We start from the raw sequence: 144,179 nt of genomic DNA, 5'->3' as shown, positions 1-144,179 counted from the left end.
TCGTTTCCTCCTCTCTTCTCCTGAGACATTTCTTGTGCCTCTGGTATGATTTTTATGGTGCTCATTACGGTTCACAGTGGTACGAACTGTATGCTTTGTCTTCTGAAACTAGCTCATGAACCCATTTGGTGGGCAGGAGGCTATACCTTGTCCCCCTTTTATGCTCACCACAGGGTCAGATGTACAGCAGCTGTGTAGATTTGCTTTTGAAAAATATATTGTTGAGAACATATTAGAATGGATAAGCCAAGTGAAATAATTATGTGTGCTTTTATTTTAATTCATAAACTCATTTGGAAATGGTATACTGTAGCAACAGGGCACTAGATACAGTAGATACGCTATTATTTCCTCCCTGGAAGCGCTTAATTTCCCACAGTGGTCATGCTTGGGCAAGGCCGACTATGGTTACATCTACCAGCATCGCATCGAGAGCAAATAGAAGGGACCAAAGCAACTGTTGAATTCACTGAATGGTAGTGAAATATGGGCTCACTGTTATTGATGAGAGAACAAAGAAAAACACAGAACCTGTTTAAGACATGAAAGATGTTAGTGTCAGGATGAGCAATGAGTTCGTACCTATACCAAATGTGCAAAGCAGGTTTTTGGAGACAAAAACAAAAGGTTATTTTGAAGGCAATCAATTTTGTTTAATTTTAACATGGCCACATTTGTGCCAAGCGATTAACATTTTCTCGTTAGCTTAGCAACTGTGATATGGCTAAAATATTTGGCAAAACGCTGATTTTCGAAGTCAGGTGTTGTGCCAACCTTGCTAAATGATCTAGATATAATTTTTAAACCACCCAACCACTTCATGATTATTTAAATGGGCCATAATAGCTTTTCATCAAAAGAAAGATATTTTTCTTGGTGGAAAGAAAGATATTTAAAGTACCGAAGATAATGTTGAATATTAGAAGAAAAGGAACACATTTGAGGTGTTTGAAAGGTAGAGATATTGGATATTAAAGAAAAATCACTCCCTGGAGGAATCTGGCACTGCCGTTTTCACGAGGCCAAGAGCTACGGAGAGGTCCTGGTGTGCTAGTCTCCCCCACCCTGCTCCGGGGGGGTTGGGGTGAGAATGAGGAGTCTGTCCTGCTCACGTTGAAATTCATTTTTATTTTGACTTTGCCTTTTCATGTCAATTAGAGACTCTTTGTTAAAATGATTACATAATTTTCACAGAACTATGTTATTGCAGACTGGAGGATATAAAGCCTCTTAAATGTGACTAATGTACTCACAAATTCCTGCCCAGAGCACAATTTCTCAAGGGGGCCCTCTGCATAGCATCTTTTTAAAGTGCAGCAGAGAGAGATGTAAATGCCCAAGAGATCCAAGCAAGGCTCTTGGCGGAGATGGGGGATAAGCTGCTTGTTCAAACAGCCGACAGAGGTTGCAGAGAACTAGAGCGTCCTTTGCCTTGGACCCGTCTCCACGCTCCCTTCCTGTCTTGTGATAAGGTTACACTGAATGGGGCTGGCATCCTTCAAGGTTACTGTTCCAGAAAATATTTGCAAATAATTTGACGTGCTGTCAGCTAGCAAGCTGCAGTGAATTCTTATAATTCAACATACTAATGTAGTTTTTCATGCCTTAAGCTATAAATAAGTTGGATATGCAAAAGTTTCTATAATGTTTATTTAATAACAATATTTAAAAAATAAATCTTGATTATTCCATCGCGCTCCAGTGGAAATCTTCCACTCTGATGGTTGTTGACCTCAGGCGGTTTCTTCTTTCCTTTGTCTCATTTGATATCACTGAAGAAACATGCTTCTTTTTCTTTTCAGGCTTTTGGAAGTAGCACTGTCGCTTCTGCCTACATGCTCCTCATCCAAGACTCTGCTTGTTAAATGACTCAACTCAATTCAAGTGGAATAACCCCTGCGGGATGGCACCTCCATGGGCACGGAGCCCTGGGTTGGGGCTACAGGAAGACAGCGGGGCCCTGACTCATAAAAGACCAGTCATATCACAAAATGAGTGCCCTGGACTTTAAGAGAACACAGAAGGAATGACTGACCAGCCTTGACCTGCAAAGATGTATATAAGATGCCAACCTGGAAGAGGTGCAGAAGGCAGGTTGCAAGCAGGGCAACCTGCCTGTGTGGACAAGGGAGGTGGAAAGAGTGTGGCTCATTAAGGCAGGGTGAATGTTGCATCAAATTTTCTACTGGTAAGTTTCTGGAATGAGGTTGTTTCAACCATATATCTGCTGAGTGCATCTGCACGACCCGGGGCATGCCTCGCAGGAGGCTTCCAGGAACTTCTCAGAGCTGGGTGTAGCCAAGGGCACAGGGTTGGGGGGGGGGGATGGTGTTAGAAGTAACTGGATCCCCTGTACTGAAGGGCATCTGTGCCTTCCAAGGGTTCCACGCTATGTGTCCTTCCTCTGGGGTTGCTGTCACGGTTCCTAATAGAGCTTTGTGTCTGGCAATGAAAGGACACTGAAGGGATGATCCTACTTAAACCACACACCCATGCTGCATAATCCACACTTTCAACAAGATTGGAGCTGGATGAGGAGGTGCTGATGTGGCTTCCTGCGATCCCCGGGGATGTCTCCAGAGCCAGGGCTGGTCCTGCCTTTGGGGAATGTGGCCATGTGCACAGAGGCGGCCAGTGTGCAAGGGACATCTGGGAAAGAGTAGGTCCACATCCACCTCTTCGAGGGCAGGAGGTGTGTGGCTTCTCCAGTCACTCTGTTTAGTTTTTTAAAAAATAACTTAATTAAAATATACTTCACTCTACAATTTGCCCATTTAAAATGTACAATTCAGTGGTTTTATATTCACAGAGTTGTGAATCTACCACCACAATCAATATTAAACATTTTTATTGCCCTCCAAAGAAACCCCACATACCTTACCTGTTCCCCATCCCCTAGTCTTCTCTCCTCCCCCAGGTGCCACTCATCTGTGTTCCGTCTCTACAGATTTCGTACAGGTGGAATCATATAATCTGTGGAGTTTCCTGCTGGCCTCTTTCTCTCAGCATGTTTTCTAGGTTCATCCATGTGATAGCTAGACTATAAGCTCTTTAAGTAGCTGACACACAGTAGGTGCTGTAATATGTGTCAAGTGGAACAGTGCACAGATAGGAGTAGCTGTGGGTGGACACGGCCCTGGCCTGCCATCTGAGCACCTGGGTGCCTTTCTCCCAGGTTACCCCCTTGCTTGGGCTCTTACCTGCCTTCCTTTAGTTTCACCAGGAACGAGGCCTCTAGATCATGGAGACTTGGACCACTCTGAGACTGTAAATGAGTTTGGGAGATGGTAATGTGCTACCTAAATTTAGGGAAATACTGTGAATAGGGCAGTTGAACGCAAAACACTCTGGGGGCAGAGCAAGCTTAGCAATAGCCAGTTGCTTAGAGGCATGGATAACAGTTTTATCTCCTCCACGATAAAATATGCAGGTAAGGGTTAAGTCAGGCTTGAAAATATTTTTGTTGCTTTTCGAGCATACACAATTTTGGGGAAAAGACTTTACTCATTGTAGTTCTACTCTACTGAGCAGAAATGTATCTACAACTATGATGTCTTTTTATATTTTAAATAAGTAGACTGGCTTTTTTTTTCTCAAGCAAAGTCATAATTGTATTTATTTTAAATTTATATCCTGTCTGCTTCAAAAAGGAATTTGAGGCAGCCAGGAAAATCATAAGCTATAAAATGAGCAAGCTCCATTTTATACTAATAAAATAAAAGTTAGGATCTCATCAGTGAAACAACTTCTCTTTGTGCTGTACTGTGTGCAAATATTTGGATTACTAAAGTGAATTTATGAAGCAATTACTTTTAATGCTATAAGAGGAAATTAAGTACTCATTGATTCTTGATTTATAAGCTAGAGCTAAAGATCATGAAAAAGCAAATATAACTTAATTAAATGTCCCTTGGCTTTGCTACTATTGAGGTCTTCACTCATAAAGTTAGTAAAACAAACCATTCCTAGAACATAAATGTATATTGGTTCTTCCAGTTGGGAAGGCAAATAATTTACTGGTTAAATATATTCAGCAAAGTTAACCCAAGTGAGAGATTTTCCCAGTGTCCTCTGGGGCTTGAAGAGATAAAAGCTATTGTAGTTTTAGGGAAACCATTGTCCTGGGAATGATAGGCACTAACTTGCTGTAAAAAGGAGTAAACAAAAGGGCATCTCATTTTTTTTCTATTAGAAAATATATTTTAATATGCTCACAAAATAGACTATAGATCTGTGAAAGAAATAGAGCTTTATAGTCTATTCATTGGCTATATACTTGTGGTTATTCATTGCTGACAGTGAACGCATTAACCTGGGATAATTTAATTGAATCTTCTAGTAATGTTGCTATTTTTCTACTCTGAAGTGTAAATGATTTTTAAAAATTGGGTTCTAAAACGTAACACTTCAAGTGATGTATACAGCAAATCAAGAAGCCAATGCAAGTCCCCTTTTGTGCTCCATGAGTTATTGATTAGAAAAGAAAGAATAAAGAAAGGAAAAATGAAAGAAAAAAACTTAGCAGCAAAAGGGTGGGAAATGGAAATTAGACCCATTGGACAAGGAGTGTCAAGAACCACCACCTGCATCTCTCTTGCCTGCAATTGTTGGTCTTTCACTGAGATGAATGGGGTCAGGGTTTGGGTCTCCTATCTGGTTGAGTAATGGGAGGATTTATTCAAATAAGCCGTAAATGAGCATGCACAGCTAGAGTTTCAAAGTTTCTCCTGGCTAATGGAGGTTTTGACAAATTCTCTTCTCCATCACTAGAATAGATTGGAATCTCATCTTCAAGGGCATATCATGCCAGTTTGAGGAGGAAGTAGTAAGAGAATTAGCTTTAAGATTCTAACCAGGAAGTGTGAGGATAACTGTTATGAAAAACAGAATATGCTCACTTCAGAAGGATGAAATTACCAACAGTAGGACCCAGACTTTGCAGACATTTTTAAGGAAGTACTCATGGGCTAGAGGGCTTTCTCTTGGGTTGACCTTGTGCCAGGCAAACATTTTTATCTAGTGGTTGCTCTGGCATTAGGGGCATTCTGTGGTGGTGGAGAGGTTTTTCCCCCTGTTTTCCTCCTTGTGACTGAGTCCATGACCTTGACCTCACTGGCAAAGTGTTCTAAACACAGGTACTAACTGGTCCCAGTTTACAAACCAAGTAGACTAAGAGTACACTAAAAATATAAGAAAATAAAAGTGAAGAGACATATTGGTTTGCTAGGACTGCCATAACCAGTACCACAGACTAGGACTTAAACAATTTATTTATTTATTGTTTTTATTGTTTACAAATCTGGGGTCTGGAAGTCTGAGATCAAGGTGTCTGCAGAGTTGGTATCTTCAGAGACCTTTGTCCCTGGCTTGCATATGGTCCTCTTCTCCCTGTGGTTCTCCTTTGTGTGTCTGTGTCTTAATTTCTTTTTCTTGTAAGGACACCAGTCATAATGATTTAAGCATTATCTAAGTACCTACTGAGGTAGGATAATTCCCTGCCCCCCACTTTTAAAAGATTTTATTTATTTACTCATGAGAGACATAGAGAGAGAGGCAGAGACACAGGCAGAGGGAGAAGCAGGCTCCATGCAGGGAGCCCAACGTGGGACTTGATCCCAGGACCCGAGGATCACGCCCTGAGCTGAAGGCAGATGCTCAACCACTGAGCAACCCAGGTGCCCCTAGTTTTCCTCTTGAGAGGATTTGATGAACAGGATAACCTTGAACTTTGATTTTCATAACTCCTTGGGAACAGAAGACAAAGCTCAAGATCTATATGAGGATGGAGTCTATTTTTTTAAATTTTATTTATTTACTCATGAGAGACAGAGAGAGAGAGAAGCAGAGACACAGGCAGAGGGAGAAGCAGGCTCCATGCAGGGAGCCTGACATGGGACTTGATCCCAGGTCTCCAGGATCATTCTCTGGGCTGAAGGCTGCGCTAAACCGCTGAGCCACCCGGGCTGCCCTGAGGATAGAGTCTAAAAGGAGAATCCCTACTGGTACTCTAAAGCAGAAGTTCTTTCTTAACGGGGGGGTGATTTTGCCTACCAGGCTATATGTAGGAATGTCTGGAGACATTTTTGATTGTCATGGCTGGAGAGGTCTACTGGCATTTTCTGGGTCAAGGCCAGCGATGTTGCTAAATATCCTATAAAATATAGGACAACCTCACACAACAGAGAATTATCTGGTCCAAAATGTCAGTGGTGATGAGGTTGAGAGACTCTGCTCTAAAAGGTTACATCATTAGTATAAGAGTGAACTAGAAATTAAACCACTTTTCTCTCCTCCCCCAAAATGCAAGTGAAATTATGTTTCTAAAACATGGTGCTGGAGAAAGTATGCCTCCATGAGAATCTATTTGCACAAGATTTACACCTCAAATTTATTCTGAACCTAACTTAACTCAGGCAAATATAAAGGAGTTCCAGGCTGATCAACCTCCCAGGTACCTGGCAGAAGCAAATCACCTCTCTCCTTTCTGGGAAAAATCCATGGTCAACTTGGCCCTCAGTTGCCCACACATGTAAACTTCTGAGAAATACACACATAGTAAAAACCACAAGAAAATAAGCCAGAGTGAAAGGCAGGTGAGAGAGGAGGATCAGATTCCCAAACAAGTCACTTGTTGAAATTAAGACATAGAGAATACACAATAAAGAGAACTAAATATTTAAAGAAATAAAATGAGTGTATGAAAAGATGAGTAAGAACCTATAAATAATGATTGAGCAGATTTGAAAAATAAACAGAATTTTAAAAATGAAAACCAGAATGAATGATATTGAAAACTCCATGGAAGGTAATTAGACACAGCTGACGAGTCAGTAAACTAAAAGGCAGGTCTGAAATTTTTCCCAGGGAAGCACAGAGAGATTAAGATATGGACAAGCAGAAGGAGTGACAAGGCAGTGTGCAAGATGGAATGAGTTGGTGCAACATGTGTCTGATGGGAGTTTCTGAAAGAGAAAATGAGAGTAAATGACACAGAGGCTGTATCTAAAGAGATAAGCATTGGTCATTTACCACAATGCAAGAAAGTTGCCAACGTATGGAGTGAGAAAGCCCAAGGATGCCCAAGCCAGATGGACAGAGAAGAGGAAATCCTGCACATAGACTCATCACAGTGAAACTAAAGACCATCAGGAACTGAGACAAGCTTAAAAAAATATCCAGAGGGAATTCAATTAGCTTCAAATGAATGGCCATTGGACTGACTGCTGATTTCTCAGTAGGAACAGCAGAAGCCCAAGCAGGATAGAATCCCAAGAGAAAATAACTATCAACCTAGAGTAAGGTACCCAGTAAAATATCTTTCTAGAAAACTGAGAGGCTTTGTTATCCGTAGACCTCTAAACATGGGAAATTTGAAAAGAGGGTCGTTAGGCAGAAGAAATGCTACCTGGATGGAAGGTCTGAGGTGCAGGAAGGAACAAATGGTGAAGAAAGTATGCAACCGAACAAACGTGGGCTGAAGCAAACAGTATCAACAATTCTCCTGGTTAGAAAAAAAAAAAAAACCTCATAAAATAGCACTAATATCTGGAAGGGGTGCCTAGAGTTGTTCTAAGGACTTGTATTGTTTTGGAGGAGAGTAAAAATCGTCATTAATTATGCATTTTGGAAAATTGAAAGTGTGAGTGAAAATCCCTAGGGTAGCTATTAAAATAATGAAAACGAGATGCATAATTTCCTTTTTTAAAAAAAGATTATTTATTTATTCATGAGAGAGAGAGAGAGAGAGAGGCAGAGATGCAGGCAGAGGGAGAAGCAGGCTCCATGCAGGGAGCCCGACGTGGGACTCGATCCCGGGTCTCTGGGATCAGGCCCTGGACTGAAGGCGGCGCTAAACTGCTGAGCCAACCAGGCTGCCAGAGGCACATAATTTCTAAACTAATAGAAGAAAAAGGGAAGACCCACTTACAAAAGTTTGAAGACACAAAACTAAAGTAAATATCATGTAGGGATATGCACACATAATACAACTATAAAGAAAAATGAGAGTGATACACATGGAAGTTACAATCATGGTGACTTGGCGGAGGTGGGCAGGAATCGGGCCAAGGAGGGACACACAGGGCACTGACTTCAAAGGCAGTTGACAATTTTTTCCTTACATTGGGCGATGGGTCTGTGATCATTGACTTGCTATTGTTTACATCTTAAATTTAATTCATTGTCTTTTGTGTCTAGTCAACATTTGCTTATAAAATGACAGATTTTCAAAAGAAAAGGATTAAAAAACTTCCCATCAAACACTTTCTGTCTTTCATATCAGTAATATCTCTTTCAGAGTCAGAGAGATCCCCGTAAGGGGCTCAGCGCCCTCTCCTTCTCAGGCTTCTGGGGGCAGACACAATGCCTGTCCATCCTCACATCTCTGTTGGCACCTCGCTTAGCTCGGTGGACAGAGGAGGTGTTCAACACATGCTGTTGTGTTTCAGTGAGTTTATGTAAAAGAAGCTATAACTCCTAGTAAGATGACTGTACTTAGAAAGTAAAGGAACACTCTTCATGATTTGTCAAATAATTTAAATAAACACAGTTTTTCAGGGCAAAGTTAAAATATTGCCCTTCGTCTCTTCAGAGGCCTGTTGTGATTTGGGTCCCCCTGGAACTAGATCCCGAGATAAGGATTCAAGGTAGTTGGTTTGTAAGGTGATCCCAGGAGCTGAGACAGGGAAGGCAAGGAAGCCACAAGAGGATGGATTATGGAGCCAGTCAGTGGGGTGGGCTCCATCTCTTTGGGGACTCTGGCAGGAGGTCAACCCACTGTGCACTGAGGCAGCTGGATATTTGTCACCACTTCTCGGGCTGTAGGTGACATGGCTGCCTCTTAGGTGATCCCTCTTTAAATGTTTGGCTGGTTCTGTGTGCAGCCTGGCCCTCTCCCCAGCTGGAGACAAATCCCGTGGGCCGAGCTGCACTGTGTGTAGCTCGTAGAGACGAAAACTGAGGATATGGACAGGACTGACTGCAAGAGCACTAGTGGCCTTCTGGGTAGAATGTGAAATTCATGAGCTCAGGTGGCAGGGTGGCACTTAGCCTTGTGGAAATAAGCTAGAGCAAGGAGACGTGAGATAAAAGGGGTTGAAAATAAAGGGTCAGCCACACTGAGTGCCATGGTCCCAGTGGCAGAAAGTGGGCAGAGGTACAGGCACCCCTAGGACAATGACAGCTATGACAATAATTAGGGCTACTCTGAACCTGGGGGTGCAGAATTAGAGGCAGGACCAAGCACAAGCATTCTATGGATGGCAAGCCTGAAAAGATCACCAGTGAACGTTCAGGTTAACATAAGAAAGGTTAGCTTTTCCATGTGGAGCAGATGTAGAAAGGGCTAGTTTGGCCATATCACTTGTTAGGGTGAATCAATGGTGTGGTTTCATTCCTAAAGGATATAAATAGATAAGCACTCTGCAACATACTATATAGGATAGGCAAAGCTAGGGCAAACAGAATGAGAAACACAGATTACAGTATGAATAGCAAATAAAGAAATATTCAAGGAAAATGGCATTGAATGAGACAATTACTATGAAGGTAGTGAATGAGCATTTGTTGATTGCTTTTCCAGAACCTATTCCCCTATATTGTCCTGATTTCTCCTTGAGGAATGTATCCTTCTTCCATTATTAGCCATGTGTCTTGAGCTGGGGATGACCCACTATCAGCTTTGGGATGGGACCGGGTAAGAACATAGTTACTCCAAAAAGATAGAGTAGAAAGAGGAAGAGAAACCAAAATCTTGGGGGCATCAAATGAGGCTGCTGGATCAAAGCTCACCTAAAGCTTGGTTTGTTAGTTACCAGAACCAGTAGATTTCATTTATTGTCCAAGCAAGTTTGAGTTGGGGTTTCTATCATTTGCAATGTAAAGAGCTCTTACTAACATAACAGTAATAGTACACAATCAAGATAAAATCATCATCATGTTTATTAACTGAATAAAATCTGTCACTGAAATATATAAAGAAAAAAATTAGAAATGCAGGAGAAAAAAATAGAAATAAACTTTTAATGGAAGACCTTAAAATTCCTCTTTAGGGATCAAATAGGAAACAAAAGTGAACATGTAGAAATCTGAATAATATAATTAACAAGGCAGATCTAATAGATATATCAACTTTATGCAGTATACCTTTTCAAGCGCCAGTGGTACATTTATAAATTTTCATAGTTGAACCACAACAAAAACTGAATGTGTTCCCTAAGGAAGAAAAAGTACCGTGATCTCTGCCAAATATTCTGGGAACTAACAACAAAGATGGAAAAAAAAAAACCAAACTCAAAAAGTCTCCAAACCAAACAAAAACTGTCCCTTTTAACCCATTTTTTAAATCAAAAAGGAAATAAAACCTGGAACTATATATGGAATATCTAGAAAGTATTGACAGTAAAAATAGAATTTTAAAAACTTTGAGATACAGCTGAAATTGGACTCTATGGGCATTTTCTATTAAGCACTTTATTAAAAAAGAAAAATATGTAACTCAAGCGTCCAAATCAGATAATAAAACAGAATTTACTTTCTACTCCATTTTGCTGTAAACCTAGAGCTGCTCAAAAAATTAAAATCTGTTTTAAAAGAGAGTTCACTGGGGTGCCTGGTGCTCCATTATGAAGCATTGGATTTCAGCTCAGGTCATAATCTTAGGGTTGTGAGATTGAGCCCTGAGTTGGGATCTGCACTGGGCACGGAGCTTACTTGAGATTCTCTCCCTCTTCCTCTGTGCTCCCATAAGTAAATAAATAAATACATAAATTAAACAAGTGTCACAAATTTTAAGAAAATAGGAGTAAAAGCAGATGTAAAACTGTATACTAATAAATTAGAAAATGATATAACTAGTAAATACAAGAGAGAGTTCTTTGGCAGGTTGGGAGATAATAAATGCATTGAATTAGTTTACTAACTAGCTTAGTCAAGATCTGGGAGAGAAAGCCCAGATATATAAAACTCAGATTCATAGCGGGAAACCAAGCACAGATGTTGATAAAATTTGAAGGATGTGAAGATAGTACTTTGCTTAATTTTATACTAATCAACTTAAACACAAGGATGAGGTGGATGATTTTCAAGAAGAGTAAGGTCATAATCAACTGAAAAGTAACTAGAAGATGTAAATGGGCTAATAATCTAGGAACGTGCTGGAGGAAGTTAAGAAGTCAGTGTATAAAGGTTTTACCCTGAGGGTTTCATGGCCAGTTCATTCAAACCTTCAAGGAACAGATCATCCCTGTGCTTCATTAGCTCTTTGAGAGCACAGACAAATATGGAAACCTCTAAAATCTTGTTTGAATGCCAGAATTTGCAAGATAGAGCATGCACCAAACCAAAGTACTGACAGACAAGCAGGACGAGCTCACTCAAAACCCAGGTAAAAATTAGAATCCTCTATTGAAATATAGGGTCTGTGGGATAGTAAAGGAATTTTACCAAGAGGTATGTCAAGACTGAGAGGAATTCTTAGCAGAAGAGAAAATATTTATTTATTTATTAAGATTTTATTTATTTATTCATGAGAGACACACAGAGAGAGGCAGAGACACAGGCAGAGGGAGAAGCAGGCTCCATGCAGGGAGCCCGACATGGGACTCAATCCTGGGTCTCCAGGATCACTCTCTGGGCTGAAGCCACGCTAAACCACTGAGCCACCCGGGCTGCCCAGAAAATATTTAACAGTAAGAAATTCGCTAATATATTCCACTATATATTATCAATAGATATTAAAAATTTATTTCATAAATTTTCATATCTACTCATTTTTATTTATTTTTTGAGATTTTAAGTACTCCCTACACCCAACGTGGAACTTGAATGTACAACCCTGAGGCCAAGAGTCATATGCTCTACTGACTGCACCAGCCAGGCACCCTAGAATATCTACTCCTTATTTTTAAAAAGCCCACAGTAAAACAGAAATAAACAGGTACTTCTTAGCTACAATTATACGTGTGCGTATGGTATGTGTGTAAATTATGTTACACAAAACAATAGCCAGTTTCTGCTTAATAATAAAACACTAGCAGCAATGCCCATTAAAGCCAATCAAAGACAGGAGTGTTGGTCATTATTACTGTTGTCACAATCCGAGAGTTACCACCAGATTTCCATGCAACAAGTTTTAACAATTTATTATCCCATCAACTGAATGTGAAAACACTTGTTACTCATCACTCTTTTCAGTCTCTGCCAACTTGATACAGAAAAATGATGTTTGCAGTGGTTTTAATTTTCATTTAGTGTTAGTGAGCTGAATTTTTACAACTCTAAACACCATGTGTATTTTTTGTGAGTAACCTGTTCAAGTCTTGTACCCATTTTTCTGTTTGGTATTCCATGGGTGATATTGTTATATTTGTAATTAATCCTTTGCCATATATCTTGCAGACACTTTCTCAGCTCTTCTAGCTTGTCCTTAATCTTGATGGTGCCTTTTGACGTGGAGAAATGTAAATGTTTTCATATAATAAAATAGTCCATCTTATCTCTAAAGTCTTCTGGCCTGGGTGTTTATATTGGGGAAGTTTCTATTGCCAGAGCATAACAATCTTCCCCACTATTTTATTCTAACAGTTTAGAGTTATAGTTACAATTTTACATTGAAGCCTTTGATTCAACTGCAATCTATTTTGGTGTAAGGACCAAGGTGGTGATACAAATAGCTAGTATGTTTTTCTGTATCCTTATCTGCTTATTAAATAATCCAACTTTCACTCATTGATTGAAGGCATCGTCCCCAAATACTATTTCTTCTCTAACCTCAGGTTTGCTTGCGTACACTCTATCCTATTTCACTCGTCTGATTGTTGCTGCGCCAGGACACACTGTTCCAGAAACCAGCATTATTGGTTCTGGTGTTTGCCAGGGCAAGCACTCCATCACGATTCTTCTATTTCAGGATTTCTCTAATTCTTCTCACAAGGTGGGTCTTCCAGAGAAGCTCCAGAACTCTTTTGTCAAGTTCCAAAGCAATCTCATTAAAACAACCGTATGAAGGTGAATTAAGAAACAGTGATTTCCTGCGTCTCCTCCCGGAGTGCTGTGTCTAAATGTAGCACGAAGCTGTGGTTCTCTGCAGGGCCAGGACCTGAACGGACCTGGCCACTATCTGTGCAGGACGACCGACGCTCGGCCTTGGGCTTCGCTGCCATGCCTCCTGATGGATGGCTCACGACGTGCTTTTAGCATATTATATCACACTCTTCAGCTTCGGTACGATTATTCTGTAATAAATGAAAGGATCACATCCTCTCATGAAGAATAGGCAGCAATGGTAGATCAATTTCTTAAAAAGATTTTCTCTTTATTACTGTCAAGGGGTTAGATCTAGGATAGTGTAGCATACAGATAATAAAGGTGAAATACAGGATACTTCGCAGATAACTACTATCCACTTTCTTTTTTCTGACAGTTATGGAGGAAAAAGAAAACCACAGATGTCTGATAAGACCCAGAGACGTCCTTTCATTATGTGTCTTAAGAGATAGGAGCAAGGGAGAGTAGAATAGAAAGAGACATCAGAAAAAATTAGGAAGGGAGAGAAAAAGACGGAATAGTCCTGTATTATATGGGTGGTTTCTGATTACTGCACATCTGCGGACAATATTTGAGATTTATTTCCTCTCCCTGGGGATTCCTTTGCCGGGCTAAAGTTGGCGCCTACAGCTCTGCAGAGCTTCTGTGCAAGGGTCCCTTGGCAGATTAAATTCCACGGTTTTGTCTTCATTCATAATCCATACTTTATACATCTCTGCAAATAACCACTGGAATTTAAACTAGAAAGCGGCAAAATGGTCCTGGCTGTGGGTCTGAACAAAATTGGAACATTTGACTCTTTTGAAGTCATCCCCGATTGCTGTCCCTTTAACACTAGGCTAATCTTCTCCCATTGAAATGGTTCTTCCTCGCTTTTAGGATTACCAACAGGGAAGAATGAAAACAAAGACATCACAGCACAATTTCTCAAAATAAGTCTACGTGGACAATGTCCTTAGGAAAATAAGTAGAAAATCACTGTAAACATTTAAAAGAGAAAAGAAGAAAAGACATCAAACTGCTTGCCACTCCCTCTCCATACTGGCCCAGACTTGAGAACACAGTAAATATCTGTTTACGAGTGACCACAAGTCATCATGAGCAGCTTCCAGTTTTTAACAGAATTTATTTCAAGGCATAACCTCTAGGTGTGCGTTAGCACAATTCCAGATCCCAAAGCAATCCAAAGGCATTCACCCACATGAGAGAACCCACATAGCCATCGCCACTGGGGTCCCTGAGACACGAGTAGGCCATCCTTAGGTACCGAAGGCGGGGTCCAGATTACCCAACTTTTCAGTCGGTCTGGAGACCTGGGAATGATGTACTTTAAGTTCAGGTAAAAATGTGTTCTTTTTCTGTATATGTTTATAAGACATCAATATTCTGTGTGAAAGAAAGAGAAATGAGAATACAGATTACAAAGAAATTATGAAACAGAGCCCATGAAACTGAATATATACAAATGTAAATGCAACTGAATAAATAGAAAAACAAGGATCCATCATCCACCATCCTAATACTACTGTTTTTAGCATTTCAATTCTTTCCCTTCTGATCTTTTTTCCTACATGTATAGGTATGTAAACACTTTCTTTTTAAAAAAATGGTCATATGTGAATTGTGATAAAGCGTGTATCTTGGTTCTTTAATTTAGCATGGTATCAGTAAGCATTGACAAAGTCCCTACACAATCCTAATCTATTTAGTGGATTTACCATCATTGATTATTCCCTTCTGACTACGAATGCATGTGGTGTTTAAATGGAATGTGTGTGCGTACGTACAGGATGCCTTCATGCATTCTGCTTTCCCTTTTTTCTGCCTTGTTCCTGCTTTTTTCCTTTTTTAAGGATTTTTATTTATTTATTTGACAGAAAAGAGAGAGCACAAGCAGGAGAAGCAGCAAGAAAGGGAGAAGCAGCCTCCCCACTATCCCAGGACCCCAGGATCATGACCTGACCTGAAGACAGATGCTTAACTGACTGAGCCACCCAGGTGCCCCTTCACTCTTACTTTTTCATCTTTATTTCCTTTTACCGCAATCCCCATATTATTCCCCTCCCCGCCATAGGGAACAATTCTAACTCAATGAGTTTGTTTTTGTTTGTAAGGGTTTTTTTTTTTTTTTCCAAAACGCGCATTGCTGTTTATGTGCATGCATTTGTATTTTACATAAACGGTATTTGGTTATGTATCTCATTCTGTTTCTTACTTTTTTCACTGAGCACTAAGGTACTCATCCCCATTGCTAAAGTTCTGTGCGCTCGCTTCCTTCCTCAGTAAACATTCCAGGGGGTGCAACCCCTAAATGCCGGGGAAACTACCCACTCCCCACCCCTGCCCCATTGCTGCCGATAACTCTGTGCTTGTACATGTTCTTTTTGGGAACATACTTATAGTGTATCCCTTTTTGGATCTATTGGGGGAATTTCTTGGGGACGTATATACAGGGTGAGATTGCTGGACCATAGGGCCCATAAGACTTTGTCTAAAAAGACCCAAAACTGTTCTCAGCATGGCTGTAACTTTTTATATTTTTACCAGTAGTTCATGAAAACTTCACATCTCTGCATCCCTTGGGATGTCATCCCACTTCCTAATTTTCGCTAGTTTTCTAGATGTGAAGTGTATCTCTTTGCTGGTGATTTGTCACTCTCTGATCACTAACACATTTGAGTGTCTTTTAATTTGCCTACTGGCTTTTTGGGATTCCTCTTTTGTAAGTTGTTCCTTCATACCTGTCCCCCCCCCCCCATTTTTCTACTGGGGCTGTGCTTTTCTTTTGGTTTATGGGACTTCCTTGAATATTCCAGATTTATCTCTTGTCTATTCTCTATTTGTTGGACTTTTGTCTATTGGTCCATCAATTACTGAGAGTGGAATGTTAAAATCATTAACTATGCTTTTTTCCCCTTAACTTCTCCCTCCGGCTATTTATTTTTTAATGTGTTTCTATGCTCTGCGATTGGGTGCAAAGACATTTAGAATTGTTATGTCTTTCTGATTAGTGGATCCTTTTATTACTAAAAATCTCCCTCTTTATCTCTTATAGTTTTCCTTGCCTTGAATCCTAAGTCTGATATTAATAAATCCACCACAGTTTTCCTATAATTTATACGTATAGTAAGGATTATGGTATATCATTTCTATCCTTTTACTTTTAACCTACCAATGCCTCTCTAGCTTTATATTTTAAGGGAAACTTTTGTAAAGAGGGACTAGGTCTTGCTGTTGTTTTTGTTTTTCAAATCCAGTGGAATCAGGCTAAAAAGAGTCAATTCACAATAGATAATTCATCACACCAGTGATGGGTCTAGGAAAGTAGCAGGAAAGTGGGAATTGTTTTAGTAACCAAGACGGTGTCTGGTTAATTTGGAAGGAAGAATATTTTAAATTTAATTATCCAGGTGGCTTGGATTTACTAAGGTTTTTCTTGACCTCCAGCATCATGTTTTCTTGACAGTCCTGATTCAAGAATATATTACAGGAGGGAGGAAGGCACTTAATTTTAACCTCTTGGGGGTAAAAACAACAAGCAAAAAAAATCAAACCAGAAATTTTTGATTGTTTCTCTTTCGAACTCTGCCCATTACTGAAGATGTGCTCATCGGATAATTAAGTACCCTAGTGATAATCAGGGGCGTTAAGATGCTGGAACAGAAAGAAGAGATTTCATTATTTTCCAATAACCTGTAGTCTTTAGGCTGTGATGCTCCTAAGATCAATATTTTTATCTCTGTGAGGGCAGTGTACATTCATTTTGTTACACATCTAGCATTTCCAAAGAGGCCATTGTTTCACGCAAATGGAGCCGGCCCGGTGCTCTGTTGTTATAATGAATTCTCCTCCAAGATGCATAAAGTACTTGGAAAATTGCAAACTCCTGTTCTAACCAGCATGATTTCCAGCAGTTTTAATGAGTGTTTTTTAAGGAAAAAAAAATCACCCTGACAACTAACAGTTGTGTTTATCATCTCTCCTGCAAAATAGTAAAGACCTGACTGTTCTTCAGGTAATCAATTTCCGAGAATTGCTAATAACAGTTATAAGACCTAGTAAGTCCCCCAGGCTCCACAGCTCAACAGTTGTGTATAAGCTGTAATTTGCATTAAAAATGGTCATCTCATGACACAAATCCTGAGATCACACTAACAGCCAACTTTCATGTGAGAGATACAATTTACTATAAACACGACAAGTGCTATCCTGGAAGGCATGTGATTCACAATTCAGGTTTATCACAGAATTCTTATGTATCAGCCGTTTTAATTTAACCTCCACGTTTCATTTTCTAGCTCTCAAACTAATGTAGAAATAACGTTTTAAAAATGCGTGGTTGTATCATGTGACACAGTTGCCTACTGACCTTTTTGAAAGAGTTTGCTAAATGATTAGAAGAATACTAATTTAAAATTCAGGCTTCAGGAAACATATGGGATCATAAGTTGAAATACTGTTTACAAAACTTTCCCTGACTCGTATTAAGGTTTTCTAGATGAAATAGGCTCTCTGTTCTGCCGTCTTTCAAATCTGAAAGAGGAAAATGTAGTCGTGAGGGGGGTTGTCTCCTAACTACGTTTTTTGCATTGCCTCTGACTTTTGCTCACTCTGGTCTGCGAATCTGAAAAGGCCACATTAATGTGACACTTGCTAGGACAATGGCCGAGGTCCCTCTTGGTCGCTGAAAATCTACATCATGAATCTTGATGGGGAAAGATGTCATTCCATAAATATGTAAGATGTCCTTAAGCCAAGAGATCTATTATGTTGGCCCTATTTGTCAGATGCTAAGGAGCAATGTCATTCTCCTGAGACTCTGGGGAGGAGGGGGTGTCTCAGCAGGGGCCCCCTTCTGGAAGGAACACTTTCACAGGAAGCTGGCCCGAGGACTGTTTACTTCCTAGTTATGTTGCCAAAAGGACTCCAGCAAAAGTGGAAGACAAAGGACCATTATTTAAACTATACAAAGAGAAACCCCCAGCAATCGATACCTGCTCCAACCCTAATCATTTTGATGGGTTAGGCCAAGAAATTCAGGTAGAAGATGAATGTAGGCATGTGTTTAGTTTAGGAGCAAACCACGCTCTTTTATATCTACTATGTGGAATGTCATCTTTTGTTCTTTGATAGGATTACAAACCGGAAGTCAGATCTGGAAATTTGGGCTTCAAATAATTTCCCCCTTAGTCTTTTTTTTTTTTTTTTTAAGATTTTACTTATGTATTCAAGAGAGACACAAAGAGAGGCAGAGACATAAGCAGAGGGAGAAGCAGGCTCCCCGTAGGGAGCCTGATGTGGGACTTGATCCCAGAACCCCGGGATCACTCCCTGAGCCTAAGACTGATGCTCAACCACTGAGCCACCCAGGCGCCCTCTCCCTTAGTCTGAAGGAACACCTGACTCCCAGATATTTAAGCATGTTGAGGTAACAGGTAGGAAATGTGTAGCGTACATGTTTAAAGCCCACCTTCTATGGGAATGATTGCACATGATACCAAGTAACTACAGTTTACGGTTTTCAGGGAAAACAGGAGGAATATAATTATTCACCAAGTCGGATTTTGGATGGTTATCAATGGCCTGGGGGAGACTAACCGACGGGTAAAAATGCTACCCGTGAGCACCAAACAGATGCTGTGACCGTACATACCTTTATACTCTGTACACCTCCAGCGTCGGAGCCTGTCCTGTACGCTCTAAAAATAGGAGGGCCGTGAGAACATGCAGATGCCCACAACTTAGTTTTATTTAGGAAATGATACTCTTTCCCACCATTTTTGTTTGTCACTATGTCAAGGAATATTTGCAAGGAAGTGGGGACTGGGGTGGGGGTGAACCTTCTGCAAATGTAAACTGTAGAGAAAAAAAAAGGTAACAAATGATAAGAAGAAAAATTGAACCTATCTTGCTTTTCATGAATGAATGTTGAATATAACAGTTTAAACAAACTTTCGACAAATATTTTTCTGTCTGTCAATCTCAGAGTCTTAAAATCAAGCAGGGAGGGAGGGGTCATGGAGGTGAAGCTCAGCGTTCCTGCCCAGCCTGACTCTCGACTTTGTGGGGGAGCAAGTGGCCCTCCCTGAAATTTTGGTCCAGGTCTGAGAATATAAACTCCTGCCTCTGGATGATTAGAGCCCTTACACTGGGGGACAGATCAGATCGAAGGGAAAACAGATTTTTTTTTTTTTTTAAGAAACCACATTTTGCCTGTGGCCCCACCCGCAAAGTGTGAGGATGCCAGCCAGCTCCAGAGAGCACCACAGAGAAAACACCCACAAGAGGAGACGCATTAGGCTGGCAACCAGCTGTGTGTAGCTAATCTCTGCTTCTCTGTGTGTCTCATGCCAGGGTTTGTTGGCTGCAGCAATGCCCCCTCCATATTTATGCTCCTCGCTCTCCTTTCTGACCTTGAAAATGCATGGAAACGGTTTCCTCTGCCGCCTGTGCTGAGCGACAGCAGCAAAGTTCATCCACGGCAGGGAGAGAGCGCAGGCCGTTCACAGGTTTTGCTGGAAGGCTCTGTGCAAATCAAATCCCCTCCGCACGGGGGTAAGACCCGTCCAGGAGAAGCCCCGCAGGCTGGCTGGAGAGTAGAAGCAAAGGCCCTGTGCGCTTCTTTCTGCGCTTTCCAGACAGCAGGAGGCACCCTGATGGGTCGGCCAGGGGGGCACGCAGAGGGCCCGTCGAGCAGAAACCCAAGCCATCCGGGGCCTGGTGGACAGACGCAGAGGCAACACTGTGTTTTGCCTTTTGCAGGCCAGCCTGGGCCTACCCCAATGCAGGACACTTTGGGCATCGACGTGGGACTACTACCAGGAAGACAGCCCGAAGTGGGTTAGGCTGGGTTCCAGTGGGGGATCGTGCTCACGGCCAGGGTGTGGCCTCAGGCCCGCGGCCCACGGGTGAGCATCGCCAGCGGCCCAATGTGTCAGCGCCGGGGCTGCTGCCCAGAGCTTCCCCTGACCACACTTCCCTTCTAGAGGCCAGCCGAGGCGCAGAGGGCGTGCTGGGTGCCCTTTCCTGTCCGCTGCAGCGGGCCACAGGGCGCCCAGACTGAACAGGATTTCTGGGCGTGTCGGTGAGGGTGTTTCTGGACGAAGTTAGCGCCTGGACGATTGGTGGGCTCAGTAGAAGAGACTGTCCTGCGATCCACTGAGGGCCTGAGCGGAACAAAGGGAGAGAGGAAGGGGAATTTGCCTATTTTGCTTTCTGCCTCACTGGTTGAACTGGGGTATCCGTCTTTGCCTGCCTTCGACCGGGGTGGACACCGTTGGCTCCTCTGGTTCTCAGGCCTTCAGACTCAGGTGGAGCTCCACCGCCGGCTTTCCTGGGTCTCCAGCCTGCAGATGGCAGACTGTGGGACTCCTCAGCCTCCGTAACCGGGTGAGCCAGCTCCTCATCATAAATAGCTAACTATCATCTATCTAGCTAGCTAGCTATCTACCTCTCTACCTATCATTTATCTACCTACCTACCTGCCGTCCATCTATCTCCTATCGGTTCTGTTTCTCTGGAGAACCATGGCCAACACAGAAGGAGACTGCTTGAGCAGCACATGTTCTAGAGTCAGGGTCAGACCTGTGTCAAAGACACACAAAGCCAGCACTCATCTGACCCCATGCTGCCCAAGAACTGGTAAGATGGTGGTACTCACAACAGGATGATGTCTACACCTGCCGATGGGGTTCTAGAGAGGTGGCTGAGCCTCAGGTGTAGAGGCATCGGATGATTTAGGTGACACAGGACTAGGCAGTGGTTACTGATGGAGTCACCCAGTGATAAAATTATTCTGTTTCCAGTCCTGGGTCCAGCCTAGAACAAAGTTCCATAGGGTATTCGACTTGGCACCTTTCTGATGCCCGCCCAGGCTCAGAGCCTTCTGCAGACAACTGTTAATATCATTGTTTTGTGTTTATTGCACTTGTTTTTCTAGTTATTTTTCTCCCCATTTGTGAAAGGTGATATTTACTTTCCATTTTCAGAAGTGACACAAAAATTTAAAATTGATATATTGTTTCATGAAAGGTAATCAGTTTAAAGAAAACAGCGATGCCTGGGTGGCTCAGCAGTTGAGCATCTGCCTTTGGCTCAGATCATGATCCCGGGGTTTTGGGATCGAGTCCTGCATCGGGCTGCCCGCTTCTCCCTCTGCCTGTATCTCTGCCTCTCTCTCTCTCTGTGTCTCTCATGAAAAAATAAATAAAATCTTTAAAATAAAATAAAGAAAACAATTAAATAAGAGGACAAGTGGTGTACAAATTTCACTAAGTTTGAAAAGTATTAGCACATGACATAGGATGCAGTCTTGACTTTGAACCTGGCCCTGCCTTTCCTAAGTCATGTAGCCTTGTGCAGATCACTTATTTATCGTTAGTGCAATGAGATAATGGAAAGGGGGAATTCTTCTTGAGGTGGAAAATAATAATTAATTATTATTTATTGTGACTACTATTGAATTGTTAGGTTAAACAGTATCACATCCCAGTCCGGCCTGTAATTGTCATTTGTGGCCATGACCACTGTGGGGTGGAGGACGAGGGTGGGCAGATTGCCACAGTGCCCCCACAAGGTAGGGTTGCCCAGAGAGGAATTTGGAATGGAGTTTGGATGCCCAGGAGCAGGGATTGCAGACTATTCATCAGATGAATGGCTTCCTGATGGTGTCACAAGGTCAATGAGATATTTGTCAGCTATGCCAGGGACACAAGTTCCTGGTCATCCAGGGAAGGGGGCGGGGGATCCCTGTCAACCCAGGATTCAGAGAGGAGTTTTAGAGAGCCCTAGAGCTGGGAACCCATCTTGGTGTTATGGATGGAGGCACTCCGGCAAGCAGCAAACCCTGCTGCAGAGAGCCCAGCCCTTCACTGAGGGAGAGAAGGAGGCATGTCCAGTGTCCATCAGTCTACCCCCAGATGGTTAGATCCACTTCCTGAGATGGTGTGCAGGGTGCTCCTGCAGGGTTCCTGCTGGCTTCTTACCCTGAGGGAGGCTTCAAAGAGGAAGGTCAGTGGTACTGTGCAGCTCCTCCACAGTCTTAGGGCCATGCTCATACTAGTTTTCTCATTGCTTTGTTTTGCATTTTTTAAATGTTTATTTTTTTATTTTTTTATTTTTTTTTATGATAGTCACAGAGAGAGAGAGAGAGGCAGAGACACAGGCAGAGGGAGAAGCAGGCTCCATGCACCGGGAGCCTGATGTGGGATTCGATCCTGGGTCTCCAGGATCGCGCCCTGGGCCAAAGGGAGGCGCTAAACCGCTGTGCCACCCAGGGATCCCTGTTTTGCATTTTTTAAAACAAGTTTATTGAGGCAAAGTTGGCATATAATAAACAACACATATTCAAAGCCAATAGTCTGATGAGTTTTGACTTGCTATGTACCCAGGAATCACCCTCCACGGGTTATTTGTATTTTCTTCCAACCATTGACTATTATAAATAAAGCTGCTACAAATGCTGGAGTACAGACTTTGTGTGAGCAATGCCTTGATTTCTTTTGGGTAAATACTTGGGAATGGAATGGCTGGGTCCTGTGATAGGTCTATGTTTAGCTTTTTTGAGAGAATGTCAAAATGTTTTCAAAAGTAATTGTATCACTTTACGTTTCTATTTCCAGCATAGGAGGATTCATTCTAGTTCCCCCAGATTCTTGCCAGCACTCGGTGTGGTTGGCCCTTTTTCTTCTGACCATTGTGGTGGGTGTGTAATAATATCACATTGTGGTTTTAATTTGTGTCTCTTTAACTGAGGAATAATGCCATGTGGTTTTTCACATGCTTACTTGGCTTATTTGTCATCTGTATATCTTCTTTGATAAAGTGTTCAAATATTTCCCCATATTAAAATTGGGTTAACTTCTTATTATTCAGTTTAGAAGGTTCTTTATATATTCTAAATACAAGTCCTTTGTCAGATGAACTTTTATAAATATTTTGTCCCAGGCTGTGGCTTGCCTTTCATGTTCAGAGCAGAGACTTTTAAAGGGCAAAAGTTTTAAATTTTAATGAAGTCAATGTACTGATTTTTTATTGTGTAGTTTGTGCTTTTTGTTATATTTAAGAAATTTTGGACAAATCCACATCATTAGGGCTTTCACCTATGTTTTCTCTAAAATTTAAAAAATTTAATTTCCTACATTTAGATATGTGATCTATTTCATGTTAATTTTTGTATGTGATGTGAAGTAATGGGTGGGGTTATCTCTCTCTCTCTCTCTCTCCCCCCTTTTTTTTTTCTTGGCATTTGGAAATCCAACTGCTCTGGCACCATTATGCTTTTCTCATTAAATTACCTTAGCCCTTTTATTGAAAAGCATATGATATATGCTGTGATATATGCATGGGGTGGTTTCTGGACTCTATTCTGTTCCATTGATCTCTGTGTGGCAATACCACACTCTCCTGATGGCAATAGCTTTTTATTAAGTCTGGGAGTCTATATGCTCCAACTTTGTTCTCCTTTTCCAAATTGTTTTGGATATTCTAGGTCCTTTGCATTTCTATGTACATTTTATTTATTTTTGATATTTTAAAAAGGTTTTATGTATTTATTCATGAGAGACATGTAGAGAGAGCAGAGACACAGGCAGGGGAGAAGCAGGCTTCCTGCAGGGAGCCCGATGTGGACTCCATCCTGGGACCCTGAATCACACCCTGAGCTGAAGGCAGATGTTCAACCACTGAGCCACCCACAGACCCCTCTATCTATATTTCAAAGTCAGTTTTTTTTTTAAAAGATCTTTTTTTAAAGATTTTATTTATTTATTCATGAGAGACACAGAGAAAGAGGAGCAGAGACACAGGCAGAGGGAGAAGCAGGCCCCATGCCGGGAGCCCCATGTAGGACTTGATTCCAGGTCTCCAGGATCACACCCTGGGCCCAAGGCGGTGCTAAATTGCTGAGCCACCCAGGCTGCCCTGGGGTCAGTTTTCTGTGGTGTCTGGGTGGCTGAGTTCGTTAAATGGCTGATTCTTCATTTTGGCTCAGGTGGTGATCTTGGGATGGAGCCCCTGCTTGACGGGGAGTCTGCTTCTCCCTCTCCCTCTCTTCCTCCCCTTGGCTCATTCTCTCTCTCAAACAAATAAAATCTTTTTTTTTTTTAAAAGTCAGTTTTCCAGTCATAACTTGCCTTTCTGCATGACGAAGACTCTAGGCACTTTTAAGAAAAGATTTATCCGAGAGAGAGAGAGAGAGAGAGAGAGAGAGAGAAAGCAGGAGAGTGTGGTGGGGGAGAGGCAGGGGGAGAGGGAGAGAGAGAGTCCTAAGCTGACTGTGCGCTGAGCCCGGAGCTCCACATGGGGCTGCATCTCACCACCTTGACATCACGACTTGAGCCGAAGCCAGGAGCTGGTTGCACAACTGACTGGGGGTCCCCCGGGTGCCCCGTGACGACCCCAGGCATTTTGGGGCCCCTTGGAAAGTGGTGAGTGCAGCTCCTCTGTGTGAAACAACAGTCAGGCAAAGCTGTCCTGTGTCTCTGCCTTTCTCTCTCTCTCTTTCTCGGTGCTCCTTACCCCTAAATTGCTTAATTATTCAAGGAATACTCCTGGCAATTAAAATTCTTATTATATAGTCATGGTCTATGTCAAACACGTCTTCATGGTTGAATCTCTTCTCTCATCTGGATGCCAGCAATCAGGCAGGAGAGATGAAGATGGTGGAACACTTATTTTAATAGGCTGGAAGGCTTCCTGGCACGTTTTGAGTAAATTGTGCTACAGTCATGCGGAACTGGATTAATGTCTGTTTTATAAATAAGGTCCAAATGGTATCACTTTGCAAAGTGCAGCAGCCGGAGTCACCAGGTTACCTCTCTGTCTGCTGTGTTAGGCAACATTCGTGTCCTTACAGTCTTATTCTTAACTTGGGAGCGGAGGGAAGGGACTTTATGGGATCGGGTGCCAGAGAGCTTTGTGTGACAGCCCAGGGTGACCTAGCCCAGGATCCAGGCACGCAGGCTGTACAGGGCACAGGGCTGGGTCCAGTCTGGGAGAGCCGAAGGCACAGACGTTCCCTGCCAGGGGAGGGCCCTGCCAGTGAATGCCACGAGAAAGGTGGGAGCTGGGTGCCTCCTCGCCCTTGCCCTAGTCCCAGCCTGCAGGATAGCCGGCCACGGAATGCTCTGAACACCACATGTGTCTCAGTCATCAAGGACTCATTTTCAACCTGCGGTCATGCATTACCTGCATTCTTTTACATTTATTAGAAAAAAGGTCTTGGGGGGGCCTGGGTGGCTCAGTGGGTCCAGGTGATGATCCCCGGGGTGCTGGGATTGAGCTCAGCAGGGAATCTGCTTCTCCCTCTCTCTCCCCCCCCCTCCCCTCCTGGCCCCCACTTGTGCTTGTGCCCTTTCTCAAAAAAATAAATGAAAAAGAATTAAAAAAAGATATTGGCCTCCCTAGGCTCCTCCCACCTCCCAAACCAAACCAAAACAATAAAAATCCTCCCTTCCTGAATTGAGTTCACAGGATGGGTTTTTTAATAAATTTAATTTTATATAAATCAAAGCTTTCCCTTTTCGGGGGTAGGATTCCTACTTTGCGTCAGGCCCTGGGCCATAACAGGAAAGGCTGGGGTGGCCCCTGACCTCCAGGAGGGCATGGCCTCAGGCAGAGAGGAATTAACCCATAAATCATTAAAGGCAAATGGGAGCTGGGAGGGTTGTGGGGTGGGGGTGGGGGGGTCAGGTGCCTCCTTCAGCGGCTCTGCTGGGAGCACCGAGGGACCACTCCACTTTCAGGGAGAGCCTCAGCCAAGAGGAGGCGTTTGAACTGAGCCTAAACATTAGTACCCAGCAGTTTTATCAATCTATTAATGATAAAAATGACAACACCACCACATCACAGCACTTCTAGGGGCCAGGCATCCACTGAATGCTTTATGGAATTTCTCTTCTAATCCTCCAAACAATCCCCTATTGACATAGATATATATGTGATTATTATATTATATGTAATTATGATGTGATACATATTCTGGTTATCAGTGTAATATGTGTAATGTATTCCATATGCATATAGCTCCCCCCTTCTCAGATAAAAAAACTAAGGCAGGGGAAGAGGCCAAGTCATGTGGCTGAGGTTCCGCAACTAATAAGCATAAGAGCCAAGATTTGAACCCAGACTCTGATGCCAGAGCCCAGGCCTTAGCAGAGAAAAACCTTTCTTTACATTAAATGGACACATGTTAAATGCTGAGTGGAACTACTTTGGCTTTTTTTATCTGGAATGTTTCAATGTTTAAGCTTCAGGGTGTTGAAAAGGCACAGCTCAGCGCGTCCTCTCCGTTGTGAAGTGCAGGGCCACTGACCAGCCAGAGCTTCTGCACGAGCGCAGGCTGCGGCGGGACCACGCGCACCACCCTTGTGCCCTACGTGCATTCATGGAGCTAAATAAGACTTTACTAGCGACAATAACATCCATCAGTTATCTGTGCTGTAGTGTAAACAATGAAATTCTTATTATGTACTCAGAATCCACAAAGCCATTTCCATGGAAACTCTGTTTTCATGTCATATCTTTAATGAATAGGTAATGAAAAAAATGCTGCATTTACAACTTCATTACTAGTTTAAAAAAGAAAAAAGAAAAGCACACGCTTGCACACACAGAAACCCAGCCGTAAATTTGAATTACGGTCACTGTCATTTCTTAGAGCGTGGGGAACACACAGAGGAGTTTTCAAGGCTGTCACGTTGGATTGAATGAATGGGAAAAAAACAAAACGTTTTTTGTACTGCCAAACCCTACCTGCCAGTCCAAAAACTTTGAGTGTTTAGCCTCACTCTTGATCTCATTATGATTTTAATAATTCTGGCACCACATAACTCCCCCGGCCCACCTCAGAAACGAGCGTGTCTGGGAAGGGATGGAGGAGAAAAATCAAACATGCCCTCCTTATTTCCTGCAGGGGCCCCAGCTGACCTGCCTCTGTTTTACGAGACGATAGGGATCTGATTTGCCATTAAAAAATTGCTTTAATGTAGCATAAAAGATTGTCTGATCACGGCATCTAGTAACGGAGGGGAAGGGATCCATTTGCGACATCAGTGTAAGGATCTTAAAAAGGACATTTATGAGAATTATTAACAAAGAACTAGGTAGCCTCCATCCTGATGGTATGATCAAGACACGTGAGCAGGCCTGGAGGGACGGCGGTGTAGCCACAACGTGATAGGGAAAAGGAAGAGGCCGTGAGGCTGTCTCCAGGTACACAACTACCCACCATCTTCTGGAATGTTCTCAAGTGGACCGGGTTTTCCCTGCTGCTGCCCCCACCCCTCCTCGCTCCAAGCCATGAATGCAACGCACAGATGGGGTACAAAATCTCAGCGGCAGTTCGATCAACACAGAAAAATACTTAAAACCTGATGCCCTCTCCATCAATCCATCTTGTCTCTCCGTCCTTACCCAGGTCAAGTGTCAGATTGCTTAGGAAATGTTACATGTTTCCCTGCATGGTCATGAATTATCATGCCACTGAGCAGTGACATTTAGTTAGTTCACGGGGCAGCAGGTCCTCGTTCACCAGACCCCATCACTTGAGGCTTGTGATAATCACAACAATAACTGCGCTGAGGCTCACCTTTGTCCATTCCTGGAGACAGTGTGCTACGAAAGTCCACAGGGAAAGAAAGATAGCAAGGAAGATACGTAGATCACTTCCAAGTGCCCTTGGGGAAACAATGCCTGCTTGTCTATAAAACGTAACTTATCTATTCACTAAAAATTTTTTCCCTAAGAGCTCTGGACAGGTGATCATTTTTTTCAGTGTAGCTCCAAGTATGTGAAAATAATAGGGCTGTGTTTCTTAAATAATACTCTGTGGATGAGAGGCTCCACGCTGTCATGGAGAAAAACATTGTCTAAGTTCCCTTTTTGCGCTGGCTCCGTGGCCTCGGGAAACTCCCTTCCCTGGGCCTTGGCTTCCTCATCTATCTGTTGAATGAGTAGGACAAGGTGATCTCTGAGCATCTTCTTGTTTCAATATTTTATGAATTCATGTGCTTTTCACCAAACCCTGGGCTGAGCCCCCACCTCCATTAAGCCCAAGCCCAGAGTTGCCTGCCTGATGGTCTGATACCAACACTGCCTTTGGAAGCATTGTCGGGGCTCCTGACTTGGCACGTGTCCCTGTTTGTCATCTCTGTCCATGGTGACGCTGTAGGTCTTCCTCCACACCGGCCCTTGGTCACACCTCAGCTTCCGCTTCCCTGGAGGACATTGGTCTGTGTCTTTGTGGACCCCTCACATGGACTTGGGTGGGCTGCACTGCCAGTGTCTTAGCTGTTAAAAATGTTCAACGCACCCTTAGAATCCGGACACAGCACGTCCAGCCATTTATGCATGGTGTGGTGACAAACCCAGAGATGAACTCGAACATTGACTCTGTGCGGGGGAGGCAGGGGAGCGGAGAGCTTTGGGACAAGGGTTCTAGGCCCTAGGCTCGTAGTTAGGCCTTCTGGGTTTGGGGTCCATCCTGGGCAAACCGGTCTGAGCTTAGGTCTGCAAGTGAGAAGGTTAACACCTACCCCCTGAAAAGCACTCTGGGTGGGGGGGGGGTGGCCCAAGGACCAACCCCCCCCCCCAAAGATAATGAGGTGAGACTGATTTGTAAACTGGAACATGCAATACATAGTTTTAGAGGAAAGTCAGAGCAGGCTCCCCTGCCTCTGTTCCTGCCAGCCTCACTGCTGGCCCCGAGGACCCTTTGGCCCGCCTGCTATTGCAGTTAGGTGGTGGCTATGTGCTGTGTCCCTCTCCATAATCTTTTCTTACAGGTTAGTCTTTGCATTTCTTGTTTGTACCCATAGCACCTTCCAAGGTGGGCAGAAAGTACTCTGTGATTATAACCCCACATGAATGCTTTGGTCATTTACTAGCGAACAGCTACAGAAGCTACACCAAATACAAAATGGTTTTCCCTACAGCCGAGTCATCTTCTAAAGGACAAACAATCCTGTCAATTCACATTTTTATCCCCAGAACTCTATCCTAAGGACTCAGTTTGAAGTACATAAAAAGTTTTATATGTGAAGATGTTAATCAAAGAGCTGTTTATCATAGAAGTTTTGATCAACATTCAACAAAGAGCTGTTTTTAATAGGGAGAAGTTTTGATAAACATAAATGTCCAGTATAGGAAAGTGAGTCAATAGATGTTAGGGTCTGAAGGATAGAGACTGCAGTGCAGTTGTTCAAAATGATATCTGGAAAGCAGAAATGCTTCAGGGTCACATCCCATCAGGGTAAAAAGGGTAAAATTGAATATTCACCACTCATTTGTTCATTTGATGGGTATTTCTCGAGCGCTTCCCATTCTTAGAGGCCTGGGTGTAGCAGTGCACAAGCCAGTTCCCACCAGACTCCAGGGGAGCTAACACACGGGCGCTGTCTGGGGGTGGATGGAAACTGACAGGGAACAAGTAAAGGCAAGAGGAATGGCAGGGGCAGTGAAGCCACATAGAGAGTATGATGAGAGGAGGGTTTGGAGGCATCAGGAAAATTGTCTCAGTACAAGTGATATTTAAGCAGAGATCTGAATTGGGAGATGGAAACACCCACGGGAATATCAGTGGGAAGAGCACTCCAGGCAGAAGAAAGAGCCAGTGCAAAGGTCCTGAGGTGGGAACAAGGGTGGCTCATCTGCAGAGTAAACAGAGGGTAGCATGGCACGAGTACAGTGGGTCGGGGGACAAGTTGTGCGAGGAAATTGGAGATCAAGCAGGACCAGATTCCAAGGCCTGATGAAGAAGCGGAAGCAGCCAGGAGGCTGAGGGGCAGACAGAAGGAACCCAGGAGGGTGTGATGTGTGGGAACTCAGGAGAAGGATGGAGAACTCAGCTGTGTGCCATGCAGTAGGGTCAGGAAGGTGGGAACAGGCAGAGAAGTACTGGTTTTCACAACATGGAGATGAGTGAGGACACCAGTAAGAGACACGTGCCTCCCTGAAACCAGTCAGAAGCCTGGTTGGTTCTTCTGAGGAATTCTGGTGAGATGGGAGGGGGGACAGCTGGAGGGGGCTGTGGGACACAGGGGCTTCTTTACCCCACGATAGGAGCTCGTGTAGCCTATTTATGCTGTTGGGAATGAAGAAGGAGATGCTGATGATTCAGGAGACAGAAGATAAGCAAATAGTCAGAAGATGTTCAGATAGGAGCAGGACAGGCAGGACACAGGGGGCAGGGGTGGCTGGGCTGGTGGCATTGGTCACGGGAAGATGAGAGAGACACAGGAAAGTTCTCGTGTGTGTATGTGTGCATGTGTGTGTGTGATTTTAGTATGGAGAAGTTATGACGTAGGGTCACAGAGGGTGCCCATTAGGACTCGTGGCTGTGAGCTCTAAAGTCCCCTCACCCCCAGCACAAAAGTGAGCTTCTCTCTGGCAACATCCAGCTGCTCATGTGAGCATGGGGAGGTAAGTCGGATGATCACATTTATATAACACCCAAGCTAAGAAGATGGCAAGGAAACGCACTAGAATGCTCATGGTGGGTATCTTTCGATGGCAAGACCACGGCTGGTATCTTTTTTCCTCCTTTCAATTTTATATGTCTTCTAAATTTTCTAGGTGGAGCTTTACTAATAGTGGAAAGTATTAGAAGAAAAAAAGATGGAAGCAAAGGTGAGGGTAGTCACAGCTTGCTATATGTCAGATATTTCTATCTGCCAGGCTCTCTCCATGACATTCCAACAAAGCATTCAAATCAGCTGGGGAGTCTTTCCAATCAGCTTTTTTAAAATCAGATTTTATTTTGGGTAATTTGAGATGTCAAGAAAAGTTGCAAAGATAGTACAGAGAATTTCCATAGACCATTCACCCGGATTCCATAAATTGACAATATCTCACATAAGCATGTTAAATTTGTCAAAATTAAGAAATTATCACTGGCGCATTGCTATAAACCAAGTCACAGACTGTAATTGGGTTTTGCCAGGTTTTTCCATGAACATCCTTTTTTTCTTCCAGGAACTGGTGTGAGATACCACATTGCATTTATCCAATTGGCTCTAAAAGATTCCTTGGCCAACATGCAAAAATTGTTAATTTTATCGACCTTGTAAGGTCACTGTGAGAATTAATTGAAATAATCTGTAGGAAAACGCTTTGTAAACTGTAAAGTGCTGCACTAAATTGGAGGAGGATGATAATGCAAACTTCACATTGGGGCCAGCCCCAGGAGCTGAAATGGACGGGGAAAATAATCACAGAAACTGCCTTTGTAAACCATTTTGTATTCCTTGAAGTGCTTTAGAGTCTCCTCTACTAATAAAAAGCTACCATGTCTTGCTTACTGTATATGTTGAGCTGTGTGTTAAGTGTGGGTATTAGTTTCCTGGGGCCACTGTAACGAAGTGCCACAAACTAGGTGGCTTAAAACAACAGAAACTTAATGTCTCTGGAGGATGGAATTTTAAAAATGAAGTGTTGGGGGGTTGGATCCTTTCTGGAGGCTCTTAGAAGCTGTTCCGTGCCTCTCTCCCAGCTTCCAGCAGTTATCAGCCATCTACAGGGGCGTTCTCTGGACTGTAGACACGTCTCTCCAATCTCTGTCTCTGTCATCACAGGTCTTCTCCCATGCATGTGTGTGTGTCTGTGTCTCTCTGTCCAAATTTCCCATGTCTTATAAGGACACCAGGCATTGGAATAAAGTGCTCTCTAACACAGTACGACCTCATCGTAACTCAACTACATGTCCAAAGACCCTATTTCCAAACAAGGTCACGTTCACAGGTTCTGGGTGAGCCTGAATTCTAGGGGGGCACTAGTCAACCCGTTATAGAGCTTAAATCCATGAGTTCACTTCATACCACTTATTAACCTTACAAGACAGATATTTTTATTAAATCTCAACTTAAGACAGAAAAACAGAGACTTAGGAGTAACTTGCCCTAAGTCCACTGGCATAAGCGGCTGTGCTCAAACACTGGTCTTAAGCCCCATACTCTTCACTATCCTGTGTTTCTCAGAGTAGAGTTCAAGGTCATATTTTTGGAATACTCTAAGTCTTAAGAATAATTCAAATATGCTGTTCTTTTTCTGACAATACTCTTCTAAAAATCCATGTTAGCATATGATGGAGTCTTGCCACGTGACCCAGTGGGTCCCCAGCGTGCCCCCCCCCCCCTTGCAGCTGTGGCTGGAACCGTGTTGGAGTCAGGCCGGCCACAGGCACAGAGGACGTGTAGGAAGAAAACTCAGCTCGCCAAGCCAAGGCCAGAAGACATCACTGTGTGCCAGATAGATGGGATTCCTGGAGGCTGCACCGAGGAAAACTCCTGTGGCAGGGAGGTGAGGATGGCATCATCATGAGACATGGGGAGTATGGTTCGCAGAACAACCCAGACCCCGTAGGGGAGCAGCTGGGAGGAGAGCCATACTGCAGAGATTTAGTTCTGGCACAGCATCATCTGCCACATTAAATCCACGCTTTTAATTGGACTTTTATAGGTTTTATGGTTTTGTTTGTATTTAATCTTTAAATTTGTTTTGGTTTTTATAGATGTATAAAAGCTATAAACATAAGGAGATTATATCTAATTTATGTTTGCACATATTTGAGTAATGTTATAATAAAAAGAATTAAGGTCAACTTGAGGAATTCACGAGATTTTTCTCTAGTTGGAGAAAAACCATCTCTTGCTCACCCTTCCCTGCTGACCACCCTCCTGCTGTGACGAGTGGAGGAAGGGGTGCGGGAGGGTGTGCTTTCACCCTGCTTTAGTGGGGAGGAAACGGGGTCCCAGGGAAAGCAGGCGACTTCCCAAGTGGTGTCACCCAGATGGTCCACCGAACCACTCAGGACTCCAGCCAGTACGGGGTGGCAAATTCAGTTCAAACCAGCTGAAAACTTAAAGGGAATTTTTTGGTAGTGTTACTAAATCAACCCGGAGTAATGTGTGCTTTAGGCTGGTTTTGATTCAGGACCTAGATATGTATCCAGGACTTGGTTCTCTCTTTCTCTTAGGGTCCCCCATGACTTTTCAGGTCAGCTCTTCTCCCTGGGTCCCCAGATAGCCACAGGCAACTCCTAGGACTTGGTGCTTCTCCGTTCAAGTCCAGCAGGGATGGGGCAGCCTAGAGGAAACCACCACACACACTATTGGTTCCAAATGAGCCACATTCCCGTCTTCAAAACATCCCTGGGCCCAGCAAAAGAGGCGAGCTAGTTGGTTTACGTTGAGGTCACGTGCTTACCCAAGAGCCAGTGATATAGCTACCACCACCACAAGCACATGGACTGGCATCCCCAGGACTCTGGGTGAGGTTACTGAGAAAAGAGTAAGTGGATCATTGACACAAACAAGACAGATGTCCAGGAGACAAAACACAGTGGTTGAGGTCGCAAGCTCTTAGATCTGGTTTTTATCCCAATGATACCACCTTTCCTGCTGCATGTCCTTGAGCAGTTTCTTAACCTCTCAGAAACTCAGATTCCTCAGCTGTCAAGTAGGGATCACGAGAGCATCTACATCACATTGTTTGGGGTTTTGTTTTGTTGGTAAAAGTAAATCAGATAATACACATGAAGGGGTCGGCTCGGCACCTGGGACGCAGAAGTCCTCACCCAAAGTTAGCTGTTATTCACAGCAGTGCTTTATTTGCTACCAAAACACAGAGGTAGATAATGAGAATGATGTCTAGGATGGGGGTGAGTGGGGTCTGCTCCTGGGCTTGACCAGGTGAAGAACCTGCACTTGCTTACATGAATATCCCTGGTTCCTCCCTTAGTCGCAAAAGCTCTTAAAAATGGAGCTGGTGGCAAATTTTCCATAAGGATGGAAAAGTTCAGGTTCATGGATGTCCAGTATCAACAAAGCAAAGTGTGCACCTGTTTGCATGTGTGTGGTACTTGTGTGTGAGTTTATGGATGCATGTGTGCACCTGTGTGAGGAGAGTGTGTGCATGTATGCGTGTGTGTGCGCATGTAGGGGGGGTTTGGAATACCGATTTGAGCTCCTCAGACTGTTAGGTTTTGGAACCATGCAGATAAGAGGACATGAAAGGTCGGGGGAGGGGAGGGGAGGGGTCTGTGAAGACAAAGGACTATGAGCCCTGGAAACAAGCCACGGTGGGGTTTAAGGCTCAAGCCTGGCCTTTCTCCTGCCAGTGAGCCTGTGCTCTTGCTGTGGCTGAATTTGGTTCAAGAATCAGGAGAAGCCCAGGAGTAAAGCTGTCCCTTAAATCAAAGCACATGGAGGGACTGTGAATGTTGTGTCAGCCTGTGGTGGAAACCCGAGGATGAAAAGGCAAGGGACTAGCAGGCATTCCTTTATTTTCTCTGAAACTCTGGCAGGACCTTGCTGTGCCACATGGGGAATGAGGCCCACGGGAAAGGAACAACAACCAAAGAAACCCAAAACATTGTGGTTTTGATTTGTATTTCCCTGATGGCAAGTGATGCGGAGCATTTTCTCATGTGCTTGTTGGCCATGTCTATGTCTTCTTTGGTGAAATTTCTGTTCATGTCTTTTGCCCATTTCATGATTGGATTGTTTGTTTCTTTGCTGTTGAGTTTAAGAAGTTCTTTGTAGATCTTGGATCCTAGCCCTTTATCTGATATGTTATTTGCAAATATCTTCTCCCATTCTGTAGGTTGTCTTTTAGTTTTGGTGACTGTTTCTTTTGCTGTGCAGAAGCTTCTTATCTTAAGTCCCAATAGTTCATTTTTGCTTTTGTTTCCCTTGCCTTCATAGATGTGTCTTGCAAGAAGTTGCTGTGGCCAAGTTCACAAAAGGTGTTGCCTGTGTTCTCTAGGATTTTGATGGATTCTTGTCTCACATTTAGATCTTTCATCCATTTTGAGTTTATCTTTGTGTGTGGTGTGAGAGAATGGTCTAGTTTCATTCTTCTGCACGTGGCTGTCCCACAGTGAGATCCTACCTCACACCAGTGAGAATGGGGAAAATTAACAAGACAGGAAACAACAAATGTTGGAGAAGATGTGGAGAAAGGGGAGCCCTCCTGCACTGTTGGTGGGAATGGGAACTGGTGCAGCCACTCTGGAAAACTGTGGGAGGTTCCTCAAAGAGTTAAAAATAGACCTGCCCTACGACCCAGCAATTGCACTGCTGGGGATCTACCCCAAAGATACAGATGCAGTGAAACACCGGGACACCTGCACCCCTATGTTCATAACAGCAATGTCCACAATGGCCAAACTGTGGAAGGAGCCTCGGTGTCCATCGACAGATGAAGGAATAAAGAAGCTGTGGTCTATGTATACAGTGGAATATTCCTCAGCCATCAGAAACGACAAATACCCATCATTTGCTTCGACGTGGATGGACCTGGAGGGTATTATGCTGAGTGAAGCAAGTCAATCGGAGAAGGACAAACATTATATGGCCTCATTCATTTGGGGAATATAAAAAATAGTGAAAAGGAATAAAGGGGAAAGGAGAAAAAATGAGTGGGAAATATCAGAAAGGGAGACAGAACATGAGAGACTCTTAACTCTGGGAAACGAACTAGGGGTGGTGGAAGGGGAGGTGGGAGGGGGGATGAGGTGACTGGGTGACGGGCACTGAGGGGGGCACTTGATGGGATGAGCACTGGGTGTTATACCATATGTTGGCGAATCTAACTCCAATAAAAATATACAATAATTAAAATTAAATAAATAAAAACCTTTTTAAATGCAAAAAAAAAAAAAAAAAAAAAGAAAAAAAAGAAACCCAAAACAAAACAAAAAACCCAAAAGCAAACCACCTCAGAACAAAAGAAAAGAAACAACAGAAACCTTGTTGGGGTACGCTACACCTCTTCTGCTCTGTGGAGCAGCCCTGCTTCTCCCCAAGTTCTGGGTCCCTGGAACTCATACCAGGTGTGTGCATGCACGTGTGTGTGTGTGTGTGTGTGTGTGAGAGAGAGAGAGAGAGAGAGAGAGAAATCCCTTTGGCCACCCAGCCAGTAGTTTTCCTCTCCTTCCTTGTCTGGTATTATAACAAGGAACAGCCCCTCCAGTGGGCACCAGGCTGCATCGGGTCACCTGCCGGTGGACAATATTTCTTAGGCAGGGACAGAGACTGTACTCAGCCTCATTTGTCTGCAAAGAGGAACAAATCCTGCAAATGTTCTGTCTGGGTTTGTTTCAGTCCATCAGACATTCCACAAGGTGATTTCGATGTCCTCAACATTCTTTCAAAAGTTTTGGTTTTCTAGATAGGCTTCTAATTCAAGCCAGTGTTGAAAATGTAATTAAAAGCCATGAAAAGGAAATGCAGGGAGTCAATCAGGGAGGGTGCTGTTTGCGGGAGTATGTTGTTTTTCTTTTAAAATGGCAGGGTTTCTCTCTGATAGGCGGTTTGAGGATTTGCAGCATGAGGGATTGAGAAGCCGGCTAAAAGATGAAACCGCAAAAAAAAAGAAATGTGTATTGAGGCCTTCCAGACCTGGCTGATTCACAACCCAGGATGAAAACAGAAGGATGTAATAAATAATGTGCTTCAGAATGTACGTACTGGGAGGTTCATCACTGGGTATTCACAGTGCTGAAAGCAGGGAGACAATTTAACTTTCTAAATCAGGAGACGATTTAACTTTCTAAATCAGGAGAACGGTTAAAGCATGTACTTTCACAGTTTGGACTTTAGTGTACGTTATTAAAAATCATATTTGAAAAATAGGTAATGACAGGCAAGTACCTGTGACCCAGTGCCCGGTTTTAAAAAGGAGGGTTCAAAACTCTAGGTACTTGTACCATCACAATATACAGAGTATGTTACAATATACATAGAAAAGACCAGAAGGCAATCTTCCCACGTGATCACAATGATAGTGAAAGGTTCATGCTGGGGGGTGAGATTGGTGTATTTTACGTTCTTCTTGAGATTTTCTTTACCAACCTTTTGTAAGTGGGTGTCATCAGCCCACAGACCTTTGGAGGTTGATGAGGTCACTCAGGACAAGACAACAGGAGGGCAAAGGAAGACCCCAAGAGCCTGAACATTTAAGAAGCAAAGAAAGAGGTATGACAGGGAATGAGCTAGAGGACTATCAGAGAGGCAGGCACAGAAGCAGAGGAGCTTGGCGCTCACACACACACACACACACACACACACACACGCATCCCACATCTATGTATATGTCACATACATAATGTGATGTAAAGATTACGTATATCTATCACATTCATAATCAGGAAGCAGTTTTGAAGATATTCAGAACCACAGGAAGTAAGAGGCCTCGGGCCACAAGTCTACATGGTTCGTGGATGAAGAGCCTGACCGGTAACCTCAAGAACCCTCAAGGGGCTGCAGGAACATGAAAAGATCCAGGCTTCCCTGGCCTAAGAACTCTTCCCTTCACTTGTCCCCTCGCTGATGATTGCAGACTCTTGCCTTCCTTCCCTTCCCATCCAGCCTTCTTGAGTTTCCTACACGAGCCATCTCTGTGCGCCGGCTTTCCTTGTCCTCCACGGTAAGCTGACCTCCACTCCTCAGCTCCATGGACGGTGTTAGCCTTCAGACATGTGGTGTCCTCCTGATGGATGAATCCTCATCTGTCCCAGTCAGCGTGGGCTGCCATCACAAGCACCACAGCCTGCGGGGCCTGAGCAACAGATGGCAATTTTCTCACAGTTCTGGAGGCTGGAAGTTCAAGATCAGGGTGCTGGTGGGTTCATGCCTTCTGGGGCCTCTCATCTTGGCTCATAGACAGCCACCTTCTCCCTGCATCGTCACATGGCCTTTCCCCTGTGTGTGCGTACACACCTGGTGTTTCCTCCTCCTGTAAGGACACCAGGCTGCACCCTTAAGACCTCAGTGAACCTTAATTACCTCCTTGAATACCCTATCTCTGAATATAGTCACACTGGGGGTCAGGGCTTGGATGGATGGATTTTGGAGGGACACAATGCAGTCCATAACATCATCCTGCCTATACTCATGGACCCACACCCACCTTCCTCCACTTGGAGTCCAGGCACTATACTCTTCTGCTTCTGTGCCTACCTCTGGTGTTTCTTCTCTAGCTCATTCTGTATTATACTTTTTTATTTATTTCTTTTTTTAAAAAAAGATTTTATTTTTAAGTAACCTCTACACCCAACATGGGGTTCGAACTTGCAACCCTGAGACTGAGAGTCATACACTCCATTGACTGAGCCAGCCAGGCACCCCTTTTTATTTGCTTCTTAAGAGTTCAGGCTCCTGGGGGCCTCCTGAGCCCTCTGTTGTCTTGTCCTGAGTGACCCCATCAATCTCCAGAGATCTGTGTGAAGATGAAGCCCAGATCTCCACTGCTCAGCTTCAACCCCTCTCCCCAGCTCCTGTCACATTCCTTATTACCTGAACCCCTCATTCTCAACTGGGGGCCTTTCTGCTTCCCAGGGGACATATGACAAAGTCTGGAGATGCTTTTGGGCATCACAACTGGGATGGGGGTGCTACTGGCATCTACTGCTTATTGCTAAACATCTTTCAACACACAGGACAGAGTTACTCAGCCCCCAAAGTCAGTAGTGCTGAGGTTGAGAAACACGGGCTATGCTGTGGCTCAAAGTATCCTCATTCCCTCTGTTTTCTGAGCAAGAACCTTCTTTCCTTCTGTACCTCTCACACTTAGGTCATCCAAGTGAGTTCCCAGCCCCCATGTCCTCTTCATTCCATTGCCTCAGCTGAAGGCTCCTTTAGGTTTCCTGCTGCTGGCCACCCTCCACTCCTGACCACAGATCATACTACTGTCAGAGCTGCCTCTGCATTACAGATCTGATCGTTTTGTTCCTCCCAATTTCAACCCTTCAGGATGTCATTGCTGCTAACATCACACCATGTGCTCTGGAACGATGAGCCAATATCACACCTGGACGTGCCAAGAACCTTATGACTCTGTTTCCATGCATGCCATCTCTTGGGCCTTCTCTTCCACCCTTTTATCTGACAAGCTCTAATTAATCTTAAAGGCACAGTTCAAATGTCACTTCCTCCTGGAGCCTTTCTCACTTGACCCAGGAGGAGTTAGCTGGTCCATCCTCCTGGCTGTCACAGCCCTTGTTCCCCTCTCAGTTCTAGACATAAACATAATTGTCCATATTCTTGTTCAACCTGGACACTAGAAGCTCCTGAAAGCCAAGACCAACTTTGAAAGGCTCAGAAACCCAACAGAGGTGTTCAGCACATAACAGACATGTAAAGAAGGCTTGTTGAAGAAATATATGCCTACGTGTGCCCAGGGGACTGATTCAGGGCATGAGTGTATGTGTGCACTTATTTATGCAGATGCAAAGCATCCAGGTAAAAAATTGGATGATCCAGAGGCACATACAAACATTTGGGTGGCTACACATATAATGACACTGAGTCTTGAAAGCACAGGTGAAGGCAACAAGTTCTTTGGGCTCCGGACTCCTTCCTCACGTCACACTGTTTTTCTTCTTCTGAAAAAAGAATTTATTTTTGATTTGCAAAATGCATAAAAGGGTACACTAGAAAGAAAAATCATCACAATCTCACACTTGATATGGGAAGTAAAAAGTGAGTGTTCTTGCCTCTCCCATTCCTCTCAATTCACCCCTGATAATAGTTTGGAGCACAACCTTTTAGTTATTTTTCTTAAAGGATACGATTGTGTAGACATGCACATTTTTAAAAAACAAAATGTGATTATGCTATATGTATTGTTCTGCAAATAGCTTTAATCCCTTAAAAACATATCATTTCGGGGTGCCTGGGTGGCTCAGTCAGTTAAGCAATCAACTCTTGGTTTTGTCTCGGGTTATGATCTCAGAGTCTTAGGATCCAGCCTCACTCCAGGCTCCATGCCTCACACCAGGCCCCATGCTGAGCAAAGTCTACTTGACATTCTCTCCCTCCCTCTCCTTTTGCTCTTCCCCCTGCTTGCACTCTTTCTAAGTAAAATGAATAAAATCTTTTAAAAGATGCATATATATATCATTTTCCCAGGTGGTACCTATATAGTTCTTCTTCATTCTTTTTCTTTTTTTTTAAGATTTTTTTTAAAGAAGATTTTATTTATTTATTCATGAGTGACACAGCGGGAGAGAGAGGCAGAGACACAGGCAGAGGAGAAGCAGGCTCCCTGCAGGGATCCTGATGTGGGACTCAATCCCAGGAGCCCGAGATCACAACTTGAGCCAAAGGCAGACACTCAACCACTGAGCCACCCAGGCACCCCTAGAGACTTATTTATATATGATAGAGGGATAGAGAGAGAGAGAGTGTGTTTGAGCAGGTGGAGGGGCAGAGGAGAAGGAGAGAGAAAACCTCAAGCAGACTCCCCTCTGAGGACAGAGCCCCATGGAGAGCACCATCCCTGGACCCTGAGATCATACCTGAGCCAATATCAAGAGTGGGATGCTTAACCAACTTTTCTTTGGACAAACTTTTGCATAAAATAACATATTCATGACGAATGCTATCAAATTATTTTGCGGGAACTGCAAATGGTGTCAAAATGCATTGTCACTTTCAAAAAATGCCTTGCGACTGAAAATAAAGCCTTGTCCCATCCACCATTCCCAGACTTTTGTTCAAGCCTGTGAGCTACCTGTTGGAGATTACTATGATATTTTTGCACTTATCGACTAAGTTTACAAAAACTTGAAAAAAGAAATGTTCTTCAGAGAGCCTGTTCAAGGGGAGGCCAGCCTCCTTTCACTCATTCTCAGCTCAAGAAACCTAAGTGTAAGTATAATTCTGTTTTCAATGCCCTTTAGAAAAAAGGTCATTTCAATGCATTTGAAGAGATTTGGTGGATGGCCTTCTAAATTGTTCGGGAATTTCTCAGTTATGAGTCCCTGGCATAGGCAAATGCTACAAGTAAATTATCAAACAAGCAAGAAATGCTTAGAATCATCTTCCTCCACGTATATTTGTTTATAAACAATTAGATTCAGCAGAAGTATAGAAAGATATTTTTGTTGTGATCCAGAGGCACATACAAACATTTGGGTGGCTACACATATAATTCAATGTCACATATTGAATGCGACAATAACGGTTGGTGAGATAGAGAAGTCCTTGCTTCATATAAAAAATAACAGAAGCTCAGTGTACCACAGCAATATGTTTTTCTTAACCCAATTCCCAGAATTTTTATTGTTTATGATAAAAATATACTACTCTCAGTTCATTTATAAAGTCTAACTTTTATAAAGGCTAACCAGTGGCCATGAGAAAAATAGCATACACAATTTCAAGACTGAATTTCTTTTGTTGATGATATGTAGATGTTATTGAATGCCAGAGACCAAAAACGACCTATTAGCTGACCAAATCCACATGGCACATACAATTGAGCTAGGAAATATCAATGGGATTTGGATTATGTGGTTGAATCTAAAGGATCTTCTAGGCCAATCTCTTCCTCCTGCTTTGGTAATCTCCTTAAACTACAGGGATAATTTAAGCAACATGCTTTTGATGATGAGTAGTCTGAAAAATGAAGTAACTATAAATTACAATCTCTCTATTAGAAATAAGACTGTGCAGGGGCAGGCTGTCTTTAAGACATCAGATGATGAAATGAGATCTTTCCTGATCCCAACAGTGTATATATATATTTAGAGCTTATTTAGCACTAGAAGGACTCTTAGGGATCACCTGGTCCCACTCCAATGCCTGACTTTACAGATGGGAAATCTGGGGGCCTATGTGGCGGACTCAGGAGGTCACTTGGCTGCTCAGAGATAGAAATGAGGCTTGATGTGAGTTCTCCTGAGGCAGGTTCATCAGAGGGCAGAATCAGAAATTGGCAGAGAAATTGGAAGTGTAGGGGACCACAAAGAGGAGGAGTCCTAAAATCTGAGTACAGACTATGTCTAAATCTTGGCTGGTTGCTAAACTATGCAAGATGTCCTTTCAACACTTGGGTGCAAGGGTATCAGGCACTGTTATATCTTATGCACACTGTCGCTCATTTACTAGCTCACCTTGTGGATGGGGTGGGCAGCAGCCAGATCCACAGCTCTGTTAGCTCCTGTTAGGTCCCTTCAGCTTCTCCAACTCCTCGTCCAAGCTCATCCTGAGATGCAGAAGCAGCAAACAGTCATAAACTGACCAACAAGCTCCCCAAATTACACAAAGTCAGATCCCTTAGATAAATTGCATATTCTCTATCACTCCTAGTGGTTCTTATTGTTGTTTTTAAAATCACACCCTAACAGACACACCATTCAAAAGAAAAGAATAAGAAAGCTGGAATGACTATATTAACATTAGATGAAATAAACAAGTCAAAGAGAATCACTAGAGACCAAGATGGATAATTCATAATGGCAACAGGGTTATTACAGCAGGATGATTCAGCAATTATAAATGTGGGCCCATATAACAACAGGGTTATGAAGTACAGGAAACAAAATGGCAAAACTAAAAGGAGAAAGAAGCTACGCCAAAATTAGAGTTGGAGATTTCTGTACTCCCATTTAAGTATTGATTAAAAAAAAAAACAGTAAAGATATGAAAGACTTCACCAATACTATTAACCAACTGGACCTAGTTGACATTTATTCCATCAAATAAGAGTGGAATGTACATTTTTTTTCAAGGACACATGGAACATTTACAAAGATAAACCATACACTGGGCCATAGAACAAGTCTCAATAAAGATTACTAAAGATTGAAACAATACATATTATGTTTTGCTTTGTATTATGTATCACAACAGAATTAAATTAGCAATCAATAGCAGGATGATCTCTGGAGTATCTCCCAAATATTTAGAAATTAAACAAACACTTCTAAATAACCCACGGGTCTGGGAAACAATTTCAAGAGAAATTAGAAAACATTTTAACTGGGTAAAAATGAAAACACCCCTTTTAAAATTAGTGAAATGCAGTTAAATCAGTGCTTAAAGGAATATAAACACCGTTAGATGCTTATGTTAGAAAAGTGAAATGTTCTTAAATCAGTTATCTATATTTCCACTTTAAAAAGCTAGAAATAGATGAGCAAATTAAACCCAAAGTAAGTAGAAAGTGGGAAATAATAAAGAGTGGAAATCGATGAAACTGAAAACAAAAAACACAGACAAAAAAATTAAAACCAAAAGTTTGTTTTTTGAAAATATCAATAAATTTAATAAGCCTCTACCTAAACTGATCAAGAAAGAAGACTAAATGTACTGATATCATGCTGAGTGAGAGAAGAGGCAACTCTAATGATTCTATAGGAAATCTATTGATTTCTATAAGAAAGCAATAGGGAATTATTATGAATGACTTTACCTCAATGAATGTGACAATTTAGATGAAGTACAAATTCCTCGAAAGACATTACCAAAACAAACTCAAGAAGAAATAAAAACATGAATAAAGAAATTGAATTCTTAATTGAAATCAGTCCTGCAGATAAGATTCTAGACATTCATGACCTTACTGGTAAAGTCTACCAAACATTTAAGGAAGAAATAACACCAGTCCTACAGAAAGCCTTTCTGAAAATACAGGATGATGAACCACTTCCAATTATTATTCCAAGTTATTTTATGAGGCCAGAATTACGCTGACATCAATGCCAGACAAAAACATTGGAGGGAAAAAGAACATATGAGCCAATATCATGCGTGAACTTATAAGCAAAATCCTTAACAAATACTAGAAAATCCAATCCAGTAACAAACAAACAAACAAACCTACACATACAGGTTGTTGTGTTGCAACCAATGTTGAAGGAATGCAGGAATGCAACATTGGTTTATCATTAGAAAATTAGTCACTATAAATCATGATATTAATACTGTAAGAAGGTCATATGATCGTCTCAGTAGAGGCAGAAAAAGCATTTGATAAAATTCAATTCCTGAAAACTCTGCATACCAGCAAGACAATGAAACTTCCTCAAACTGATAAATAAAATTTATGAAAAACCTACAGCTAATATCATATCTCATGATAAAATAAACACCTCCCTCTGAGATCAGGAAGGTCAAAGGATGTCTACTTTTACCACTTCTAGTCAACATTATACTGAAAAAGTCAGGTACACACACATGCACAGATTGGAAAGGAAGAAGTAAAACCATCTTTACTCTCAGAACACATGATTTTATATATAGAAAATGATTCTGAAGGAATATCCAAAAAGATAATGGGGCAAATCATTGATTTTAGTAAGATCCCTATATAAAGGTTCAGTATAAGAGCCAATGACATTTGTATGCACTAGTAATGAACAATTAGGAAATGCAATTTTAAAATATCATTTTCAGTGGTATAAAAATTATAAAGTATTTAGGGATAAATTTAACAAAACATGTGCAAGACTACACTACAAAATATTGATGACATACATTTAAACACACAAAGTCATGATGTAACATGCGCATGGATTGGAAGGTTCAGTATTGTGAAGACTCCAGTGTTCCCCAAATTGATCTACAAATTCGACAAAATTCTGATCAAAATCTTAGCAGATCTTTTTTGTAGAAACTGACAAGCTGAGTCCCAAATCTATATGGAAATTCAAAGGACCTAGAATAGCCAACATTATAATTAAAAAAAAGTTAGAGGATACACAGTCCCTAATCTCTGTAGTGTAAAGTCATAGTAATCAAGACAGTATGGTATTGGCATGAAGATAGACAGACCAAGACTTCTATTTATAAGGTTAATTGTTTTTGCATAAAGGGACCACATAATTCAATGTGAACTTTTGGTCCTTTCAATACCTGATGCTAAAACAACTGGATAGTCCAATAGAAAAAAATGAATCTCAGTTCTTCTCTCTCATCATAAATAAAAAATAATATAAAATAGGTCTTAGACTTAACTGAGTTTAATACTATAAAACTTTTGTAAGTTAACATCAGAGAAAAATTCTGTAAACTTTGGTAGAAAAAAACAAGATTTCTTAAAAGGAAAAAAAAACTGAAAGAAAGAAACCCTTTTACTCTTCATCAAAATTAAGAAAATGGAAAGTAAGCCACAGTCTGGGAAGACATATTTGTAAAACACATATCTGACAGGGGAGTGGTGTTCAGGATATATAAAGACCTCTTACAACTCAATAAATAAAAAATAAAAAGACAACCTAACTTACTTTAAAAGAGAGCAAAAGATCTGAACAGATGGTTCACCAAAGGAGATCTACGAGTGGCCAATAAGCAAATGAAAAGATGCTCAGGGAAGCAAATGAAAACAACAATGAGATATCACTGATCGAGCACTTGAATGGCAAAATAACTCCTGACAATACCAAGTATTAGAAAAAACACAGAGCAAGTGGAACTTTCATGTATCACTGGCAAAAATAGAAAAGGATATAACCACTTTTCTATTGGTTATATCCAGGCAGTTTCACTGACGTTGAACATATACTTGACAAATTACTCTAGTGATAGCACTTCTGGATATCTACTCAAGAGAAATGAAATATGTCTACACAAATACTTGTATATGAATGTCCGTAGCAGTGTTATTCACTAGCCCCCAAAACAGAGACACCTCAACTGTCTATCATATGGTTAAACACATTGCAGCTTAGCCATTCAATGGAATATTACTCAGCAGTGAAAAGGAAGAAGCTACTGATATAAAAACAACATGAATAAGTCTCGAAAGCCCGCTAAATGAAAGAAGCCAGGGAAGACACAGAAGACCACAGGCTCTACAATCCTAGGCGATGGGCTGCAGCAGAGCCCAGGGAATGTTTGGAGGGATGAAATGCTCCGTGTCGTGACTGTGGTGGAGCTTACGTGACTGTGTACGTTTGCCCAAACTCATCTAACCTTGCGTTTGACGTGAGCAAATTTTACTGCATGTAAATCATACTCTCCTGATGTGTCCAGAAAAGGCAAGAGTGATTTCCAAACCAATAGAGACTTTAAGCAAGACATTTGCCAAAAATGACACATTCTCCTCCCTTGTGGTATATACACAGTTTATCACTTGAGAAGTGATGAGCTGATTCTTGCTTAAGACAAGCAACATTAGTCAGAGGCTATTAATCCTGCTGTTCCAGGGGCATCAGGGGGCTTTTCCTGTGGATCACCCGCAGCCCTGTGAAGCCGTGGTGGCTCTCTTTTCCCTTTCTCCTCCAACGGTTGCAAACCTCCAAGACCTTGGCTTAGAATGAGCTGTACACCCACATTCCTCTCCTCTTGTCTAGAATACCTGCAGGCAGGACCAACCGATGAGACTATTTTATTTTAGCAGCTTACTAAGGGGTGTTCGAACTTCCCCGGTACCTGATTTCACTGCCAAGTCCGCCTTGTCTGCTCCAAATCCCTAATGCTTCCATTTCCACTTACTCCTTCCCTTTTCTTCCCTGAAAGGCAACGAAGCAAAGCTCATAACCATCTTCTGTAAAATAACCTTTCATACCCTTGAGGAGAATCATTCAATCATACTCCAACCTCGCACGCTGAGACAAGGACTCCTCATGGTTCACGCCTCTCATGTTCCCTATAATCTCCCCAGAGAAGGGCCTCCTGGGCCTCTGGCCGAGAGCACGCTGCGGGAAAAGTCACTGTCTTCCAGGAGCCTAGGATCTTGTGCTCCAGGAAGTGGGGAGCGGGTTCTCATACTCGTTCATTGCGTGACCTTGCAGCAAGTGGCCTCTCTGAGGCTTGGTCTCCTCATCCGATTATTGGTTGTCATAGTATCTATGAGAAGCCCCGACCAAGAGCAGCTGGCCACTAATGCACCGCCTCCACTCTTGCTCTCCAACCCAGAAACTTGCTAACTCCCCTGGTCCCTTGGAAAGTGTCCCTTGGAAAGTGTTATGACTGAGCTCTACTTATCTAGGTGATTAAGATATTGCTTAGACACTGTATTTCTGAAAATTAATGAAGCAAGATAATAATACCTAGTATTGATATAGTCTTTTATTCTGTTATCTTAATTATGCTTTATGAAGCTACTATAAAACTGTTTAGTAAGATTACTGCAAATTAATTAATATTTATTGTACTCTTGGAAGCAAAGTAGAGCCTTTACATTAATCAGGTACAATGAACTAAAGAAAATTCTTCCTGAATTTGCAGGATCCTGTGCCATGGATGCTGTTGATCTGCAGCTAAATTAACCCTTCATTTGCAGCCAGCGCTGCTGAAATCATCAGGGACCCCCTTGTATGAGAGCTGGTGTGAACTCGTAGCTAAGAAGGAAGAAGTCATTGAGGATGTCTCGGCCATTGCAAAGCACAGGGCTCCAGAAAATGCCTGTAGAAGGACAAGAGCTGTCCTATTTCCCTTTGTCCCCTTACTTGGCTTCCACTCTTATCACTAACTGTCTGATTTTGTTGTCCCTCATGAGCATATATCTGTTCTTTCAGGGAGAGGGGCTGGAGGGGGCATCGGAGGCAGGGAGGGAGGGAAAGAGTGCAAGCACTGGGCAAAATGCAGCATCCGACTTACCAAACAAACTCTGAATTTGTGCTGCAGCCATGTTTTGTTTCTTGGCCTCATTTTATTTATTTATTTATTTTTTTACCGTGTGGGCTGCTGGTATCTGCAATGTGGTGGCTTAATAAGTGAGTAGAAATATTTGGTGTCAGTACATGTTTTATTTCACAGATGCCTTGGATAAAGCATGAACATGCTTTACATATAGCCTCCCTCTTGCTTACTATCATCGCAGATTTTCTGTTCAAGTTTGTTTCAGAATTGGTTCACGTTTAATTATCTAATGGAATGTCTTGACCAATTCAGAGAGGGCGGGGGGAGGGAGAGAGATTGGTAATCCTACAACTAAAAGTGTACCCTGAGCTCAAAATAGGCACGTGTGGGTGTGTGTGTACACTCATGGGCACACACAAATCATATAGAAATATTTACATAGAACCATATGTACAAACCATATTTGTAGGTGTTGGAATTTACCTACAGCATGGAGTCGGGAAAGGCATATGACATTTAGTAGAACAGCCCCGAGAGCAAATCCCAGCTCTAGCACCCACTGGTTGTGAGGTGTTGGGAAGTCAATGTGCGCATTCACTGCCTCAGTTTCCCCATCTTTAAAGTGAGGATAATAACACAACAATAATAATCCCAGCCATCCCACCAATATTTCCTATTACGTTTTCCAGGCACACAAACCAGGCATGTGAAAGTGTTTTGTAAACTGTGAAATTCTGCTCGAGGCTAGTTATTGCCTCTAGATTGTATGGGAATATGGGTATCCAGATTCTCAGACTGGAATTGAATTTGGTACAACCTGAATACAAATTTTCTCTAATGATTTAAAAATATAGAAATTCCACGTTTTTACATGGGTTTTCACCTCATACCCATTAGAAAGACTACTATCAAACTAAAAAAAAAAAAAAAAAAAAAAATGCCAATCCAGAAATCTACAAGCACTGACAAGGATGTGGATAAATTGAAACCCTTGTGCATTGGTTGGTGGGAATATAAAATGGTGCAGCTGCTGTGGAAAACATGGAAAATATGGTGCTTAAAAAAAATTTAAACATAGCATTACCATTTGATCCAGCATTTTCAGTTGTGGGTATTTACTCAAAGGAATTGAAAGCAAGATCTTGAACAGATATTTGTAACCCAAGGATCTTAGCAGCATTATTCACTGTGGCTAAAATGAGGAAACACCCCATGTCCACTGGGGGATGAATGGGTAAACAAAATGTGGTCTGTCCCATGTGATGGAATATTATTCAGCCTTCAGAAGGAATGAAAGTCTGACACCTGCTACACCATGAAAGAAACTTGAGGATATTTTGCTAAGTGAAATAAGGAGACATGAAAGGACAAAAATTGTAATTTCCCTTCTGGAATAATAGTCAAATTCATTGAGACAGGTAGTAGAATCGAGGCCACCAGGAACTGGGGAAGAGGAATACAGAGTGCATTTAATGGGTACAGAGCTTCAGCTGGAGAGAGTGAGAAGGTTCTAGAGACGGATAATGTACAACAATGTGAATGTACTTCGTGCCACTGACCTGTGCAATTAAAAATGGTTAAAAAGTAGGGGGATGGGGTACCTGGGTGACAGGCACTGAGGAGGGCACTTGATGGGATGAGCACTGGTGTAATACTATATGCTGGCAAATTGAATTTGAATTTTACAAAATATCTAAAAATAAATAAAACGAAATAAAATGCTTACAAAAAGGTTAATTTTGTATTATGTGTATTTTACCGCAGTAAAGAGAAGTTGCCATGCTCCCCACCTCACCTCTAGATCTACCTACTTTGATTTAACTATTGGTCTTTTAAATATCAAGTTTCAGTTACCCAGCTCAGACTGGTTGACAAAGAACTTCCTGGAGCATGACCTTGGCCACTAACCCCATCCCTCCTAGAAGGTGTGAAATGCTTTCTGCTCAGCTGTGGTAGCTCTTATTTTAAAGCATAACCACGGTTTCCAGTTTGCTTCTGTACGTACATACCCCATTCCGTAGTATCTTCTGTACCCTACTGCACACCTTTTTTTAAGGGGGTTCATTTTGTTTTTGTGTTGGCAGGTTTGGTTTTGTTGGGCAGTGCCTTTGTTTTGCTTTGTTTTCTTTTGTGTGTCCCCTGCGCCTTGCTTCACGCAGAGCACAGCCCGAGCACACAGTGTGCACTTCTGGTCACGCCTTCGCTTCGTCCACTGTACTGACTTGTACCGACTCCTGGCGCCTCTCAGCTCATTTATTGTGCATCAATTAAAACGCAACCCTTCACCTGCGCCTTGGGTGTAGACAACCTCAGACCCATCTGGTTTCCTTCCAAGGCACTTCTAACTTCTAACCCACCGGCCGCCCCACGTCTGGGTTGTTTACCTCCTCCCACGACTCCCACGACGGAAGGCCCTGTGTGCCCCAACCAAGACCTCTTCCATGATATTCCACCCATAGTTCCCTAACTGCCTTCGGTGACAGCATTTTCTCATTCCTGGGGACATTCGCCTCCATTTCTGGGTCTGGGGTGGCCTCAGCGCTCTCCTAAAGCTGCTCGCTCAGGTGCAGCCCCTGCCACGTGTGTTCAGCACCTCTCTGTTCCTCCTCTTGCCAAGGAGTATCTCTGCCTCCCATCCGGCCTCCTTCCCCAGTCCATTGTCACGTCCCCTTGCTGGTGCTGACCCTTTGCATAAAGTCTCTAAAGAGGAAATTGGACATTTGAGAACGTTTTCTGTGTTCTTCTTGCAAATGACATGGTAGCTTGAAAAGCATCTGACTCCAAAGAAAATCTCTGAGTTTTACGACGGTTGTCCTCCGTAGTGAGCTAAACCCACCGTCTTCTCATCACCCTGGCGTTTAATCATGTTGGCCTGACTGTCCCATGACACGAGCTCAGTCTCTGCCTTGCCTCATGGGCCCTACCCTCCAGCAGCCTTCATGGGACAGTGGGCTTGAACGTGGCCCTGGAGGGAGGCAGGCAGGCAGGGGACAGCTCGGCACAGCAGTTCAAAATGTGGCTCTGAGCCAGATGTGGGGGTTTGGTTGGACCCTACAACCACCACTTGCTGGATTTTTGTTAGCTCTGTGAATTCGGGCCGGCAACTCCGATTTGGGAGCCTCTGTTTCCTCCTCTGTAGCGTGAAAGGTCTTTACAGCGTCTAACTCGCTGTGGGAGTTGAGGAGCCAGCACGGGTGGGTGCTTGGCCCCATAGTCCCTACACGGCTGGCCATCCTTCAGGGTCTGGACTGCATGCTGCCCACCGCCCCCCAAACCCGGGGCAGGGCCTTGCCTCCCCCGCCTCCCCTGCTGGACCCCTGGGCCCACACCCGGCCTGGCTGGCATGGAGCTGAGCCTGGATGGAGGCAGGTAGGAGGATCAAGACGAGTGATGCTCTATGACACCATGCGTGCCCCAGGGGCTCCAGCAGCCCCTCCTTGAGCCTTCCCTAACGGCACCCTTCCCCCGGCCCAGCCGGGCCTCTCACGCTTGTGTCTACAGTGGAAACACACACACTCTTCCTTTCCAGGCTCTTCCCTCAGTTCTGGCATGCTCCTCATCTTCAGAGATCCTCACCTTTCTTCCATGCTTGGATGCCCTCACACCTTTCTACAGTCTTGTCCAGAGAAAGCTTGCCTCCTCCGGCCCCATCCTCACCCCAGGCCAGTCTCCCCTTGTGGCTCAACTCCTCTTTCACCTTTCTCTGGTCCCTCCCCAAGAGAGGAAATCTGTGGTCTGCCTTTTGTCTGTCTTTCTTTCTTCCTCCTTTTCATTATTTATTTATTTATTTATTTATTTTTATTTTTATTTTTTTCATTTTTATTTTTTTTAAACCGATGCTTGCCTTTGCTTGCCTTGTTTGGGAACCATGTCTGGGAACCATGTCAGCCTTTATGACGAAAGTCCCATGCATTATTGTGATCTGATTTTAATGACACAGGGGCTTCCAGTCTTGGGGGAAAAAGCCTTTTCCCATTTTAAAACTTGTCTTTGCCACCGTCCTTCCTGTTAAAGTCACAGCAGAGCACGGGCTCTGGAGCCGGGCAGCCTGGGTTTGAATCTAGCTCTCCTGCTCTCTAGCTGTGCACCGTTGGGCCAGTTACTTAGCCTCTCTGTGCCTCATCTGTACAACAGGGATAATAATCTCATGGAGTCATGGCGAGGATCCTATGAGATAATGCCTGTAAAATGCTTCATGTTGGAGTGTAGTAGTAATGTTCTCGGTAAATATTTGGATTAGACTCCCACCACCAGTAGCAAGTCTCTCCATGTTTTCTTATTTCTGCTTTTTTCTTAGGCGGAGTCACTCAGAAACTGCAGGGAGAAGTCGGGCTGGGCGGAGATCACCTCCAGTTCCTGCCCTGGTCTGCACCGCGTTCCTCCTGCCATGCTGCCCTTTTGCCCCCTTGGGTGTAGTGGTACCAGAAGCACTGGGGGAAGGAGGGTCAGAAGGTGCTTCTCTGGGTATCGCTGGTAGATGAAGCAACTGGACTTAAATCTGCATTTTCTGTTTTTGTGCCTCCAAAACCACCACCTTCGGTTACTTGACAAACACGGGGAGCGAGGCCCAGGGCCAGGTGACACAGAGACACCTCCCAGGACCCCGGTGGCATGAGGTGGGAACAGATGCATAGAGCCTCAAATACCCATTGTGGGGGACAGCAGCAGGCGCAGGCGTGGGCCCCCCTGGGCCAGGTGAGGCGAGGAAGAGGCTATGCAGAGGCCCCGAGGAAGCCGGGCTAGGGCCACGCATGGGATGGGGAGGGGGCACTGGTTAGGGCACCGGGCAGCGCCTTCCAGGCAGAGGGGACAACGTGAACTGAGGAGTGGAGGCAAAAGTGATCTGATCCAAGGGAAGCCCCCAACCAGAGGGAGCGGACTGTTACTGGATGTGGCGGGGAAAACGCTGGGCTCCACAGAAGTAGATCAGAACAGCAGCTTAAGGATGAATAAATTTTAAAAATTAAAAAAATCTTTAAAAAAATGAATTAAAAATATCTTTAAAAAAATGAATTAAAAAAGTCTTTAAGAACAGCAGCTCGAGGGTAGACGAACTCCCCCTGAGAGTGTAGCTCACTCCTCAGCTACAGGCTGGCTCCCTGCAGCACCCCCCAAACCTCTGGCTTCTTCCTGGGGGTAGAGCCTCCCCAGGCGTCAACCACGCAGGCGAGCAGAATTGCTTTGAGAAGGAGACAGAACTGGGAGGGGGGCTCTCTCCGTGCCCCCGTTGGCCTCTCCACTACCCCACTGCCCACCGCCCAGAAGTGACTTCTGGTGGGGAGCGTGCAGCAGGAAGTGGGTCCCTAGCGTGATGTGACCAACCAGCACCTGCTGTGCTCCACTCTGTCCTCCCCGCGCGTGTCTGTACAAACTCCCTCTGCAGTGGGGTTTCCCACCTGCTCCCCGACCCCGAATCCTGCTGCTGTGTATCAGGGGCAGGCACGTGTGTGCAATGCCACCGGGACTCATTCAGAGTCAGAACTCTGTAAAGAAAACCAAAGGACGCATTGAAGGCACCTCAGACTCTCGATCCTTCTCCGTGACCGGTGCTCTCTCAGGGGGGCCTGTTTCGGCAAACGTTGAGCCAGCCAAGCGCTCGGGAGCCACTCTTAACGTTTCCTGCCTCACTCCCTGTACCTCCACTACCAAGTCCCTCCCAGCTTGCCTCCTACGTGTCTTCAAGTCCATGTGCATCAGCTTCCCCTCTTCCCATCACCTGCCACGTCCTGGCCACCACCGGGTCTTTCCTGGACTCCTAAGAAAGCTCCTACCTGGGGCCAGCCACATCTCATCTTGAACTCTCCCAGTCGGTAGCCCAGCCCCAAGCTGGGGTGGTCTGGTTCTGTCTCCAGCACCCATTCTCCTCCTCCAGCCTCTGTCTGTTCCTAGGATGAAGATCTAAATCCTCTCCAGGACCAACGATGCCAGGCTCCTTGTTCCACTTGTCCCCACACTGGCTTCCTCTGCTCTTCCTCCACCCCCCATCCTCCTGGGCCTTTGTGCATCTCCTACTGGGAGACTCTGCATCTCCACATTCCCTCCAATGCCTCCTTCAGAACTCTGCTCTCCTAGCATTCCTGCAGGGAAGCTCCCGTCACACTCATGTGGCCTCAGGTGCCCGGTCACGCATCCTTGGAGCTCCTGTCCCCAGGTAGCCTGCCCCACACCCTGTCATGCCTCAGCCTCTGCCACTGGTGCCGTCGTTCTGTCCCCATCACCAGCTCACCGTTTCCCCGAGGGATGTTTCTGCTCCCTCTGGTCCCTCCAGGGTCTAGGACAGTAGTAGAAACGCAATATAAATTAATGAATTCCTCATTATTAATTTAGAGGCCATCAAGCGGAGACCTACCAGTGGGCTCCTTAAGTGTGGAATTTAATGCCAAATTCCTATGTAATTTTAAACAGTTCTTTTACTAAAATTGGGGGAGAGACACCATGATGAGAGCCACGCGGGGGCTACATTTTGCATACATTTGCAGGCGTGGAGGTGTAAAATGACATTTTATGCCAAAATTCCCAGACTATTAATATTTACCCGAGGTTGAAAGCCCCTTCCCCCATGGGTTGTGCTGAGCTAGGAAGCAGTGCGTGAGGGTGCGGTGTCCCCTCAGAGACCTCTGAGCTCCTGGCGACTTTGGGCGAGGAGAGAGAAACTTCTCCGAGCAGGCCAAGAGGGAAACAGAGATGCGTTTGCGGCAACTGCTCTGGCAAATTCATTTGCGGTTCTAAGACGGTGCAGTACAGACACGGAATCGGCGGTATCTATCATTAAGGTGCTAACGAGAAAACATCATACACGTATCACCTGAAAGCTGCAATTGAAAGAATCACTGTATCACTGGAAGAAGCGAGAAATGGAGTAATCAACATCAACAAAATCTATTGTTCCCAGGTTGCAAAATTGAGGGATTATTTCTACTGCAAGTCAGAATGAAACCTGTTTACATTTGTCAGCAAAATGATCGCATTTTACACCATTAACATTTGGCAAGACAGAGCACTCTCCATTAGCTAATCTGCAGATGTCCCAACCACGGATTCGGGGAAACAAAGAGCAGCACGGTGCTGACTCGTCCCCACTGAGCCAAAGTGATGAGCTAAGGCTGCATCTGGGTTACGACTCAGGTAGGGCAGCGGCATGGTGGGTGAATGGAATGGTTCATTAAAACAATTCAGGATCTGGTGGCTGCTGGGAAAAATGTCACCAGGATGCATTAAATGTCAGGAGGTACTCAGGCGGGGACCACTGGCACATTAAGATATGCATGGGGTGGCCATAAAAGGCTCAGGACATAGCAGTAAATAAAATAAACACTTCTCATTAACTTGTGTCTCAAGGATGGTGAGCAGGTGCCGTGTACTGGGCTCCAACATCCTCTCTTCAGCTCCCAGTGCTGGATGCTGGGTGCTGGGATCCCCTCCTCATTCCCCAGCCTGGCTTTCTCTTGGGGATGTGGCCACTTGACAATGTCCTTGGGTTTCAGTCCACTGTGGAGGGATCTAGCAGATGGCTTTCCCAGCTCTCCTTCTGGAATCAAAATTCACCGGACGTCTCGGACCTAAGGTCTGGTTCACGGGTACCACCTACCCTTTGGCCATCGGATATTCTTTCCAGGGAGAGAAGCCCTCATAAGATGTTGCAAAACAAAGCTGGTGGCATAAGGCTAGATGTAGCCAGAGAGTGAGCAGTGAAACCCCACACATAGAGGGTGTTCCCAGTGACCTGGGGAAATCACCCAACAGATCCATGAATGGTACCAAGACTGAACAGCAATCAGCCCCCCAATTTTCCTTGATAAATGGATTTCTTGAGTCTTATGGATCTAAGAAAATACTTTGAAATATAAACACTATAAGATTTATTAAGAGACAATCATACTTTGGAATTTATACTGACACATAGGGGGTGCTCAAGGATTTATTGAATGAATGAATGAATGAATCGTGACCCCAAGAACATACATGCTACCCCAGAGTGAAGTAAAGCATTCCATCTTAATACTCAGACCATCCTTCTTAGCAGAAATACGACAAAAGCCAATCCACATGAAGCAAACAGATGTCGGTAGGGCTCTGGGGGCAGAGTTGCTGCAAGCATTTGTTTTAGGCATAAAGATTAGTGATTGTAGACACGGAGATTCGCCAGTGTAATGACTCTTTGTCAACAAACACTACCATTTCATGTGTGGCAGAAACAGCTTCCAATTGTCATGATGGGCTAAAATCCAATTGGAATCTTCTAGCCCAGAAGACTACCTTAACATATATTTCCAGTGTGGCCCCTAGTACTAGGATAAAACGCCAGAGTGACCTGAGCTCCAGCAGTGGCAACGCTATTTTCCATTTTTACAGCACTTTGAAAAAGCCCTTTTATCCTCTATCTTGTTTCCACACTAAGTATCTCTGGGAGGAGAGCAGGACAGACCTTGTCCTCTGTTGTGAAGCTCCACAGCTTGGCCTGGGTGGCCTCAGGGTCACGGGTGAGCTGGGTAGAAGTCCCCACTCTTCCTCTTGGCTCTGCCTACAACTAGCAGGAGACCCAGTTCCTAGCGTTCCACCAGGACACCAAATTCTTCCCACTTTTGACCACTTGTCCCCATAGACTCTCTGCCTAGATCACCTCCCCCCATCCCTTCTACAGGTAGAGAACATCATATCTCAGCTTAAGCAAACTTTTCAGAGAGGTACCCCATTCAGATTCATCCTACAATTCATGTCCTTCTCAATCTTGCCGAACTTTGCGATGACATTTATCCCTGTGTATATTTATTAAAGGTCTGCCTACCTCAGGAGCCCTGAGCTGCACCTGGAGCAGAGACCCTTTCTGGTTTATTCTGTGCTATAACCTACTTCGTGGTCGGCACCCCATCTGCACTGTGTCTGTTATTAGGTTCTGTTTCTAGGCTCCAAACCCAGTCTTCCATACTCTCCTCCAGAGGTGAGGGCTGAAGCTCGGCAAACACAACTCTCCTCTGCCAGCTGTTCCCAACAGGGTGTGGAGAGGCAGGCTGGGCAGGCAGCAGGACCAGGGAGGAGGGATTCACTCCTTTCTTTTTGCTGATTCTTCCTGCCAGAGTTTCCCTTGCAGTTTCCAGGAGTTTTTTTTCTTTCCACCTGTTCATTGTGATCCCCATAGGCCCTCACCCCAGCTCTGCAGGGTATCCCTGCCAAAGGCATAGGTTAAATAATATATAATGTGTATTATAGAGTATGCATCATATGGTATATATTATATATGTTATATATATACATTATATAATAATAAATTATATATTATAATAAATATAATTACATATAACATATATATTATGTACCATATAACATATATTGTATTTTAAATACAAACACACACTATATTGTATAACAATCTCCATGTTCCCTCAGCTCTAGGTGAGTGGAGGCTGCTTTTAACAGTTTCTGTCCATGTTCCACTTTAACTTCTGCTCTCCAATGCTTATTTGGACAATTTTTCTTTTTTTTTTTTTTTTTTTTTTGGACAATTTTTCTTACTAAATTCTCTCTGTTGAAGCAACGGATATAGCTTCTGTTTGCTTGACGAGGCCCCTGCTGAGACAATTGCCCTAGTCATCATCATCATGGTTCACATTTACTGGATGTTTATTACACACCAAACACTGTTCCTAGAGTGTTAGGTGGATCCATGGAATTCTCCAAATCCTGTGAGGGCCACAGATGGAAACTTAGGAATAGAAATGGAGGAACAGAGAGATTTGGTAAGTTGACTAAGATTTCACAGCCAGTGAGAAGCTGAGCCAGTGTGCTTCTGAAGGAACCAGTGAAGAATGAATGACCTGTGTGTGGGCTAGTGTCAAGGCACACCGCTGTGCCATGGCTGTCCTTGGTTCCACCTCCCTGGGCTGTCAGAAGCCTTTCAGTTTGCTTTGGTCTCCCATCAGAACGTTTCCAGGTACTGCATGTTCAGCTCATTCTTAGAGAGTGGCCTGAGCTGGACAAGGAACAATGCCTTCCCCAAAGCTCCTTTCATTCCCCATCTTCACCCGGTCATCACAGCCCATGAGAAGTGGTGAGTCCCGGCAGGCAGTAGGAGCATTGCTGGGTCGATCTTGGGTGGTACCTGTAGGGATTTGGGTGCCCTTCACATAAGCCCCTGTACTACCCTGTCTTCTGTCTCACAAGACCCTAAAGGGCCACCGGGAAAGGCACAGTGCTTCCCGAGGACATGCTTCAGCAGAATGAGGCTTCAGAACGTTGGTGGCTGAACACAGAGACGAGTTATACTTTTGGTGTGGTGGTTATTACCAGTTTCCTTGCTGTACTCCGGCTGAGGGTGCTCGGGAATAGAAGAGGCTTTCTTCCACTCTACAGGATAATTACTTCAATTTCCCTCACTCACATGGATGTTTAATTTTATAACATTGCTATTGGGCTCAGAAAAAAAATCCCCCCAGAGCCCATTATTAACATCCTGAAAATGGAAAGCATAATCTCAGAACAAATAGCTAAAATAATATTGTGCCAGGGTTTTATTTTATTTTGTGATGAGGGAACGCTAAGCAGTTGTTCTATGTCTTTTTTCTTCTGGAGTTTGGTGTGCTAGAACAAAGTGCTTTAGAGACAAAGGAAACTGAACTGAATGGGGCAGGAGAGGGGGGTGGCGCTGGAGACTGCATTCCCTTCCAGCCATTGGGTCCAGTTATCATGCCTTTCGGAGAGGGGACCCAGCCTCCTACACCTTGCCTACGTGCTCCTGGGTGGTGGTTGGGACCCTGGATCGTTCTCCATCCATTTTGCCCCTTGCACCTGCAAGCTCAGAATTTGGCAACTGAGCTATCGTCACAAATAATCAACGTGTTTAGTTCATGGCACTTCTGGCCACACCATGCTGAGCACTCTACCTACATTATCGAGTTTTCTCGACCTTTGGGCTGGCAAAGGTTTTGGGACCCCATTTCTTGGCACCTGGACTGGGAGTTTGGATCAGCCCTACCCCAGGGCCAGGGGCAGCTTGGTTCGCACACCACCCTGAAAGCAGAGACATGACAGTGGCTTTCCTGTCACCAGAGCCCCCTGGCTCCCTTCACTGAATGGGTATGAACGTGCTTCACTGTGGATTTGCCATCGGGCTTCCCAGGCCTTATTTCCCAGGACGTAGGAGCATGTGGGTGCTCGGCATCCTGTCCTGTAGCCTTGGCCCCTCAGTGCAGGACCCAGGCGCTTGACACACCGCTGCCCTGCAGCAACCGTTGCTTGGCCGTCATCTCGAAGTAACGCATTTATCAACGTATTGCTAGAGGAAGCTCTCACTCTGAGACTTATTCAGAAACACGTCTTAAAACCATAATCTGGGAATGTAATTTAAATTTTAAATAAATGCACTAAACAGTGCAATGTGAACAAGGCAACGATGTGGTGAGCCTAGGGGTGGTGCGAGGACCTTCGAAAGATGCAGAAGGCTGGGCACAGAGCATCTTCCTGGGGCGCAGAGGCCGAGAGAAAGAGCTGGGCTGTCCATGTCACAGGGACGAGTGTCCTAACGCAGATCCCCGTCACGATGATATCTTCCACGTTGTATACTGATATGTTAGATGCTGAGATAGAGTCCCCTCCGCAGAAACCCCCGCCTCCTCGCCACCTGCCCCCTCCCCGCCCCCTCCCCCTGCTCTCCCCTCCCCAAAGCCTCTTCCCCTCACGCTTCAAGCTTTATTTCATCCACTTAATGCACTCTGCTCTGTGCTCAGGTACTTAAAATCTCCCATTACTATCACTCTGGCTCTTTTACGGCTTTTTTTATTTGCTCTATCATTTCACAGTCCAGTTGTTCTTTTCGGTCAGGTGGACTATAAAATACTCCGATAACAAGTTCACACTAGGAGCTGACGCCGGGCTCCATCCATAATGACCGCAGACTCTTCTATTACTGGTGTGTCCCAAATCAGCACTTTCAAAAAGCTGCATGTTCTCCTCCTTCCCAAAGAACTGGTTTTCCACACTCTTCTGTTGGCTGCTCTGAGGGTATCTCCTTTCACGCGAACAATTTTTCTTTTAAACAACCTGGCCTTTTTCACCCTTGCTTTTTAATTACGTCTCTTCTCTAAAGGTATTTGAATCTATTGCTGTGCATTTAATATTTTTCTCTCTACGCTGGCATTTGTAAATATGAAATAAAATCAGTGATGTAGTTTGCTCTGTGGAATGTCTTCATTAGCAGGCTATCTTTGTCTCTACCTTCGCGGCACAGCTTTACAGGCTCCGTACCCAGGTGGAGAGGGACAGTGGTCAAGAGTATTGCTCTGGGGGTCAAATGGCCGGTGAGTCCACCTTACACCATCTGTTAGGTGACACTGAGCCTCTCTGAGTCTGAGTCCCATTCCATCCGTGAAATGGGAATAATAATAACACCTCCTGCAGGATTATCCTGAGGACAGAATGAGATGGCCCGTGTAAGCACCTGGTACGTGTAGGTCTTATTACCATGGGTCAGACTGAAGCCTTTCTCTCCCCCAGAGGAACATCTTGTAGAACAGTCCTCGCTGATCTTCTTCTTGCCTTGGTCTCAACCGGAGTGGCTCAGCAAAATTTAAAACCTACCATTGCTGCTGCCTGGCCCGAGGTCAAACTTGCACCAGCCAAATGTGGCTGGTCCTCGATAGTCTTCCTCCACATAAGGAAGTATGGGCATTCACACTCACTAATTCAGATCCAACAAGACTCTTAGGCTTGTGTCACTTCATTTCTTTAATCCAAATTTGCTTTCAGGTTTATTTTATAAAAACATCTCAGTGGCTCATAATATCAGTGGAAATCTGGTATCAACTGGACCAAATTTCAAAGTATTATTGCTATCTTTCTTTAAAAAGTTTTAAAAATATATACTAATTGTACACCAGGCTCAAGGCGAGGTGTAGGGCAAATATGCTTCACTTGTAAAACCTTGCAAGGTGGGTGGTTTTTTCGCTCATTTTACAGATAAGGAAAAACTGAGGCCAAGAGAGGCTGCAAGTCCTTGCAAGGTCATGAAGCTGGTAAGCAAGCAGCAAGATGGGATGTAGGCTTAGGCCTGCCCACCCCGCACTACCTCCCAAATTTGCCCTGCAGGAAAGGTCAGCATCTCTCATGGGCCATGATGCCTCATGGTTTCACCTAGGCTGGCCCCTCACTTCCCACATCTGCCTAGAGTCCCGAGACCATGGCTCAGAATGTGCCAGTGGATCCGAGCAGAGTGTTGGAGAAGCCGGAGCACCAGCTCTGGGTATGAAGGGTGGAGTATTTATTATCTGCAATCATTCTTCACATCGAACTCCTGCCACGCTGATTATCGGCTGGAACGTAAGATGGCTCTATCTAATGACAGCAGTACATTCATATCACATAAATCTCATTTTGCATAATATTTGGGAAATTTTTCCTCTCAACTCATCCAACTAAAAATAATAACCTTAAAGGGAGATGACTCTTCCATCTTATCTTTGGATATATAGTGAAAGGATATATAGTGTCCTTTCCTAAATAGAAAGCACCTGGAAAATAAGGAATGAATTTATCAGTAGGATGTGAAATCTACTTATTATCTCAGATAACTATATTTACTCACAATGGATCCCCAACCATCTCTCGAAATTGTTTGAGGTGACTTATGGTAACAAGTATACAGATGCCAAGATCATACAATAAGTAAAAAGAAATGTGAAGACTGTAGATGTGGAGAGGAACATAGGGTTTTCAGCCAGTGAGAGCCTTCTGAAAGTTTGAGGCCCAGGGGTGATGAATCATTGCAGTGTTGGCCATTACACCTGCCGTTTGCTAGCACATAGTCTATCCCAGCTTTATATATGCTATTTCATTGAAACCCTCCAACCAGCTTGTGGGTGGGTATTATTGCCCTTGCTTTCAAGATGCAGCAACTGTCCAGTGGTTTCGGTAATTTGCCTCAACTCCCCAAGGCCAAGGAATGCTCTGTCTGACTGCGGGGTTGGCTTACACAAGCTTCTCCTCTGCCCTCCTGTCCCCTACATTCCAGAAGCTCTCCAGACTCCGCATCTTAGACCACTTGCTCCATCCTCTGCCTGTTCCTTGAGGCTAACCCACCCCCTGGGATCCCTTGTTTATCTTCTGTCCATGCCTCTGGCCTTGCCATTTTGGGATCTCCCACACTTCCTGTTCTGGGCTGGTCCAACAAGCTAGCATTGCCTTCTTTGGCCACTGGGCAGTTCTGTCTAGAACTTCCCACCCCTCTATGAGCTGCTTTAATTCTCAACACCCAGACCTCTCTCCTGGTAGGCCCCATCGCCCCAAGCAGGCCTTGGTCTAGCCCTTAACCCACCACCCAGTCATAGCTACTCTTATGGACTCACTGTGTCTCCTTCAAACCCTCAATTCTTATGTTGAAATACTAACCCCCTATGGGATGGCACTGTGAGGAGTGGCCTTTGGGAGGTGATTAGTTGCATGAGTGTGGAGTCCTCATGAATGGGATTAGTGCCCTTACAAAAGAGACCTGGGAGAGATTTCTCACCCTCTCAATGATGTGAAGATGCAACAAGAAAATGGCAGTCTGCAACCTAGAAGAGGGTCTCTCTAGACCTGACTGTGCTGGCACCCTGGTCTAGGACTTTCAGCCTCTAGAACTGCAAGGAATATATTTCTATGTTTTTTAAAAAAGATTTATTTACTGTATTAGAGAGAGAGAGCATGAGCACACAAGCAGAGGGAGAGGTAGAGGGAGAAGGAGAGGGAGAAAATCTCAAGCAGACTCTGTACTGAGCTCAGAGCCTGACGCAGGCTCAATCCCATGACTCTAAGATCATGACCTGAGTCAAAATCAAGAGTCAGCCACTTAACTGACTGAGGCACTCAGGTGCCCTGGGTTTCTCTTGTTTATAAACCACTCAGTCTATGGGGTTCTATTATAGCAGCTACAGCTGACTACCGGCTAACCCTCCTTTCCATGGGGCCACCAGCTTTCCACCACTGCCCCTGGGGGACTTGCTTATTGGGAGATAAGGGAGTGTGAATTGAATAACTGAGTGAATCACATTAAGCGATGGCAGTGCACAGATGATGGATAGAAGCCATGGGTTCTGGCTGGGAGGGCACATCAGACACCCAAGATCATGCTCCTGAACCCAAGCCCAAGTCTGTCAGTCTCTAAGGTTTGGGCTCTTTTCTCTGCACCCTGGCCCCCTCGGCATGCATGACATGTTGGCCTGCACACAGGCCCATGCAGCTCCGGGTGTTTTGCACGGGTCCCCATCCATCCTGGATCCAGTGGGGATGATGCCTCCTAAAGCCATGCAGAGTGGGCAGCACCCACGTCCCTTTGCTACCTTGACACTTCACGAAGGCTCCTGGCAGCAGAAAAATCTAACCACTGCCATTCCAGGGCCCTGACGCCTACACAAGGACGTATCTGCTGGGGCATCGCCAGCCGGGCCTCTGTGGAAGGCTGCAGAGCTCAGAACAGGACCAACCCGGCTCTCCACAAGTTTCAGACCTGTGTCTGCCCTGGAAAGTGATGGAATATTCCCTGAGAGTCACACCTGGCTTCCTTATAAGGCCCATTCAATACATTGTTTTGATGGAAACATCACAAATCCATTTTGTGAAAGCCAATGATATTTGCACCCAAGAATTCAATAATAGGACATGAAACTCAGGGAAAGAAATAATCAAATTGTCCATCCAGAGTGGAGTTAAAATTGTCATAAACATTGATCCTTCGTTGCAGGGAACAGAAATAATAAACAGTTCCTGAAATTGCATAGCTGCAGAGATTTCATTCTCTAATTGTCAAAAAGCATTAAACATCAACTATTTATTTTGCAGCAGAAGAAGCGAAAAGACTTCAGTGCATCCCTTCACCAGAGGTTGTCCCTAATTGTCATGCATAGATTGCAACAGAGGTTACTGAGAAAAATTGTTTGCATTTATTAATCAAAAGGAGTCAAAGGCACACAAGATATCATCAAGGCTCCCTTGTGCTGGGGGGAGGCTGACAACTAACATTCCTGATGAAGTGTTTGCAGAGTGTTTGCAAGCTGTTCAGAGCCTTTTTTCTTTGCAGGTGCAAACCTTTCCATCGAAAACATCAAAGAAACAATTGAAAATTAAACATAGTAAACATCGCGAAACAGGTTTCAATCTTCCAGTTTTTAAGACAATGGGAGAGGTATAATTAATTTCAAAGCAATATTTGTGTTCTTTCGAAATTCATTTGTGCACATTAGCATTTCATTAGTTGTGTATGAAGCTCGGTTGCACCTCTCTTCCCTCTTTTGCCCCTTTTGTTGTTGTTGTTGTTGTTGTTTTTTAAATAAGAAAGTTGAACGACTCCCGAGATGTCTTTTGCTCCCAAGCATCCATGCATAGATAATTATCCTGCTCGGCCTGTTTGATCAGTAGAATAAGTCAGAACTGCTTGGGTAAAGTCGGCAGTAGGAAAATAGATTAAGGGAAAAAGAATTCCTTTCTGGTAGCGGTGAGAACTTCAGAAGCAAACACAGCCTCCCTGAATTTCGCTACTGAATAATGTATTTTAATATACTCATTGTGGGTACCTTTTAATATGTTGGTTTTCTTTAATTGCTCTCCCCGCCTCCACTCCATTTGGTTTTAAACTCGTCTCCCTGCAAGATAAATTAAATGAAAATACAGCCAGCATATATTATTTTGTTTGAGCTCAATGTTAGAAGAGTGTTTTTTTTTCTATTTTGTTTTTAACCAGTATCTGGCTTTTGGACATTATATTCAACCGGTGATATTTCCTGCATCATCTGAGTTACATACTAATAACCTTTTCCCTTAAGGTCTATTAATTTTATACATCCTGGACAGGAGATCGACTTTCTCAAACAGTATGCAAGGTCACTCACGTTAATAAAAATATAACGCTTTATTGTGCTCCATAAAATGGCACAATGTAACACAAATTCTGTATTGGTATTTTTTAGGAAATAATAATGCTGAAGACCTAGGTTGAAAATATTTATTGAGTTACTCGGTTACTTTACCCATTATTCAAGTATAGTATATATAATTATTTTATTGGTATTTAAAATCCTTAATTTATCTGGCTCCAGTGGGTGGGGATTGGAATATTTGCCAGAGCAAATTCAGTATGGAGGAGACCAAATAGGCCTTAACCCAGAGGGTTGTCTGCAGCTCCCCGCCTCCTGGGACAGCTGTATTTGATGCTTGTTCTGTACACATCAGATGCAACAGGCAGGTGTGGCCCATTGCCTCCCTAATCAGTGCCACTTCCACCAGTATTTATGGAATATCCATTGAAATGTGCTCATGGGGGCACCTGGGAGGTCAGTCGGTTAAGCATCTGCCTTCAGCTCAGGTCATGATCCCAGGGTCTTGGGATTGAGCTCCCCATTGGACTCCCCGCTTGACGGGCAGCCTGCTTTTCCCTCTTCACTTCTTGTCCCCTCATGCACTCAGTCTCTCTCTCAAATAAACAAAGTCTTCTAAAGAATTTGTTTAAAAAAAAAATGTGCTCATGAATATCACTCCCCTCTCTCTGCTGTAGCACCCCCTTCCAAAGGTAAGTCTGGATGAGCAGCAATTTATTTTAAAATTGCCGTTGACCTTACAGAGTGTTTTCAAAAAGCTGTAGCTGGAAATCCATAAATATTTTATTTGAGTGACCTGAAAGCAATGAGACAGGACTGTGTCCTGTGTGCCCCCCCCCCAACTCAGCACTGAAATGGCAGGAGGAACTGACACAGCGAAAAACCAAGTGTCACCCAACTAAGAACCATCCAAACAGCCTATAGATTGCCTGGATTAACAGTCACAGCCGCGTGTATGTGGTTCCTTGGCTTCCTCTCTCAGATCAGGGGATGTGCCACTGTCTCTCCGATTGCTCCTCTCTGCTGGATCTTAGTTCCAGAGACCCCAAGGACCACCAGCAGAGTTAGAGGGAGGCCAGCAGAGTCGCAGTCTATCCTCCTACCCCAAGGGAAAGGGCAGAAAGGCTCCACTAGTGACTAATCCACCTCTCCTTGCCTTAAATCTAGTCCGTGTCTTTTGGTTGAGAATGTGGCCAAATCTGAAGGAGAATAAGTCACGGTGTCTGGGTCACTAAGCCAGGATGAGAAGTTTGAGGCTTCTGCACCTTTCCTGAGACAGGCAAGGGCTTCGAGGCTTTTTCTTTTTGAAAACCAGTGACAAGGTTTGCCTTTTCCCAAGAGTGGTAAGGAACTGCCCTCTGTTCCTTTGTCGCTTTCTGCTGTCCCCGGTGTGATCTTTTAGCGTGAGGCCCCGTGTTGTGCAAACACCACGAGGAAAGCAGAGAAAATCAGTGACAGAACCGAAAAAGTCCTTTAAAAAAAAAAAAAAAAAAGAGCTTACTTTATCACTTTTTTTAAAAATTGGAGTTCAATTTGCCAACATATAGCATATCAACCAGTGCTCATCCCTCCAAGTGCCCCCTCAGTGCCCGTCACCCACTCACCTCCACCCCCCACCCACCTCCCCTTCCACTACCCCTTGTTCGTTTCCCAGTTAGGAGTCTCTCATGTTCTGTCTCCCTTTCTGATATTTCCCACTCATTTTCTCTCCTTTCCCCTTTATTCCCTTTCACTATTTTTTATATTCCTCAAATGAATGAGACCTTATAATGTTTGCTCATGTCTGATTGACTTATTTCACTCAGCATAATACCCTCCAGTTTCATCCACGTCGAAGCAAATGGTGGGTATTCGTCGTTTCTAATGGCTGAGGAATATTCCATTGGACACACAGACCACAGCTTCTATTATCCATTCATCTTTCGGTGGACACTGAGGCTCCTTCCACAGTTTGGCTATTGTGGACATTGCTGCTATAAACATCGGGGTGCAGGTGTCCCGGCGTTTCACTGCATCTGTATCTTTGGGGTAAATCCCCAGCAGTGCAATTGCTGGGTCGTAGGGAAGCTCTATTTTTAAGTCTTTGAGGAACCTCCAAACAGTTTTCCAGAGTGGCTGCACCAGGAAAAAAAGACAGTCTCTTCAATAAGTGATGCTGGGAAAATTGGACAGCCACGTGCAGAAGAATGAAACTAGACCATTCTCTTACACCAGGCACAAAGATAAACTTAAAATGGATGAAAGATCTAAATGTGAGACAAGATTCCATCAAAATCCTAGAGGAAAACACAGGCAACACCCTTTTGAACTTGGCCACAGCAACTTCTTGCAAGATACTTTTATCACTTGGTTGTGACTTGTGACCATGAGCATTGCTAACTTCTCAGATAAGGGAAAACCGGGGTCCTGTAAAATTGCAGAACCTAAAAGAAAAAAATCTTCAGAAGAGTCACTTTTCATGCCTGCAGAGCTCCCTACAGGGGTGTGTCACCTGCGTGTCACCTGCCCGACAGCTCAGGTACTCCATGTGCTACCTCTGTGGGCCCCTCGGACTCCGGGCTGCTTACCTCTTCACCCGGTGTCATGTGGGAACATGGGACCAGGTCACTTGGACGAGCACTGGTTTCGGAGTCGGCTCCTCTCAAGCAAGCAGCTGTTCCAGAAGACACGCAAGCTCCCCAGTAGTGGACTTGTTCATGATGTCCTGGAGGCTGCATTTGGATCTTGGGACGTGGGCAGAGAGCAAGGTTTACAGCCGGGAGGGGTGTGGCTGGAAGGGCATCTAGGGACCCCCCAGGCTGCCTCCCGTGTCCAGTGATGAAAGTGCAGTGAGGATGGCTCCCTCCGTTCATGCGCTGGGTCAGTCATCTCAACGACTTCTTTTTACAGACTTCCTTCAGAGAGGAGAGACGTGGTTCTGCTCGGATGTAGAGTTACAGTGTCTTCGGTGAGAAATGCCGTGTTTTTCTTTTGAGAGCCCAAGGCCCCATGCGGACCTAAGACATCTAAATTGCATTTTCCGCAGAGCATGGTGATTTGAATCGTGATGAAAAGTCAAAGTGTAGAGCTTTGAAAAAATTTCACATGCCTACTGAGACTTGAGAATGATTACATTCTGGAGAGATTAAAATTTCTATTTGAGTCAGGTCCAAGAACCCAGGATTATTCCCTTTTCATGGTTCTACACTGATTTGCCACGTGACCAAAGGAGGAAATGTTCATCCATGCATTTTGTAGGAGATGGTTACTGTGTGACAAGTCCGGTGCTAATTTCTCGATGTAAAGATGAAAATACATGGTCCTCCTTTTCTTTAAACATTTTATTTATTTATTTGTGAGAGGGAGGGAGAGGGATAAGCTGACTCTGTGCTGAGTGCGGAGCCTGATGCAGGGCTTGATCCCACGATCCTGAGATCATGACCTGAGCCAAAATTGAGAGTCAGATGTTCAACCAGCTGAGCCACCCAGGCGCCTCCACGGTCCTTCTTCTTAAGTGGCATATGCCTCTGTGGGGAGATGAACATGCACTCAGGAAGACATTAATTTATGAGCATTGTTGAGCTTCAGTCAAAGTCTCCACCATGCTAGGCACTGGGGGACTGCACTGGATGACTCAGATCATTCCTGTCTTCATGGGGCACAGGTGTCCTGCATGAGACACAGGTGTCTGTCCTGCATGAGAAACAAAGGACTGTATGGTTACTTAATGGTGAATATGGCCCGGACTGTGAGCCCATGGTACATGGTACCAATCCTCATAGAAGGAGCCAGAGGATGCTTTGTGAAAAGATGACACACATGACAACCACAAAGCCACCGAAGAAAAAGAAATTTCTTAAGAATTCTATTTGAAAAAAAAAAAAGAAGAATTCTATTTGAAAAAAAGAAAAAAGGGAGCATTGTGTGAAAAATCAGAACTTTACTGAGCGGCTGTACATCTACTGTGTGGTTTACTATTGCCTTTGTGTCTCCTCCCATTCTGCAAGCACATACCGCCGGCTTTCCAGTGTTTCAGGCTTCTGAGTCTCATCGTGGTCCTGGGCTGATCCCGAGCAGGGACCAACTCAGGGATTCTGAGCCTCGCTCTGGGGACAAGGCAGTTTTAGGCAGCTGAGTGGTGCCATCAGATTTGCATTTTTGAGACCCCCCCCATCTCTCTTCCGTGTGTTTGGAGGAGCCAGGGTGGGAGAGGAGAGGAAATTCAAGGGGACTGGCGACCAGGCTCCACAAAAAAAATAACAATAATTAACTACTGCTTACTGAATACTTCCTCTAGACACGGTCCAGAGGGAGCAAACAGGAAGGACTGCTCAGTGCTGGCAGGAAAAGGTCCAAGGGGTGGGCGCAGGCAGGAGGCCCTGCGGGGTTTGAAGGATAAATAATTAGTTGTTTTGCAAGGGGGAATGTTTGAGGCAGGGCTTTCTAGGCAGAGGGAGCAGGGTGTGAGCCCAGGAGGATGGGAGGGGACTGGGGATGGTGGGGTGGGGGTTGCCTGCAGGAGCACAGGGGAACTGGCCTGGCAGGCAGCTGCTTGGCAAGAAAAGCAGAACCTAAATGCTATGGGAGGGGCTGGGGGATTCAGCTTTGGTGAGAGGATCTGGATGATGGGAAAGCTCTCTCTGGCAGTGATGAGGAGGATGGGAGGTACAGAGGGCTGGCTGTTCCATGCATCCTGTCGGGAGGTACCTGGGTTGGTAACCCAGGCAGTGGCCAGGGGCTGGAGTCGGTGTGCCTGCCTTTACGATTTCACCATCACTGTCTCCAATGGTAGGAGGGGAACAGCAGATTTTCACAAATAAGACTGAAGCCTGGTTACAAAGTGGGGACAAGTCACCTACGGTCATGGATCCCATCTCCCCGGCCCTCTCTCATGAGCCTATAAGCATCTGGAGAGTGGCATGTCGTCTTCGCCAATATATCCCCAACACCTAGTATAGGGTCACCCACATCACTTGTACATAAGAGCGTGAAGCTCAGTCTCGTGGATGTTCAGTCTCTTCGTCTGAAGATGTTCCAGTGACATACGAGCTGTGACACCACGACAGTATTGCATTAATGATTTTTCTTTTCTTTTTTTTAATATTTTATTTATTCATTTGAGACAGAGAGATAGAGAGAGAGAGCATGAGCAGGGGGAGAGGCAGGGGCAGAGGGAAAAGCAGACTCCCTGCTGAGCAGGGACCTTGACGTGGGACTCGATTCCAGGACCCTGGGATTATGACCTGAGCTTAAGGCAGATGCTAAACTGACTGAGCCACCCAGGCACCCTGCATTAATGATTTTTTTCTACCCATGGCCATATTTGAGTCCAGAAAAGACTTCTGTGTGATGGTTCTAAGGTATCGCTGCTCTCTTGCTAATGACAGCCCACCCTACGTTAGTCCTCCCACCTCTAAAGATTAGTAAGATACCAGTTGCTGAACTGCCCCAACTGGAGCTGGCTCCCTCCTCCCCAGTCCCTCCTTAGACCATCTGGCACGAGCTCACCTCCTCCTGTTGAGATATTCCCAAATTTCCTTGGGGATACATCCTCCCTTGCTGCATCAAGCTAAGTGGACCTAGACCTACCGTTGCTGACTACAGGTGTATCCTTGGTGAGCTAGGCCCTGGTGGCGCCCACGCACTCAGTGGATGATTGCTGAGGAGCAGGACAGCATGCAGGGGGTGCGGGTTAGCCAGACGCAGGTCCAATTCCATTATTTACCAGCTGGGGAGAGCTTTTGGAGAGTCATATGACCTCTCTAAATTTCAGCCTCCTCATCCATAAAATGGGGATAGTAGTACCTTCCACTTGGGGTTGTTAAATGAAGGCAAAATGCTACGACGCATTTACAGAGCTCAGCACACGGCTCACGGCAAGGATGCCATGCTCGAGAAGCGGTAGTGCCATGGGACATCATGCAGGCCGCTCCTTCATACCTATTGTAGCTCTGAAATAAGGTTGTCCACAATAAACAAAATTGGGGGATTTTTCCAAGTGTTTAGAGATGGTTTGAACGGGAGTCTAGGCACCTTCACCCTAAAAGACTTACTCTTTAAGACTGATACAAAAAAGAAAGGCACATGACAGAATGAGGGGTGTTCTTGTCAAGCATGGGAGACAAACAGCTAAACCTTAAAGCCATGTCTTTTTTTGTTTTGTTTTTCAAATGGTTGAATTCCTGAGTGATCAATTACTACTGCCTCGAAAAACTCTTCCAGATGGTACTATATGCCTTTAAGTAAGTGGCTGTACTAATAAAAAGTTACATCCACTTTAGTGCATGTGGCATAGAACAATTTATGAGAGCTCGGTTGGAGCTGACGCAGGCTCAAGTTCTCCACCCCCCACCCCCGACACCCGCAGCGAAAAGTCTGAGCCACTTGGAGACTCAGGTCTACAGAATGACCTGCATTGGGCTCCCCAGAATTGGCACGTTTCTTGGCCTGTGAAAAACTGATATGTTGAGAAGGAGCCTGTCTCCTGTTGTTGGACGAGAGTCTGCTATGGACTAAATGTTTGCATCTCCCCCAAATTCGTATAATGAAATCTGACCCTCAGAGTGATGATGGCAGGAGGTGGGGCTTTGGGGGAGGTGATGAGGTGTCACCTAATCACTCATGGGACTAGTGCCCTTATAAGAGGGACTCCTGAGAGCCCCCTCACCCCTCCTGCGACAGGAGGACACAGCAAAATGTCATCTCTGACCCTGGAAGCAAATTCTCGCCACCGAATCTGTGGGTGTCTTCGTCTTGGACTTTCTACCCTTGAGAACTGTGAGAAAGAAATGTCCGTTGTTTATAAGCCCATAAGCCCTCCAGTCTGTGGTATTATGTTGTAGCAGCCTGAACTAAGTCTTTTCCAGAACCAAGAGCCAACAGAGGTAGTTTTATTTGTTTTTATTTATTTATTTTTATTTTAAAAAGTTTTCATTATTGAGATAGGGAGGGGAGGGGCAGAGGGAAAGAGAATCTCAAGCAGACTCCCCGCCGAGCACAGAGCCCAACGAGAGGCTCGATCCCATGACCCTGAAATCACGACATGAGCCGACACCAAGAGTCAGATGCTCAACTGGGTGAGCCCCCCAGGTGCCCCCAGAGGTAATTTTAAAAGCAAGCTGGCTTCCCATCCCTGTTTTATTCCGTATTAAGTCATAATTAAAATGCCCAGTGATATTATCCACTGAAACTCATCAAGGGTATCACATCTTTTAATAGCAACCAACCTCTTCTAGACTTTTCTTCCAGACTTTTCCAGCTGCATGTGACGGGGTGGACGTGGTTGGAGCTACAGAATATTGGAGTCCCGAATATCAAATACCATTTTAACTGAGTTCTAATGCATGTAAAACAGCTTTTCTGAAGTGGAGTCCTGGAAATATAAAGACAAGGTGTAAACACAATGGAGGCAGAGAGGGAAAATGCTGGAAGACTCGTGTTGGCTCAATCCCGTGGAGATTGTGTTGCAAAAGGTGCTTCCGGATTCCCATTTGTTCCTTCAGGATATATTTTTGGAATAAAATTTGTTATTTCTTTTATCATGAAATAAATTCATGATATTGAAATATCGAAGATTTGAAATTTACAGTAAAATAGAAAACAATGGGAAAACAGTTAACGTAATTCCAGCTTTGAGGGCTTTCCCCGCTTCCTCTTCTCATTTTTCCTCCACAATTTATATTCTATTGTGTGTGCAGGTTTGCATTTTCAATTAATATCACAGGAGATGATTTTATTCTCATCATTCTGTATTTTTCATATCATTTTATACATTTCCAAACACGCCTTCGAGCGGCTGCCCCATAGTTTATATGACCATTCTTCTACAGCTTTAGATTATTGGGGTTTTTTCTTATTAAACTTACACAGGAACTTGCTTGTGCATCAAGGGGTTTCATGCATATATTTTAAATTATTTGCTTAATTCAAGGATGAGATCTAGAATTACTGGGTTTAAGAGGGGGTGAGATTTCAGGGCTTTTGAGACTTAGGAGGCCTTCGCAGGACGGGTAGCTCATAAATCACTACCCATGGGTAGTTGAGGCAGCACTTTGTCACGTCGGCCACCTGACCGGGTACACCGTTCGCTGGGTCTCTCCACGGAGAGCACTGTGCTCAGCTCTGTGGTTGCAGGAAAAGAATTCAAGGCACACTTCTTGACCCCGAGCAGCCCTTCCTCTACCAGCTGGGGTCACCGCAGCGCATCTGTGCATCATCCACCACCTTCCTCCTGGGGGGAGGGGGTTGGCTCCTGCTGCTGCCCCCCACCCCTGCCCACCTCCTGATCTGTTCTCTGTCATTCTTTGCTCTGTGGCCCGAGCATCCGACCTCTGGGAACTGCACTGCCTGAGGGCGCTGCCCTCTGATTCCGGGTTGGGTCATGGACAGCATGGACAAATCAGAGAGCGGTAGAGAGAGGAGAGGTCCCACCACTCCTGCTGTCCCATCCCAGTTCTGGTGGATTCTGTGCTTGCGGCTGCTGTTGGAGGCCCCGCTTCCAAGCTCTTGTGGGCCCTGGGAACAGCATCCCCCCTTGCCCATCAGCCCCAGGGTTCAGGGTGGTTTTCTACCGCAGCTGGGCCGTGGGCACTTCACCATCAACCGTGTCTGCAAGGAGAACCTTCAGGAAGCTCTCCTGCAGGCGAATCCTCTGACTTTTTCATCTGTTCCCTCGGGGCAGATACACCTGCTCACCCAGCCTGGAGTCAGGGGACATTCCAGTCGCCCCGCCCAGCCGTCACAGACCCCGGAGACTCTGAGCCATCTGTTCCCCCCAGGCCAGCGGCCAAGCTGCTGAAATGAAGTGAGTTCTAACCCTCCAACCAGCACATACCCTGCATGATGGTCCTTCTAAATGTCCTCGCTGTGGCATCTTTCCTCATCTCAAAGTAGCCCCTCCGCACCCCCCCTGCACCCCTGCGCGCTCACCGTGAGCACCGGCGGGTCCCTATCTGCCGCCCTCGGCGTCTCTGGCCTCAGCCACCGACCCTCTCCCCCGCACCAGCCAGATTCCGGCTCCACCGATTTCCCCTGGGTTCCCTAAGTGTATTAAGCTCCTGCCTGGCTCCTGCCCTGAGAAGACAGACGGCCTCCTGTGTCCATCAGCTGGGGCACCCCGCTCCTTGCCAGGGTGGGGGGTGTCCCCAGCTGCAGGCCTCCCCTCTTACACTGTGAAAGCGGCGTCCCTGCTCCTGTGTGAAGCAACACCTGGTGTCCTTGCCTCCCAGCCCCTGGTGCCTGGTCACACGAGCATATATTTTAAATTATTTGCTTGATTCGAGGATGAGATCTAGAATTATTGGGTTTAAGAGGGGGTGAGATTTCAGGGCTTTTAAGACTTAGGGGGCCTTTGCAGGATGGGTAGCTCAGAAGTCACTACCTGCGGGTGGTTGAGGCAGCCCGAAGCACTCTGTCCAGGAGCCCTGGAGCCCTTAGGACACCTGCGGGGGAGGGGGGGCAAGCCCCACCCGGATCCACAGCCCCATCCATCTCCCTGGGCACTGGCCTGCGAAGCCACTCTTGCCAGCTGCGTTCCCCCCCTCCCCAGGGTCTGGCCAGAGTCCCCAGCCTGCCCCACCCCACGGTCTTCTGCTGCCCGCAACTCCTTGAACCCGTGGGCAGCCGCTCGCCCCTCCGACGGTCCTTCCCCGGAGGGAAGGCTTGGCTTCCCGTTTGGCTCCTCCACGAGGGGCCCGGTCTCGAGAGCTGGGGCCTTACCTTCACCTGCGTCCCCCCCCCTTACTAGTTGCACCTTGTCCTGGGGCTTTCAACGCTGCGGGCGGGCGGGCTGATGAGACCCCAGGTTGTGGGCGGCGCCGGCCTTGGTCGGGCTCCTGCATCAGGCTGTTCTCGGGCATCTCCGGGCACCTCCATCCTCATAAGGCCAAACAAAACTCGAGATTTTGCACGGGCGCTTCCTCAACCCGCCCGGCCGATCACATCCTGGGGAGGGGACATGTGCGTCCTCCAGCCTCCCCCATTGCAGAGACCTGCTCACCATCCACCTGTCGCTCCAGGGACCCCCGTTCACTCATTCTCGGTTCCTCTTTTGTCCGCCTCTCCCACACAGGGCTCCGCCTCCAAACTGTTTCCTCAATCTCGCTGCTCCCATTTCACCCAAGATGCCTTTATTTCTCACCTAGATCGAGACCATTAGCCTCCTAACCAGTCCCCCCGTGTCTATCACAACAGAGCGGCTCAGGGGATCTTTAAAAAATCTTGCTGCATCACTGCCATGTGTTGAACTCTCCACCAAACTAAGCCCCGGTGCACTGGGAATAAAATTCATACCTACACTCTGGCCTGCAAGACCCAACCTGTGCTGCCAGCAGCACCCCCACCCATCACCAGCTACCCATGCTCTCCCCCTTGCTGCCCATGTTCTAGCACCACCCTGGCCTTTCTCCTCCTCCTCAAGCATTGAGCTGAGCCCCTTGCTGTCCCAGGCCCCCTGCACCTGTGGGCCCCTCTGCTGGGAATGTACAGCCCCCAGAGCATTTCAGGACTGGCTCCTTCCTGCTGTTCAGGTGACAGATCAGAGGTCACCTCTTCCCTGAGGCCCTCCCTGACCAGCTCACCTGCTCCTGCCTCTGTTGTCGCACCCCGTACATTTCCTAGATGGCACTTATCATCTGATCCGACCTCATTATTTTGTTTGTGCTTTGTCTTGCCTGCCCTCCACCGTCCTGCGAGACCATATGCTCCAGAGAGTGGAGCTCTGTTTTGTTTTTTCACAACTAGGTCCCCCACCCAGAACAGTGCCTGGCAGATAGTATGTGCTCAAAACCACATGTTCAGTAACATGTGAATTCAGCAGCAACATAAGTAACAGTAACATAATTGAAGTAAAGATAACATGTGGAAGGTAAAACACATGCTCTGTGTCCTGGACAGGAACTCAGGTATCTTTCAGCTCTGAGCCTGCTGCCTTGTACAAGGCCCTCAGTGACTCTGGGAAGTAGAGCTTGTTATCCCTATTTTACAGATGAGGAGACTGAGGCTCACTGAGCTTGACTGACTTGCCCAGGGTCACACAGGGAATAGGAGAGGCCACCCTGGCCTCGGTGGACTGGGCTATGGCCCACATCCATTTCTGACCCAGGGTGCCTATGACACAACTATTGGATGTCTATTACCCCGTGATAATTAATTTTATGTGGTAAGTCGTCTAGGCTATAGTGCCCAGATATTTGGTCAAACATTATTCTGGATGTTTCTGTGAATGTGCTTTTCAGATGAGATTGCTTTTATTCTTTTTATTTTTTGAAAATTTTATTTATTTATTCATGAGAAACAGAGAGGTAGAGACATAGAGGGAGAAGCAGGCTCCTCATAGGGAGCCTGATGAGGGACTCGATCCCAGGACCCCAGGGTCACGACCTTCAGCTCAGCCACCTAGGCATCCCAGATGAGATTGCTTTTAAATCAGAAGACTTTGAATAAAGCAGATTGCTCTCATCCCATCAATTGAAGGCCTTATAAGAACAAAGACTGACCTCCCCTGCTCAAGAGGGGGTTCTCCCAGTAGACTGCCTTTGGACTCAATCTACAACTCCTCCCCGAGTCTCCAGCTTGCTGGCCTACCCCATCCGAAATAGGATTTGAACTACTGGTTTCTAGGACTTCAGAACCTATGTTCTTTCCATGGGTCCACAGTGCTTCCTGGACAAAAAGGAAGAAATGGGCATATGGGCAAGAGAGATATAAAGATGTGCAGAGGTTCAAACAAAGAGTGAATCCATCTTGCTGTGGTGGAAGGGATCAGGGACCAGGCTCTGTCCTTCCGTGGGCCCAATACGCTGGTCAAGTTCCTGATGAGAATTCCTGGGCCCACTGAGGGATGATAGTATTGACTTCTGGCAGGGTTGCTAGTGGATAAAACAATCTTGCTAAGATTCTGAACGTTTTAAAACTAAATTACAAATTGATGAAACCTGACATCATAATGCCCTGTGATTTCCCCGCACAACCTGTGAGGCCTCCATCTGAGGACTCCCAACATTCACATAAAACCTGATCCTGACTCAGGCAGAAAGGGGCTTTGATGAGGTTGTTGTCACTTGAGGTCCCGCATGGTGTCTGTGACAAGATGGCCCAGAGGCACTTTGTTGAGAAGTTCCGAGTACTTAATCCAAATAGTAACTCAAGCCTTAATGTGCTATTATGTCCAAAAATGCTTTTAAATTGCCATGTTTTTAATAGAAAGATGAGAACAGAGATATTTTATTAAATATTTATCTCATTAATAAACACGAGATAATCACTGCTTTTTATTTTGAATTAACTTTCCCATTTGGGTTCAATGCACATTTCATAGACATACTCTTTTCTCTTGATGTGAGGGGACTTAATTACAAAAGCACAATTGGACTTCTAGTCTGTATGAAAATGAAGCAAGCGAAATTGCTTTTTCCCCCACAAAGGTTGTTGTTATGAAGAAACACAATTGAATATGACAGTTCTCTGCTACCCAGGAATTGTTTTTGGATGAAGTTTGGGGATTATGTGCAATTATACAACAGTAAATTTTCCATGACCATTCATGTTCAAGGACTTATTTTAAAAATAAAATGAAAGCCTAAGTACAGAATAAAAAGAACCATGATAACAAGTGTTCTTTATACCTCTGTAACAGCAGTAAACAGATAGTGTAATATTTGTGTATCAGAAGTCAGTATAACAAAAAAATGTGCAGCAGAAAGCAAACAGGCCGTTGGAAAACCGTATCAGCAAGGCACGGTAACTTTTTATCCCTCCTTTTCCATGCTCCAAATATCCACTCTTTCTCCTTGTTAAGTAGGGTCTTCTTCCTTACTCTCTGGGGAGACAAGACAAGGTGGAAGATGAGTGAACATGGCCTTGGCAACTTGCACTGTGGGGCACCTGTGGGTGGATGGACATGGCTGGCTCCTGGCTTGCTCCCCCAGGTCCCAGAAGATAAGTCTGCAGATGGCTTCCCTCAGCAAGAACCGTGGCCCAGGAGCACTGCCTAAAGCCTTGAGGGCTGTGCACTGCACAATGGCAGCCGGTGGGTGGAGGTGAGGTGGACAAAATGCACATGGGCAGCAGCGAGATCCGAGCCCCTGGAGTCGTACAATATGGTGGTACATCCCATTCCCCGAACCAACCCCTTCAGAGGCAGAGCTTTATCCAACCCCTCTGACCGGTCTCTGGAACCTGGCCTTGTGGCTCCTTCTCTCCACTGACCCCAAATGTACTAGGGGTCCTTTACAGCATTCAACCCTAGAGCTCTTTGTGCCTGGGTTGAACTCTGTGTTTATGCAGCTCCTAAGCCAAGGTGCTCCCACCTCCACTGCCTTGGTTGGCTCAGGGATCTCTGACCAGGCTTCTGACTCAGAGTGACAGTGGGCTATCCTCCTCCACAGCCCCGTTCCTCATTCTAAGGTGGAACCCATTGCCTCATCTAGTTCTTGCTAAACTTCTTCCATAGGGGCTGCATCCTACCCTAATCCTTCCCTGGAGCTCATCATCAGATCTTCTGGAACAGTGACTACTCTGTCTGATGGACTTCTGATTTGTCTCTGAGATCCCATCATCCTGGCTAGATTCCAAAATCTGGGATGAACTGGAATGGTTGCCCTCTCAGACACACTGGGGTTACCTGGCTATTCTCTTTGTGTGTCTCCCCCAAGCTTTCTTCCCCCCAGTGGTGTTTGGGCTCCCATGACCTGACTTCTGTCTCCCTCTGGGAAGTGAGCAAGTCTCCAGCCAATCTGGTATTCAGCTCCATCTCTGACAAGTGTCCCTTGAGAAATATTTCAGGGAAGAATTTTATCTGATCACTACAGGCAATGATCAAAGAAAACTAATTCCACTGTGTTTGTTACAACAACATCAGTGAAAGAAGTCAAGAATATAGTCTCAGAAGGAGCATAAAGTATACAATAAAGGCCAATACATAATTAATGAATATCATGTCTCTAACACAGTGTTCTGCAAAACTAAGCACACAATGTGTAATTATTCCTCACATCATCATAAAATAGGGAGTGGGCAGATGCTGGTTGCCTCTTATAAATAAGGAAACAAGAGAAAAACCCAAACTATGTTTCCAGAGGAAACTCAACAGAAATGAGAAATGAAACCCAATAATCTTGAAACCCAGTTGTGAGACACTTAACATGTCAGTGTGAATCAACATCTCAAATTTCCAGTGATCTGAGGTAGTCACTTGCTGTTATGTGTTTTACAGCTTCTGCTGTTGAGAATCCCTGTGTAGCCACAAGTTCCAACCAGTTTGGGAATCACACAAGAAAACCAGTCCATTTACCGACAAATGGCCACATGGTACAGTGGGTAAGAGCATGGAATCTGTGTCGTGTTGCTTCTGTGCCAATCCCACTTCTACTACTTAGGTAGCTCCTTTGTAAGATTAATTAAATCAGTACATAGTTGATGATGCTTGAGTAATATGTGCCTGGCATATGGTAAGCATGGCATAAGCAGTAGCTCTTACTATTACAATATATTTTCATTTCATTTTGACCCCAGATTGGAATGAATTACCAGTCTTGGTCACCCTTGTTATTCATCACATTGATTTGAAAGATCTCTGTTTTTTTTTTAAAAGATCCAAATATATCCTTTAGGTTAGATAAATTGAATATATCCAACAGAATAATTCTCTAAGTTCTAAAGACATTATTAGACTATTCTGAAGGGGCCACAGATTCAACTGTCTCCAGGCAGGTGGCATGAAAATGAGATGTAACCAGGTGTAAGACAATGGGAAAAACTTTAAGGAATATTGGTGAAACCAAGCATCCTTCAGGTGATGCTCATGATGAATTAGCCTTAATGTATTCATTTGCACCTTTTTGGTACCTTTATCAAATTACCATTGTCTCTTACATTCATAAAAGAAAGGTTTAAATGAGCGTGCGTGCACGTGTGTGTGTGTGTGTGTGTAATTACATTGTATATGCAGACCTTCTTTTATCTGTATACTTTAAAGGAGCCTGTAACTGATTTTTTGTTGGAGCTCGATTTATGGAACCAGTCTCCTTTGGTTTGGATGATTCTAATTTTTCCACAACTCCTCAGCCTGCAATTGGTGAAACATATTTGTGCCTATTTATGTAAATCTAATTTGTGTTCTTGGGAATTTGGGTTCTCTTTCCTCTGTTAGAATGAAAATTCCTCCAGTGTAAAAACCGTATTTCTACTGAGCCTAATAATCAGGCATATCTATTAAGTGCCTAATTGTATTCAATGCTGAGCTAGGCAAATATGAAGGGATTTCGGAGCTCAGCCTTTCCTCTCATTCTTGTGGTTTCAGAGGTGGCTCATGCTCATGGAAATGGTCCCTAGAGCTGTGATGACCTCTATGGAATATTTGCTGAGGGGTTATAATACCATGTCAGATCTCTTCTGAGTGCTTTATTATTTCTTTTAATCATTCAATAACCCTCTAAGGCCATTCCTATTATTATCCCCATTTTATAGATCAGGAAACTGAGCAGAGAAGATTAAGTACTTTGCTAGGTAACACAGCAGGTCAGGTGCAGACTTAGGAGGAAAACCACACTCTAGTCCGCAGTCTGCCTTCTCCACAGCTCACGTGTGACCACAGACATGTAGGTGGCACCCCTGGCATCCTGTGCTGACCTCCTTGCCCCCCAACACAAGCACTTCCTAGAATATGAATTTTTAGATGCATGGAACAATCATATGAAGGCACGGTGACTGGGTATAGGTATCTACTCTTACTCCTGCATCCAAGCACCAGATGGTAGGAAAAAAAATTTAATATTGACATTATCACACCGAGGAGAAAAAGAAATGTTCGTGGTTTCCTGGATTAAAGGAAGCAGAGTAGATAGAAATCGTGGAGAAAGAAGAGTGCGGGAAATCACAGCCACAGGAGACACTTCTCAGAACCTACAGATCAAATAGACAAAAATAGAAGGCGGCCATGGAATATTGGAATACCACAGTTTATAAACTTGACCTAGTAGCTATACAGAATTTTCTAAACCAAAATAGAGAATAAACATTCTCTTCAAACATCCATAAAGCAGTCACAAAAACTAAATATGCATTCTAATCCCAACTGTCCCCAAAGTAGAAATCTTTGAGGCCAACTTTGCTGCCCATACTGCATTAAACCTGAAACTAGTACTCAAGGATAGAAAAGGAAAAAAAAAAAAAAACCTGCACAACTTTGGATATGAGGTAAAAAAAATCCTTTTAATTTGCTCCATAGTATTTATAAATATTATTTCCAAATGGATCACAGGTGCCATGTATGTAAGTAGTAGCAAAGATGCAGTGAGGGCAGTTTTCCTAGGGGTGTGGAGTGGATGGAGATGATCTCGTGGGCTAAGAGTGATCTAGAAGCACAACCAACAGACCTTGGGAATGGGTCTGGCTGCCCCCACTCCCCCAGTCCCTCACTGTCTGGGCTCCAGCCTTGCTCATCCCGAGTAAGAGCCTGTCCGGTTTATTCAGCACTGGATCCCAGGGCCAAGCACAGGCCCAGACCCAAGCCAAGTGACTCATAGCTTTGGTGAAAATTTGTATTAGTCTGCCACTCAGCACATAATCCCACTCAGAGGGAACATTTAGTTACAAACCTCCCCATCTCCAGCAAATATCATGCCTGGCCAAGCTCTGGAGGAAAAATACCACTTTTAATTTGTATACACTCTGCAACTGACCAAACTCTTGAGCATAAATTATTTGGTTTTGATCCTAAAACAGGATGACATTTCCCATTTTTCAGAGGTTGAAACTGAAGCCCAACTCACCCAAGGTCACGGCTGGCAAGTGGCAAAGCTAAGATTTGGCCTCAGTCTAAATGAAAATTGAAGAGTTCATGAAAATAAGTAACCAAGTCAATATTTATTGATTTATGGAGTCCCTACTGTGTGCTAAGCATGGTGCTGGTGCCTTCCAAAAATTATTACCTTAGTCTGTCCTCACAAGGACTTTGCGAGGTAATTATAATCTACATCCATTCTCTATACCGATGAGGAAACCAGACAGAAATCTGCCAAGGTCACAAGTAGGAGAGCCAGAATTTGAACCCAGGTCATGGGTCCGAGGCTTATGCTCTTTTCCAAATGTACACTGCTCCTCATCGGACTTAACCATCATCAGGGCGTTGACAAATAAACCTTTTAGTACAATTTAATTCTGATCAAGGAGGATGCTGCTTTTGTAATACAAAAGTGATGCTTTATGAAACTAACTAAGCTTAGGAACCATTTGAGAAAGTGAAACGCTATTGATTACTTAATAGTTACTGCATAAATCACCTTGGACACAAATCGTCTATTATTCTCTAAAGGGCAGGAACCCAATATCTGGAAAAAGCTGGACAAACGTAGCACAATGCGTATTAGAATCTAGTTGGAAAGACCCACAATAAAGGCTTATAAATATTTCATAGGCTCACTAGTTATTTGTCCTATAGTTTTAGTTTTTATAACCATCATAATTAGTTATTTTCAAGACAATATCTGGAAGGGAACCTTAAATTCTGACAGGTAACTACAGCAATATTATAAAAGCACAAATCATCTGGATTAATTTTATGTGAACTGTAGTCTAAAAGATATCAATTTATTGATTTAAGAAATAGGGTTGAAGACAGAAGCAATTCTTGGATACCTTCATAGAGCAAAATGAATAGCTCTAATTACTGAGTGTGACACCCACTTTGTGTTTGCTACAAATTGTAGAGCCATAAATTTTAAAGCTACTTAGTGTTCCATATTCTTTAAGTGTTCTGAAATTGGGATCAATGTCCGGCCACGTGAGAAAATTATCCTGAAAGAATAAACTGTACATTCCCATTTTCCAGAGGGAAATGAAAATATTGAGGCATTTCTGTTAGGACATAGAACAGGTTGGTAACCGGACTAATTTATTCATTCCTTTACTCGTGCACAAGTTCAAGGAACAAGCTGGGATCATTACTAGGCGCCGGCAGGTTCATAGTTTGGGGGAAGGAGACAAGGTACAGGTAAGCTGGAGGTGGTACGCTTCACTGATCACTATCCTTTTAAACTAACTTTATTGAGGTTATCATTGACATGCAATAGGGTATATATAGTCATAAAGGGTATATATAGTCATACATGTTGGCATGTCTGTACACCTATGAAATCGTCATCACAATTAAGATAATGAACATATCAAAAAAAAAGAAAAAAAAAGATAATGAACATATCTATCACCCTCAAAACCATCCTTACGTCTCTTTGTAATCTTTTTCTCCCACCCCTCTCCATACACCTCATCCCCCCTCCGATCCCCTGAGCCACCACCGATCTGCTTCTGTCACTACAGATTAAGGTTCACTTTGTAGAATTTCATATAATTGAAATCACACAGCATGTACTTTTTCTTTTCCTTTTTTTTTTTTTTTTTTTTGGTTTGGTTCTTTAACTCAGCATCATTATTTTAAGATTCATCCATGTTGTGGGGCAGAGTCCCCACATCCCCACATCCAAAGGGAAGAGCGTCTGTAGCAAACTTGGGAAATCCAAGGTCAAGCAAATAAAATAATAATTTGGAAAGGAAAAAAGAAACAATGTAAGGAAAGTTGCCCGGTTCTAGGAAAAGTCTTTTCCCCCCCGTCCTTGGTAAAATAAATCATTTATAAAGAGGAAGTGAAAAAAACAAGATTCATCCACATTATGTGGATGAATGTAACATTTATAACATAACATTTATTTTTATGTCTGAATAGTAGCCTATGGTGAGGATATGTCACAACTAACTCTTCCCTTCACCTGCTGATAGATACTTGTGTTGTTTCCAGTTTGGGTCTATTACAAATGAAGCTGTGAACATTCGCGTCCAAGTCCTTGTGCAGATTGAAGCTTTCACTTCTTTTGGGTAAATACATAGCAGTGCAATGGCTGAGTCATACAGTAGGTGTCTGTTTGGCCTTGTGAGATGCTGCTGAGCTGTTTTCCAAACTGGTTGCACTACATCGCATCCCACCGCACCCCGCCTACCCCAGCGGTGAGAGCTCCAGGTACTCTTCATTCTCTCCAGCACACCTTTACGGCCCCATCTTTTTAATTTCAGCCACATGTGATTTGCAAATATCGTTTCCAATTCTGTAGTTCATTTTCCCATTCTCTTAGTGCTGTCTTTTGAAGAGCAGAGAAACACATATAGTAGCATCTTGGGTTGTTTTTTTTTTTCTTTAATCCAGTCAAATGTCCACCTTTTAATTGGTGCATATATTCCATTGACATTTCATGTAATTATTGATGTGGTTGGATTTATATCTACCATTTTGCTCTTTGTTTTCTGTATGCGTCATGGTTTTTTGTTGTTGTTGTTGTTGTCGTTGTTCCCCTGATCCTTCTTTACTGCATTCTTGTGTAATAAATAGATATTTCCTAGTATGCCATATTGATCCCTTTGTTGGTTTCTTAACTGTTTTGAGCTATTGGTGGTTGCTCTGAGGATTACTATGTACATCTTAATTTATCATAATCTACTTTAGATTAATATCAACTTAATTTCATGAAAATGGAGACATTCTTCTCCAGTATAGCACCCTTCCCTCCTCCCTTCTTTGTGTGATGGTTGGCATATATATTTCATCTACATATGCTATAGACTCAACAGTACAGTTTTGTAGGCGTTGCTTTTTTTACAATCTTATGTCATTTAAAGAAGTTAAGAGAAGAAAGAAGAAAACTGTTTGTGTAGAGTCTTTTATATTAACCTACACATTTATCATGTCGGTACTCTTCATTTCTTCATATGGATTGGAGTTACCATTTGGGGTCATTTCTTTGCTCCAGTATACCTGCCTTCCCTACCCATTCTGTTGTGCTATTATTGTCATGTGTGTCTATAATTATATGTGATAAGCTTAATAATATGGTTTTATAATTATTGTTCATGCAATTGTCTTTTAAACCAATTACCAGAAGAAAGCATATATTTCTACTTTTATAATTACCTACATAATTACCTTACTGGTATGCTTTATTCCTTTGTGTGGATTTGAGTTATAGCCAGTTGTTGTTCCCTTTCAGCCTAAAGAACTTCCTTTAGTATTTCTTAAGCACGGATTTTTCTGCAATCTACTCCTGATGAAGTCAGTCTCTTTGCCACACCCTGGTAGAAGCATGGTACCATGAAGCTGGTAGGCAGGGGAGGGAGGCAGCAGGCCTCGGCTAGAATTCCACAGGCTCCCATGGTTCCTTCCCAGTTCAGCAGTTTTTCTGAATGAGCATTTCTCAATCTGTTGTCAGACTCTGGTCAATTTCTAGAGTCCCAGAATGATTCTTTTTGACTGGTTTGTTTAGTTTTGCATTGTGTTTTCAAGAGAGGATCTGCTGAGACCCCATTCATAATCTAAAACTACCATCTTGGGGCATTTGGGTGGCTCAGTTGGTTAAGCATCGGGCTATTGATTTCAGCTCTGGTCATGATCAGGGTTGTGAGATGGAATCCCACATCAGGCTCCATGCTATGCAGGGAGTCTGTATGAGATTCTCTTTTTCCCTCTACCACTCCCCCCATGCATGCTCTCTCTCTCTCTCTCTCTCATAAATAAATAAATAAATAAATAAATAAATAAATAAATAAATACATCTTAAAAAAATTAAACTACTATCTTGATGGTCTTGTTGCTGTTTCATCAGTTTTGGGTTTTCTTTTTCCTCTTTTTATGCCTTCTTTGGATTGTGTTTTAAAATTCGATTTCAGGGACACCTGCATGGCTCAGTGATTGAGCACTGCCTTTGTCTCAGGTCATGATCCCGGGGTGCTGGGATCGAGTCCTGCATCAAGCTCCCTGAGGGAAGCCGCTTCTCCCTCTGTCTATGTCTCTGCCTCTCATGAATAAATAAATAAAATCTTTTAAAAAATTCTATTTCATCTGCCTTGTTGGTTTATTAGCTATTACTCTTAATTTTGTTATTATAGAATTTGCTTTAAGGTTTATATTATAAATATTTAACCTACAGTCTACCTTCAGGTGACCTTATACTGCATCACATATGTCATAGGAACCTTATAAGACTATATACACTACCCCTTCATTCCTCCTGGCTTTGTGCTATTGCTTTCATATATTTTACTTCTGCAAATATTATAAGCCCCATAAAACTTTGCTATTTTTCATTTAAATAGTTGATTACCTTTCAAAGAGATTAAAATAGTAAAAAAAAATTCTTTCTATTCATCTATGTAGTTATTATATCTGATGCTCTTTGTTTCTTTGTGTAAATCTGTTTTCCATCTTGTATCACTTTCCTCTCACCTGAATGATATCTTTTAATATTTCTTATTGTTTAGTTCTGCCACTGAATTGTTTTAGCTTTTGTATACATATGTATGTATTGCTTTTATTTTGAAAGATGTTCTAGGTTGAGAATTTTTTTTCATCAGTACTTTAAAGATAATGCTTCATTGTCTTATAGCTTGCAGTATTTCCACCAAGAAATCTGCTGTCATCTGTATCTTTCTTATTCTGTATATGATATGTCTTATTTTCTAAATCTACTTAAGATTTTCTCTTATCACTTGTTTTTAAGTGATTTGATGTGCATTGGTGTACTTTTATGTCTCTTTAGCTTGTGTTCTTTGAGCTTTTTCTATCTATGGATTTATAGTTTTCATCAAATTTGGAAAGATTCTGGTTATTTTTCCTTTCTTGTTCTTTCCTGTCTTTTAGAGACTCCAATTAAGTAAATTAGGCCACTTGAGGTTCTCCCACAGTTCACTGATGCTCTATTCGTTTTCTGGTCTTTTTTTTTTTTCTCTGCATACTTCATTTTGGATAGTTTCTATTGCTATCTCTTCAAGTTCACTATTCTTTTCTTTTGAAATGGCTGATCTGCTGTTAGCCTCATCCATCTTAGGTTTAAACCTTGGTAGTTTTCAATCCTAGCATGACTTGTTTTATATCCCCTTCTCCATGCTTCTGACATATTCAACTTTATCAGAGCTTTTTGATATGGAGTATAGTATATAAGTCACAATAGTTGTTTTAATGTCATCTACCAATTATATCATTGCTGTCATTTCTTGGTCAGTTTCAATTGATTGATTTTTCTTTTCCTTATAAGTTGTATTTTCTGCTGCTTTGCATGTTTGTAATTCTTTTTAGGTCATTCATTCCTAAAAATATTCTTGAGCTTTGATCTGAGATTCAGTTATTTGGAAATCATTTGATTTTTTGTGTTTTGCTTTTAAGCTTTGTTAGGTGGAGCCAGAAATGTGCTTAGCTTAGGGCTAATAGTCTCACCACCGAGGCAGGAGCCTTCATAGTAGTCTAATACCTCATGAATGATAAGATTTTCACTCTAGGCATTGCAAATTGGCACTATTCTCTACCCTCCATGAATCCAGACACTCTCTCTCTAATCCTTTTGGGTGACTCCCTTGCCTTGAGTAGTTTCCTCATATGGATGTGCTAGTCAGTGCTCACTTGAATATTTCAGTGGGACTCTGCAGATCTCCAGAGCTCTCCCCTCTACAGTAGTCCTCATTGTCGTCTCTCAGCTGCTCTGGTATCCCAGGACTCCCTGCTCTAATTCCTCAACTCAGGGAGTCCTCTGGGCTCTGTCTGCATTTCCCCTTCCTGTACAATAGCCTGGGAACCTTCTCTAGGCAGCAAGCTGGAACAGTTAGAGGACGCATCTCATTAGTTCCCCATCTCTCAGGAATCTCTTTCCTTTGTGCTTGATGTGGAATGTCTTAAGAGCCACTGGTTCATATAGTATGTCCTCCTCTTTAGTTGTTTTTGGTGGAACAGTAAATGTATAAAACCTGTTTCTTCATTCAGGCCAAAGCAAAGTCGAATCAATATGCTTTGAAGGGGCTTTTATTACAACTTTTTATTCAACATCTACTATGTATAAGGCACTATGTCTACTAGTTGCATGGTTCCCTAGGGTTTTGTTTGGTCTCAAGAGATGTGGCATTAGGGTGGGGGGAAGGAGGTAGAATGCATGATTGGCAACACGTGATCATCCCCTTGAGGAACTCACAGTCTGGCTGGGGAAACAAGATACAGTTATAGGTCAGACTTAAGATAACTAACATTGCAAAGAAGAGAAGGATCAAGGAATATATATTGAGAGCCTATTCTAGTTGCTGGGAGGTGAAGTGATGAAGCAGATACAATCCCTTCCTTCACAAAGCTCACATTTTAATGGGGAAACAGACAAAAAGCAGATAAGTCAATAACTGTAATATTAGGAAGTAATATGAGCAACAAAGGAGGATTAAACAGGGTAAGGGGACAGAGAATGGCTGGGGTGTTATTTTGCAAGGGGAAGCTTCTCTGATGCAAGGCCATTAGAGGGGAGACCCGAACACAGCGAAGCAAGTAGTAAGAACAAGTGACCCCCACATTTCAGAGAAGGTTTCCCTTTCAAACTAGGGTGGTTAGTGAAGGCTCACAAAAGTTACATTTGAATTTCCACAAGATTTTCATAAAGAATGGTCCATTGCGGGCGGCTCGGGTGGCTCAGCAGTTCAGCGGCGCATTCAGCCCAGGGCATGATCCTGGAGACCCGGGATCGAGTCCCATGTCAGGCTCCCTGCATGGAGCCTGCTTCTCCCTCTGCCTTTGTCTTTGCCCCCCCACCTCCTCTCTGTGTATGCTCGTGAATAAATAAATAAACCTAAAAAAAAAAAAAAAAAAAGAATGGTCCATTGCTGGTGAGAGACACTGATAAGAAAGGGTAAGGCAATTTTGTAGGACAAGGAATACAGATGCTCACCTGGAGAAAGGTATTTGGCAAGGAGCAAATGAAATGACTAGGAGAAAATCTTAGTGTCCAACTGCAGAAGGCCTGAGCAGATGTACTAGGGAGTTTAGGTCAGCTGTGCTGGAATTGTGCAGGAGGTGAAGCCATCTGAGCCTTGAGATGACCACTTAAGTCCCCACGGGTACAGGATGAATTAGAGCATGGTGCAAGGATGGCAGACCTAGAGTGGGGCCAGAGGAAGCATCAGCAACATTTGGACACTTGGTGAGATGTTGGGCAGCCAGGGGGTTAGAGGTCAACGATGCCACCAGGGTTAAAATTCATTATAAAGGCTTAAATTTAGGAACTAAAGAGGAAAATGGTAACAGAGCCTTTCCACAAAGAAAGACCCAACTTAAAAATAGAACTGTTGATTTTAAACTAGTTTTTCATGGTGCCTTTTCTTAATCCACTGACAATAGAAGGGCGGCAATGCCAATGGGTGTTCGTGTTGTACCAGACTTGATTTTCAAGTGAGCAGCTCAAATCCAGAATCTCTGAAAGTCTGAAACATCCCATTTTCTCTGCCAACCAAAGGCATTACATTAAAAAAGAAAGATCACCATTTTCAGAAAGTCCTTTTAGTTTTCCCATCAGGACAAAGGTTTCTGGAAAGACAGAAGCAAGCTTCTTTAGACATCACATAAAGCAAACTACGCTCGAGGGACAATTGCAAATGAACTAAGGGAAGCTGTAGCCAAATGAAATGCGACAAACAACTGTCATATTCCAAACGGTCAATCAAAAGCTGGAACAGCGTGAATGTAATAACAGAAGTCCTTTATGATGAAAATAATGATCTCAGGACAAGGGATACTTAATGATTTGCAAATTTAAGTACAAGATAAATATTCATCCATGTCCAACTGGTAACTTTCAAGTTCTGACCATTCTGTATGGCTGATAGTACTACCTGCAATGGTGGGAGCACTTCTAAAGGGAGAGGAGAAACAAATAATTCATCTTCATTTTAATTTCAATACAATTGCAGAATACTGTGGTACACTAGAAACATGAATGATACACTGAGGGGCATCTTTTCTACATTCCAGAGTATCTCACTGTTTGGGCAGAATGGTTCTCTTACTGGAATTGTTCACAAAGCAACCTATTATATGGTGAGAGGTACCCTCCGGGCACCATTGAAATTAATATGAAAGGAACAATCAAGAATGCCAAGTGCAGTGCATAAAACGCAGGTAGGTGGTGGAAGACAGATAAGCAGCCATGAGGTTTAAGTTGCAGAATCTGAAGCTGCAGAAAGATGTGTTATACAATTTACATTACAACCAGTCACGATTTTAGAATGGGTAATGAAAAGCTCATATAGTTAAGTATTGAGTCTATAAAAAAAACCCACAAAAAGCTTTGCAGCACAAGGGAACTAAACGATGGGTAAATAGACAAAGAAGATAATCAGAGAGCAGAAGAGAAAGCTGGACTTGCTTTCACAAAATTCCTCTGGTTTTGGCAACTTCACCTGCGCATCACATGTAGTGCTCTCTCTCCAGTTGGATCATTATAATAGAAGGTTTCTCAACCTTAGAACTAGTGACATTTGGGGCCAGAGCATTCTGTGTTGTGGGGTCGTCCTCTGCATCACAGGATGTTTAGCAGCATCCCTGGCCTCTACCCCCGGGGATGCCAGTAGCACCTGTTCTCTCAGCTGTGACAACCAAAAATCTCCAGACATTGCCAAAGTCTCCATGGGGGAAGATCTGCCCCCATTTGAGAAAGCAACAATATAAACTACACCAGTGAATTACTTCCTCTCTGAATCATATGCGCTTCATTCTTTAAAGAGCATTACTTATAATAAAATGTTAATTTGGTTAAAAAAATTTGTACGCCAAATTAATCTGGAGTGTAACCCAACAGTAGTGTACAATAACTAATTTACATGAGTTCCAGAAAATCTCTGCTGACTGCCTTCAAAAATCTCTTTCTGACTGCAGAAAATCTCTGCATTCTACCTTCAAACAATTGGCAAAAGTGTTTGGTCTCCTGTCCATTCATGTAGTGAGCAATACTTTGTCCCAATAAAAGCACAGACTGTTACACTCCTAAGGTATAGCAGCAACATAGATGTTCAACGCTTTCTACTTGCTGAGATATAAAAAGAAAGCCAGGCATAGTCTATAAAATGAAGGAAAGACACTCAAGCAGTAGGCATGGTATCATGGTCACCATGGATCTCGGAGGTATAGAGCAACCATTTTGATTTTTCCCCAGCAAGTTACTCTTTACAGTTGCACATTTGCTACATGGTTAATGCTGTAAATTAAACTCGTTTTCACTATGTCCTTTCCTAATCTGGAAATAGGGTAGATGATTAGCTCCATTAGGGCAGGGACAATATCTTGTGTGCCTTGCTTACCACCATATTGATAACACCTAGCCCAATGTCTGACCGATTGCCAGCACCCAGTGGATGTTTGTTGAATGAATAAGTGAACAAATGAGGACAGAAATGCTAACTTCCAAGCAAATAGGTTAGGCTGTCAGTTCCTTATTTTTACTTCCGTGCCATAGCCAACTCTGTGGTTGGCAGCTGGTGCATAGTAGCCAGTCAACAAACGTTGGTGGAACTCATCTGAATGGGAGGTCTCTCTCTGTGTCTCTCAGGCAGCAAAGCCCATCTGCTGAGGCGCAGGCAGGCATGTGCTCCCTGAATCTGGTGGCCATGCTCAACCGTTCGGTTGTGTCCAAGTATAACACAAAGACATATTCCACCATGAAGACACAAATTAAGACATCTTGTGTGGACAGATTTCAATACATGCTTTGCAAAAGGACATTGTCCCCCTCTTTGATGGGTAAGGAGGTAGATTTAGTACCTGAGCAACCAGATGCTTCTACTAGAGAAAGTCTAAGGAACCACAACAGCCACCCATACATAGGATGGGACATTACTGGCCATGCTGCAGTCTAGGCAAAGGCTTGGGAATGTACTGTGCAAATTAAATCATCACAGGCATCAAGGAGTTTATTCTCATCTTAAATGGCATTATCTCTCATATTGAAACTTTAACAACTCGTCTAAAATGAAAAATCAAAAGTGCCAAAAAGCAGAGCGGCTGGAGGAATAATGATGTGGCTCTTGGGGAAGGCGCCGAGACTCTCTCTCTAAGAACAGAGGGCCCAGTGAGTGGCGTGCTGGAAAATGCGGGAGCCTGGTGGAATGACAGTGCCCAGAAGCTACTGTGAACAGTAATGACAGGCAATAAAATACCTCTTTAAAAATCCGGCAAAAGATAAAGACAGTAGATTATAGCAATGCTTCAATAACCAACTGTTAGTAGATTAGCATAGGCACGGCGAGAAAACACAACTAAAAATTATTCAATCATACCAAATGCTTGCAGGGAAACTAGGCCAAGAAAGCAATCAAAATCAAATAGAAGCAAGGTGTGTTTATAGAATTCAGTAGTTCAAAAACATTGAGAAATGCATTGCCAAGATGTTTCAAGGGTTTCTATCTCCTGTTTAAGAAAAAAATATTAACGAAACCCTCGTTAATGTGAGAAATGGAGAACACAGTTCTCTCTTCCCTCCCCACCCCCTCAACCAGGGTTACTAGGAGACGCCATATTCCGTGTGAGAACTCCAGGACGCAGTCATAAAATACAACACACATTTATGCAATTTGCATTAAGTTTGGTTCTATAACATATGTGGCAGACCTCTTGAATTAACTGCATTCAGTGTTTTCAGTTAGAGAAAGAAGATTCATGACTCATAGATGCCATAAATGAAATACGGCATACAGGTAGTAATTACTCAAATTGCATTCTTGAGTCTTTGAAGGTAAATTAGCCAACAATGAGAAATTGATAGCTAGCGGTGCAATTAGCTACAGGTACAACAGAGTGACCTATATAACTTCCTATTTTAAAAAAATCTAAAATTTACACAGGTTAATAGCATACAAGTTTCTTCATTGTTACTTGTGGCAGAAATGCGGTTCTATAAAGGCACTAGTGTAGCCTCCTGATGATAATTGCTTGAAGACTACAGAGGTAGAATTACTCGGGTTAATTCTTTGAGAAAGGCTCAGATTAAACGAACACTTACTGAGCACTACTGTGTCCTAGGCGCTCAGACAAATGAGATCCCATTCAATCTCCCCATAGGTCCCGTATGGTTAGATATGCTCCCATTTCACAAACGAGGGGATGGGGGCAGAAGTCATGCTGATGTGGCTTTTCCAAGGCCACGTGCACTGCCCTTTCTGCCTCTCTCCTCAGTGGGCTAGGGTTGGATGTAAGAGATGCTTGTCAAAGCACTCTTGCTGAGTGAGAAGGTTAGTCTATGGGGTACGTGTAGTATTTGCCTGCAAATATCCCTTATTCTGGGAAGCCAGTTCTCCTTCAATCACGAATAATCTTGCTGGGTCTATGGAGTTTGAGTGGAGCTGACCTCTGAATCTGAGTCCAGGAAGGAGCATATGAACCAGGTGGCCACTCAGAGCACAGGATGAGGATGGGTCAACACTGGGTTTTTTTTTTTGTTTTGTCTTGTTTTTCGACCAATAAAGGCTGCAGACAGCAAGTACAATTTTGTTGGGCCTTGAAAGGTTTAAATACAGAAGTGGGGAGGGCTAGCAGGAGGCAGATGTAGACACATCGGCATGAGAATGGATGTATCAGAGGAATCATATAATCAACAGCTGGACTGGAGAGCTGGGAAGAAGGGCAATCTGGGACAGAAGTGGGGTGCCAGCTGGCAGCTAGCCTTGGGTGTCAGGATCATGCCCTACATTAGGACAAAGTCCTATTTCCTGGGTCCTCAAGCCAATAGGATCACATGGGCCTGAGCTGCAGTGGTCTCATTGCTCGGCATAAGATGAGTCTGCTGAGGAATAGCCAACACTGGGAAATAGGAGAAGGAGGGACATGGCATAATGTTACAACATCATTTACTCGTGCCCTGAAGCCAACTCTATCTCTTAAAATGTTTGCTGCTGCTGTTGTTGTTGACTTCATTCTCTTTTCCAATTTCATTAGTTTGCCCCTAATGTCCATTTTCTGTTCTAGAATCCCATCTGGGATGCCACATGACATTAGCCATCAGGTCTCCTTAGACCTCTCTGGGCTGTGACACTTTCTCAGATGACCCTTGTTTTTATTGGCCTTGGAAGTGTTGGGGATTGGTGATTGGTATCTCAATAAATCTTACCTATAGGAAGAGGAGACTAGCACAAGTCTCCCCTACACCCCCACCCAGTGATTAAATTCTATTGAAAGACTGATACCAAATAGGAGATCCCAGGTGTATACCATACAAAATAAAACATATTACACGATCTGGATAGATTAACTAGAATTATTGGATATGCCTTTCAGTGACAAAATATGTGATTGGCATATTTTTGAATGGCAAAAGGCATGTGATGGCCAGGGCTGCTTCCCTCTGAGGAAGAAGCATTCCTGGCTGAGTCGGGCTTGTCCTCCCATTGGCTTGCACGGCATTGCTGAAATCCTGCAGAAAGAAGCTCCTGCTGCCTGAGCATGGCTGCAAACTGCGCTGATCCAGCAGCAACCACGACACCTCACATCTATAAAATCAGACTGGATTTTGAACCAGCTATTTCTTTTTATGGTCTTTCTTCTCCTCCTCCCAAGATGGACACAGTAAATCTCTAGCCAGAGGCATGCTGATCCTTATCTGTATTTATCTAGCTACACATAGACAGATGTAGTTATCTAAATCTTATGGTGGGCAGGCAAGGCCAGCCCAGGGGAAGGCTCTCCTGGTAAAGACGTGGGGTCGCTCTTCGGGGCTCAGAAGGGGAGGGTTTGCTATTCTGTGGGTGGCATAGTGACCTCGTTTCTCTCTGTGCTTAGATAACAGGATAAAGTGGCCTTGCTTTGTCTCATTTTATCTTGGTCTCAGGATAACTCTGGGTTGGATATTCTGGGAGATGGCATCTCAGCAGCGACTAATACGGTCTAGCCATCAGAACCAGACCAGACTCTGACTGTCCTTCTCGGTGCCAACCCTGGTCACCTGGGCTGCCAACTCCGGGCCTCTTTCCATATTGTCCTCCTGGAAGGAAGTCACAAAGTGCAGCAGTTATGCTCCACCTCCCTGAGCAGTTGTCCTTGAACATGTATGTCTTTTTTTTTTTTTTTTTTTTTTTCTTCACTAAGGCTGGTCCGAGTCAGGTTTTGAGGAACTCCTAACAGTTCCGACGAGTGTTCTCAGGCCTTGGGGTCCTTCTTGCTATTAGGACTGCTGTGGTGAGTTCAAGTTCTCTTGTTACTGAGGCCCTTATAACGAAGTCACCAGAGAGAGCTCTGAAGACAGATTAAGGAAGATGATATGTCTAGACCGATGAACTGGGCTCTAGTTTTTTCCAGGCATGCCTTTGGTGGTGATGGTGGGGTGGGCTGGGCGGGAGCAAGGAGTATCTCATGTATCAAATAAGAAATGTACTTGTGGGAGCCTGGACTGTCCACCATGGTCCATACAAGAACTTACTCTGTAAATTCAACCTGAACAGAAAACCGAGTACTACCCGATGTGTCTGTCTAGAAACCATAAAGATCCACACCGTGGGGAGCAGAGTTTCTAACAAATGAATGAAGTCTCATTCTGGCCCTGTGCTGGGATGATCTGAAGAAAACAGGTTGCTCTTAAAAAAAAAACAAAAAACAAAAAACAGGAGCTTTTGTTCTGAACTAGAAAAGATAGAGTTCTTTCCCTTCAGCAGCCGGCTTCTATTCACTGCCAGCTTTTTCTCCTGTGCAGGAAAATCAATAAAGACAATAAATAAATGGCAATCCCATTGAGGGCTGCTTACTAAGTGATTAAATGTTTCAAACCCCAAATACTTGCATGCTTCAGGGATACAAATCTGAATGAACATATGTAAATGGAATTAATGCTCAAATAATTTTCTAGTTACTTAGCACAAATGTGCAATTATTAATACTGCCATAATTTATGTTTGAATATTTATCCCCGTTTTCCTAAGCATAAAACCTTTAATCTACTTTTCTGACATAATTTGAAAATAGATATGGGAATCTTTTTAATCATCTTATGCTTTTTGTAGAGAAAAGAAGGAGACGGGGGGAAAAAAAAGCCTCAGGTAAGGTGGGATAATTTCTGATGTCTCCTACTCCCCCTACCAGAGAGGGAAGCAAATGGTTCTCCCAAATCTGTGATGAATTCGGTATGAGGATATCACTTTCCATTTTACTCTTTGTTGCAAGGACCCTGACCGTGCAAGGAAAGGTTTTTACCACAGCTTGAGAATTACGGTCCTTTAGATGCCACATGAGTGTTTTTCAAACTTTGATGTGGGACAGAAGAGCTTCCCTGCCCAATTTTGTCACCTACTTCCCTCTCCCTGCCATCCACACTGGGAAGGGAAGAAAGTAGATGCTGAGAAATGTCAGAGGACACGGAAAGAGCCTCTTAAATCTGCACCTTTGCTATGAGAAGAAGACAGGGGTCTGAATTCCAGTTTGGCCACTCCTGGCCACTCCCTCACTGGGTGATCTTGGAGAAAGAAGTTCTCTTTGAAACCCTGTCTCACTATCTGTTAAGGAAGGAGGGAAAGAAGGAGGAGAGAGGGCAAAGATGAAAGGACAGAAGAGGGGAAGAAAGGGAGGAGGGCCGTCTCTAAAGCTTCCTTCCAAACTTGAATCTATGGCTTTGAAATTCCAGATTCATCCATCCTTATCTGCTATACCTCCTACCTCTCTTCTGTCCTGCCAGCCTCACCCTCTCCCACCTCCTGGTGACATGATGACCATGGTCCTACTATCCAGGATGGTCCAGCAAGCTGGGATTAGTAGGCAGAGTTTTCACTGTCTACAAATCTCCAAAGTCCTGAGCACCAAGGGATTGGGGGACTGACTTGGGTTTGAGTGTCAATGACATAAATGTATTTGTAGTTTAATGGAGATGAAAGCATATGGTATCAGGGAATATAGTTGACATTGATTTTAATAATAGAAAATGGAGGACTAAGTCAGAAAAGTAAAACTACAAAAATTTGATTTGGTTATAAAAACTAAATAGTACAGTCATTTATGTGAAACCCTAATTTATATCTCATTACTACACAGAATCCTGTTATTTCTGAATATATATAAAATTAAATTGCATAAATCTTAAAAATATGTATTTATTATTTATTTTGAATTAAGCATTTCAATTACTTTGTTCAAAATACAAAAATTTCCATGTGTGTACAATGAAAAGTTTTCCACGGGCATCCAGTTTCCCACCTTACTTGTTGAGAATGTTTCCTACGTATCCTTGTTTATAAAAGTAAATACCTAGGGGAGCCTGGGTAGCTCAGTCAGTTAAGCAGCCGACTCTTGGTTTCAGCTCAGGTCATAGTCTCAAGGTCCTAGGATGGAGCCCTGTGTCATGCTCTGCACTCAGTGAGGAATCTGCTTAAGACTCCTCATCCCCTCCATACTTGCTCTAGCAATCTCTTTCTCATATAAATAAATAAAAGTAAATACATAGATTAAATATACAGATTATTTTTCCTTTTTATTTTTTTAAAAGATCTTATTTATTCATTCATGAGAGACACAGAGAGAGAGGCAGAGACATAGGCAGAGGGAGAAGCAGGCCCCCTGCGGGGAGCCCGATATAGAACTCGATCCCAGGACCCTGGGATCACGCCCTGAGCCGAAGGCAGATGCTCAACCGTTGAGCCACCCAGGTGGCCCTCTTCCTTCCTTTTCACACAAATGATGACCCACCATAAGTTGTAGAGATTTCATATAACTTAGAAAAGATCATCAGGTCACATAAGCTCAGCCCTCTTCATTGTCGCTCATTAACTTAAAAAAAAGTGAGCATATTTTGATTGTCACGGACTGTATTTCTTTATGTATATAATAAATACCATGTACAGAGCTTACAACATGCCAAGCATTGTTCTAAGGTCTGTATTAACTCATTTGATTCTCATCTATCCTGGGATCTTTTAAAAGAATCGTGAAAGAGGACTCAGTTTATTTAATCAGTAGTTCTCAAGTTAGTTGTACCACCCCCTAGGGTGCAATGAATGGGAAAGTCCTCCACAACAAAGCATCATCCTGCCCTCAGTATAACTTTGAAAGGTCTGATTTCACATCATCATCCAATCCTAGAACTTAACTCTGTTCAACATAAAAACACAAAATACTTTTTGGATGGTTTCCACATACATTGAAATTTCCCAAAGTGCAACAATGATGTAAATTAAGGGACGACAGCTTTTTTGGTTTCATTGGGCATTTTATCATGGGTTCTTCACTATTTCAGAAAGTCATATTGCTGACAGCAATTCTTCTTGTGGGATTTGAGTTTTCACTACAACACACCTGTATAAGAACAGACCATGCCCCTGCTAATTCATCAGTCTACATCATCAAGAGGCTCAGACTCACTAAACTATGTCTAACTATGAATTTGAATCAAGAGACCTAGAGATGGATGTTAGGTGTGCTTTCAGACACCTGTAAAACTCTGTCAACCTAACAGACCACGATCAATACTAAAAATGAGAATCACCTGAGAACTCCAGAATGTGCGTGGCTGGTACCTTAAGACTGTCTATCCTGCCTTGTTCCCGATGTGCAAGGAACAAGAGGCTTACTTCTCAGCAAGTGGGAGCCTGGGGCTTGGCACAGGCAGGACTTCTGAAGTGTGGGAGTCTGTATCTTAGTCAAGAGCTGGCCCAGGAAAAACGAAGGACCCAAACATCCAAAACAGGTGAGATGGTGAAGAGGGTCTCGACCATGAAATCAGGAAGCTGATCCTGAAAGATTCTCAGAGAGTGAGGGCAGTGGGACCTTTGTGATAACCTGAAGGGGAGCTGGGGAAAAAGAGGAAGCTACAAGGATCACGGGATGGTTTCCACCCTAGAACCAGTCTGGGATACCAGCCAACCACAAGGAATGCAGCAACTCTAACTAGCTAACACCAAGGTAAAAGACTCAAAGACTTTACAATCTGGTTTTGTAGATGTGATGGTGACTCTGTTATCCTCCTCCACGTAAGGATACTGCTGCTTGGATTGGAGGAAGCAACGGTGATAAAGGAAACAACAGTTTAGTATAAACAGACTTAGACAACATGTTTATTGATTCTTTAGGGATTTAAACGTAGGACAGGCCATTTAGCCAGTATTGGGTGTATGTTTTTGATAAAGGTAACCTAAAGACGCTTAGTGTGAGAATGAAGACAGATCAGCTTCTCTGTTTTGTGTCAGGTGGGGAGGACTGGATGAGGAAAGGACTGGATGAGGAGAGAATGAGAGAATGGAGAAGGATCACGAGCACGAGCATTTTAAGGAGCAACTTTGTAGTAGCTTATTATGCAGCTAATGTTTTGCTTGATGAAAGTTAAAGAAAAATACATCATTAAACTTAACTTTTCGTAAATTGTGAGTACCACTGGTGTCAACAGTGTTTGCTTTCAAGACATTGTTTTCAACTAAACAGGTTATACAATCCCCCATCCAACCTTCCATCTTCCCTTATTTCTTAGTTTCTCCATTTCTATTATAACATCATTGACCATGCTTTCTATCTTGCCTACATCGATTTGGTGTCAAGTTCCAAAACACCTTCCTTTGAGTCTATTTATTCTTTCCTTGATGTCCTCACTGCTTTATTTCTAATGTAGAGCCTGGTTGCTCTTTTTCCTTTTTCATCTTCCATCTGAACATTGTTGACATTTGGGGAGGGGCGCAGGCAGAGAGAGAGAGAGAGAGAGAGAGAGAATCTTGTGCAGGTTCCATACCCAGTGTGAAGCCCAACGCGGGGGGGGGGGGGGGGCTTGATCTCATGACCCTGAGATCATGACCTGAGCTGAAATCAAGAGTCGGATACTTAACTGACTGCACCCCCCAGGTGTCCTGGAAAACTGCTGACTTGTTAATCTTCCCCATCGTTCATCAGTTGTTCTTCCACTCAAATATTTCATGTACGCTATCAGGATGAGACTTTCTGCTGCTTCTCAACTTCTCCTAAAATCCATTCCTACATGTTTTTTCACATTCACTTCTATCCTTTACTCCCCTGTCAATCCACTGCTAAGTCCTCCTGATGCTGCCACTGAGATTGCTTTTGAGTCCACTCACTTTCCTCCAATCTCTCTGTTATTACTCTAGTCCAGCCCTCACCTGTGTCTGTCTCCCAACTGGTTCCATCATTCCTCATGTCCCTCTCCTGTCCATCCTCAATGTTTGGTAAAAGTGAATTTTTAAAAATGTACATTAGATCACATCCTCTTGCTTAAAATCATTCACTGGTTTTCTACCGGACTTAAAAACAAAACAAAATGTAACTCCTTGACATGAGCTATAAGGCCCTGCACCATCTGTCTCCTGCTTAGCTCTCACGCCTCAAATTGTGCTACTCTCTCACTCACCATTTTCCAGTTATATAAGCAACCATAACTCTATCTGTATGCCCCATCGTGTTCCAAGCTTTCTTCCACTTGTGCCTTTACCAGGCTATTTTTCCTCAGCCCCTACCTTTCACCTTTCACCCAGAAAATGCCTTCTCATCCCACAGGTCTCGGCTTCCAGGATAGCATTGTTAGAAATATAAACATTCTCAAGGAAATTAACTAAAACAGGATCTTCATGAAACTTAAGACCAATAGTGAGATGATAAAGCACAAGAATAATATGGAGAGATAGCTGGGGAAATAGGAAATTGAGGGTAAAATGAATCCAAATGCAGAACTAATTGATCCATTACAAACAAGGAGAAGAGAATTTGGCTTTGTAGAGACTGAGTCAGAGACACGGAGAAGAGATTTGAGAAAGCTGAACAAAATACAGAATGAATCAACACTGAAAGGAGGTATGATGATGCATATGGAGGGCAGACAGCAGAGATCGATATTCAAATAACTAACATCCAAAAACAGAGAACATATCAAAAGGAACAGAAAAATATATTCAAAAGATAATAGAAAAAAACTTTTCTGGCATGAAAAAAACTGCATCTGCCTATATTAGGCTCTCCAGAGAAACATGATATATAGGGATATATATATGAGAGTTATTATAGCAATCAGCCCACATGGTTACAGAGGCTGAGAAGTCCTGGGATCTGCTGTCTGCAAGCTGGAGAACCAGGAGAGCTGGTGGTGTAATTCAGTCTGCATCCAAAGGCCTAAGAATCAGAGGACCACAGGTGTTAAGTCCCAGTCTGAGTCAGAAGGCCCCAAAACCAAGAGCATTGATGTCCAAAGGCAGGAGAAAGTGGATGTCCCAGATCAAGCAAAGAGCAAATTTGCCCATCCCATCTTCCACATTTTTATTCTCCTCAGCTCCTCAACAGATCAAGTGATGCCCACTGGCATCAGTTAAGGGCAATCTTCTTTACCCACTAAACTGATTTAAATGCTAATCTCATCCAGAAAAACCTCACATACACATCTAGATATAATGTTTTACCAGCTCTCTGGGCATCCGTAGCCCAGATAAGCTGACACATAAAAGTAACCATCACACTTCCCATCACACAGGCTCGCCAAATTCAACACATGAAAAATGATCAAAACAGGAAGATATATCTTGGTAATTTTATTGAACTGTAGAAATAAAGACAACTGCACACAGCTGCGAAGATAGGACAAGTCTCTTTGAATGGGAAAAATGAAAAGACATTCACAAGTGTGCAAGGACTAAAGGGACATATTGCTCTTATATGTGAATCAGAAAAGTCTTAATGAAGCAATCTAAGGAGCTCAGAGAGGATATAAAACAGGAAAGTTATTGTTCTAAAGAATTAGAGATGAATACTGAATCCACATAAATAAAGGTAAAGAAGTATGGTGGTTATGTTATTCAAAACAGAATGCAAATTTATATGCAAACATTTTAAAATTTTTAATGAAAATAATTTTAAAATTAACAAAACTTGTTACTACAAAGGGAATGTAAATGTTTTGTGCAAAAATAAAAACATAATGATAACAGATTAGGATATATATATATATATTATATATATATATATGTACACCAATTAAATACACCAGAATATACCAATTAAAATTAGGAAGAAAAAGAGTGAAGAAAGAAAAAGAAATGTAAAGATCCTAATTTCCTCATAATGTTTAATTTCCTAAATTGATAAATGAGGGAAATTTTCAGAATATTGTTTAAAGTTATAAAGGTAGCCATGAGTTGGAAATTAAAACAGTCTCTATCTTCCATTTGCCTCCCAGGACAATAAACCTTCAAAATCAAGCCAAAATATATAGTGAAAGAAAGAACACACACAAAGTCAAGAAAACAAAACACCCAAAAATTACTACATAGAATTACAAAGTTGAAATGAAATACAGCCACTACAAAAATCAATGCAAATGAGATCAAAGACTAAAGTCATCTACTTGCTCTTAGGGACAAACTTTGAAAGTAAAAGAATGACCCAGGATATAGCAGGCAGCCACAAATAAAAAGCATGATTTGCAATTTGAATATTAGACACAGCTGGATTCAGGGGGGAAAGCATTATAATGCTGAGGTATAAAATTCATAATTAAACTGCATGTTTCATTCATCTTTATACACCAAACAATATAGCATATCAAGGCAGATAAAAAGTAAAAATGGCAGGAAAATAAAAGGATAAAGTATTTGAAACACAATAGTAAGAGGAGACTTTAAAACACTTCTCTTAATCACTAATGACTTCCATAGACTAACAATAAGTAAAGAATAGACAAAAATATCCCACTAGATCTGATTAATATAATTAATAGCAATTTCTTTTCAAGTGTTCATCTATTTTGCAAAAATTGGATAACAAATAAAACCTCAGTCAATTCTCAGAAAATATAAATGGTACAGGTTTTCTGACCACAATTCAATAAAACTAAAATTAAATAGCGAAGAAGAAAACATAAAAATAAAAAATCCCCACTAGTAGTAAATGCACAGACATCTCCCAAACTACTCTTAAGCCAAGAAAGAAATTGAAACCATAAGCCTAGAGTAGCTACAAATGATAACAAAAATAATACACATTAAATCCTAAAGCTGTACTCAAGATGAAAATATCAGTTTTAAATTTTCACTAACAATCATTCAAGAATGAAACAAATGAATTTGACACCAAAATCATTATTTAGATAAATAACACTAAAATAAACACCAAAAAAGGAATTAATAAAGAAAAATGCAGATATAAGTGAATAAGCATACAAAACTGGCAGACTTGATACATAGAATCAAGAGCTGTTAAGGGAAAAGCAATAAAGACCCAGAGTAAAATAAACTATGTGCTAGACTAATCAAGAAAAAAGTGAGAAAGCATGAAAACACAAAATTAGAAACAAGAATAGGGGGGAAAAAAACCCATAGATACAAAGGGAGTTTAGGGAATTCAAAACAGTATGTTGCATGACTCCAGCTAATACGTTGGAAAACCTGGCTGAAAAGTCAATTATTACATTTCCACTCCCCAGCTTCCCAGCCTCCCCTGCTAAAGGGGTATCTGTTGGGGGGGGGGCTGTTGGGAAAGGGCATTTCCGCTAAAGAACAAACAAGGGTGCACTGGCTTCTCCTGTTCTCATAAAGCTGCTGCGGTCTCCCTGCAGCCATAAGGAAAAAGCAAAGGCTTACAGACATAGGCATGGTTGAAATGCAGAATGAACGAACACCCTCTGTTACTGAGAAAAAGGAATGTTTTATATAAATCTTTATTACTAAAGTTTTCTGTTATTTGCAATGAAATGTATTTCTTGGCAGGAGCATATACTTTGTTACTGGGACAAAGAAAACACCTCACATTTATTTTAAGAACAGGCACAAAGCAAGGATGGCACTATCACTACTCTCATTTATCATTATGCTGGAAGTGTTAGCCAATACAAATAGACAAGAGAACCAAATAAGAAATAGAAACAGTAAAAAGAAGAAGGCAGGTTATCATCATTTTCGATGCTATGACTGATGGAGTCCCCAAATGAATGAACTAAAAACCATTATTAAAAATATAACTTAATGAGGTGGCTGGCTACAAAATTAGTATGCAAAAATAAATGGGCTTTACTATATAATCACTAATTAGAGAATATAATGGAAAAAAGATCCCATTTATAAAAGCAAATAATTGATAAAATAACTAGGAACACGTCTGGAAAAGTGAGACTTAAAACTCTCAAAATCTATTTGTTCTTCGAAAGTAATGACTAATATTATAATGTTAGTTTTTCCCTCTTTGAATTATAAACTCAATACACTCTTAACAAAAGAAAGCTGATGAAAGCAATATTAAAGTAAACCAAATGAAAATCATGAAGAAAAACACTAAATGGAACAAAGAGGGCTACTTGATCTTGATAAAGAAGCAACCTACTGAGAAGATAAAATAGTTATAAATTTTAATGTAATGAATTGTGCAGTGCAAAAATTGTTAGAAAAATCAGAATAATATTAATAAAAAGAAAATAGACAATGTAGCACAATTCTCTCAGAAAGGAACAGATAAATGAAGACATGAGGATCTGAAAGCCATAATGAACAATCTTAATTTAGTAGGTATATGCAGAAATGTACGCCCAACAAATGGAAAATAGCCCTTCTAAAGACCGCTTAGCATTTCAAAATGTTTATATATACACACTGGTATATATATATAAATATATATATATACCATAAAGAATTCTTAGTTTGTAAAAGTAGAAATCATAAATACCACTTCCTTTGATTATAATTCAATTAAACTAGAAATTAATAATTCTAAAAGCTTGGGCATTTACAAATTCTCTTCTAGATAACATGCATCAAAAAAAAAATATTAGGGGCACCTGGGTGGCTGAGTCAGTTAAGCTTCTGTTTTCAGCTCAAGTCATGATCCCGGCGTCCTGGAATAGAATCTCATGTCAGGCTTCCCGCTGAGCAGGGAGCCTGCTTCTCCCTCTCCCCCCACTGCTCGTGCTCTCACTATCTCTCTTTCAAATAAATAAATTTTTAAAAATCTTTAAAAAGAAAAGAAAAATTATAGGATATTTAGAAACTGATAAAAATCGAGGGACTACAACTCAAAGTTATTGAGATGCGGTCAAAATAACATTAAAAAAATGTATTGCCTTAAGTGCGTTTATTGGAAAGCAATGAAGACTAAAAATTAAATAATTAAGCATTCGATTCAAGAAGTTTAGAGAAAGAATAATAGCCTACAAGGAAAGGCTGATTTATTCATATCTCATCTCTAGAATAAAATCAGAAATTACTGCAATAGAGAGCAAAATGGTAAACCTGATCAGCATAATCAATAGTGGCTTCTTTTAAAATAGCCGATAAAATAGACAAATCTCTGGTAATTCTAACCATGAAAAAAATGGAGAAAACATACATAAAAATATTAGAAAAGACATATGAGGCATCATCAAAGTCATGGGAAAAATTTAATAAGAAAATTTGCATACTCTCTCTCCTACGAAGATGTTTTAATAAATCTTATAAATTACATTAAGAGAAGTGTAACCATCGCCAGGCAGAGGAGGATATTGTGGTGGCTGTCATTGCCCACATGTGGCAGACCTTAGCTTTGCTTGGAAGCGCAGTCTGCATTCCATTTTCACCTCAATAAAGTCATTTCTACTGATAAAAACACAAGCATTTGAATTTCCCACTTAAATTTAGACCCTATCAGGTAGCATAAAACATTTCAAAACTGATCACACCAACATGAAACACAGAGGGAATGAGGCCTGTGTTTAAGACCAGCTCCTAAGTCTAAGGAAGCCAATGGCCTGCCTCCTCCATCCCACTGCAGGGACTGAAAGAGAGACATGCCAAGAGCAGTGAAAAGGACCCTATCTTTGTTTCCTAGAAGAGTCCACTGAAGAGTTGGAAATTTCTTGCTATGAAAATAACATGGTTGACATAGCCAAGGGCAGATATCAAAAGAAAATTGGAAGAGAAACACTCTGGTAGCAACAAACATGCCAGAGCCCACATTTTGGTTTCCAATTCCATTCTCCAATGAAAGGAACCAGGGCTTCTTAGAGAAATGGCTGATTCCAGGACTGCAGCAAAAAATATAAAAGATGAGTCAGGAGCATCTGGTAGGGCCAATATATATATATATATATTTAACATCCCGAACTATGAGGATATGTCAGAGACACAGGAACCAAATTGCTAAGGTTCTTTTCTCACTCTTATATTCTGTATTTATTAGCAAAATGAAAATTTCTCTAACAAAAAAAGGGCAACCAACTTGATTGATAAGCCAGCTGAATGAGTGCAGTGCCATAAGCAATCTCAAATTTTTAGCCAGAGTCCTAGTTCCTTCATAAGGAACAATAAGAAATGGGAATAAGAGAAAAGATCCACAGAAAACCATCAAAACGTCTCCCACAAACTTCTCTAGTCCTTCATTCTCCTAGCAGCCTGATGGTGGCATCAGCCAGGGACAGTGAGTGGTAAATAGGCAGCTTTGGATTGGAAGCTGCCATTCCAGTGGGAAACGTGGTGGGAGCACTGAACAAATGGAACATTTGTGAAGTGAAGAAAGCCCACCCCCTGTGTGGAACACTGATGGCAACTATGATGTAATGAAGGAACACTGGATTTGAGAGTTCTGAAATTTGGGTTGGGTATATCCATGGAGATTGAGTTAGAGAATTTGTGAGTTACTTTGAGCCTCATTTTCTTCCTCTGAAAGATGAGATTAATGATACCTATTTCATAGGGTTGTGGTGAAAGATCAAGATTTTTTAAAGAATTTATTTATTTGAGAGAGAGAGACACCATGAGAGCAGTGGGGAGGGGGGAGAAGAAGGGAGTAGGGGCAGAGGGAGAGGGAGAGAGAAACTGAAGCAGACTCCACACTGACCATGGAGCCTGATGCCCATGGGGCTCAATTTAGGCTGCATCTCACGACCCTGAGATCACCACCTGAGCGGGAACCAAGAGTTGGATGCTTAACAGACTGCACTATCTGGGGGCCCCTGAAAGATCACATTTAAACATGTGTATAGAGGGGCACCTGGCTGAGTTGGTAAAGTGTGTGACTCTTGAACTTGGGGTCATGGGTTTGAGCCCCATGTTGGGTGTAGAGGTTTCTTAAAAAATAAGTAAAATAAACATGTGTATGGGACACCATATATAGTAAGACTGTGGATGTATAAATTGTTATGATACTACTTGTGGAATATGTAAACCAGTAGAAGGTAGGAGTAGGACCGTAACTCTCAGCTCATGAATGCAACGCACCATGACAGGACTAGGGTTGCCGGATGAAATACAGGATGCCTAGTTAAATGTGAATTTCAGATAACAATAAAAAATTTTCTAGTATAAGTAAGTTCCATGATAACCGAGCACAAGTTAACATTTAATATCAACTATTTCCTATTGTTCTCTCATTTCAAATAAGTCAGGTACATCTCCCCAACTTTTTTGAAAGCTCTGTGGGAACACATATATCATATCATATACTTATCTTGGATAACAGGTATGATTACCTATTATCCAGGTATGCTCCAGGATGCTCAAGCACTGTTACGCTTATAACAGATACTAATAAACGATGATGACAGCAAAGATTTGGTTGGGGTGTCATTAGTCCCCTCTAATATGATCAGGGCTTGAATGAACTTGCTATTATCTATAGGGTCCTCTCATTTGGCTGCCCTGGGAACCTATGAAACAGTTCAGACACTTGCCCATTTCTAGAAGTTAAGGAAATAAGGTCCCAGAAACCTAGGATGACACTAGTGGAGATAAGCTCATTCCTATGTGCTCTCACACCACAAAACTCGGGTGCTTAAATCACCTGCACTTGGCTTAAAACCTTAAATTCCTCCTACACTCTGCTTGAGTGTTGCTACATGGCTATGACTCACTAAAAGGTAAACAGAAATCTTTAGAGTCTATTTGATTTCTCAAAAAAGAAGAAAGACAATTTGCACTTTTAAACATGGAAACTAACTCAGGTTTTCCCGGGTTTTAGGCAACCAGATTTTGAAAAGACGACAGCATTTCTAAAACACTGGTCTCTGTCATTCTTTCTTACTTGGCTCCTTCTTGCTAAACTTTTCAATGAGGTTTTGGATCTGCCACAAATATCCCTAAGTTAAAAGAACATATTAAGTCAGTGCTTGGTTAGAAGAAGAGAAAAAAACCCAAAGAATGTAAGACTCACTCTACCCATATAGACAAGATGATAATCTAGATGCACTATGCATAATGTGTGGTGTATTTTTTTTTCGAGGGAAGATACAGAACTTTCTCAGAATTCTTTGGTGAAATATACACTTGAATCACACACAAAAAAAGAAAATGTGACAAGGAAATACTTTGCATACTGAGTTGTGACCATGGTTATGTAGGAGCGTACATCATTTCCAATTAAACAAAGAAAGAGGCAGTAGAAAACACTTTTTTTAAAACCATGAAGTCTCTTTGAAAGAAAAGTAGAATTTGCACTCTACCTTATTCATTAAAGTTAGAAGCTGCCATCCCTTTAATGAGCAGCCTGCGGGTGGAGAAAGTGTCTTGAATAGCTATATTCCAAGGAGTACTTGGCATCATCACTGAAACATAATGTGGGACTGCAATTGTGTGGGGTTTTTTCCCCAGTGAATAGGAAGTGATCAAAGATAACATTGCCTGAGAAAGAATTAAAATAGTGTAACATTGCATCAAGTTATAGCCAATGCCAATCATTATATGGATGAATGAACAAGATCCTTTAAATAATGGTATAGACGTGCTGTGGCATTCAAAATATAATGACCAACTTCAGTGGGGTTCAAATAAAAATGCAAAAGCATGTGCCCACTCATCTGGCCAGAACAGTGAAGTATAAGCACGTCTCTTTAAATAGATCTGTGAGCCACATCCTTCATTTACATCATCTATAAAACACTGGACTATAGGAAGTAAATTAATTCCAAAAGGCTGCCTTAGGAATTTTATCTTAGCAATGGGAAATGCTATCTGCGGGGATACTAGGAAAATTGGAGGCACGATTAAAAAAATAAAGTATAAAGGACTTCTGTAATTACAACGTGATCACCTTTCCCTCTGTAAAAGGACAGGAAAGGAAAGGCACAATACAGGAATTGAAGTCATCATTGTGTAGATGAGAGTTCCTGGCATATAATGCTAGACAGAGCTATTTACTGGAAAAAGTGTTGGTTTATTTACATGCTAAACAGCACCACCTTCGAGCTTCGGCCCACTGACAAATAACAGCACAGCGAGGGAGAGAAAGAAAAGGCAATCTTCCTTATTCCAGAGAGAATCAGAACAAGACTGACAGGGGTTGTCACAAATCCAAACATCTTGACCCCATCATTATAAAATGGAGTGCCCAGCCTCTCCAAACATCTCCAAAGAGATAAGCTTTGCTTTCTCTGGAACGAGAATCCCAGCAAGGAAACTTGACTCTGCATCCAGAAGGAGGGATGACGGGCAGGGGGGAAATTATCGATACTTGCCTTCCTCTTGGAAATCTCTGCAGCACAACTCTCGAAAGATGGGAAAAATAAAATTTAGCCTTTGTCGGAGGACTCCTAACCCGGGCCACACGACGCCCTTGTGCACTGGGTAAAAACAAAGGTGAAAAATATCTGATCTGATGAACAAAGACTGGCCGATGAACGGAGTGAGTCATTTTAATACCGTACACAGGAGATCCAAATAAAGAGACCAAAGGAAGCCAGGGAGCCTAATGCACCCACAATTGCAAGTGCTCCCCAGGGAGTAACAAGACTAAAATTGGAAGGTTTTGCTCAGAGAGATACCGCCACTGATTCTAATCCAGTTGTCTATGCTAATCAAGGCACAGCCTCTGAGCTTCTCTAAAAGTTTTCACTTCTTTGATTTAGAAAATAATGCTTGTACTTGCAGTTGGTATATATAAATTCTGACAGATACTAAGAGAGGAAATGAGGGCACTGAGTAGGGAAACAAATAAAATGTATGGGATGTGGTTCTCGGCTTGCCCATCCCATGCTGTGCAAGCTTTGGCAAATCATTTCATTCCTGGGCAAGCGTTTCTGAATTGTGTTTACCTTATCCTAAATATTTAACAGTAACACACTCCACCTTCCTCCCCACCTGCCACCTCTCTTAAAAAAAAAAAAACAAAAAAAAAAAACAAAAAAAAAAACCAAAAAAAACCGAGATGGGGGTTCAGCAAAAATTCACTAAGAAACGGTATTGACAAGATACCCATATTTTTCTTCCTTCATTTGACGTTTAGTTGACTGGGATGAAGCACATCAGGAAGTCATCCGTGTACCATCTACACATATTACTTTAAAATTTATTAACAAGCCTACAGTTAATTAGAGACGAAAAATAAATGTCTCCAGGATTCGGCGTGAATTTCGGTTTAGGCGGCGCAAGAACGAGAGGCTCACGGGGAAGGCCGCTTGGGAAGCGGTGATGAAAACGGCGGGAAAGGGGACGGGAGCATCAGCTCCCCAGGAGTCGGCCGCCTTTCCCTCCCGGAGCCCCGTGAGTCGGGGCGTTCAGTGCGGCCCTCACAGGTGGCGGCGCCCACAAGGGCTGGGACTAGGCCTGCAGCTTCCGGCCACCGTCCGCCGTCGCTGCCCAGAAGCCACAGGCCAATCCCCCGCCGTCGCCCGGGGATCCCTGCCGGGTGGGGCTGTGCTCCACGGGTCCCTACCCGGCGGGCTCTGTCCCGAGGCCCCTACCCGGCAGGCTTTGCTCCGCGGGTCCCTACCCCGTAGGCTTTGCCCCGAGGCCCCTACCCGGCAGGCTTTGCTCCGCGGGTCTCTACCCAGCGGACTTTGCCCTGAGGTCCCTACCCCGCAGGCTTTGCTCCACGGGTCCCTACCCCATAGGCTTTGCCCCGAGGCCCCTACCCGGCAGGCTTTGCTCCGCGGGTCTCTACCCTGTGGGCTTTGCTCCACGGGTCTCTACCCAGCGGGCTTTGTCCTAAGGCCCCTACCTGGCAGTCTTTGCTCCACAGGTCCCTACCCCGTGGGCTTTGCCCCGAGGCCCCTACCCGGCAGGCTTTGCTCCACGGGTCCCTACCCCATGGGCTTTGCCCCGAGGCCCCTACCTGGCAGGCTTTGCTCCACGGGTCTCTACCCAGCGGGCTTTGCCCCGAGGTCCCTACCCGGCCGGCTTTGCCCCGAGGCCCCTACCAGGCAGGCTTTGCTCCACAGGTCCCTACCCTGTGGGCTTTGCTCCACGGGTCTCTACCCAGCGGGCTCTGTCCTAAGGCCCCTACCCGGCAGGCTTTGCTCCGCGGGTCCCTACCCAGCGGGCTCTGTCCTAAGGCCCCTACCCGGCAGGCTTTGCTCCGCGGGTCCCTACCCAGCGGGCTCTGTCCTAAGGCCCCTACCCGGCAGGCTTTGCTCCGCGGGTCCCTACCCAGAGGGCTTTGCCCTGAGGTCCCTACCCGGCAGGCTTTGCTCCGCGGGTCCCTACCCTGTGGGCTTTGTCCTAAGGCCCCTACCTGGCAGGCTTTGCTCCACGGGTCCCTACCCCGTGGGCTTTGCCCCGAGGCCCCTACCTGCCGGCTCTGCCCCTGTAGGTCCCTGCCCGCGGCTCTGCCCCCCGTGGGACCCCACCCGGCAGGCCCTGCCCCGCAGCCGCGGCCCATCCCGCTGCCTGGCACCGCTACCCAGGGGTTGCTGCCCGCCGCCGTGATCCCGCGGCCACGCCGTCCGCGACCCAGTTGGCGGCCCCGGGCGCCCCCGCCGCGCTCCCGCGGAGGAGCTGGCCGCTGCCGCCGTTCCCTCCCGGCCCCAGGAGCGCGGGGGAGCTGGGGGGGCCCGGCTGCGCTTCGCGGGCTTCGGCCTCGGATGTGTGGCGAGGCGCCCGGGACTTGGGGGGGACTTGACGCTGAGCTGAGCACAGCCGCCCGCCCGGACCCTTGTCCGAGGCGCCAGCTTGTTCGAGGCCTCAGCACGTTCTGGAATCCTGGAAGGGCAAAGAGATTCGGAGTCTGCTTTATTTACGGCAGCGCCCCTCGCTCTGCGGTGGGAAGACTTCTCGAAGACCCTGATTTGTGGATTAGTTAGACGCCCGGGTGTGCGCGTGGCCCCGCGGCGGCCCCTACGGGCAGGTGTGAGAGGACGCCCGGCCCGGCCGTGCTGGGTGATGGACAGGACGCGCCTCTCACTGTCCGCGGGCCCGGGGCTTTGTCACTGGGGTCAGCGGCGTCTGCCTGGAGAGCCTGGGGTGCAGAAGGCCCAGGAGCAGCTGCGGAGGACGGGGAGGAAGGAGGACGGCAGGGGCGGACAGGTCTGTTCTGCGAGCGGCCCTGCGGCCTCTTCTCCCGGCTGCATGGCCCGGGAGTCCTGGGGGGCTGGAGTTGCTGTGCGTCTTCAGAACTTGGACTTTGGGGGATCCCTGGGTGGCTCAGCGGTTTAGCGCCTGCCTTCGGCCCAGGGCGCGATCCGGGAGTCCCGGGATCGAGTCCCACCTCGGGCTCCCTGTGTGGAGCTTGCTTCTCCCTCTGCCTGTGTCTCTGCCCCCCCCCCCCCCAATAAATAAGTAAATAAGTAAATAAGTAAGTAAGTAAGTGAGTAAATCTTAAAAAAAAAAAAAGGAACTTGGGACTTTGGCAGACCCGCCCTGGCAGAGAGATGGCCTGCTTCGCTGGCCGTTTCCTCAACAGGTTCCTGCTGTGGAAGTGTCTGCGGAGAATGGGTGACTTGGGTTTCAGAATCCGAGGCCACTCGAGGCACCTCACATTTCCAAACCCTATGAATGAGGCCGCCAGACAGGCTGCAGGCTGCAGGGGCAGAAAGACTTCCGTGAAGAAATCAACAGAAACTGGATTTGTTCCTTTAATGAAATTTCAAACTTGGTGCTTGGTGCCAGACCTCAGTACAGAGCATGGCCTGGAAGTGTGTCCTAGAATGGCCTAAAGAGAGAAGAAGAGGTTTAGGGCAAAAGGTGGCAGTTCCATTCTTGGAAACGAAATTTCATCTTGGAAGCTTAAAATTCCAAGCTTATCGCCGTATCTCCAGCACTGATTGATAATGCAGGTAAAGGGATGACTTTATCATTTTATCGCTGAAAGAGAATAACTTTGCATCACTTATATACCTTAGTTGGGTAAGGTCATTTTTTTGTGGGTTTTTTTTTTTTTTCTTTTGGAAGGCATTTAACAAAAGATTTTTTTAGAGCAAGAGAACCTGCCTGCAGGCCTGGGTGTGAGGGGGGAGGGGCAAGAGAAAGAGGGATGGGGAAAGTCTTAAGCAGACTCCCCCACTGAGCACAGAGCCAGATTTGGGGGGCGGCACACCATCTCACCACATTGAGATGCCCCTAGAAGGCATTTTGGATGAAAAAAAAAAAATCAGAACTCCATAAACCCCAACCCCCAAAAAGGCTAGTCTGAGGGCTGCACCCATAAAACAACTGGCCTACAATGTTATTTCAGGGTTGTGTACATCGCATACTTAACCCTGTATTCCCTGAAGGTGGTGATCTTCAAGTAGGAGGGGTGACGAAAAAGGGAGGGGCATGTTAGAATTTCCATGGTAAAGTCTGTGATGTGGTGAAGAAAGACTATTCTACAGACTATTTTCATGATACAAATTAGAGAACTTAAAGCTTGACGAAATCTTTGCCAGTAGGGGGCTATGCGAGGTTTAAAGAGGGGAAGTTAATTAAAGTAAGCTAATTTAAATAAAAATCGGGAAATTTCTTAATATTAAGCTGGCCTAGAGAATTTATCTACTGGGGCGTGTGGGTGGCTCAGTCGTTGCAACCCACTCTTCGTGTCAGCTCACATCATGATCTCCTGGTAGTGGGATAGAGCACACCTCCCCCCCCCCCTCCGCCCCCCTGCCACACGCACACCTGGGGCTGGGCCAGCAGTCTGCTTAGGTAGAGAAAATAGTCACATAAAAGCATAAAATACGGCATAAACTGATGGAAACTTCCTCGCTGAATGATAGTTGAATTAACAGTTAATCAACATCACATTAGGAGACTTCAACTTTAGGCGATGAATGATAGACTGTAGATTCCCGAAACTGAGGAACTAGATCATGAAATTCACCTTTCATTTCTATTTTTAAATCCAAATAAATTTAGATTTAGATTCAAAAGCAGACAAGTATTCATGATTTTATCCTAAATAACTGCCTTTTATTTTCAATGCCTGTTGCAGCTTTACCTCATGTCACAATTTAATCCCTCTTTAAACTTAATTTAATGCCCAATTTAATCTCAATATGACAGCTAATAATTAAGAGAACTCATGTTGTGTAGCATACTGTTTGGTTGTGTTGGTCATATATATGTGTTGTGTACAATATTGTTTTCTACTGTGCAATTTAATGAACAGTGCCATTTGATATGTTTATTAAGGAAGAACAAAAAACCTACCTACCATCTTTTGAGAGTTAAAACATAGGTTTTCATGGTGATGGTGTGAATAGCAAAAGATTTTACATGCTTCAGAGGCCTGCTTTTAGTATTTGTACATTACATGTACAAAAATACAAACCTACAGATTATGTGTATCTTACATGTACAGATCTGGACAGTATATATACAAATCTGAAATAATCACTTTGTAAGTATAATATGTGGATTGATAATTTGTATTCGTGGTTTTTGTCCTTTTCCCCCCTTTTGTCATGGAATCTTTCAATCGAATTCTTACTTGGAAGCCTAATTTGCAAAACAGACACAGGTAGCTCCGCTCTGATCAAAGTGTTTGTTGGGGCTGGAAATGGGGTGGGGGACCCAAAGGTAGCCTTTTAGGTTCACTCTCAGTGGCCTGCAAGCCCATTCATGGAGCCTGTAGAATTTCTGGAGCACACTTTGAAATTGTTGTCCTATGTAATGCCCTATATTTGTGGTGGGCTTTTATATGTGATAGTATTTCATTCCCACAATATTCAATGTTTTCTCATTTTACAGGTGAGAAAACAGAGACTCAGATCAATTCATTTTCCCACTGCCACATAATTATTGAGTGATTAGATTTAGGGCTTGAACCCAAATCTTCTGCTTTGACTTGTTTTTCCTCATTAATTCATACTGTCTGTAACAATAGAACATATGCTCAGGATGTTTTCTAACATCCAAGTAGGCTGAAGAAGAATTTATGTAAAGCATGAGCGTTTCTTTTTTTTTTTTTTTAAGATTTATTTATTTATTCATTCAGAGAGAGCGAAGAGAGAGGCAGAGACACAGGCAGAGGGAGAAGCAGGCTCCATGCAGGAAGCCCGATGTGGGACTCGATCCCGGGTCTCCAGGATCACACCCCAGGCTGAAGGCGGCGCTAAACCACTGCACCACCGGGGCTGCCCACGTTTCTTAATGTTATCCTTCTACAGCAGAAGTGAGTGATGACAGTCACGTGCACCACAGGCCTATGGCTCACTCAGGTCACCGATTGCAGAGGGCTGGGATACGTGTGTAATCCCCACCTGTGAATCTGGCCCTTTCTTTCCCACTTGAGGAAGCACATTGGAGGACAGGGTGATGTTATTATCAAAGTCCATTTTTATTTATGAACAAGATGAACAGTTCACCCCCTGCCTTTGGGAACCACCAGTCTGTTCTCTGTATCCGTGGGTTCAGGTTTGTTTTGTTTTAAATTCCATATATGAGTGAGATCATACAGTATTTTCTTTCTCTGTCTGACTTATTTCATTTAGCATAATGCCCTTAAGGTCCATCCATGTTGCTGCAAATGGCAGGATTTCTTTCCTTTTGTGGCTGAGTAGTATTCCATTGCATATTTACACATTTTCTTTATCTGTTCACCCAACAGTCGGCAGTCAGGTTGCTTCCGTTTCTTAGCTATTGTAAATAATGCTGCAGTGAACATGGGGGTGCATCTCTCTTTTTCAGTTAGTATTTTCATTTCCTCTGATAAATACCCAGAAGTGGATTTGCTGCATCATATGGTAGATCTGTTTTTTAAAACTTTTTGAGGAAACTCCATGCTGTTTTCCATAATGACTGCACCAATTTACATCCCATCAACAGGGCATAGGGTTCCCTTTTCTTCACATCTTCAACAATGCTTATTTCCTTTCTTTTTGACAAGAGTCATTCTAACAGATGGGAGGTGATATCTCATTGTGGTTTTGATTTACATTTCCCTGATAGTTGTGGCTCCTTCTTATTCCACATCAGGATGCTTTTAGGTCCTCAGAAGGAAAAGAAATGTAGAACTTGGAAAGTTCATCAGTGAACATCTGACCAGGGTTGAATGTACTTGCCACGTGCAAGATTCAAGGGCTTCATCACAGATGAGTGTTGAATGTTATAATTCTGATTGCTACGTTGATTCCAGTTACATTACACACTTCCCCCATCTTCTGCCCAGGCATTTTGTTTTTCTTTCCTAATTTTCTGTTTTTCATTGACCCCTATTGAGTCTCTTCTCCCACTAAGGTAACTTTTTATTTCAATATTATAGTCAAGATACTGATCACTAATTGCACTTCTTTAGATATACCATCTCCCAACTGGAGGATGAAAAGTAATTGTTTCCACTGATGATTAAAATACTAAAGTTTGTGAACTGTTCATTCATCTTTTTCATACATAGAAATGGACTCAGATAATAACAGGATAAGACTTCTTAGACCCCCCTTCATATGTTCATGTACATTGTAAAGCTGAGAGCATAAGGGAACCAAAAGCATTTTACAAACAGCTAAATTATCAACTCTTTTCCTTACCCTTTCATAACTCACTAAATACTGGAGTTCTGGAGAATGCTGATGTCCAGCAATGTTCCTAAGCAAGTTAGAAAGTTGGCAAATACCTCCTAATTAAGAAGAAAGCTCAACATATCTGGAAGCAAGCATAGTAATTTCACACTAGTAGTCCTCTGCCTGACATCACACAGGACTAGGGGTTCTATGGAACACCCTGGTCCTTTGGGTCAGGCTGTTCTAGCACATTTGTTTTTGCTAACCCAGTGTGACCTAGAAATCCTCACCTTCCTTCCTGTGTTGGATTGACTTTCTCCACGTGGAGGGTTTTGCACTAAGCACCGGTTAGTCAGAGAGTCCAGAGCTGGTGGGAGTTGAAGAAGGAACTGAAGGGTCCTGCCCTCCACAAGCTTCCAGATCAGCACGTAGCCTCTGACCTGACTGCCAATGTTTCCTTGCACTGACTCTTCTGAACCTGTGGTTATGTTTGCACCTGTCTCATAATTCTTACCATATTTTGCTTTGTACAATAGTTATTTTAAATTTAATATATATTAATGTATTAATAGATAACTATTAGTTTTCTTTTTAATTGGGAGGTATCTGCCAATCACTGGCTTGCTTAATAACATTGATAAAATACCTGCATTCCCTAGAACTCCAGTGTTTTGTGAGATATGAAGAGGTAGGGGGAAAGTCCTTCATTTAATTGTTTGTAAAATGCTCTGGTTCCCTTGTGCTCAGAGCTTTATAATGTACATGAACATATCAAGGGGTCTGAGCAGTCTTGTGTTGAAGACACCTGTATACCTTTTTAAAACTCCAATTGGATATTAAATATTTCCAGATATTTGCTAAATGCTATTCAGGACAAGGAAGGGAGTCTTGCCTTCAGAGCAATTAGCATCCAAGGTAAAAAGTAACATATTAGAAAGGTAGTTATTGACTTATTTTTTAACAAATAAACTGATGAATAATTGACAAAAGTTTATATATTGTAAGGGTACAACATGATACATATACATTTTGAAATGACCACCACAATCAAGTTAATTAACATCCATCACATCACATAGTAACCTTTTATTTTTTTAATATGGGACACTTCGAAAATTTGCATGTGATCCTTGTGCAGGGGACATGCTAATTAATCTCTGTATCATTCCAGATACAGAATATCTGTATATGCCCTGCTGAAGGGACACTAGTCATTATTAGCACAAGTCTTAAATCCATGGAAGAAATGTAAAAATTTTCCATTAGTTGTAGGCATTTACATACACACTGTCCGATGGTGTGTTTTCCTTTGCCATGCCCTCCCAGCCTCCAGTTCCAGAGAGGAAATGAAAGACTTCTAATTTAGCTTCAAAGTCATGTTTCTTGTACATAGAAGTATGACCATGTCTAAGGTGCCCTGAACCCATTTTTAAATTAAATGATTGGAAGGAGAGGTAGGAAACTTAATATTAATGTCCTGTAGTTTTTCTTTACAACCTTTTGGGGTTATCCTTTATTTCTGAATTGTTTTCTTCTTCCGTATTTGTTTTTCCACTTACAGCTAAATAACAAAATGAAATGAAAGTGGAACTATTAAAAAGAAAATAATTAACAATTAGGTATTTAGAATACTTAGAATTTTGCTTTATAAAAATATTGTTAAAGCTATTACTCATGTTGAAGTTTTAGCATTCATTAATGTATGTATTTTGTGCAAGATCAGCAAATTCCACATTCCCAGTTTGGCTGTTATACACACAAATTAATGAATGTACTTTAATGAATTTGATTAATATGCAGCAGTTTAAGATCCATTTTGTATTATTAGCCCATGAAATGTTCCTCATTGAATGCTGCTGAATCAGAATGCTGTATTTGCCTGGGAAGGCTGTCTCTCCCTCTCTCTTTCTCTCTCACACACACACACACACAGACGCTCTTCACAAATAATGTAAAGCTAAGATTTTCATAATTATCATAATTCACTCATTAAGATATTAGCAAACTGTCACAACCACAAAAGATTCTCTGTGCATGGAAATTTCCATCTTTTGCCTGCACCCAAGATATACATGCAGTGCCAGTGCCAGAGAATGTTAAATGGAAACCCTACTTCTGCATTTTATTAGCAAATTTTGCAAACTACAAACAGCTTGAGTGTTGTATAAATTTATAGTTGTACTTGCACATTTGTGATGGTGGTTTTCGGCATGCAAGTTTTATCTAAGAGCTTTTACTGGGAACTGCACAGAGCAATTCCAAAACCTCAAAACTAAAGGAAAGTAAAATTGAAGTGCCTTTACAATTGTGTGATTTATACATTAAAGTATTTATTTTAAAACAAGATTAAAAATACTGCACTCCTAGAAACATTCTCTCCTGGTAGAAGCCGCTCAGATGGAAAATTTCATCTATTTCAAACTGATTTTTTGCCTGAATGACTCTCACATATTTTCCTAAAAGCTAGTCATGTCAAACGATTTATTCTACGTTAATAATACTGTGCAGGTAGCCAGGAAGATTCAAGTGTTGAAGTGGTAGAAGGCAGTTGGCCAATTAGGTGCTCAACTATATTTTGATTTTCTCTGCTTAGACATACTTATTCTTTTCTTACCTTCTTATCCCCTACTCAACAGTACTTCTAGATGAGAATTTGTGCATATTTCTGTCCTAGGAATACTTAGCCAAATTTGAGATATAGAATGCATTTTAGATCAAAATCCCAAATAAGGATATAAGGATAAGGCAGTGGAACCCATTTTCCCACTTTACAAGATAATAGAAGGAGCTCACCATGGCATACAAAGGGCACATGTATTTTCAATGTCCTTCCCAAGGCACCCCTTCACCCCCTTCACAGAGCAGTACCATCTGTGCCATCCCAAATGCCCCTAGTGATAGGGATGCATCTTATTAAAGATGACTGGCCTACAACAAGGCTACCTCATTGCAATATAAGAAGTCATTTTTCAATGAAATAATTGATGCTTTTTCTTTAGACTTTTCTCTCTTAATTGAAAAATTATTATTTTTTTTTGCTTCAGCTGTTATTGTGATTGACTCACCATCCTCTGGCAATGTATGTTATTTTTGAAAAATCGATTTTAAGGAAAATAGCATGCAAAATTTTCTTAACAGAAAATATTGGCTGGAAAGTTAATGGGAATCTATTCTCTGGATGGGTTCATGTCATGATCTTGAAATAAAAAGATAAAGGATGTGGTATGAGTTTAATTTATGATCTCAAGAAGTATGTGAGAAAGCTACAAAAGTAAATCCAGACTTTGAAATTTGGAATTTGCTTTGGAAAAGGATGACAATGGTAGCAATGAATGGTATGTTTTCTCTAGGGGTAGCTCTCAGCTATCTTGATTCTACTCAACAAATCAAAGAAACTCATTATTTTTTCTAAATAGCAGGACTGAAAAAAAAAAAAGCCAACATTCTGTACTGGGTTCTTACCTTGATCCACTCACACTCATGAAGAATTTTTTGAGTGAAGGAGTATAAAGCTTCCCATGACAGCAATGGGCAATGCACAGAGAAAGAGGGACTTGGCCTGCCAAGCCCTCCCCAAATGACCATGCAACTCATTTTCTGATGACAGAAAATTGAAAATGTGTAAGTCCTGAGCTTTTCCCTTTACAATGCCGCATTTGAAATAAAGAAGTCATCAGAAAAAATGGATTCATTCTTACTAACCTGACACATACCATCCAGGGACTAGAAGGAGATAATTTGTCAATACTGTCAGCCAAATGCTGCTGTGGCCCCCATCTATTACCTAAGGTCTATTTTCATTTTACCCAATTGTATGATGTTTGTTTTTATTAAAATAAAAAATGGGATTATGATGCTCCCTAGAAAGTCATTTTGTCTGCTTCCAGCTGTTCAGCGACATACTTTTAACTTTGTAAAATCACTTGTTTATAATTTAAAGTTTAGTTATGGCATACATTGTTTACCTGTACCTAGTAGCAAATTTGTAGTGATGGGAGAAAGATCACCAAGCACCACTAAGTCTTGCGAAGAAAGCACAATTAATAGCAGCCCATCCCCAGTTTTAGGAAATGTATGTTGTGCATATAACAGTCAGGGTTCTGTAAATAATAGGAGGCATGTTCGTGATTTTATTATTTATTTTTTACTTTTTTCATGTTCATGATTTTAAATAGAAAGGGTACTTTACAGGGAATTCAGAACTTAAGCAATCATTAGAAGGTTGAGAACAGGTTCTACACTGATCACCAGGAATGACTCCAAGGACAATTTTGCAGATGCTAGCTTCTAAGGACACCGAGTCAGGAAGCTGCAATAGCACCTGCCACCCCCCAGGATCACCGCAGATGTCGGACTTTAGCTGCTTTCCAAGCATCAGGAGGCCACACACTACAGTTGCTGGCTCCAGGAAATTGTTGGCTACCTAGGCTTCGGTCTACTGAGGAGAACTTGAAGTCCCACCTCTTCAGGGCCATGCTGTGCCTGCCTAACCCACAAGAGGAGAATGGATGTCTCCTGCATCACTACTTCTCCCTCCCCTGAACTTGGCTCCACATACAGAACTCACAAGCATGCATCTGACTGGCCAAACCTGAACGGTTTCTTAAGCTGTGCGAGAACCTGGGTAATATAGATTTTGTTTTACTTTTCTAGTCTTTTTGATCCAGGAGAGCATGCTGATAGGAGGTTAGAACAGAGTTGAGGTACTTTACCAAATCTACTCCAATACCCGTAGACTCATTTTCTACTACTGGTTAGCCATGCATAAATTCTTTCATAGTTTCCTATTTTTTAAAAATCTTTTATCTTTTTGGGGTTCTTATGCTAGTTTTCTTAAAGTCACTTGAGATTGTTCTATCTCTTTCATTTGTCAGGAGTAAATAGGTCCTGATATAGTAGGCAGAGTAATGTCTTCCTGCAAAGATGTTTATGTCATAATGCTTGGAACCTGGGAATTTGTTACATTACATGAAAAAGGAGAATTAAAGTTGCAGATAGAATTACGGTTGTTCTCCCTCTGCCTGTGTCTCTGCCTCTCTCTCTCTCTCTCTCTCTCTCTCTCTGTGACTATCATAAATAAATAAAAATTAAAAAAAAAAAAAGAATTATGGTTGTTCATCCCCTGATGTTAAAACAGAGATTCTCGTGGATTATCCAGGTGGGCCTGATGTAATAACAAGGGTCCTTAAATGTGGAAGGGAGAAGTAGAAGAAGAGTTCAGAGCACTGCAGTGTGAGAAAGACTCACCCCGTCATTGCTGGCTTTAAAGACGGAGAGGAGCCATGAGCCAACGAGTATAGGCAGCCTCTAGAAGCTGGAAGGGCCAAGGTGGTGGATTCTCTCCAGGAAGGAGTCAGCCCTGTTAGCACCTGGAGTTTAGCCCACCCAGAGCCAGTTCAGACGTCTCAACTACAAAACTGGAACAATAAGTTGGTGTTTTAAGCCACTAAGTGTGGGATAATTTGTTAAAGCAGCAATAAGAAACTAATACAGCTGATAGTTAAGACTGCTGGCTGCTTTTCTCATTGCTCCTTTACTCTCATGAGCTTTGACATTTTAGCTTGTGGGTTCATCTTGAGTGGGGTTTCCCCCTGCTCTTAATACTTTCCTCACCTTGTCAATCCTTTTGTGGAAACAAGGAAGTTCCTTGGGACCCCAGGTCATAACCTGGTAACTCCATGTCCAGTCCCACAGTGATATGGGTGCTGTCCCAGGATAAGCCAAGGGGACTAGCGGGCAGCTCAGTCCAATTGCTGCCACAGTCAGGGAACAGCAATAGGAGCTTTTTCTGGCTCTTTTCACATATTAGAGAGCATGATTAACCCTTGATTATATGCAAGAAGTAAAGCTCTGGTCCCCAGCTGGGCACAGGGTGCTCCTGCCCAGGCTTTCCCACGGGAATCAGATCTTTACCCCTGTGTCTGCTTTAGTGTTAAAGCTCTGTAGGTCTCTAGCTCTTGATACACTTTCTTCTCTGTAGTTCTTTTTCTGGTCCATCAGGATGTTTAGCTCATTTTTTTAGCATAGCCATACTTTTCAATTTATAATATATATGTAATAGAATGTAATTTGTAAAATACATATGAAATACTGGCCACATATTTTGTCATTGCTGTGTTTGGAGAAGGGGAGAGAAATTCCAAGCACTACCTTGACCACAAGACTGTAATATGTAGGATGTATGATTTTTTTTAAGATGTATCTATTCATTTAAGAGAGAGAGAGAGGGCGTGCTTGGGTGTGCGCATGCTAATGAGCTGGGGGACGGGGCGCAGAGGGAGAGAGAGAATCTCAAGCAGATTCCCTGCTGAGTGCAGAGCTTGATGCAGAGCTCAGTCCCATGATCCTGAGATCAGGACCTGAGCCAAAATTAAGAGCCAGACGCCCAACTGACTGAACCACCAAGGCGCCCCGGATGTATGATTAACATTTCAGAAAACACCATGTCCCAGGTTTTCACCATGTTTTAGTTGAAGAAAAAAATTTAGTGAGTGGTTAGATATTTCTATTTCTATCAGTGATTTGCTTTCTGCATTCCCAGGGATGTCACTTTCTTCAACAAATAATACCCTTTTGGCAAAGGCTTAGCTGGTTGAAAATTATAAGAGAAAGTTTCATTGTATTGCACTTTAAAGTGGTTGTTCCAGAAATTCATCTTAAAACTTGCTATTTCAGGAAGCTGGCTCAGCTCCTCCACTTTCTCTGGAGTCCATCAATTCCATAAATTGGCTAGGCGTTACTCGAGGATGATTGTTAGGGTCAGGAGGGGGAGGAACAGAACACCAGGTGTTACATTACAAAAGGTGGCATGAGTCCCTGGCTTAGTCATGTACTTTAAGAGTGTGGAAAATAGCTGTTCACAGTTAACACCAGAAGTGCTCATTAAACTGATTTTCTGTTGGGAATGATTCCCCCAAAATGTCTCAGGCTATCAAGTAGCTAAAATTCTATCAGGATTATGATACCCACTGAGTTACAAGTTATAAGAAATGATACTTGAAATAAAGGCTTTGCAGCAAATTAAAATAGTAATAATTTCAGTTAATGTAATGATATCTTTTTTTTTAATCCCTTAATATCATTCAGCCAAAATTACATATTTGGGAAAAAATGAGCTACTAAAGAAGATTTCCTAATTGTATGTAATATGCCTGAAGGCATATTGCGGATGTAATTCAGATGCCTGGACACAGAGGAAGATGGCTCTGATGATGATATTATGCAATAGAACTACATTTTAGTCACAAACAGTCATAATGTAAAATTATTTCCCAGAGAAAGGAAGCTGCGAGTATGTTACAGCTTCCACAGTAAGCTCTGTAATCCTGGCTACACTCTGGAGATCATACTTTTACGTGTGCAGGCTTCTCCATAAGCCCCCAAACCTTGCAGATCAAATTTTGACATCTAGCATCCCAGAATTTTGCAAGTGATAGCACTTATTTGCCTGAAACTCAGTTGTAAGTCTCTTCCTTTCTTTGTTTAGTTTATGCCAATGTGGTATTCCCTCAACCAATTCATTTTGGCTTACCCTTGTCTCCTCTATAGGCCAACAAAGCCCCGAAGCTGTTTCTTGAGGTGAAAGAATTAAACTAAGCATCAGTCCTTTGAACTATTTACAACTAGAAGTAACTGGTTTAGGAAGGTTTTCTCTTTTTTTCTTTAAATTTTACATTGTTGAACTACAAGTTGTTGTCAAGCAATCTATCAGTTAAAGCTTTTATATTTACTGTAGTTCAGTGGCCACAGTATCTTGCGTAGAATTTCATGTCGGTGCACATGTGATCTTGACAAGTGACTAAAAATCAAACTGTATTCTGATTTGTGGTCTAACTCAGGTGAGTAAATTTGGAATATTTTTTCAAATGCTCAGGCAGTGTTCACAAACCGTACCGGCAAAGGCTCATATAAAAGGAGATCTTGTGGTGGTCTTCGCACCTCTCCACTCCCCAAATCCCATGGTTTCTTCTCTTGCTCTTGCTGGCTAAGGGGTCAGATACCATTACCTCTGCCATGTTGATTTTAGTCTTCCTGAGACAAAGGCTCAAAACCCATTTGGGCTGCACTGCTGTGAGCTCTGCTTTCTCACCAGCCTCAGGGCTCGTGATGATGCCTTCTTCAACAATGTTGATTCCTTTTCCATCTTCCTTTCCATTTCCCTATTTCCTTTATGCTGGGCTAAATGCATTCCTCCACTAGGGTGTGGCTGGGAAAATGGATTCCTCCATTAGTCCTGGTTGGCTTCTGGGATAGCCATAGCTCCAAATAGGCTTCTTGGCTGGTGGACCTGGGATCAACGGTTCAGTCTCCCTACTAGGCCTGCAGTCAATCTATGCTTACTTATCTCCCAAAACTCTCAGGGTCATCTTCATGATGATTTTTCAGTTGGATCTTGCCACTATCAAAGGACAGCTGTGGGCTTTAGTCTGTCATTTGGCCAGCTTTGTTGCTGGCTTGGGCTTAATACATCTGAGAGAGAGCCCAGAGATGGGAGAGCACGAAGGAACAGTTGTTTCTCTGGCCCTGGTCAAAATTCTCTTTACTGATTCTAGGCACTCAGTATTCAGGGTCAGCTCAGGCTCAAGTCTTTCTAGAAGGCAAAGGAAGATGAAGACCCATTCCTAACTTCCAGGTATTGTAAGAAGACCTTTACCTACTACAGCAGCTGGGCAAAGTACCTTCAGAACAAAAAAGGGAGGTGTCTGGGTGTCTCAGTCAGTTGAGTAGCTGAGCAGCAGACTCTTGATTTAGACTCAGGTCATGATCTCAAGGTCATAGGATCAAGCCCCACATCAGGCTCCACACTTAGCACAGAATCTGCTTATCCCTCTCCCTCTGCCCCTCCTTCTGTCCCTCTTTCTGCTCATGTGCATGCATACATGCATACCTTTTCTCAAATAAATTAAAAAAAAATTTTTGTTAAGGATCCCCTGCTTTTGTTTGTTCCTAGAAGAACCCACTGAATAACGGGACCATCCTAGCTAAGAGGAGGATATTGCTGGCACCAGCTAATATAACCAACATCAGATACCCTGTGAAAATCAAGCTTTGGTGTTTTAGGTGACAATACTTGAGTAGGCTTCAGAATTAGTCTAAGCTGGGTTGGTACAAACTATATCTGACCTCTTATCCTTTCATGTTACCAGAGAGCTGCCTTCCTGTCCTTACCCTCTGTGTGAAATAAAGTTGGTGGGTATAATCCTTTCTCCCTGAGAGAAAGTGTCTGTGTAGACATTTATTCAGTTTAACGTCTTATTTGTTGAGCTATAGGTCTGTAGCCTTCCATCTGCAGTGAAGAAGGAAAGGGAGAGACATTCATGGCATGAAAGGACCTCTGGACTAGGACTCTGAATATGTAGGATTTGATTTGTCATTCATGAGCCAGTACTCCTTAGTTTCAGTTGATTCCCCTGCAAAGAGAGTTGGCAGTAAAAAAGCTATGAGGGCTTCCCTGTTTTGTTAAGATGGGCAGATCAGAAAAAGGATGTGAAAGCTCTCAGAAAAGAAGTCTACTGACATGTTTAAGAAATACTTACCTAGTGAGCAGCAAACTTGTGCCAGACACTGCCAGTCTCTACAGATTAGAAATGAAGATGACACCGACCCTGCCTCATGGAGACCAATGCTTTCAGCCACGGAGAGGTAAAGTCACAGCCCCTGGAGATAGAAAATCATTATAAGTATTATCTTCAGTTAGGGACTTTAATTCAGTCTCCATGTTGCTGCAGGGTAGCTCAGTTCCAAGTAATGAGACATATGCTTCTTTTCCTCCACCTCTGCCTAATTTTTTCCTTATATCTTCTTCCTGCAAAACTCAATTAGTGCTTGGGGATGTAAGGGGCAGTTGGCCCTGGGAAATATGCCAGGGATCGAGGGAGGCTTATTGCAGAAGGGACATTTTAGTTGAGACCTGAAGTTTGAAGTGGATTTGATGTGGCCAAAATGGGGAAGTAGTGGAGGAAGAAGCCCAGGCTGAGAGAAACAGCATGTGCAAAAGACCAGGGATGAGCAAGAACAGTGGACACTTGGAGAAATGAGAGCAATTTATGGTGATTGTGATAAAGAGTCCAAAGGATGGAGAGGAAAGAGGTGAAAAGGATGAACATTTCAAACATCAGATTGACAGGTATGTGAGATAGAGGTTGGGTTTGCTTTCTGCAGCTAGCTAGCTGCGGGGCACAACTAGAATCCAGGCGGGAGCTTCCAGGGAAACGCACATTGACGAAAAATGCAACTATAGTCATGGTTTCCACTTAGTCCTTCCAGTATTCCAGGCACATGGTAAGGATTTTCTATCCATTACCTCATCGAAGCCTCAAAACAACACTGCGAGGTAAATGTCATGAGAAAACAGAGAAGTTCCAATAACTAGTTCAGGGCCACACAGTGAGGACACGGTCGAGTTGGAATTTCAAAATTGCCGCTGTTGGTCACCCCACTCAGACTGCTTCCTTGTGAGGATTATGCTGTCATGGAACAAATGTGAAGCTCTGAATATCATAGAGGATCCAGGCCTCAAGAGAACCTTCTGAGGATCTTCCCATTGTGAGATCCAGGGATTCAATGACATGTCAACAATTGGATACATAAAACAACCCCGAAAGACAACCAGCTTCTGCATTTTGGGCAGCTTTCTGTCGTGTGTAATGGGCCCTCCTGGGGCTCCTCGAAGGGGGCCATTCTCAGACTCCATCATTGCAGAAGAGAGCACCAAAAGGGAGGCAGAGTGAAATGGACCGAATTAGGGCAGCTCAGGCCTCCAATAAAGACATGCATCTTTCACAAACATCTGCTTTAGCTAATGCTGGCCTTGGGCAGTATTAAATTATGTATTCAGCTCTTAAACTATCACAGATTCATGTTTCAAGAACACAACCATGAGAAAATATTGCACCACTAGCAGAAACAAAACAGCTCTGCTCATTTTGCATTAATTTTTTTTGGTGGATTTCTATAATAATTCTTCATTTTCTTTCAAATTAAAGGGCATTGTGGGAGACCAAATAGGTTAGAATGCATAGGAATTTTTTTCTATTATTGACTTACTGAAAAAAAAGAATAAAAAATTGCCTCTTTTGCTCACCATTCAGTGAAGGGTATCCAAATAGCAAACAACAATACATCACACAATGAATTTGGGCATGTTGGAGGTAGAGAGGCCTTAGAGAGCATTCCAAATGTGTTTTCTAGAACTGCCTCTTCTTGATAATGAAGTGCTGCTTCTCTAAGGTCAGAAATCATGATCTTTTAAAATACACCCTGGCTAGGCCAAGCTCCCGGCCTTGTCCCAGCTTTTCCTTAAAACAGAAACAGCCATGGAATATCACAGTAAGAGGACTTTACCTGTGAATCTTTAAGAGAGAGAGAGAGAGAGAGAGAGAGAGATGTAGGGAAAAGGAAGGAGAGCTCTCTCATGTCATCAACCCTGACATATCTAGCGGTTAATAGTCAGAAAATGGTATTTGGAGTTTCAAAATGTGTGCTTCTCAGAAATCCCAATAAAATAAAACATTAAGAGTCTTCAACAAAGGTGTCCTTTGTGGTGGCAACCCGGCATCCTCGTACCCTGATGGAAAACATTGGCCATAGTGACAATGCCTGCAGGTGACCCTCTCAGGCAAAAGTCCAAAAGTGTTGATTCTCCTCTCTCTATAGCTGAGGCAAGACATCTCATTCCCTGTCCCTTTCTCTACTGAACACATAGTGATGCTCAAAACTTCCAAGTACTTGTTCATTAAAACCCTGCATCCTGGCCTCTTTCTGCTTCTTTCTCTTCTTTCATGAAGGGAAAAAAAAAACCCTCTTTCCCATGTATCAACAACATGTGCAGAGCATATACTCTTAAAATGTGAAAAACTGAATTTTTGAAAATTATATCGAAAGGCATTGCTTTTGCAACAATCATTTCCTACTTTACGCCCTCTATAAATATTTAAATAAATTTTCAGATCATTCTTGTTTAAAGGAAGATATACCAACGGCCTTATATGAAAGAATTTTTCTGGCCACTTGAAAAATGTAGTAAATTCAATAAAAAGAGAGTAAAGATTTTGCAATAAGCACACTGTGAGGAACAGAATATCTCAGCTGGAATAATCACGTCAAAGAGCAGGTGGTTGGGCAGGTGATTTTTCTTGAACAGAATTCAATCCACTAATGCCAGCCATGGTCCAAACAAGGCAACCGCTGTGGGTCAAGGTGGGGAAGACAATGTTGTACAAAGACAGTTAGAGCTGCAGTAAACTAAGAACATCTCTGCTCATTTCCTGTCTGGTCTAAAGCATGCAGGAGAGGCATTGATCTCTGCCGGCCAGTCTTAAACACAGCCTGTAAGAGGAAGATGAATTAAGCTCAGCAGAAGCATGATTGCTCCCTGGCCTCCGGAGAGGTGGGAGGACTTGGTGTGGGGGATTCCAGACATTGTGATGGTGTCTGCAGGTGGGCAGGTGGGCTGCTGTGGGCCTGTGCCCAGAGGCCGTCAGAGGTCAGGACTTCCAGGCCCGACCCCAGGCAGGCCCAGCAGCGAGGGTCTCGGCTCATCAGTCCAACTGGCCAAGCCTTCCAGACTCCTTCATGGCTCTGCCCCAGGGACGTAGTGGCCAGAGGAGGAGACATAGAAACCAACGTGAGGTTCTTTTGGACAAGGGACTGTCATTGGACAACATCAATTAAGTCGAGCTGTCCAAACTCACGAGTGTCTCTGTCGAACACTCTCTTCCTCCAAGTCAGTGCAAAGTTTGAGATTTGTGGGATGTTCTGCTAGTATTTTGTTTCCTTTTTTCTCCAATGCCATGTTTTCAGGTTGCAGATCTGGTGTGTGTGTGTGTGTGTGTGTGTGTGTGTGTGTGTGTGAGAAAACTAAAGACGTCTGTCAAAAATGTTTCACTTGGTGTGGTTTTTGTGTTTGTCTTTTCACGGATAGGGAAATGTTTTATTTTCTTTACTGCTTGTCTTCCCTCACGTGGCAAAGACTAAGCCACCCCATTGCCCCCCAGTGATTTAGAACAGAGAGGAAATTAATATTAGGGTTTTGTTTAACAGCGGCACTACATCTGCCATTGGACAACTTTTACTTCCTCCCCGAGTAGCAGAGAAACTGTCTTTCCTCAACCGAAATGTCAAATGAACAGAGGCCTGAAATAAGAACATGAATTTGACCTTTACCAGATGTCTTTATTCTTTAACATTTTTCAAAGATACACACTTGAAAAAGTTAAGACTTACTAATACCCAGCACGGATGCTTTATTGTCTGTTGTTTCCAAGATGCCAGAGGCTTTCTTATGTGAACAAAATGACTATTTCCGTCATAATGGAGCACAATTATTTATTCACCTAGCAGAGCAGAGGAAATAATTTTTAAACTAAAAACACAAAATGGGTTGTTTCTACCGCAAACTTCCCACAAAAGCAGGAATCTTACTTCATAAGTAGAACCAGACCCTTACTCCATTCCCTGCCCAGCAGAAAAATTACATGGCTTTTAGGTTTAATGGCCTTTTAGGCTTGTTGCCAAAAGAAGTTCCAAAAAAACCTTCCCTGGTCCCAATTTGCCCTCTCGGCCCAGTTCTTTGTAAGCAGGGAGCAGAGTCGCTGGAGAGCATCCAAAGCCGGCTTTGTGAAATGGAGGCCAAAGAACCACTCCACACAATTGGGAGGAGAGACAAAGGAGCCCCATGACCACAGTGAGTCAGACTGCAACAGAGCAGGCTCAGGATGGGGGGCACGGCCTGAGTGGCGGAGCCACTCGTCGGGGGCGTGTGTTTCTGACGTTTCAGGGGTCAGCTCGTCCGGGCCTGGTGGGGCTGCAGGAGCACCTCTGTCTGCACCCCAGGCCCTCCTCTCTCGTCATCCTGTTGTGTCTCATCCAGTCTGTCTTCAGTAAACAAACGTGGCTCTTTTTTTTTTCTTTCTTTCTTATTAAAGATTTGGGCTTTCATCTGACTATATCACCTCCCAGTCCTGAGTCCAGATTGTGAAGCAGAGAACATGTCTCTAATTTTTCACGGCCTCTTCAAGCTAAAGGGATTTCAGGAGCATCTAAGACTATCCGTGCCTGCCTAGATATTCTCCTCTCCATTAGCTCAGACTCCTCACCCCTAAGATACAAAGGACTCAGATCAGTTGCCCATGGGCTAACTCCATCGTACGTAGGTTTTCCTCTCCAGAACACTGGATTCTCGCCTTCATTCATTCAACAACTGTTTATGTGCTACTGATGCACAGCAAGAGAGATCTGGGGCTGAATTCCGTGCAGTACCTGAGTTCAAAGAGCTCGGAGTTACCCAGAGAGATCAGAAGATGGCACAAAGGACAGGGGTAGTCATCACGATTTGTTCAAGTTGGTGAGGGTCACTAGGAAGGCATCAGAAGGACAGCAGCTCTTCAGAAGAGGGGAGGGCTGCTTCCGGCTCTGGTGGTCAGAGATGGCTTCGAGGAGGAGCCTGTGCCTGAGCAGGCCTTGGAAGCCCTCTGAGTTGAGATATGCAGAGGCTGAGGGCAGGCATCTCAACTTGAGCTGATGAGGAAGCATGAAGGATCATTTTCTCTTCACTTCTCCTAGTCAGATTGGTTCCTAAGGGAGCTGGAAAATGCCTCAGCATTGCTGGTGGCTGTGCTCCAGGCACTTGCTTCCCCTCACAGCCAGCCAGGTAAAAAAAAAAAAAAAAAAAAAAAAAAGTTTTACAGCTGACATAAATGGACAAAAATAAAACAAAAAAAAATTTAAATGATCTGGATTTGAGGAACTTAAAAAATTTTTTAAACAAAAAAGGAAATGCCCTGTAGATCAGTACATAATTTGGCTGGGTTCTCAATCATGCCTCGATGAACTCTGAGCCCCGCTTTGGAGTTGCTAGAATGTTCTGTATGTCTGAGAGATTCTCCGACACAACAGAAGACTAAAGCCCCTCCCTGGAAGCCTCTGGAGATGGAGCTTGTGTGACTGTTATCAAAATAAAAGATGATTCCTGAGAAACAGAAATTGCAAACACTGTGACAAACTTACACCTCGGATTTCATATGAACAAATCCAAACCTGTGACTGGAATGTTCTCACAGTTATTTAAGTTCCCAGACTGTGGCAAGGTTTTTCTCCTAACTGTATCATTATTGTTGAAATGTAAGAAAAAGCAAACTGAGAAATGACATCCTTCTGCATAAGTGTCAGAGAGCCAAAAATGTAATAGTCCAAGCACAGGCATTTCCAAACCTTTCAAATATAAGACAACACAGTTAAATCATTTTTATTACAGGCATAAAATAAAAATTAGTATAAAATGTTAAATGTTTATGAGCATGACTCTGCTTTTAACAATTTCTAATTTAGATGGGACGATCTGGCAATCAAAATTGTCTCATAATTATTCTCCAAGATACATTAAGTTCACTCAGTTTCACCTTCAGGCATTTAATGGCAAAAGACCCTAGTATCTTTAGCCATGTTTGAAAGATTAGATCTGTAGTCAAGCAGACTCTTCCATAGAGGTCTTTCCCTCTCTGTTCCCTAGTCTCTAAATGGTGCACCATAAGACAGCAGGCAGGGTGGCAGTGGGCAGAGAGTACAGTTCCATGTTGTGGCACAGATGGCAGCTACAGCCCGGAATATCTGTCTTTAGCCGAACTTAAGGAAGGATGGTTTGGGGAGAGTCAGGATTTACAATGGCAAGAGTTTTGAAGCTTGCAAAGGCCTTTAGAGCAGACTTCCCAGTGCATGGAAGCAGCCAGTTCTTCACATTACATTATATCTGTCGCAGGGTGACAGCCCCCATTAGGGCAGGCCAGGTGGAGCAGGGGAGTGGACTGTCTCCTGCAGGCCAATGAGGAGGCTCCACCAGACTGTGCCCCCCTTTCTGACACTATGGACCCCCAGAAAGTCCATTTAGATTTACAATATGATAATGGAGTTACAGTTCTGGAATAAAAGAAGCTCAGCCCCTGTGAGTACTAGTGTGAACACATGGCTACATATATACTTGGAAGCAGGGACACCTCAACTGCACTGAGCACATATAGCACACAGGTACTGCTTCCTAAATACCATCCTTTATGAAAAGAAGTGAGGGATCCTTGGAGAAATGTCTGACTCTATAGCCAGCACCGAGGAAGAACAGAATGAATTTGAAATTTCTGTTTGTGCCCCAAAGTAAGAAAGTGTTTGAAGAATGAGGAGGACACGCCGAAGGAGCAGGTGGAGGGGCTCTTACTGGTCAAATAGGGTACGATTTGAGTATCAAACTAAATAATTTTAGTAATGAATTATAACCCATTGAATAAAATAGGAAACCATGAAGTCCAGACTGATATAAGTGAATGAATAAATTGAAAATATGATGAGGAATAGGATGTTTCCAGAGTCTCAGAATTTCTCCCCACAAAATACTTATTAAATACAAATAGAAAAGCAGAGCTGATACTGTGAAGAAGCCTGATAGATTCCACGTTAAGTGGAGTAAGTAATATCAGTAATGGGACAAATTGAGATTGTACACCCCCTGATAGGATCCCAAAGAAGAACACGATATCACATCTGTGGTATTCCTGCCCCAGATACATAGCGTGAATCTAATCACGAGGAGATAGCAAACCCTGATAGGAGGGAAATTTCACAAAACAACCAACCTGTAATCTTTAGTGTCAAGGTCATGATCAGGAAAGACCAAAGAAATTAAAGAGAAATGACAACTCAACATGCGATTCTGAACTGGATCCTTTTGCTCTAAAAACATCACTGGGACAATTAGAAAAGCTTGAACACCGACGGAGGGTCAGATAGCAGTATTATATCAATGTTAATTTCTTGAATTTTGTTTATGCTGGAGAACATCCTTGTTTATAGGCATACACAATACTTACCAATATTTGGGAATGTTGGGACATCATGGAGACAACTTTCTCTGAAATGGCATAAAAAATTCTTGGTACCATACTTGCAATTTTTCCATGGTTTGCGTTTGTTTTTTAAAGCAGTTAATTACTTCTCTCTTCAATGAACATTGACTCTCACCATGAAATAGGCCATGGTTAGCCTTGTCAGGATTTGCACAACCCAACATTCTCAAATACAAAATGGAGTTTGGAAGCATTAGGAATCATTGACCATACAGACAACTCAATTTCTTATTGCTACAAACAGATACCTTGTTTTCTTTGTTAATCTTCAATTTTTTCTGTTTATTAGGGATCACTATATTGCAGAAGTTTTCAAGCTAGTGTGTCCCAATGAATGTGTCATATAACACCAAACATAATTCTTCAGTAGATGCAGCAACACGATCTTTTTTGAAAAATGATATACTAATGGTGCAAATTATTTAATTACACCATTATGAATGAGCCTATCATCTTGATTTATAGGACTTCTAGTTTAAATTCTCTGGCTCATGGAACTTGTGTACCTGAGCCTTCGAGGCTGGTGCGCCCAATGAGTAAAAACTTTTTGGCAAGAAGATTTGCTAGCCATTTACTATCTTTTTTTTTTTTTTTAAGATTTATTTGTTTATTTGGGGGGAGGAGAGAAAATGAGAAGGGGAAGAGGCAGAGGGAGAAGCAGATTTCCTGTTTAGCGGAGTCTGACTCAGGGCTCAATCCCAGCATCCCAAGATCATGACCTGAGCCACAGTGAGATGCTTCACCAACTGAGCCACCCAGGCACCCCTGCCATTTACTATCTTCCTTTTGATCCAAACTTTCATATCTTTTAAAACTATGTTATAGCTTATATCCTCAAGAAAATCTTTGAGTCATGAATCACCCCCCACACTTCCTTGGAATTTTTCCACACTCCTGTTGTGTTATATAATCATTTTGTTACTCTATAAGAAAATAAACAGTGTATTAGTATTAATAATTAATGATATAACATCTTTCAAGTGAAACAATTATTTCTATTTCTTTGGTATGTTAGCATTATTCCTCAACGCATTGAATGTACTCATTTTATGTTTTTAGCAAACATAATATTTTTAATACTAATAATTGCATTAGGATTTTAAATGTACATACAAAGGATCATATTACACACATATTTCAGAATCTTGCTTTTGAATCTCAACAAAACCTCATGGAAATCCCTTTGAAACAACTGGTATAACTCTAATTCATTTTAAAGAGCTGCATAATATTTCATTACATGGATGTGCCATAATCTATTCAGTCATTCTCCTACTGATAGAGTCTGACTTAATTTCCTTTTTTGGACAAATAATGCACAAATAAATATCATCTCTGTTATGTCCTGTGTCCTTCTGCTTTTATTTTTCTGGATTAGATTCCCAGGAATGGGAACATAACCTCTTAGAAAAGGCTATGACAACTTACAAGGTATATAACCCCTTTTTTGCTCATTCCTAATGACACTAAGAATTAATATTGAGTTATTTAAGCTTGATTCTAGGTCAATGGCTGTGATTTACTCACTCATCTAACAAACATTTTTTTGAGCACCTTTTGCATACCAGGCACTGTTGCTGGCAGCTGTATATAGCTGTGAGCAGAGCAGGTTTATTTCTTGTGCTCCTGGAGCTCCCATTCTAGAGAGGTAAATGGACAGCAGACAGGTGTGGAGTCAGAGGGGACCTGGAGAGAACAGGACAAGGCTGACAGAGGCAGTGAAGCAGGCAGTGCTATTTGAGATGGGGTGCCAGGAAAGACATCTCAGAGGTGGCACTGGAGCAGAGACTTGAAAAAGTAGGGAATTGGGATGCCTCGGCTCAGCAGTTGAATGTCTGCCTTTGGCTCAGGTCGTGATCCCAGGGTCCTGGGATCAAGTCCCACATCAGGCTCCTCCCTGGGAACCTGCTTCTTCCTCTGCCTCTCTGTGTCTCATGAATAAATACATAAAATCTTAAAAAAAGAAAAGAAAAGAAAAAGGAGGGAATTGGATTGCAGGAAGGAGGGACAGCCAGTGAGGGTCCTAAGGCTGGTGCATGTTTGGCATGGCTTTCATGAGGAACAGTGAGGGCCCAGTGCGGCTGGCGGGGACACCCCCCGCCCCCCAGCTCAGTGCTCCTTGGAAGCCATCTGCAGAGCTAGTGCCCTTGAGACTCGCTGGGGGTGGCACCGTGGAGTGTCCGGCCCACTGCTGGGACTCGGCAGGAGGAGGCCAGCAACATACTGGGACTGGGAAGAAAGCCCCCTCCAGCAAAACTGGTGCCTAATTACATGACAGTTTTACAATCGTTTGGTAATATTTTACATTACGAATAGTTTCAAATACAAATACTTGTTTTCCAAAATTCTTCTTTACAAATATTTTTTTTCTGAATTTACCACTTGTCTATTGACTTTGTACAGACTCCAATTTGTCTTCTAAGAGTTTAAAAACTGTTTCTAGTCCTATCCATGTCTCTCTCTCTCTTTTTAATCTATAACTTCTAGGTTTACTTTTTCGTTTTTTGGGGGGGGGGTTTGTTTTGTTTTGTTTTGTTTGGAGTTCTATTTGCCAACATATAGAATAACGTCTAGGTTTCCAGTGGTGGTTAAGGCCATTTCAGCCCTTAGATGGTGTGTGTACACCCCTAGATTTTCTTGAGATTTTTAGAGTTCTATTTTTTTTTTGTATTTGTATCTTCAGTCCACATAGATTATATTTTTTTAGTGTGATGTAAATAAGTCCCAATTATATTTTGTTTCAGATAGCCCTTGTACTGACACTATTGATCAAATAATCTTTGTCCCACTGAAATGAAACTTCGTCATTTATTATACTTTTGTATTTACTGGGATCTGATTTTGAATTCTCTGTTCAGTTTCACTGATCTCTTTGCCTGTTCCTGAATCCACCATGACTTGATTGCAGACCTGTTATTTTGTAAGGCAAGTACACCCACTGTTCTCTTTCATAAGTTTCTTAGCTATTCTGAGCACACTTATCCTTCCATGTGAGTTTCAATATCATGCCATCCAATTTGGAAACAAGTCTCTGAGATTTTAATTAGAATTAGATTACTTTTACATATTTATTTGGAGGAATTGACTTTTTTTATGTATGTCTTCCAATCCAAGAAGAATATCTGTTCAGATCTGGTTTTATACGTTTATAAAGGGTCTTTCCTTTTCTTCTTTTAGTGACCACACTTCTTGGTTAAATGCATTTCCAACTATGTGTGGCTTTTGTTGCCATTGAGAATGGTAGTTTTTACTTCTAGGTGCCTTGCATCAGGGTCCCAGCAGGAGGCACATGATATACTCAAATGGGGTACTGAGAAGAGTTTTAAAAGAAAGAGTTTGGAAAGGTGTGGACATGAGTAAGAGAAATGATGGAGAAGCACAGCAGGGCAGACCCAGGTGGGAACAGCAGGAGCTGGCAGTGAGCACTTTACAGACTTGGAGAGAGAGCTGCAGGAAAGGACAGCTGCCCAGGAGCCCCTGGCAGAGGAGGCAGCCGTGGCCCACCCTCCATCCAGCAGAAAGGGAGACGGCCTGTCTCTCCCGCCTCCTGCCAGTGCCTCCCAGTGCCTCCCAGTGCCTCCCAGTGCCTGAGCCCAGCAGGAAGCCAGAGAGCAAAGAGGGGCAAGGAGGGAAGATCAGGAAGGCGAATGGAGACCATCCAGGACCATGTTCAAATTTAGAACAGAGGAAAGCTACTGAATTCCTGGGCCCTTGTCTTGTATTGGGCTACTTTACATCTTATTAATTCTAGTAACTTAAAAAAAAATCGAATCCCTTTGGGTTTTCTGGCTGTACAATGCTATCATTCTTTAAAACAGGCGATCCTCTTCCACTGTTTAGATCCATCATTTCATCTTCCTGTTGTATTACTTGTGAAGGTTGCCATGACAAAGTAGCATAAATCCACCGGCTTAAGTGGCAGAAATGTATTGCCCTACAGTTCTAGGGACAAGATCGCAGAGACATGAGGGCTGGCTCCTTCTGCAGACTGAGGAAGGACCTGTTCTGTGTCTGTCCCTCAGAGTCTGGGGGGTGTGCTGGCCACCTTTGGTGCATTCCTTGACTAGCAGGTCAATCACCCTGATGCCTGCCTTCCCCTTCACAGGGCATTCTCTCTGTGTGTTCCCCCTTTTATACGGACATCTGTCATATTGGACGAGGGCCCACCCTAATGATCTCATTTTAACTTGATCATCTGCCAAAACCCTATTTCCAAATAAGGTCCTACTGCAGGTACTGGGGGTTAGGACATCTTTTGTGGGGGTGGGGGTACCCAGTTCAACAATTCAACCCACAACACCTGTCCTATCATCTTTAAGACAGTGCTTATTAATAGCAGCAATGGCAGGCATCACTGTCTAATTTCTAATGTAGTTGAAATTATTTTAAGTTTTCCTCTTATAGGATATGTTTCCTGTTTATTTTTGGTAAATAATCTATTGAATAACATAGTCAAAAATAGTTTAGTAAACAAACAACATAGTTATTAAATTAAATTATTTGCTCTTTTTCCGTTTGACTTAAAATTTTCGTTAGGAATGAGATTACCACTATATTTTTGTCAATTGTCTTTGTAGCATCTGTTGATTTGATCAAATAACTCTACTCTTTTAATTTATTGATGTAATGGATTGTGTTGACAACTGTAGGATTGTTGAATCTCTCTTGCCTTCCTGTAAAAAATTCTTTTTGATAAAAATTTATTATTCATTTGCTATGTTGATAGGTTCTATTTGCTCATATTTATTAAGAATTTTTACAATTATTTTTGTAAGGTCAAAGTATAGTTGTTCTTTTTGACAACTCTTTATCAGATTTTGGTATTAAAGTTATGCAAACTTTATAAATTTAATTGGGAAGATTTCTTTCTTTATCTCTGGCTTAGAATAGTTTACATAATTAGAATTATTTATCTGATCTTTAAAAGTTAAATAAATTTCAGCTGTGAACCTACCATGTTCTATATGCTTCTTAATGACACATCCTTAAGAAGCTTTACAATTTCTTCAATGGTAATTGGTTTATTTCCATTTTTTATTGGGTCAATTTAGGTAATTTTTAGTTAGTTTGGGTTTTTTCCTTCTACATGTTCAAAATGTTTGCCACAGTATTACATGTGATACTCTCTCATGTTTTTTCTAGGTTCTCTTTTATTTGCAATTCTATCTCTTTTCTCATTCTTAATCCTGCATGTTTTGCCCTCGCTCTCTGTTCCTTTGTCAAACTTGAAAGGAATTTATCTTTTTTAGTGTTATTTCCAAAGAAATAGCTTTTGGATTAATTTATCCTTCTATTGTCTTTGTTGCTATGGTTTTCTATTTCACTAATTTTGTCTTTTAAATGAATAAAAGCCCACTTCCTGGCTTTTTATTTATTTTATAGTTCCTTTCTAATTTCTGGTTTCTTTATTTTTAGTATTTTGTCTTTTAAAACATTTATTATTTTTTCCGTATTTTTCACCTTTGATGATTAACTACTTAAATCTATAGTGTTATAAAGCTTTCAGATGTGCACCCTAGGTTTGTAGAATAAAATGTTCTCTTCATTCTTTTTTAAAAGGTTTTATTTATTTATTTATTTGAGAGAGAGGACGTGCATGCACAAATGGTGATGGGGAGGGGCTGAGGGAGAGAGAGAACCCCAAGCAGACTCCCCACTGAGCACAGAGCCTGACACCAGGCTTGATCCCACAACCCCGAGATCATGACCTGAGCCGAAATCAAGAGATAGACACTTAACCGACTGAGCCACACAGTCAGTTCATTGTTTTCTAAGTGATTTGCTATTTCTCTATAATTTTCTTTGTGTGTGCATTCATGTTTTAGTGATTTTAGTTTATTTTTTTACTGAGATAAAATTGGTATACAATATTTAAGTTTCAAATGTACAACATGCTAATTCAACATCTGTGTGTACTACAAAGTGATCCCCTCCCCCGAAGTCTAGTTACCATCCATCACCATACTGTTGACCCCCTTGGCCCATTTTGTCCAACCCTCAACCCCTTTCCTTCCTGGTAACCATCAAATGGCTCTCCCTATCTATGAGTTTGCTTTGTATTGTTTTGTCTGTTTTCAGATTCCACACAGGAGTGAAATCATATGGTATGTGTCTGTCTCCATCAGACTTACTTCACTTGAGTAACACCTTCTGCATCCATCTATATTGTCACAAATGACAAGATTTCATTCTTCCTTGTGGCTGAGTAGTATTCTATTGTGTATATATGCCACATCCTCCATGCCTCTATTGATGGACAGTTAGGTTCTATCCTTATCTTGTCTACTGTAAATAATGCTGTAGTGAACATGGGGATGCATATATCTGTTCAAATTACTGTTTTTGCATTATTTGGATAAATTCTCAGAAGTGGAATAGCAAGATCACATGGTAGATTTGAAGAGCGTCCATACTGTCTTCCACAGTGGCTGCACCAGTTTGCAGCCCCACCAACAGTGCATGAAGCTTCCTTTTCTCCACATCTTCTCCAATACTTTTTATTTCTTGCCTTTTGATACTAGCCATTCTCACAGGTGTGAAGTGATAGCTCATTGTTTTTTGATTTGCGTGTCCCTAATAATTTGTAATTTTGAACATCTTTTCCAGGGCCTGTTGGCCATCTGTATGTCTTCTTCAGAAAATATGTCTAGTCAGATCCTCTGCTCATTTTTAAATTGGGTTTGTTTTTTTATTGTGGTGTTGCATGAGTTCTTTATATGTTTTGGATGTTAACCCTCATCAGGATATATGATTTGCAAGTATTTTCTCCCATTCAGCAGATGTCTTTTCATTTTGATGAGAGTTTCTTTTGCTGTGCAGAAAGCTTTTTAGTTTGATGTCATCCCACATGTTTATTTTTGCTTTTGTTTCCCTTGCCGTTGAAGTCAGATCCAGATCCACAAATACATCACTGAGACCGATGTCCAAGAGCTAACTGCCTATGTTAGCTTGGAATTTTATGGTTTTAGGTCTTACATTCAAGTCCGCAATCCATTTTGAGTCATTCTTAGTGTATGCTATAAGATAGTGACCTGGTTTCATTTGCACTGTGGGCTTCCCTTTAATTTTTTATTTGACTTAAGGATTTACTAGGACTGTGAGTCTTAATTCACAAGATTTTTGGTCAATATTTATTTAATTTTTCAATTTTGGTATACTAATATGGCCTTTACCTTATCTATTTTTTATCCTTCCGTGCCCATGCCTATTTATTTATTTATTTATTTATTTATTTATTTATTTATTTATTTATTTATTTATTCTTAGTGCTCTAATTGGCTTTTGTTTTGTTTTGTTTCAGGGGTAGAATTTAGTGATTCATCAGTTGCATGTCACACCCAGAGCTCATCACATCACGTGCCCTCCTTAATGTCCATCACCCAGTTACCCCGTCTCTACCCACCTCCCCTCCAGCAACCCTCAGTTTGTTTCCTATAGTTAAGAATCTCTTACGGTTTTATCTCCCTCTCTGTTTTCATCTTATTTTATTTTTCCTTCCCTCCCCCTATGTTCATCTATTTCACTTCTTAAGCTCCTCATATGAGTGAAATCATATGGTATATGTCTTTCTCTGACAGACTTATTTCATTCAGCATAATAATACCCTCTAGTTCCATCCATGTCATTGCGAATGGCAAGATTTCATTCTTTTGATGGCTGAGTAATATTCCATTGTATATATAGAGCACTGCTTTATCCATTCATCTGTCAATGGACATCTGGGCTCTTTCCATAATTTGGCTATTGTAGACATTATTGCTATAAGCATTGGGGTGCATGTGCCCTTTCGAATCACTGTTTTTTTACCCTTTGGGTAAATACCTAGTAGTGCAATTGCTAGATGGTAGGGTGGAGGACCCTCCATACTGTTTTCCAGAGTGACTGCACCAGTTGGTATTCCCACCAATAATGTAAAAGGGTTCCCCTTTCTCTGCATCCTCGCCAACATTTGTTGTTTCCTGAGTTGTTCATTTTAGCCATTCTGACCAATATGAGGTGGTATCTCTTTGTGATTTTTATTTGTATTCCCTGATACCAAGTGATGTTGAACATTTTTTCATGTGTCTGTTCTGTGTCCATGCTTACTTTTTGATTTTTCATTATTGTTTCCTCTTTCACCTGTAAAAAAATTTTCTTGTTTAGTCCAGTTGTTATTCATTTTATTTTTCTGTAGCTAATGTAGAACTTTAACTGAACATTTCTCTTCAATAAATGGCTATTGGACTTCCCCAAAAACTCTTACACAGAAACATATTTCTAAGTTTTTCTTTTCAGTGAAGATACTAAGTATTCCCAATCAGGACACACTGTTTCTTTTTTCCTCTACCCTATATCCCAGCAAGGTCAAACCATTTTCAAGATGTTCTTGGTTATTCTTGAAATTTTATTTTGATAAATTTTAGCACTGATTTATTAAATTTTAGAAAAATTAACAAGCTCAGAACCAAAAAGGAAATTGAGATTGTGATCGAAACTGCATTAAGTGGATTTTGAGGAATAGTGGCATTTTTAAACATTGACTTTCCTGAACTGAAAACATGATCTGTCTCTATTAATTAGGATATAATATCCTTCAGAAAAGCTTTGTCAATTTTTATACCAAAGTTATGCATATATCAAATTTGTTTTCCAAATTCTGTACTTTTCATTGCTATTGTGAATGGCATCTCCATTTCCATTCTGTTTTCTAGCTGATTATCATTGTAATAAAGGAATGCATTGAATTTTATATATTCATCTTCTATCTATTTAGAAAATTACCAGTATACTAATTCTAAAGTTGATTATAATAGTTCTTCATTTGGTTCCTTGGATTTTCTAGATAAACAACCATATAATCTATTAAAAACAACCATATAATCTATTAATAATGATGATTTCCAATACCTGTTTCTTTAATTTCCTTTTTTTTGTTCTATTGCTCTAACGAGAGGTCCCACATAGTGTAGAATAATGGTTCTTAGAGAAGACATTCTTGTCTTAATCCTAACTTCAGCCCAAATATCTTCATTTAAATATCTTTAAATATTAATTTTTATATTCTAATATATATTGTATATCATTTTTAAGGTTTTGTTTTATAGCTATTTTCTAAGAGTCGTTTCTTTTTATTTAAATCCTGAATAAGTCTGAAATTTTGTAGGCTGTCTTAATGTTCCCTGAGATGATCACAAGACTTTCTCTTGATCTTTTAATGTAATGATTTACACTAATAGATTTCTTAAGAGTGAATGGCTTTTGTAACCTTTTTTTTTTTAAAGATTTTTATTGATTTACTTGAGAGGGAGAGAGAATGAGAGAGTAAGGGGGGAGGGGCAGAGGGAGAAGCAGACTCCCTGCTGAGCAGGGAGCTCAATGTGGGGCTGGATCCCAGGACCCTGAGATCATGACCTGAGCCAAAGGCAGACGCTTAACCAATTGAGCCACCCACCTGCCCAGTCTTTGCATTTTTAATCCATTTTATTTTCTGTTGCAATTTATTTGCTAATATTTTCTTTTGGTTTTGCATCTTTGTTCATGAGCAAATGACCTTTAGTTTCCTATCTTCAACTGCCTTTGTCTGATTTTGATATCAGGAATATGTTAGTCACTTAAAATGTGTCTGAAAGACACTCCAAATGTATTTTTGCAAAAAATATATGAATTATATCTTAATTCTATTGAAAAGTGTCAGTCATGCTTACCAGCTCTTGAAAAGAAAGGATTCCATGGACCAACAGGTCTGGGAATCATATCCCTCTGTTAGAAATTTACCGTACACTAGGTACAAAGACTTTGGAAATTCCTGCTGGGAAGAAGCTTATTTCTTCAACCCAGGCTTTCCAAACTAATTTGAGCACAGACACTTCGGTTTTTTAAGCTTACCTATTAAAAACATCCTACACGATATCTTTAAAGAGATATCAGTTTTGGAAATGCTGCTGTAAGCACAAAGCTGTTTCTCGCAAATTATTTATAACAGCGAAGATTAGAGAACAACGTAAACAAGAGGGGGATGTTTAGGTAAATTATGGGAGAACGGAACATCATGCAGTCAGAAACTGCTGTGCGCAAAGATTTTTATAAAGGCATGAAAATGCATTCTTTCAATGGTAAGTGAAAAATCAGGATAAAAATATACTATGTCATCACACGTACATTAACACCAAACAAAGAGATGAAAACAAAGAGAATGATTAGGAGTAAATCAAACAAGATTCAAATAGTTATCTTGGATGATCGGGGGTTTTGTTTGTTTTATTTTTTCCCCTATGTTTCTACAAGCATGGATTGCTTCCATATTTGGGAAAATGGCAATATCAAAATAAGAGAAACTCTCCATTTCCTCCATGGAAGTGGAAGTTTGTTGGCAGAGGGAAGAACGTCTAGGAGAAGGTGGTGGGTGCCAGGGCCTCTGCCTAACATTCTTTACCTCCTGCCTGTAGAAGGGCTTCCTAAGAGCTGGCCATATCCCTCGAGTGGATTTAAGTGTGAGCAGCCTCTTGTACACACCAACACCAGGTTCTAACTTAGCACAACAGGCTGCGGCAGGATGTGTTCCAACCCTTCTATCCGACTCCTTTCCATCCCATTCTTGCTATGGGAGCTATGTATGACTCTCCTTCCCTTGGGACCTCCAGCTTCTCCAAGGAGGACCATGTCTGATGGACCTCTGAGTTCCCTCTGGTAATTAGCACATGACTGTAGGCATGACACATGTCAACAAGTGTTTTTTTCACATTTTAAAATGATGTAAGTGGTGTCATTCTCTTTACATGCCCCCAAATCAGTCCCGTTCAGCATGAAAGAGTGGAGAAGGGAGCAGAAGAATTCTGGAGCTCCAGGAAGGACAACTGCTGGAGGAACGGGCAGCTCTAGCCAGTCACTGAGGCCACTCCAGATTCTCTCTCCAAATTTGTCTTCTCTATTGAGACTTTGGACTCCTCCCTCTTAAAGTAGGGATTTTCTGCTTTGCATAATGTAATTTTAATTGATTGCATATGACTGTACCCAATTTCAGAGTAACAATAAAATTCTGTATGTTGAACAATCACCTAATAGGGGACATCTTTTTTTAATAACAGAGAGAATTGGGGTACCTAGTGACAACGCCAACTCTTGACATATTTATTAATGGTATTCTGATGCTAATTAATACATGACAGTTTACATAATTCTTGACCTCTTCTAACACGGAGAGCATTTTGCTATGCAATTTTTGAAAGCTAAAATATAGAATCTCCCATAAGGTCTGAATCCGCACACGTGTGCTTGCACACACATGCACGCACACATACACACACAAAGTCAAGAGTATATTTTTCGAGGAGGAACGGAGGAGTCTCTTTGCTCCTTTCAAAAATCATGTGCAATCCAGAATCCATTTGGCCACTACCTCACTCTATATTATTTTAAAATTCTCTGTCAGATAACATAAAGCCTGGCTGTCCTAAGATTTTAACACAGCGTTGACAACGAATTCTTAATACCATGAGCGGCATGATCCTAATAGCTTTCCTGGACTGAGCTCCTCCTCGGAGCCAGACACCAGGTGAATGTCACTCGCCGCATCCTCAGAATCCCCCCTGGGTGGTGGGTTCTGCAATTGCAGGCAGGTTTGCAGGTATATAGGCTGAGACTCAGGAAGGCGAGGTCACTACGTAGGATGGCGTGGCTACTAAATTAGCAAAACACGGGAGTGTCAGTACAGGGCTCACTCTCTCCAAAGCCAAACCATTTGTTTGTAAGAGCTTCATGGGAAAATTGGAATTA

At 42.8% G+C, this 144,179-nt stretch overlaps 2 long non-coding RNA genes and 1 other non-coding gene across 3 annotated transcripts; 1 reads left to right on the top strand and 2 right to left on the bottom strand.

Moving 5' to 3' along the window:
• Positions 1–76,421: 76,421 nt before the first annotated feature.
• On the bottom strand, positions 76,422–109,965 carry LOC140620718 (uncharacterized). The gene is made up of 2 exons (XR_012020438.1): positions 109,845–109,965; positions 76,422–76,982 (listed from the first exon to the last, which is right to left on the bottom strand). It is a non-coding gene; the product is annotated as an uncharacterized lncRNA (long non-coding RNA).
• A 719-nt stretch (positions 109,966–110,684) lies between these two features.
• LOC140620717 (uncharacterized) lies at positions 110,685–143,460 on the top strand. Its single transcript, XR_012020437.1, has 2 exons — positions 110,685–111,148; positions 143,198–143,460. It is a non-coding gene; the product is annotated as an uncharacterized lncRNA (long non-coding RNA).
• LOC140621269 (U6 spliceosomal RNA) lies at positions 116,633–116,738 on the bottom strand. The gene has a single exon (XR_012020994.1). It is a non-coding gene; the product is annotated as a U6 spliceosomal RNA (small nuclear RNA).
• Positions 143,461–144,179: the final 719 nt, after the last annotated feature.

This window comes from Canis lupus, chromosome 29 (assembly GCF_048164855.1).
Source record: "Canis lupus baileyi chromosome 29, mCanLup2.hap1, whole genome shotgun sequence".
NCBI classification, from domain to species: Eukaryota; Metazoa; Chordata; class Mammalia; order Carnivora; family Canidae; genus Canis; species Canis lupus.
Note: the sequence above shows the minus strand (reverse complement) of the source record. Positions and strands in the feature narration are given on the sequence as shown.